This window comes from Hemitrygon akajei, chromosome 11, assembly GCF_048418815.1.
Source record: "Hemitrygon akajei chromosome 11, sHemAka1.3, whole genome shotgun sequence".
NCBI classification, from domain to species: domain Eukaryota; kingdom Metazoa; phylum Chordata; class Chondrichthyes; order Myliobatiformes; family Dasyatidae; genus Hemitrygon; species Hemitrygon akajei.
Window position 1 is genome coordinate 15,755,968 of NC_133134.1, and position 144,179 is coordinate 15,900,146.

The window sequence follows — 144,179 nt, forward strand, 5'->3', positions numbered from 1 at the left end:
GTGTTCATGGGTTCAATATCCATTTAGGAATCGGATAGCAGAGGAAAAGAAGCTGTTCTTGAATCGCTGAGTGTGTGCCTTCAGGCTTCTGTACCTCCTACCTGATGGTAACAGTGAGAAAAGGGCATGCCCTGGGTGCTGGAGGTCCTTAATAATGGACGCTGCCTTTCTGTGACACTGCTCCCTAAAGATGTCCTGGGTACTTTGTAGACTAGTACCCAAGATGGAGCTGGCTAATTTTACAACCCTCTTAGCTCACATCATGAAATTTATTGTTTTTATGACTGCTGTATAGCGCAAAATGTTAAAAGTTCTATAAGTTGCAATAGAACTAAATAAACTGTGAAAGGAACAGCATTTTTGGGTTCAGAAATCTCCTGTATCTCCTCTCTGGTGATAATAATGAGAAGAGGGCATGTCACGGGTGGTGAGGGTCCTTAATGACGGATGCCATTCTGAGAGTGCCCTCGATGGTCGGGATGTTTGTGCCCACGCTGGAGCCGACCGGGTCTTCAGTCCTCTGCAGCTTCTTTCGATCCTGCCCATTGGAACCTCCAAACCAGCCGGTGAGGTAACCAGGCAGAATGTACATCAGTGGAAATTAGTTAAAATCTTTGGTGACATACTAAATCTCCTCAAACTCCTAATGAAGTATAGCCACTGAGGTGGCTTCTTTGTGATTGCATCAAGATGTTGGGCCCAGGACAGATCATCTAAGATGTTGATGCCCTTTCCACTGCTGACTGTTCAATGAGGACTGGCGTGCATTCTCTCAACTTCCCGTTCCTGAAGTCCATAATCAACTCCTTGGTATTACAAGTTTGTTGCTGCAATACCACTCAACCAGCTGATCTACCTCACTCCTATGCACCTCCTCGTCGCCATCTAAGATTGTGCCAACAGTAGTGCCGGCGGCGAATCTATAGATGGCATTTAAGTTGTACCTAGCTACACAGTTAAAATCTGAGATTTAAGTCTATTTATGACATATACATTGAAACGCGCATTATTTGTGTTAACAACCAACCTGAGGGTGTGCAATGGGCAGCCTGCAAGCATCACCACACATTCTGACCCAAGCATAGCATGCCCACAATGCTTGGCAGGACAATGTAGAACACAACAAGGAACAAAACAACAACAGCAAAACAAGCCCCGATTCCTCCCTCCCACATACGTACATTCAAAGTCCTCTATCTCCAAGACGGGTTATCTTCCTTGGCCTCCAGTCTCTGGTGGACCCGGATTCGTATTAGAGAGAGTAGCAGTGTTTGATGGACTAAAGAGGATCCCTGGGCTGAGAAAATTCATCTGGAGGATCAGAGGAGTGGTCTAAAGCGGCTACGGGGTTCATGTCTTTCAGCAGACACTAGTGCACTTTACTGCAGCAAGAGAGAGGGGGGTGCTGTCTTTCAGAGTGGCCTCAGGTGACCCCCGGGATCATTTACAGCCAATATCCTCGACCAACGTCAGAGAACCAGGTTACCCGTTCATCGGCAACTGCTGTTTGTGGGATCTCGGCCTGCATCTGTTGAGCCTCCTAAGTCCCAAAAATGACCTGCACTTTGTAAGCACTTCATTGGCCACAGATGGATGACATCAGATTCCAAAAGGTGCTTTATAAATGCACTTCCTCTCCTATAAATCAGTTTTAAACTGCATCCTATGTGTTAATGAAAGTGGATTGTTGTTAAGGTAGTAGAGCTTTGAATCGAGCAGCACAGGAACAGGATTTTCATCCTGCAATATTGCGCTGAATTAATTAAACTACTGATTAAATCAGTCCTTTCTTCTTACACAAGTCTCACTTACTAGGACTATGAACTCTCTATCAAGGACTCAGAAACTGGTCTTCTCAGTGTTATTTATTTATTTATTGAACAGTTTGTCTTCTTTTGCACATTGGTTGCTTGTCAGTCAATCTTCGTGTGTAATTTTTCATTGATTCTATTGTATTTCTTTGTTTTACTGTCAATGCCTGCAATAAACCTATCTCAAGGTAGTATATGGAGACATAGATGTACCTTGATAATAAAATTACTTTGAACTTTGAAGAGTGGTGCTAAGCAAGCAAGTTCATCAATCTTGTCCATCTGATAGTTTGTTTTCTGGAAAAGTAAAGGACAGTGCCTGTGAGGAGCCATTGTTGGCCATGGTAGTGTTGGTCCTTGTGAGTAGATAGTCTGCCCCATGTAGTTCTCCCTTGTAAGTAGTGTACTGCTACTATAATGTGTGAGGTAGAATGTGACCAGGCCAGTGCAAGGGGGTATATAAACTGGCGTGAAAGTAGCTTAAGTTTATTTCCAATATGGTGGTACCACAAATGAGTGTCCACTGTGCTTTCTACCAATGCACCATTCTGCCCACAACCTGCTTACCTTCTCTTCTCCACCCTTCCTGCGGGCAGAAGATACAAAAGCTTGAAAACACCTACCTCCAGAGTAGAGGACAGCTTCCATCCCACAGTTACTGGGCTTTTAAACAGACCTCTTTATTTCTATTTAAAGATACAGTGTGGAACAGGCCCTTCTAGCCCAATGAGCCAATTTAACAGTTTAGTAGTTTAATTCCAGGACAATTACCCTCCTAACCAGTACATTATTGGACTATGGGGGGGGGGGGGGAACTGGAGCACCTGGAAGAAACCCAGGTAGTTCCCATGGAGAACGTACATACTCATTTCAGACAGTGCCGGAATTGAACTCTGACCTGCGGGACCGAGCTGTAATGGTGTTCTCACCAACCACTACACTACCGTGGTGCCCCCAATGATAAGGATAAGCTGTTGAGACGGCACATCATGGTTCTTGCAGCTTCTTTGTCTACTTGCACTGCACTTTCTCTGTAACTGTAACACGACATTCTGTTCTTAGATATATGCTGTAGATATACAGTATTGACTTCCAGCATCTACAGAACCTCTTATGTTTGCTATATTCTGCACTCTGCCATAGCCTTTCCCTCCAAACCACCTTGATGTACTTACGGGCGGAATGATCTGTCTGGTTTGCATACAGAAAGCTTTTTACTGGATTAAGGGACATGTGACAATAATAAACCAAATATCCATTATCTCCCAACATTTTAGAAACAGCTTCTTCCCCTCTGCCTTTAGATTTCTGAATGGTCCAAGAACCCTGGAACACTACCTCGCTAGTCCTCTTTTAGCTCTGTTTATTTATTCTTATAATTTATGGTAATTTTTATATCTTGCTGCGGCAGGACAGCATATTTCCTGACATATACTCAGTAACTACCTTATCAGTTACAGGAGTGGACCTTGGTGTGGCCTTCTGCTGCTGCAGCCCATCCACTTCAGGGGTCAACATGTTGTGCATTCAGAGATGCCCTTCTGCTCAACACCGTTGTGGTTATATGAGTTACTGTCAGTTTGAACCAATCTGGCCATTCTCCTCTGAGCCCTCGGATTAACAAGGCATTTGTTTTCCCACAGAACTGCTCCTCACTGGATGCCTGTTTGCTTTCACACCGTTCTCCATAAACTCTAGAACATGTTGTGCGCGAAAACTCCAGGAGGACCGTAGTTTCTGAGAAACTCAAACTACCTTCACCAACAATCGCTCCATGGTCAAAGTCACTTAGATCATATTTCTTCCCCATTCTGATGTTTGGTGTGAACAACAGCTGAGCCTCTTGACCGTGTCTGCATGCTTTTTATGCATTGAGCTGCTGCCAGATGATTAGGGATAAACATTAACGAGCAGGTGCACAGGTGTACCTAATAAAGTGGCCACTGAGTGTACGTCAGGGATAATAGACTGGATTCTGATGCTGTTTCTGGATAACCCTTGGGACTAATACCTGAATGTATCCGTGCCAACTACATTTAAAATAAAGTACCCTTCTTTCAACATCCCATGCCAAATTGTACTGTTCTTTTACTTGGAAAATGTTTAAAACTGGACAAAGTAAGGGCATCTCTATGAAAAGAGAAAGGCATTCCTGGAGCCTATCTTTCAAAGTTGGGGACTGAGATTATTTTTTTTAAAAACAACTTCAGCCAACTTTCTGTGCTGAATGAGCAAGTGCAGAAATAATTTGCTTGTTTTTAACCGACACCTGGTCACTGTCACGAAGTTAAACCTCAAAATGATTATATAAATCAAAATTACAAATACAAACCTTTGAAGTTGGAGATCCCGTTCCTGTCTGTGAGGACAAAGCAGTTCTCGTGATTGTGATTATTCTCAAAGTGAGAGACAGCTGGTGTTTTTCATGTAAAACCTCGTGCTTCACCTGGCAAATTAACCCCTTTGATTATGTAGATTTAGCATAAATTACATTTTTTTGGATCAGGAGGTGGGGGTGGCTGGAGAGTGGGTGTGGTGCTGCTGGTGTCTCTGGGAGACGGATACACACAGCTGTTAGAATCGGATCTTTTCAAATTTTTTTTGCTTCACAAATGAAGCACGTATCCAGTCAAGTCTGGGCTGGCGGGTGGGGTTGGTATGGCAGAGGGGAGCGAGTATTGATTGGGCCCAACAACAGGACGGAGCGAGCGGGACAGGAGGGGGTGGGGGGGGAACGACCACTGATGCTGAGGGGGTTTCTGCCAGCGATGAAGCTGCCACTCTCTGTGGGAAGGTTTGTCTGTGTTTGACCCTTCACAGCCAACGACAAGCAAGTGTGAAATTCATATGATAGGTAAGCAGCTGATAACAGTCAGTTTACAAAGGGAATACTTTGCCCCACTCTCTCTCTCTCTTTCGCTCTCCCGAGTTTTTATTCACGTCCATCGCTGAATTTTGCCTTTCTCGTTTCTTTCTTACTCTTTCGGTAATTTCGCTGCCTCTTCCCCCAGCCTTGTAAGCGGGGTAAATGTTTGGGGGGGGGGTTAGCACTGGGAGTGGTTGTGGTTGTGGGACAGAGGGGATGAGAGGGCGGAGAGAAAAGTTGTGGATTATTTTGGTGTGTTTATCAACAGAAGTTGAGGAGGATGAAGCAGGCAAGTGAATCGAGCTTCTTAATACATTGAGTGTCTCTCACTCCAACGACACATTTACAAAGTGTACACAACTGTTGGTTTAAGGCCAGGGGCCATCTTATGGAAGCGTCCCCTTTCTGTACATCGGTCACCCCCTCCCCCCTGAAAAAAAATGACTGGACAAAAGAAGTCCTGCATATTATGTTTACACTGCAATTATTACTAAAAAAATCTATGATGCCTAAGGGGTTTGTTACCATAGTTACAATGGGGTTCTAAGGACCATCATCTGCTCTCTGCATCGTCCAATCAGGTAGTGGGTCTGAAGCTGCACCACGAAAGTAAAGGAGACGCACATCTTCCAGCAACACGGCACTTAGAAAGAGAGACTTCTTCAGGAGTACCGGAGGACGTGGTTAGGACAGTGGTGAGAGACAGAGAGAAAGAGAGAGAGAGAGAGAAAGAGAGAGAGAGAGAGAGAGAGAGAGAGAGAAAGGCAGACAGACAGACAGACAGACAGACAGAGACAGATAGACAAACAGAGAGGAAGAGAGAGAGGGGATAAGAGCGAAGCACTCTGCGCAGTCACGGCGGAACACGGAAGCCAGAAGCAAGGACGAAGACAGCAGGACAGGCAGGTGAGAAGCTCGGACCGCTCGATCCGTCCCCTCACCCTTTATTGTTCCAGTCTTGCTCTCCGAAACAACAACAACAACAACAACAACAAAGACAGTGGAAAGCACATTGATCCTTTAAGGCAACCACCCCCCCAACCCACCCACCGCCCCCCCGCCACCTCTTCGCTTTGAAAACCGTACCTTTTTTTTATTTTCTTTTGAAACGATCATCGCAAGCATTTCGAATCACATTGCGTTAAAAAAAATCGTGCCATCAAAGCACTCCAGCTGGGCTCTTATATACTTCCGATAATTTTCTAGTTCTCAGATGTGGAAAGAATTGAGTGGCAAAGTCAGTTCAGCTCAAAGGGTGGGTGAAAAAAAGAGAAGAGGGCCTACATTGATCATAGTATTCCAAATCTCGTTACTTGGAACATCTGATGAAAGATATTTCAAAAGCCCCCATTTAGAAGCTGTAAATGGAAGCCTCTACAGATCAAAGGAACGGAGCTGGGACGAATTTTTGTTTGCAGTTGTGGTAGTTTTTTTTAAATAGAGGGAAGGGATGCTTGTAGGGAACCTGCAGGATGGTGCAGAACAGCATGGGCTCCATATTCTAGGGATCACCCCCCCACCCCCTCATCACCACCACCACCACCCCTCCCACCAGAACCTCCTGCTGTGCAATCCTTGTAGCTGTCGATACTGCAATGTGATGTCAGTCGGGAGACGGAGGGAGTAAGCAGGGGGTGAGAGAGAGAAAGAGAGAGAGAGAGAGAGTGTGTGAGAGAGAGAAAGAGATTGTGCCCTGACAAACAGCGGGAATAATACAACAAAAATGGATTCGGTTCTTGCCTCTTACAACAAGAAAAAATGGCAGCGCTTGCTAACGCGCTGACCACAGTCCGTCAGCTGCTTCCTGGGGCGTGATTTCGCGATCGGCCGTTGAAAATAAGGATTTCAAAAACTTTTTTTTTAATTTACTTTTTCCTATTTTTTTAAAAAAAAAGTGTAGCGTAGCAGAAAGGAAATACATATTGCGCTCGGCGAAGATGACACAATATTGGCATTCCGAGCTCATTCTTGTTGCCCAAGCTCTCCTCTTCCAACCACACGTAATCCGTCTTTGTGAACCTTTCTATATAATATATATACCATTAGTTGAAAAGAGCGATGGAGAATTATGTGTTGGTTTTGTCGGCGATCCATCTGTTTCCCACTGTGATGGGGAAACACCACTCTCTGCTGTTATTTTTTTTAATACATAATTTTTCACACGGTCTCAATTCGAAGTCTTCTGGTGTGATAATTAACCTCCAGTGACAATTAAAGACCCACTTTTCCATAAATTCAACTTTCTTCATTTTGACAGTGTTACATTTTCCTTTAGACCAACAAGTAAACTGAAGGCTACTTTATATTTCCATTGTCTTCTCGTTTTGAGGCCATTCACAGCTTACTTTTGGAGAGAAGCACTAGCTGTTAAATCTCTTAAGCCACTGTGGCTAATCCACTCTTGATTTTGTTCATCAAAAAATGTGGCAAAACTGCATGACATCAACATGACAGATACATGTATTTCAATAAAGCTGTTAAGATCCCTTTCTTTCAACATAGATTGAAATTTTGGGTAGGGAAGTAGACTAACTTTTCATTTTTTTAAACAAGGACTGATATATCCCTCTTTTCAAGCTTGTTAGTTCATGTGCTCCATACATGTCAACAAAGTTTCAATTAAAAATAGAACCACATTTGGAATCCCCAGACCCCTTCGTCTCTGTGCAACAAGTCTTCAACTATTTTGATGCCTGCAGTGACCCATATTGACTTAGTCTTAATAGGCTTGCAGTCACCAGTAAGCAGAATTAACCATTCTTTTAGAAATCTGTGGATTAATGCTATATTTCCACCCTTTGGTACACATCATAAGGTTGCATCTTAAATAACAAAGAGCACTACAATTTGAGTATTCTAACACTTGTTAGTATGTGCAATCTCATTGCTGTATTTTAGAACCATCTTTAACAAGACTGCATGCAACGATTTTTTTTTGTTTTGCAACTGCACCGAACCCACCAAAGGAATTAGTCATGTGCTAAGACCCAAGTAGGCCCACATCATTATTAAAACAACTCGTAGAAGCCTGCTTTTCATGAATCAAATTAATTTTAGGGTTGGCTTTCAGAATGTAGAGCCAGCCTATTTGCAGGAGTGCGAAGGAAGTGCGAAAGACATATAAAACTAACATACTGCCGTCTCGTTTTTGCTGGATTATGTTTTGGCGAATGCATTTCTCTCACACTGTTTCCCATTAAACTTGACGCTGACATTATTTCAAGCCAATCTGTTTAGCACATGTAAATGTGCCGTGTAGAGTACACTGATCTGGCAAATTGCTGCTGGTATTAAAGCTATCGTTGTGGAACTATTTGTTCCTGTCTGTATTCTCCCCATAGATTCAATCATGGCTGAGGATAGAGAAAGGTCCTGATTGGTGGAGAGCCATTGCGAACCTTTCTCTCTCTCTCTCTTTCTTTCTCTTCTCCCACCCCGCCCAAGTAATATTGCAGTTTTCACGCAGTCTCATTGTTCTGCACCAGACCTGCTGCTGTGATCAATAACCTGTAGTGTGAGACCAGCGCCCCGCACAGCGCATCTGCGACTTCTTCTCTTCAGCGTGACGGGATCCATTTTAGATCTCAGCTGGGCATCATTTCAAATAGTCCCTGAGATGCTAAGAGCCATGCTAAATGGACCCCCTCTTGCTCTGCAGATCACAAAAAAGGAGTTTAAGCACAATGAGAGCACTCTGATGATGTTATGGACCAGAAGGACAAAGCGAGAACAAATCTTTCGACCTGGTGCCGAAGCCAGAGGGAATTGTTCTGGTCCAATCTGTGAATTTTCTGAGGCAACAACTCTTCTTCATTATTTAATAAAATACTAAATTCCTCTTTTCCCTCGTTCAGAGTGGAACAGCGAGTGAAGGTCAGATGTTAGTCTTTCGAGCCGTGTAGCATAACTGTATTGGTCACAGCGCATCACGCGGCAGGTAAAATGTTTCCATAAGGAGTGCTCCCTTGCGGCAAGAGAGAAAATTGTTCAATGGTTTCAACGGACACTCTTTCTTTTTTAAATGTGCCCTTCACGCCCAGGAAGCCCTTCATTTTTATAAATGGATGTTTCCTATAATATCGGTGGAGAGGAATGGGTTTGCTGCATGGTGGAACAGCCAGGGTGTGGTACACATCAGGCATGATAAAGCTCCGTTGGAATCTGAAGCCGTGTACTTTATTAAAGCTTGCTACACATAAAGTCAGTGGGAATCTTTATTGTTGCGTTCCCTGTGTGTTTGTCCAGCTACATCAAAGTGAGGAACATCACAGGATTCGAAGAACTGTACCAGGCACTGATATCAAACACCCTCGAAGTACTTTTGATTCATTGAATCCCTCCTTGTTGCTCTAATTCAAACTTTGGAAACCTTCTGCCTGTGACTAACCACATTACAGCCAGAAATTCTTGATGTGATTTTAACAATAGCTGGCTCCTCAAGCCGCTTTACATAATAATATTCCGGCTGAGAAAACCTCCAGAAATTGGTTGATGGCATGAGTCTCTTCCACTATTACAAAAGAAGGCCAGGAAGAGACCTGATTGAGAAGTTATGAACAAGTCCAGAAAGGGAAATTAGGAAAGTAATTCACTTTTCAGTGAATTGGTAAGTAGATCATTTAAACTTTTAGAACATAGCCAAAAAATGTAAGGGAGAGTTCTAGCTCTTTTTGTAAGCAGTTAGTATGTAGAATTGTTGTTCCTTTCCATGCCTTGTGGTGCATCGGGTGACATCCTTGCCATTTCTTTAGCATTTTGCCTGTTTGTTATGAGGCCGAGTTGCTAGCTCAACACTGAACCCAGCACAGATGGAAAACACGCAAGGAGCCAGCCGGATTCAAACCCCAGACCTTTCGCCTCCAAGTCAGGTGCAGATGCCACTTCCCCGCTGGCTGGCAGTATGTAGAATGCACGACTAGAACCGCTGATAGAACTCCACCTTGGTAACTAATGCTAAGTACAGGTATGAGTGGATCCATGCAGTTCAATTCAGTGGAAACAAAGCTGTAAAGGTGATTACAACTCCCAGACAATAGTTGAATATTCTTAATGGCCTTTACTCTTGAAGGGGCATTGCTCTTCAGTTAAGGGATCAGTAAAACACTTCAGGTGGCAGTATGAAGGACCATATCCAACCACTTAACCCATTTCTGCTCTGTTTCCTATGCAAACTCAACCTCAGGATGGCCAAGGAGAGATCTGGATTTCCTTCCCTACTCTTCTTTCATGGGAATATCATTTTTTTTTATTCTCATACCATTACATCCTGCTGAAAATCTAGACCAAAAGATCATAAGATTTAGGAGCACAGTTAGGCCATATAGCCCATCGAGTCTGCTCCAACGCTCCATCATGGCAGATCCATTATCCCTCTGCCTTCTCTCCATGACCTTTGACACCTTATCTAATCAACAATCTTTCACTTTAAATATACACGATGACTTGGCCTCCACAGATGCCTGTGGCAATAAATTCCATGGATTCACTACCCTCTGACTAAAGAAATTCCTCCTCACCTCTGTTCTAAATGGACTTCCTTCTATTCCGAGGCTGTGCCCCCAGCGCTGGACTACCTCACTATTGGAAACATCCTCTCCGCATCCACTCTATCCCCTTATTCTTCTGAACTCAAGCAAATACAGACCCAGAGCCATCAAATGTTCCTTGTATGTGAACCCTTTCATTCCCAGTTCATTTTCATGAACTTCCTCTGGACCCTCTCCAATGTCAACACTTTCTTTCTAAAGTAAGGTGTCCAAAACTGCTCATGATATTCCAAATGCAGTCTGATAAATGCCCTCTAGAGCCTCAGCATGACGTCTTTGCTTTTATATTCTAGACTTCTATTCAACTTCTCTTGCTGAGCTATAGTTCCTACCAATGCTCGTTGTGAATCTTGTTGCAAGTGTAACATTAAGGATTTTAGGTTTACAGATGTGAGGCCCCAATTGTTGCAAAGCTAATTCTGAACAAATTTAATCCTAAGTAAAACAAATCACTATTGATGTCTTGATCATACTAAATCCGGTTCAAAAGCCTGACACTGAATATTCTGGGCAGAGCTGTTCAAACATTGGTTCTTAAACTTAATGTTGATCGACATCACAGCTTTTACGATATTGAGCTTTGTCACAAAAAGGCATTTTCATTAATAAATTTCAAGAGTAAATTTCTAAACTGAGCATTGAGGACAACAGTGCATTATATAGTGTTCAAGATCATGTGCAAAGTGAAATGAAACTTGCAAACTTTGAACATTTACACTTCTGCCACAATGTAATTTACCTGTATTAACTTTCATCTGACTCTGTCTTTCAGTCAATTCAAGATAAACTGATGGGAACTTTGTAAGAGAAATCTCTGGCAAAATACAAGTAGCATTATTTGTGGTTGACAGTAATAAGTTGTTTTTAAAACACTGCATTATATTTGCGGCCATAGGGGTGATAACTTGTAGATGCAACAGGACATGCATGGAGTTTATCTGGATTGGGTATGTCATTTTGTGGACATTGTGGCAGGAAGACTGAAATCAAAGAGAAAGCTGTGAACTTTTACTAATGCTGTGGCTGTTGAATTGGAGATGTGTATAAAATTTGACCAAATGCTCACCGGATTTGAGAGCTCATCTTATTTAAGTAATGTAGAGAGGACCATCATTATGTGGTGATGTCATGCCCTTTAAAAATAAATAATTGTGTATTAATGTTTTACAAATTATTATAATATTCAATGTTTTAATGGTTCAATTTAATATTAGTGGTAATATACAGTATGCAGCCCTGAAATTCTTACTCTCCACAGACATCCTCGAAACAGAAGAAAACCCCAAAGAATGAATGACAGGAAAACATCAGAACCCCAAAACCCCCACCAACCCCCCTCCCAGATATAAGCAGTAGAAAAACATCATCCCTTCCCCCACTCCTCCCACTTGTTCCAGCAGGAAGCACCAGTACCCACTACCCACCAAGCACACAATAGCAAAGCCCCCAAAGAGAGACTATGATCTGCAGTCCAACATAAGCTATGGTCCATAACCCAGCATTTTGACATGCACAGGCGCTCTCTCTCACTAACAAGGGACAGAGATTTGTCACCCTTTCCACAGTGAGGGAAGACGAATAGATGTTACAATCAATGTTACAATCTGCAGCGATGCTTATTTGAGCTCAGCATAATATAATTCTATAATAAGTAATAATAATTAATATATATAATAATTTAATAAAGTAAGGTCTTCCAGTACTGGTAAATATCAACAATAATGTGTCCATTACAGATTGACGTCATTCATGGTCACTCATTATTAATGTCAATCATTAATGATTGATATTGCTCTATATTCAGAGGTAACAGTGGAGTTATGTGGTTGAGACACAAGATACAAAATTGCCACACATCAATGTACTTCAATGCCCGAGCTACAATCCAGTGTTAGCTGAAGAGTCACTACAGAAATTCCTTAACAAAAATGCAAGCGTTGGTTCTGATCTCTATAACAAAAGTCTCAAATCTGCCCGCTCTGTTCAGAGGATGAAATGCCAGACAGTGAAAAAGATGAGCAACTCTAAAGCCAAAAATGTGAGCTTGGAAGTAGGAAGTTGTAAAATTGGAATTTTAACCAAGGGGACTGTAAAACAAGAGCCAAAAGACTGGAACGACTTAAGGGAATTGTGGAAGTCAATCTAGAAGCTGGAAATGGAGGGGATGTGGGTCTGGAGATCTTGCTGTCAGCGAGGGCGGACTCTGTGTGAGGCAGGGTTGGAGGCTTTGTCTGCCGACCGGCAAACGAGACTATAAGTCAGGAAGTTGAGTGCTGATCCAAAGACAAGACGGGGAATTGAAAAAATGTGAGTCTATGACCTTAAGAGTAAACGAGCTTCACACTGGAGACTGAGTAAATTATGTGTCACAGGGTTCAATGTGGACAGTCTGAAGACTGACAAGTACAACGATGAAGGAGAAAACTTAAGAAATGAAAGGAATTATACTAGCTTGTTATTCCTAAAAGTAGTGTCAATTACAACAAATGCTAAAACTTGTAAGGATATTTCTTAAAGTTTACATGAAGTATAGCTTAAACTAAAGTTGAAACTGATAAACCAAGACTTGTATATATGAGTAAAATATCAAACGCTGTGCCTTTCACCACTCATCTATTTTGTTGGTTGGTTGTGGTCAAACTCACACAAAAGACATCACTGTTATTCTTGTCCCTACATTGCCTGTAAATTCTCTTTCCACCACAGTAGCTCTTATGCTGATAAAACCATTGATCATGGCTATGTTACATCTGGACCTGACTACTACGAAACATTCCTTCTTGGCTCACATTACGCGTTCTTCTTCTTCTTCTTCTTCTTCTTCTTCTTCTTCTTCTTCTTCTTCTTCTTCTTCTTCAATCTTTTTATTAATATTAATAATATGAACAAAATACAATTGATATATTAATAAAGTACATTACGCGTTCTATATTCTGCAAATTTGAGCTTGTCAAAACCTGTCCATGTCACTGATTAAACTGGCAATTATTGTTCATTCTTAATTGCCCCTGAACTGAATAGCCAGCTTGGGTAAAGATGGCAGACGATGTTTTACAAAAGACATTAATCCAGCAGTTTCGTCATCACCATCTCCGATTTTAGCATTTATTCCAATTTATTTAATCACTTAAAATCAAATTCCATGCTTGCTCTGGCAGAATTCAAACTTACACTCAATGGCTACTTTATTAAGCAAAGGAGTGGAACCTGGTGTGGTCATCTGGCTGCTGTAGCCCATCCACTTCATGGTTCAACGTGCTGTGCATTCAGAGATGCTCTTCTGCGCACCACTGTTGTGACGTGTATTTATTTGACTTATTGTCAGCTCAAAGCAGCCTGGCCAGTCCCCCCTGTTCTCTCTCTTTGACAAGACGTTTTTGCCCACACTGGATTTTTTTTTGTTTCTCACATTCTCTGTAAAATCTAGAGCAGGAATTCCTAACCTTTTTGATGCCATGGACCAACACCAGTAATTAAGGGACCCCTGGCTGGGACCCCCTGCTCTGGAGACAGTTGTGCATGCAAATCCCAGGAGATCAGCAGCTTTTGAGATACTCAAACCACCCCATCTGACACCAGCAATCATTCCACGGTCAAAGTCACTTAAATCGCATTTCTTCCCCTTTCTAATGTTTAGTCTGGGCAATGAGTAAACCTCTTGACCATGCCTACATGCTTTTATGCATTAAGTTGCTGTCAGATTATTGGCTGGTTAGATATTTGCATTAACGAGCAGATGAACGGGTGTGCCTAATAAAGTGACCACTGGGTGTATATCTTTTGATTAAGATTCAGGTTTGGTATGAATTAGTCCTGAACCGTTATGCTACTGTGCTCTGAATAATTTAAACTGCACTTTATAGTCCACTTAGCCTACAACCTAAGGGTATGAGCACTGAATTTTCTAATTGTAGGTAACCTACTACCTTTATGCTCTTTTCCCTTGGTCCATCCAGGTTCTCTCTGCCTTTGGTCACCTTTCCATCTCCCTGTCACTGACGCACCTGGGTTTTTTTGCTCCCTGCCCTATGTTTTCCAATCCTCTTCCCCCATCTGGTTCCATCTTCTCACCATCCCTACCTTGTCTGGTTGCATTTTTCACCCGCTGGCCTCTTTTCTAACTTAACCAACCCCTTTCCCCTTGGCTTGATCTCCCATCGCACTTGGTACCTACTTACCATCTCTATGTCTCACCCCTCTCGCTCGTCTGTTCAGACTGCCTATCATCCCACTACACCATCAGTCTTGATGCAGGATCACTGCCCTCTCCTTACCTCCACGAAAGCTGCTCAACCCACTGAGGTCCTCCAGCAGTCTGATTTTGTGCTCAACATTCCAACATCTGCAGTCTCTTGTGACGTCAAGTTAAATAACTCTTTCATTTTATAATTTTAAACATTATTTTCAAAATCCCTCCAGGATCTGATGGCTCTCCCACACTGTGATCTCTTTATCTATGCCATCCTTCGGGATAACGAATAAAATTCCTCTGATCAATCCCAGATTTACACCCCTCTTACCCCTTCTCTTCTCCTCACCTGCCCCTCACCTCCTTCTGGTGTCCCTCTTCCTTCCCTTGTCTGTTCATTCCTCTCCAAAGATGCTGCCTGACCTGCTGAGTCCCTCCAGTATTTTTCCGTGCGTTAGCCCAAGTAACTTGTTCTGACACTGTCAGCCATACTTTTAACTACCAAACACTGAAGTCTGGAATTCCCTCGCTAAATCTTTCCATCTTTCTATCTTTCCTCCTTGAAAATATTCCTTAATACCACATCTTTGGCCTTCTGCCCTAAATCTCAGGTTCTGTTTTGTTGTTTCATATTTGCTACTTTAAAGGTGCTATGTAATTATACAGGCAGTACCTAATAAGGTTGCCACTGTGTGTTTTTGTATATGTTGGGGTGCTTTGCCTGCTGTAGCCCATCCACTTCAAGGTTTGACATACTGTTCATTCAGAAATACTCTTTTCCACACCACTGTTGTCATGCATTTGAGTTACTGTCACCTTCCTGTCAACTTGAACCAGTCTGCCATTCTCTTCTGACTCCCCCCCCTCCCCGACAAGGCATTTTTGCCCACAGAACTGCTGCACACTGGATATCTTTTGCTTCTCGCGTCATTCTCTATAAACTTTAGAGACTGTCATGAGTGAAAATCCCAGGAGATCAGCAGCTTCTGAGATACTCAAACCACCCCATCTGGCACCGACAATCATTCCACGGTCAAAGTCACTTGGATCACATTTCTTCCCCATTCTGATGTCGGGTCTGAAAAACAACTGAACCTCTTGACCACGTCTGCACACTTTTAAGTTGCTGCCACATGATTGGCTCATTAGATATTTGCATTAATGACCAGGTGTACCTAATAAAATATTACTGAGTGTACATGATAAACTCATAACTGTTGCTGAGGCTAATTAGTTTACTTTGGCATCATTTTGATTCTTTGCTTGAGCTGAATTCCCAGTTTAGGTCACGGGGGGGGGGGGTGGGGAGAGGGAGTGCTTGTCAAACATATTCCTCCTTTTCCCAACCTTACCTGTGACAAGCACTCGTGACTCAGCACAGACTCACCTTCTAGTCTCTTGAGCACCGCCCCCGCTTTGCACAAATGGAGTTGTATTAAAATGCAGAACGTTGAACTGCTGATTTTTACGGAGGTCTGTACACCAAATTGTGATAAATGACTCTGACGCCGCAGCCAAGTGCCTTGACCACAAGTATTCATTACAAAAATTTCAATCTCGTTCATTTAAATTCCTCCAAACTTGGGCACACTGGGCTCAGCTGGGGAAGCTGTGGAGTGCTCCTGCTTTTCTCTTGTGCATTTCACAGCCCAACGGGAAGACCAATGGAAAGGCTTTCACCAGTTGATTGAAAAACTGATTGTGTGTGTGTGTGTGTGTGTGTGTGTGTGTGTGTGTGTGTGTGTGTGTGTGTGTGTGTGTGTGTGTGTGTGTGTGTGTGTGTGTGTGTGTGTGTGTGTGTGTGTGTGCGCGCGCGCGCGTACTCACAACCTGAGGCTGAGCTCCCATCTATTGTTAATTTCTTCACCGAAGTGTTTGAGAGGTTGGGCCTTACACTAAACATCTGGAAGACAAATGTCTGCTGCCAATATGCCTATGCTCACAACAATCAAGAATCATGACAAGGCTCTGGGAAAAACAGATCATTTCCCATACCTCGCCAGTCATCTCTCAGGGAATGCTTTCAACTTTTGTTCCCAACATGGACTTCAGCCAATTAAATAAAAGATTGTGTGCAAGATATGGCACAGAAGTTATGATCCACCAAACAGCAACAATCCTAACCTTCCTTTATGGTTTGGAGAAATGAGAAAGCTTGCAAAGATGTTGCTGGAACTTAAGATATAGAGAAAGCTTGAATAAGTTAGGATTTTATTCCCTAGAGTGAAGGGAGATTTGATAAATTATAGACAAGGTAAATGCAAGCAGGTCTTTTCCACTGAGGTTGGGTGAGACTAGAACTAAAGGTTGTAGGTTAAGGGTGAAAGGTGAAATGTTTAAGGGGAACTTCTTAACTCAGAGGGTGGTGAGTGTGTGGAATGAGCTGCAAGTGGTGGATGTGGGTTTGATTTTGATCTTTAAGAGAATTGTTCTAAATTAGGATAGGTATATGGATGGGAGGGGTATAGAGGGCTAAGGTCTGAGTGGAGGTAAATGGGATGAGGCAGAAAAATAGTTTGGATGGACTAGATAGGGTGAAGGGCCAGTTTCTGAGCTGTAGTGGTCTATGACTCTATGACTCTAGATGGACAATCTACAGGAGGACTCAAAGTACCCCAAACCTCATTTCCACAGACAACTCAACACCTATAGGTGCAAGAAGCTGATACCTGTCCCCTCTCCCTGGCCAATATCCCCAAAATCGGGGTTCTGAACACCCTCTCCTCGCTCAGATGGGTGAGCCACATCTTCAGTATCCCTGACAATGGACGTTCAGACTTTCTACTCCTAACTCCAGCCCAGGCTCACGGAAGTTGCACGCTCTGTATTTTAATACAGTCCCATTTGTGCAAGTGGGGGGGGGGGGGGGAGTCATGCTCAAGAGACTAGAAGGGGAGTCTGTGCTGAATTGTCAGCAATTTGTCACAGGTAAGGTTGGGAAAAGGAGGAATATGTTTGACAAACCCCAAGACCTTAACTGGGAATTCAGCGCAGGCAAAGAATCAAAGTGGTGCTGGAATAATCTAATTAGCAGCACCACCGCTTTTTGAGTTTATCACATATCCTCGACAGCAGCAGATGCAACTTGCATTACATAGCACCTTCAGAGTAGCAAACACCCTACAACAAATTACACCAAAGTTAGAACTTGAGATTTAATAATAATAATAGCTAATTTAAAGAGTGTTTTTCATACAAACAATGTAGTTCAAAGTGCTTTACATCGGGATAAAGTGAAAACATGAAAATAAAAGACAAAAAGATGTCCGTTAAAAATGAGGTTAAATAAATCGTAGTTTTGAGCTGGTGTTTAAAAGTGTCAGCTGAGTTTGCATCCCTTATAGATTTAGTTACTGAGTTCCACGGTTTAGGAAAGTAGTTTAAAAAAGCTCTCCTGCCAATTATCGTAGATTTTATCTTGGGACTTGGGGCAGAAGGCCAAAGAGGCTGGTATTAAATATCTTAAAGGAGGAGAGGGCAAGTGAAGGAATAAGAAAGCTTCCGGAACATTCTCACATTCTCCTTGACTATCTGCACTGGCTCTTGGGAGACCTAGCTCCCAAGAAGAAAAGGTGAGTGGGAAGGGTGAGACAGAGAGGTGGTGAGTGGAACTAGGTGCCATGGGTAGATGGAGCCAAGGGAGAGAGGCATAGTTAGGTTAGAAACAGAGGCCAGCAGGTGATGTGGAAGCAGATAAGGGAGGGACAGTGGGAAGATGGAACTGGGAGAGGGAGGGGAGTGGAAAAGGTAGGCCAAGGGAAAGCAGGAATGGAAATACGTAACTAGTAAAGGTAAACAGAGAAGGAAAAGGAGAAGTTGTAATGGTACAGAGCATTTTGAATCCTGACAATAGAAATATGTAGAAGTTTTATGCAAACAGTAGTAAGAGCAGATTGCCTTCTAAATTACCTACACGCCTGCCCCACTGATTATCTTCTGCCCACCTGCTGCAGAACCCGTGCATCCTGCTTACACCCTACCAACCTTGTCAAAAACCGCATTAGTGGGTGGAAGCAAAGACTAGACAATAAAGACAAGGATGTAGTGCTGAGGACTTAGAAGGTATTGGTCAGACTATAGCTGGAGTATTGCAAGCAGCTTTGGGCCCCTTATCTAAGAAACGACGTGCTGGCATTGGAGAGGATCCAGAGGAGTTTCAGGAGGATAATCCCAGAAATGACAGGGTTAATGTATGAGGAGCATTTGATGGTTCTGGGCTCGTACTCGCTGGAGTTTAGCAAAATGGGGGTTGTGGGGGAGATCTCAATGAAACCTATCAAGTATTGAAAGGCCTAGATAAAGTGGGAGAGACGAGGACCAGAGGATACAGCCTCAGAATAGAAAGACATCCCTTTCGAGCAGAGTAAGAAATTCTTTAGCCAGAGGGTGGGGAATCTGTGGAATTCATTACCATGGAGAGCTGTAGAGGCCAATTCATTAGGTATAATTAAAGCAGGGATTGATAGTTTCTTAATTAGTAAGGGTGTCAAGGTGATGGGGAGAAAGCAGGAGAATGGGGTTGAGAGGGATAATAAATCAGCCATGATGGAATGCTGGAGCAGACTCGATGGGGCAAATGGCCCAATTCTGCTCTGATGTCTTGTCATCTTATGATCTCATATCCCTGAACTCTGCCTAAGAGGAAGGTTGCAAAAGTCTCATTACTGTTGAGAAATGTTTCTTTGGGCAAATATCTGTTTAAAAGGGATTCAAGCAGAAAATGCTGGAAGCAGACTGTAAATCTGGCGGGATCAGTTAGCATTTCAGGTCAAAGATCGTTTGTCCCGCTCTGCTGTTAACTCTGTTACTCTTTCCATGGATGCTGTCTGGCTGACCGAGTGTCTGTAGTGCTTTCGCTTACACCTCCAGCATCTGCTGTTTTGCATCATCTCTTACAGTTCTTCAATATTCTTGCTACATAGCTCAAATATTTAGTGACGTATTTGGTGTTCCTGATTCTCTCTCTTAGAGTCATCGAGTCATACAGCATGGCAGCATAGAAACAAGCCCTTCAGCCCATCTAGTCCAAGTCAACCCGGTCTTCTGACTAGTCCCAACACCTGCACCTGTACTATAGCCCTCCATAGAACCTCCCATCCATAAACCTATCCAAACTCCTCTTAAATGTTGAAATCAAACTCACATCCAGCACATTCAGCTCGTTCCACACTCTCACTGCCTTCTGATTGAAGGCGTTCCCCTTCATGTTCCCTTTAAACAATTCACCTTCCACCCTTAATCCATGACCTCTAGTTGTAGCCTCGCCCAACCTCAACTGGAAAAGGCTGCTTGTATTTACCCTATCTATGCCCCTCATAAATGTGTATCTATACTCCCTTCATTCTCCTGTGCTCCAGGCAATGCTGTAAAGTTCTCTTGCTACCTTGTAGTTTTTCTTGACTATGTGACAGTGGTGTGGACAGGATGCCTTGCAAGTGCAACCTCTACCGGGCCCTTTTAATGCACCAAAACATATTACAATCACAGAATACTGGGGAGACCTCATCTCAAATACCATGTATAAATGGCCTCTTTATTTAAGGAAGGATGTTGATTGGCATTTTGGAGGCAGTTCAGAGAAGCTTTATTAAACATATATGGATTAGATGAGTTGTCTTATAAAAAGAATGGTAGGTCTGGATGGAATACATAGCTTGTATCTTTTCCCCTTGTTCTAAATATCTAATATAAATCTGAAACTGAATCTGAACAAAGGGTCCCATGTTTAAGGGGGGAGGGTTTGTTTGAAGGAGTTGTGTGGGCCAAGTTTTATTTATTGTATTTTATTTAGAGATACCGCACAGGAACAGGCCCAACAAGCACAATTACCAAACTGTGCAAAAGTCTTGGACATATACATATAGCTAGGGTATCTAAGACTTTTGCACAGTACTGTAATAATTTTATGTATTGCACTGTACTGCTGCCATAAAAAAACAAATTTCATGACATATGTGAGTGATGATAAACCTGATTCTGACATGGGCCTCTGTTGTGGACTGAGAGTGGGAAGGGGGCAGGGAGAGGGGAATCATGTTGGGAAAAAGGGAAGGGAGAGTGGAGGGAGTGGGAAGCACCAGAGAGACATTCTGTAATGATCAAGAAACCAATTGTTTGGAATCAATGACTTGCCTGGTGTCTCAGGGCTGGGTGTGTCTACACCTATGCCAACCCCGCCCCTGGCACTCCTTCTCTGCCACCTGTCCCACACCCCTCCTGCAGCACTTCACCCTCGCCACTCCCAACATCCTTTGCTCCCACCAGGTTTACAAACTTGCTCTCCACTCCACACTGACAAGTACAGTACTGTGCAAAAATCTTAAACATCCGAGCTATATATTTGTGCCGAAGACTTTTGCACAGTACTGTACGTTTATGTGAGCAATTATCCTACTAACCCATACATCTTTGCTTTGTGGAAGGAAACTGGAGCACTCAGAGGAAACACGCGTGGCCACATAGAAAATGTACAAACTCCTTTCAGGCACTGAAATGAATTAAACCTGGGTCACTGGCTCCATAATAGAGTAGTGTTAACTGCTGTGCTACCATGCTATTGTACACAGCAAGTCTTGGGTACCCTGAGTGCATTGCCAGGGAGGGCAGTGGGGGCAAGAAGTTCTTAAATAGGCACACAAACATGCAGAGTTTGGAAGGATATGGATATTGTGTCGGCAGAGAAGTTTAGTTTAATTACAAGTTTTTAATTTCAAGTTATTTACATTTAATTACAAGATTTTTTTTATTAGTTCAGCACCACATGGTGAGCCAAAGCTGTTTTATGCCTCGTTCACTGTAGATCCTCTGGAGTTTAGAAGAGTGAGAGGAGAATTCACTGAAAGGTCTGGAAAAGTCGATACAGAGAGGATAATTCCTCTTGCAAAAGAATCAAGTGACCTTGTCTGGTGTCTCAGGGCTGGGTGTGGTCATTATTTTAAATAGAAAGTTGTCCATTTAAGGCATGGATAACATTATTTTTGTTTCTTGCAATGGGTTGTAAATTGTCAGAACTCTCTTCAAAGAGTGGTAAAGCAGGGACTTTCAATAGATTGATGAGCTTGATTTGTCACACATATATCAAAGTGTACAGTGAAATGCTTCACTTGCGTCAAATCATAGATCTTTCTACCATTTGTTGACTAGTCGTTACACCATGTGAACCCAAAGGACTCCTGTATTTGCATTGGTACTTTTGGACTTGCTAGTCGAGTTGTATTTGTTCATGTGTCACGGTGTGCGTATGACATTGGCAAGACCGGCATACGTCACCTGTCTTGGAAAGGAACTGGTGGACTTTGTCTTGTACTGTTGCCGTCCATGTGGTAATGCCACTCTCACCGTGCTGGTAAACAATGAGTTCCGCAGTATTTGTTAGGATCACCGAGGTAAATCGAGGCACTGTTGAAGTGTATTTATTGCTTTTGGCTTTCCAGTCAGAGGAAATGATGCCCTTGAAGGTGCCTTTGAAAAAGTCTTAACATAGAACTTTTCATTTTGGCCAACCTTTTAACCTGCTCCACGATCAATCTAACCCATCCTTCCCACATAGCTCTCCATTTTTCTTACATCCAGGTGCCTAATTTAGGAGCCTCTTTAATGTCCCTAATGTATCTGCCTCAACCACTACCCCTGGCAGCACTTCCCATGCACTCAGCACTCTGGGTAAAAAATCTTCTGACAACCCCTTATATTTTCCTACAATCACCTTTAAATTATGCTCCTTCATATTAGTCATTTCTCCCCTGTGCTGGCTGTCCACTCTGTGCCTCTTACTATCTTGTACTAAGACACCTCTCATATTGCTTCACTTGGAAGAGAAAAGTCCTTGCTCAGCTTTTCCTCGTAAGATATTCTCTTTAATCCAAGTAGAATCTTGGCAAAATCTCCTCTGCATCCTCTCTAAAGTGTCCACATCCTTCCAATAATGAGGTGACCAGAACCACAGAGCCTTAATGAGCAATTTTTCCACAATTCCTGGGATACGACCATCTCTGGCTAGTCGTCCCAGAACTATGTGTCTTGTCAGGCCTTTGCAGAGAGTAATTATGAGTCAACAGCTTTGTTGTGGGTTTAGAGTCAAATGTAAGCCAGACCAGATAAGTGCTGTAAAGCCATTTTCAGAATAATCGGTTAATTTAATGGTCACCTCTGCATTCGTTTATTCAAAATATATTAAATTGTTTTAATTTAAATTCCCCTGTGGATTAAAACCCTGAATCCAGGTTAATGGCATAAGCTTCTGAGTGGTGGATGTTGTAACCTAATTGTTGTTCTCCCATACCCTACAGTAAATAGTTCATTCTCCAGACATTGCACCCCAATAATGGTGGAGGCAATGCTTTAAGTTGCTTCTCTCTGCTGGCCTTGTGCTGAGTTCTTTGGCCATGGACTTCACTGCTGAGTAAAGGAGAGCATTCCAACATCTCTGTGGAGTGGATCCTGGCCTCTCTGCGAGTCTGCTGGTCCGGGGCTGGGCACTGTGGCCTGTCCTGGGGTGGGAAGCCTATCGGTGCGTGTGATGGGTGGTGGGTGGGAGGGAGGCAGGAAAGGGGCTTTTGGTTTGCTGTATTTGTTTTGTTCAAGATTCAAGATTTTTTAATGTCACTTCCAATACACAAGAGTAACAGAGAACAAAGTAGTAGTTCCTGCTGATCTAATGCAGCACAAAAGAACACAATAAGATAAAGACAACAATAATAAAAAACACAATAAGTATAAATACATAAGATAGCTTATATACATAGATTGATGGTATGTCCAGAAAGTGATACTAGGTAGGCGAGTATCTTTATGTAAGGTGACTCTGACAGGAAATGATAAAGCACTGGTGGTGGGGTTGGTTAGCCGGTGGAGGTGTTGCTCAGCCTTACTGCTTGGGAAAAGTAAGCCACAGTAGAACTTTATTTGTATTAATTTATCCTTACAACATTGAAGGAGGCCACTTCAGCTTTTCGAATCTTTTCTAGCTCATAGAGAAACATAATTTCCCCAAGCCTTACTGCTTGAAGAACATTTTTGAGTCTACTGCTGCTGGCATGGGTGCTACATAGTCTCCTCCCTGATGGGAGATTTCTCTGTTGTTGTTCCACTCAACACTGTGGGCACGCTATGTTGGCACCAGAATGTGTTGTGACACTTACCGGCTGATCCCCAGCATATCCTTAGGTTGTGCTGGTTATTAATGCACTGAATGTATCTGTGATGGATAAATGAATCTGAATTACATTCTTCAACATCAAACTCCTTGAGTTAACGTTATATGCTGCGAAGGTCACGCTTTGAGACGTTACTCAGCACAAAACTAAAAACGGGCCACCCAGGAAGATCTGCTACCTACTAAAGTGGCCACTGAGCGTATGTTCATGAACTTCTGCTGCTGTAGCCCATCCACTTCAAAGTTTGATACGCTGAGCATTCAGAGGTGCTCATCTGCACACCATGGTTGTAATATGTGGCTGTTTGAATTACTGTCACCTTCCTGTCAGCTTCAACCAGTCAGACCATTCTCCTCTGACCTCTTACATTAACAAGGCATTTTCACCCACAGAACTGCCACTCACTGGATTTTTTTTTATCCTTTCTCCATTCTCTATAGAAACTGTTGTGCATGAAAATCTCAGGAGAGATTAGCAGTTTCTGAGATACTCAAACCACCCCGTCTGGCACCAACAATCATTCCACACTCAAAGTCGCTTAGATTACATTTCTTCCACATTCTGATGTTTGGTCTGAACAACACATGAACTTCTTGACCATGTCTGCATGCTTTAATGCATTGAGTTGCTCCCAGATGATTGGCTGATTAGATATTTGCATTAACAAGCAGGTTTAGAGGTGTAGCTGATTAAGTAGCCACTGGGCGTATTTTTCTGCACTGTAGAACTTTATTTGTATTAATTTATCTTTAAGACATTGAAGGAAGCCACTTCAGCTCTTCGAGTCTTTGCTAGCTCATAGAGCAATGCAGTTCCCCCACAAGTTATCCCTGCGACCCATTCCCCCCACATTTTCACTCCTTCTTCATTTTCCTGCTCGTCTATACAGTAGTCAATTAACCTACCAACCCACACGTCTTTGAGACATGCATGTTTTCCCCCTTTAGGTTCATACTTCTAACAATGTAGTCCTAAAAAATTATTAAAATTATCTTATATTGAGGAATAAAATAAATACATCCACTGCACTTAACATTCGTTCTGCCCACTACTAGTGCACGAGAGTGTTGACAGGCCTCTCTAAATTTGCACATCAAAGACAAAAGGAGAACTTACACGTGAAAGATGCATGTTCTACTCTTAGTAACACACCACTCTACACAGGGAGATCTGGTTGTTCACTACTGGTTATGTCAGTTTATATAATCTGCTGATCATGGTTCAAGATTTGCTGTTCAATGTCAGTAAGAAAATGAGAAAGAAAGGGAGCAAATTGGTGAGATGGTGAATTATTGACACTTGTACCGAAGTACAGTGAAGAACTTTGTTTTGCATGCCATCCTTTGAGATCATCCCATTACAACAGTGTGTTGAGGTAGTGCAAGGGAAAAGAACACAGGATAATGTATTACACTTACAGAGGAATGCTATATAGACAGCCAATAAGTTGCAAGGCCATGATGAGGTAGATTTTGAAGTCAAGAATTCATCTTATTGTATGAGGGAACTGTTCAGTAGTCTGACAACAGTGGGATAGAACCTGTCCTTCAGGCTTCAGGCTTTTGTATCTTCTGCCTGATGGGAGAAGAGAAAGGGAAAATCCAGAGTGGGTGGTGTCTTTGATTATGTTGGCTCACTTCACATTGAACTCAATTTGACTTGTGATAAGGGATTTTCAAAGACCTGTCCATTTGCAGATTCCTTCATTAACCAGAGTTAAATATCAACAGAGTTCAGAGATTCAGGCACTGGCCTATAGCATTGAGGGGACATTCATCCTAATCACTCAAAAACTTCTATAGTTGTACTGTGGAGAGCATTCTGAAAGGCTGCATCACTGTCTGGTATGGAGGTTGTAAATCTAGTCAGCAACATCCTGGGCACTAGCCTACAAAGAACCCAGGACATCTTTAGGGAGCGGTGTCTCAAAAAAACTGTGTCCATTATTAAGGACCTCCAGCACCCAGGGCAGGCCCTTTTCTCACTGTTACCATCAGGTAGGAGGTACAGAAGCCTGAAGGCACACACTCAGCGATTCAGGAACAGCTTCTTCCCCTCTGCCATCTGATTCCTAAATGGACTTTGAAGCTTTAGGCACTACCTCACTTTTTCGAAAACACAGTATTTCTGTTTTTGCACATTTTAAAAAAATCTATTCAATATACATAATTGATTTATTTGTTTATTTATTATTATGTTTATTTTATTTATTATTTTTTTCTCTCTCTGCAAGATTATGTATTGCATTGAACTGCTGCTGCTAAGTTAACAAATTTCACGTCACATGCCGGTGATAATAAACCTGATTCTGATTCTGATTCTGATTCTCTTTGGGAAACAAAATAGAGTTTAAGTTGGGTTTTTATTTACAATTCCATGGGAAAACCAATGAAAACAGTATTTTCATGGATCTACGTTAAGGTATATTTTCTGCACACAAAGCTCCTTGCATGAATTCAGGAAAGCCCAAAATGTTTTAGATTACATTACAAGCCTTGTCACTATTTTAATATAAACAGTCTAGAAACAAATATGTGCATGAGGTCCCAAAACAAGAAATGACTGCCCAGACCACTGATTTGAATGATTCTATGCAGATTAAATTCAAGCCTTTGTTCTTTCCCAAGAGGCACCTTCAGATCATTTTGATCTTCCAAGAGGTCTCATTTGAAAAAGAGTGTACCTTTAACAGCATTGCACTCCCTGAATATTGTGCTGGGTTGTTAGCCTGGATACTGAATTCAGATGGCACATGTAGAATGATTTCTGTAAGGGACCTGATGGAACTTCCTCACTGGGTCTACACCCTTGGTTATCCAGACACCATTTTCTATTGCACCCGACTCCTGGATATCCTTGAGCTCTTTGTTTAGCCCATTTGTGGCCGTCCAGCATGCCAGCTGATTTAATAGAGACTGAAGCCCAAAAGTGATGAGAAAGTGGACCAGGTGAACTTCACTGTTCACATTAGAGTTGGATTTATTCACCTACAGCTCAGTCTCAATGCCCGTCAAACATGTAGAGGCACAGGCTATATACGTTGGGATAGGCAGAGAAGGTGTCACCTCTCAACTTTTCACTTTATCCTCCTTCTCCCACCCACTCACCTGGTCTCACCTATCACCTGCCAGCTTGTACTCCTTCCCCCACCCCCATCTTCTGATTCTAGTTTCTTCTCCCTTCCTTTTCAATCCCAACGAAGGGTTTGGCCCGAGACGTTGACTGTTTATTCCCCTCCATAGATGCTGCCTGACCTGCTGAGTTCCTCCAGCATTGTGTGTGTGTGTGTGTGTGTGTGTGTGTGTGTGTGTGTGTGTGTGTGTGTGTGTGTGTGTGTGTGTGTGTGTGTGTGTGTGTGTGTGTGTGTGTGTGTGTGTGTTGCTACTTGAAGACATTTCAGAATCAGAATCAGGTCTATTATCATTGTCTTATATGACATGAAATTTGTTGTTTTGTGGCAGCAGTACAATGCAAAGATAAAATTACTATAAATTATAAATAAATTTACTATAAATAAGTAAAAAGTGCCAAAAAGAAGAATAATGAGACAGTGTTCATGGGTTCGTGCACTGTTCATAACTCTGTTGGTGGAGGAGGAGAAGTTGTTTCTGAATCATTGAGTGTGAGTCTGGAGGCTCCTGTGGCTTCTCCTTGATGGTCGTAATAAGAAGAGGCATGCCTATGTGGTGAGAGTCCTTAATGATGGATGCTGCCATTTTTGAGCCACTGCCTCCTGAAGAAGTCCTCATTACCGGGAGGGATACGCCTGAGGTGGAGCTGGCTGAGTCTACAACCTGCTGAAGCCTCTGTGCATTGGAGCCTCCCTACCAGGCAGTGATGCTCTCCTTACACCCATACCCTCTAGTTTTAGACTCACCCACCCTGGGTAAAAGACTGTGACCTGAGTTAGCACGTCCTCCCGTAACCTCATGGGCTTCTTCTACATACTCCACATTACTCTCAGATCCCAAAGTTGTGTAGGTGAGTAAGAGAATTCAGAGGGACCTGATAGGAGTATGGGGAGAATTAAACGGGACTAATATTAATGTTAGATGACTTGAACAGATTTAGTGGGCCAATAGCCAGTTTATGTGTTGAGTAGCAATGTAATTCAACATGATAGTGTAACATTCAGCGCGATGCTATTAAAGTTCAGAGGTCAATTCCAGCATCCTCTGTAGGAAATTCGTACGTTCTTCCCATGGCATGTGGGTTTCCTCTGGGTGCTCTAGTTTCCTCCCACAGTCCAAAGACGTACTGGTTACTTGGTTAGTTGGTCATTGTAAATTGTCCTGTGATTAGGCTAGTGTTAAAGACATAGCTTGCTGGGAAGGACAGCTTGTTGGGCCAGAAGGGCTTGTTCTAAGGTTCAAAGTAAATTTGTTATCCAAGTATATACAGTTCTGAGCAAAAGTCTTAGGCACGCACACATATATATAGCTTGGGTACCTAAATCTTTTGCACAGTACTGTATTTGTCAATATGGAGCAGAGAATGAGTCTGTAAATATGGTGAGAGCAAAAGATGTTGGGAATGCCGAGGACGGAACGCTGCAGGAGGGGTTGGGGGACAGGTGGCAGAGAAGGAGTTCCAGGGGTGGGGGGGGGGGGGGTCACAGGTGCAGACTCACCCAGTCCTGAGACGTCAGGCAAGGTCATTTGATTCCAAACAATTGGTTTATCGATCATTGCAGAATGTCTCTCTGGTGCTTCCCGCACCCTTCCTCTCCCTGCCTCCTTCCCACTCTCAGTCCACAATAGAGACCCATATCAGAGTCAGGTTTATCATCACTCACACATGTCATGAAATCAGCTTTTTTTTGTGGCAGCAGCAGTACAGAGCAATACATAAAATTACTACAGTACTGTGTAAAAGTCTGGGGCTCCCTGGCTCTATATATCTGCCTAGGACTCCTGCATTTTTGCACAGTACTGTGTACATCACCATATACAACCCTGAGATTCATTTTCTTGCAGGCATACTCAATAAATCCAATAACCATAATAAAATCACTGAAAAACCACACCAACAGGGCAGGCAACCAGTGTGCAAAAGACACTGTGCAAATACAAAAGAAGTTTGTATTTCTTAATAACTGTGCTGTACTCTAAATAACTCTAAAGGTCTGAATTAACAAACGTGAAAAGCCACCTGGCTGTGAATGTCGCCATTTTGAACATCCCCTAAGTGACTGATGCCATTTTCATTTCAATTAAGCAGATATTATCATTACCACCACAGTTACAGCCAAGGCTAATATTCCAGTAAATGTTTGGCTGCTCTAACTACCTCGTGGCACAGTGCTCCACCTCAAAGACATCCCTAATCACAAGCACAGCGGCAGGGCAGAGACGTGGCGGGTGAACAGATTTCCACAGTGCTGGCACACCCTGCCCTCCTGCTATCTGTTAGCTGTGGTGTGCCACAAAGCTCCAGGCTAATCAGCCCTCCATTGCCGTGTGTCGCCAGATCTCCCCATCAACTGCAAGGCAGCCTGAAGGAGCTGAGAGTGGCATGCTGATTAGATCCTGCCTGAGGATGCATTCACAGAATTAACAGCGCGTAATCTGTGAAACAGCGGAAAAAAAACAGCGATAGGAAAATGCATCCATTCAATAAGGATCTGGGAAATAGGTTTGTGACGAGATTTATCAAGTGTCTGGATCAGGGAGATAGATAATCTGCTACAAATGTTTAGTGTGCGGAATAATGGAATAACAGAACAGCATTTTTTGTGCCCTAAATTTAAAATAATATAATGATTTTGCCACATTAAGGTGATTTGATTTATCGTCTTGCTTTCTGTTGGATTAGCTGCTTGGCTCTAGGGCAAGCCAGCAATCTGATTATCAGGCAAGTAGGCTATATTTAGTTACTATGAGGCCATTCATCCCATTGGTTCTATACTGGCTCCCAGCCAAGCAATATCTTATTTATTCATTTCTCTATTGAGATACAGCGCGGAAGATGCCCTTCTGGTTCTTCAAGCTGCACTACCAAGCAATCCCCTAATTTAATCAAAGCCTAATCTCAGGACATTTTATAATCGCCAATTAACCAACCAACCGGTAGGTCTTTGACTGTGGGAGGGAACTGGAATACCCCAGAGGAAACTCACACCATCACAGGTAGAACCTGGCCGTCTGAGCCACGCCACCCAGTAATCGTTACCAATTTAACTTTAACCCTAGCCTAATCACCAGACAATTAAGCTACCGACTTGGTTAACACATGCAGTCACAGGGAGAAGATACAACCTCTTTGCAGGCAGCGGTGGGAATTGAACCTGGGCCGCAGGTACTGAAATGCGTTGCCTATCCAAACCATTCTCACCTCCTTATTCTCCTTCTGCTTTTCATTCTCACTCACATGTCCAGCAACTCTCCTTTGGTTCTTTTGCAACTGAGGGTAACCGTGGAATAGTCAATTATCTTCCTTTGGGTTCTGGAGGAAAATCTGGGCAGTCTGAGGGAGAACAAGGAACTCCATACAAACAACAGCCAAGGTCAGGTTCGAACCGGGTCCTTGGGCAGCGAGTTAGCAGCACTAACTGCTGTAGTGCTGTGCTGCCGGTGAAGAACATTAGGGAACGTTGTGCAAAGCACGCACAAAATGCCGGAGGAACTCAGCAGGCCAGGCAGCATCTATGGGATAGAGGAGAGTCAACGGTTCGGGCCGAGACCCTTCAGCAGGACCAGTCTCTTCCGGGGGAATTTGTGCTTCTTTCTGAGTCACCGCCACTTTTCCTTCAGGTAGAGATAAATGTCAGGAAGAAAACAACTAAAAACCACCAATCTGGAAAACATTACGATAATGGATATTTCTAACATCTTAATGCTGTCTTAGTACAGTGAGGCCTTTGCTCTAGCATTTGCTTATAGTGTTGCCTGATCCCTCCACACTCCGGTATCCAGGTTTTACCAGTTTTATTAGTACAATTGGCCCGAACATTTAAAGTCAAAGTCAAGTTTACTGTCATATGCACAAGTACACGTATGCACTGGTACAATGAAAATCTCACTTGCAACAGCATCACTGGCGCATAACATTGTATAAGCAGGATTTATAAGATAGACATAAATTAAACAAAAATTATACACAATTTTTGCGAGAAGATACAATTAGAACAAAAAATTCAATTCCAGTGCAAAGTGGTGATCATCATCGTCGTCTTTGTGTCCCATGTCGTATGACATGGGTGATCATCGTCCCATGACTAGGATTGTTCTTGGCAAACTTTTCTACAAAAGTGGTTTGCCATTGCCTTCTTCTGGGCAGAGTCTTCACAAGATGGGTGACCCCAGCCATTATCAATACTCTTCAGAGATTGCCTAGCGTCAGTGGCCACATAACCAGGACTTGTGATATGCACCAGCTGCTCATACGACCATCCACCACCTGCTCCCATGGGTTCATGTTAAGCAGGTGCTACACTTTGCCCAAGGGTAACCTGTAGGCTAGCAGAGGGAAGGAGCACCTTACACTGGAATTTAGATTGAAACATACAAGATTATGAAGGGATTGGACATGCTAGAGGAAGGAAACATGTTCCCAAAGTTGGGGGAGTCCAGAACCAGGCCACAGTTTAAGAATAAGGATAAGACCATTTAGAACAGAGTTGAGGAAAAACTTTTTCACCCAGAGAGTTGTGGATCTGTGGAATGCTCTGCCTCAGAAGGCAGTGGAGGCCAATTCTCTGGATGCTTTCAAGAAACAGTTAGATAGAGCTCTTAAAGTTAGCAGAGTCAAGGGATATGGGGAGAAGGCAGGAACGGGGTACTGATTGTGGATAAACAGCCATGATCACAGTGAATGGCGGTGCTGGCTTGAAGGGCCGAATGGCTTACTCCTGCAGCTATTGTCTATTGTCTATTGTCTATTATCGCCATTGGTAGAGATGTATCTCCACCTGGCCACCTGAAAGTGGTAATGTGATTCAGGTTATACCAATTGGTTCAAGAACTGAAAGGTTAAGGGAAGTAGCTGTCTTCACCCAGGTGGTGTGGGACCTCAGGCTTCCTATCCAATGCTAGCTATGAAAAGATGGCCTGAACGGTGGGGATTTTTGACGATAAATGTGCCCTTCTTGAGGGAGCGCCTCCTGTAGTTACTATCAATGGTGGGGGGGAATGTGTCAGTGAATTATCAGGAGGAGTCCACTACTCCCCTGTGCATTTGAATAACCATACTAGACCATAGTGCAGCCAGCCTTTAACAGTATCTTTGTAAAAGTTTGCCCAAGTGCTTGACGACAAACAGAGCCTCCTTAATCTCATAGGAAAGTAAAGATGCTGGTGTCCTTTACTTATAATTGCATCTGCGTGCAGGACATCCGATATGTTAATGCCTTGTAATGTAAAGCTGCTGACTCTCTCCATCACTGGCCCCCAGTGTAGACCAGCCCCTCCTTCCCCTTCCTGGCAAATATAACAATTCGGTTAATGGAAGACCCCCGCCCTTACAGACACAGCGTGATAACGTGGGTAGGGTAGCACTATTACAGTACCAGCAACCCAGATTCAAATCCTGCCACTGACTATAGGTTCATCCCATCACTGCGTGGGTTTCCTCCCACATTCCAAAGACATACAGGTTAGTAGTTTAACTACTCACATGGGTGTAATTGGGCACTGCAGGCTTGTTGGGCCGGTAGGGCCTGTTACCGGGCTGTATCTCTAAATAAATACATTTTTATTATTTTACTCCCATTGAATATATAGAAAAAATATACAATATTATTTTCTGCTCTTGATGCGTGCTCAGACGATGTGATTTCACATATATTTATTCATTCATTTGATGTCTATTTATTATTGTGACTATTCTCTTTAGTATTTGTGCAGTTTGTTGTCTTTTGTGCACTGGTTGTTTGTCCGTCCTGTTGGGTGAGGTATTTCATTGATTCTATTATGTTTCTTGGATTTACTGTGAACGCCTGCAAGAAAACAGATCTCAGAGTTGTAGAGAGTATGGTGACATAAAAGCACTTTGATAATAAACTTAGTTTGAAGTTTGGACATTTTGCGATGCGGGCAGTTTTCTGGGAATGCAGCTCCCACCATAATGCGGGGTTGGCCTGCGTTGGAAAATGTGCAGTATCGGTGCCGTGGGGTCAGCTGTTTCACTGCAGTTCTACACTGAGCTTCCGAGCTAATGCTGCAATCTTGTAGCCTTTCACACTCTCAACTCCGGCAGAGCAGAAAAGTTCTTTCAAAGCATCTTCGAAGAGGAAGAGGTATCACGGTTGATATTTATCTTCCTATCTACGGGAGCTTGATGTCTGAATATCAGTTGTCATAAACTTTGCAAAAGGAATTGGAGTTCAAAAGTATTTCACTGTCCTAAAGTGCTTTGGGACGTTCGGAGGTGTTGAAAGGTGTAACATAATGAAGACCCTTCTTTATGTGGTCATTCTGCCATTGAGTAAGTCACTGAGTACAGCTACAGGCCCCTCAGCTCATCTAGTCTGTGCCAAACCGATATTCTGCCTAGTCCCATGGACCTGCCTAGTCACCTGGACATAGCCTTCCCTCTCTCTGAGAGCCCTCTGGACTCTGACGGTGGTGTCTGAACAGAGGATGCTGTCCAAGTTGCATGCCATCGTGGACAATGACTCCCATCCACTCCATAATGTAATGGTTAGGCACAGGAGTACATTCAGCCAGAGACTCATTCCACCGAGATGCAACACTGAGCGTCATAGGAACTCATTCCTACCTGTGGCCATCAAACTTTACAACTCCTCCCTCGGAGTGTCAGACACCCTGAGCCAATAGGCTGGTCCCGGACTTATTTCCACTTGGCATGATTAACTTATTACTATTTAATATTTATGGTTTTATATTGCTATATTTCTTCACTATTCTTGGTGCGACTGTAACGAAACCCAATTTCCCTCGGGATCAATAAAGTATGTCTGTCTGTCTGTCTGTCCATGAACTTAACCAAGCTTCTCTTAACTGTTGCAATTGAACCCGCATCCTCTAGTTCCCCAGCACCAGCCTCGCACCACCCTCCGAGTGAAGAAGTTCCCCTTAAATATTTCACCTTTCACCCTTTACCTATGACCTCTATTTCTAGTCTCACCCAATCTCAGGGGAAAAGCCTGACATCATTTACCCAATCTATAGCCCTTGTAATTTTGCATGCCTCTATCAAATCTTCCTGCCTTCTCCTATGCTCCAGGGAATAAAGTTCTAACCTATTCACCATAACTCAGGTCCTCAAGTCTCGGCCACATCCTTGTAAATTTTCTCTGTGTTCGTTCAATGTTACTGATAGGCAGGGGACCACAACTGCACGCAGTACTCACTCTATGAAAGACATTGAATGGAATGCATGAGCTGATAATTGTAAATCAATTGTTACATTTTAAATCAACGTAACTTTTTCTACATTTGATAAACAAAAATTTATAGGACTGTTTACAAGGGCCAAAGAAATGGGAGTGATTGGATAGCCCACTAAAGAGCCAACACAGACAAGACAGGCTGAACAACCTCTTACTATACAAATAAAACTGTGGTTTTTAATGATAACATTAATAATTTGTAAGCTTCTGAGGTCAAAGTGCCATAAATTCCATGGCTCTCAAGCCTTAACGAGACTGCTCCCCCACCCCCTCCCCAGGGTGTCAATCCCCCCCTTGGATTCCAGCGGGGTTACAGAGACTCTCTCACCCGCTCTCCTGTACTGTAAGCACCAGGAAGTTTGCATGGAGTTAAGCTGTTATCAAAGGGACTGGTAACAACAGAGATAATCAGAGAAAGGGAAATGATCAATATATCTCATTTGACCAGCAGTATCTAACTTACAGAGTCTGCTGCTTAATGATAATTCTGAAAAATACCTCAGGCAAATAAAATACCCCGTTCCCCGAGAGAGTGTCCCAAAGGCATCAGTAAGACAGGAATGTCCCCGGAAGCTAGTATTTCTGTCAGATCTGCTCCTTCCAATTACCGAGATGCTTGCAGAGGAGAAATCTGTGCTGCCTTATAATGTTGGAATGAATTTTCAGTGTATTTATTGCCAGTGTAATGGGAGGCTGCATGTGATGTAGGATTCGCAGCTAACAGTCTCTTGCACGGCAGGCAAATTCGAGTTAGTGAGTAGACATCCATTTAAAGAGGGTGGGCAAAAATACAGGCAACTACACCCTGTTAAGGCACAGCAATTTCCCCAGAAAATACAGTGAGTGGGAGGCAGTTACGTTTAATTTATTTAAAGATATACTGTAGATTAGCTTTATTTGTCACGTGCACATCAAAACATACGGTGAAATGTGCCGTTTGTGTCAAATCAAATTATCAAGGATCATCCTGGGCAGCCTGTAAGTGTGGCCATGCTTCCGGTGCCAGCACAGCATGCCCGAAACTCACTAGCCCTCACCGTACGTCTTTGGAATGTGGGAGGAAACCAGAGCACCCGGGGAAACCCAAGCGATCATGGGGAGAATGTACAAACTCCTTACAGACAGTGGCAAGAATTGAACCCCATTCTAACAGCTGACGCTGTAAGGGTGGCGCAAACCACACGTGGCGGATTCACTGTAATACTCTTCTTCAGCAGTATTTTGTAAAAATGCGTTGGCATCAAGTTTAATTTTCAGGAGGTTTGCCCAATCATGTCCAATCCCTCCTCCTGCCTGTCCCTGTTTGGTTTCTCGGGACCGATGTAAAGGTAACAGCGGTGCAAGCCGCTCTCCGCAGATCCAATCATCACACTTTTGCACTGTCCAAGTTTACCTCATTCCAACAAGGTGATCTAATGAGTGGAAGGAATGGTGTTTGAAATGTTTAAAATTTCATGCTTTACTGATGAGTGGCCGACTCCTGCATTTCATGACTTACCCAGGCTCCCAGTCCAACAGCAACTCAGCTTTACGATTCTCTTACCTTTCCCCGCCTGTGTCCCCTACTGCTGAATGAGAATCCGAATCAGAATCAGATTTATTATCACTGATGTATGTCATAAAATTTGTTCTTTTGCAACAGCAGTTCATTGCAACACATAAAATATATTATAAACTCTAATAAGAAATATATACACGCAGAGGCCACTTTATTAGGTAGTTCCTATATCTAATAAAGTGGCCACTGAGTGTATGTTCATGGTCTTCTGCTGCTGTAGCCCATCCACTTCGAGGTTTAATGTGCTGATCTTCTACACATAAAGTCAAATGGAAAAAGTACAGTACAGAAACAGGCTCTTTGGCCCATTTAGTCCATGCTGAAACCAGCTATACTGCCTACTCCCATTGACCTTCACTGAGACCATAGTCCTCCATACCACTACCATCCATGTCCTCACCCACGTCATGCTCTCTTCTCGCTGCTGCCATCAGGCAGAAAGTACACGAGCCTCAGGACTCACACCACCAGGTTTAAGAACAGTTCCTACCCTGCAACTATCAGGGTCTTGAACAAAAGGGGATAACTACACTCATTTCATACTCATTATTTATTGCTGTTTACTTATATCTGCATTTGCACAGTTTGTTATCCATTGATCTTGTTTACATTTACTGTTCTATAGATTTGCTGAAGTATACCCACAGAAAAAGAATCTTAGGGTTTTATGTGGTGACATGTGTGTACTCTGATATTAAATTTTACTTTACTTTTGACTATCTGTCCAAATTTTGCTATAAGCATTGAAATCGAGTTCACCTGCACCACTTGTGCTGGCAGCTCATTCCACATTCTCATGACCCTCTGAGTGAAGTTTCCCCTCATGTTCCCCTTAAACTTTTCACCTTTCACCCTTAACCCAATCTCAGTGGAAGATGCTTGCTTGCATTTGCCCTATCTAAATCCCTCATAACTTTTTTATACCTCTATCAAATCTCCTCTAAATCTTCTACATTCTAAGGAATAAAGTCCTAACCTAATCAATCTCTCCTTAGAACTCAGGTCCTCCAGACTCGGAAACATCCTTGTAAATTTTCACTGTACCCTTTCAACCTCTTTCCTGTACATCAAGACATCGAAACATTCAGAGATATTCATACATACGTGCATACTCACTAACCCTAATGGTATGTCTTTGGACTGTGGGGGGAAACCAGAGCACCTAGAGGAAATCTATGCTGCAACAGGGAGAACATACAAAGTCCTTAAAGACAGTGGCTGGAATTGAACACTAAATTCACCTATAAAGTGTCATGCTAACCATGGAGTTGTGAAAGGTTTAATTTTAGTTGCATTTGGTGTTAAATAGCTAACTCTGGAGAGTTATAACAAAGACGGTGATGGCAAATGTTCAGCAGATAATAGCTAATCAGTCAAGAGACCTTTTCATATCACTAGTGGAAATGAAGCAATACTTCTGTTTGCTCCCTGTTATTCCACCAACGCTGGTACCTTTTGGTTGTGATTTCTCCTTATCCTGGGGTGGATCCAAACTACGGACGTGTAAAGAATAAATTGTCTCGTGAGTCACTAGGGAGCAAATTAAAAGGAATTAGTTACTTTAGATTTAATTCCACCTTGCTATGCAAATGAAGCTGGGGATCCTGCCATGGTATAAAGACAATCCCCCACGAGACCTTTACAGAGAACTGTCTGCCCCCCCCCCCCCAATGTAATGGAGTAACAGATTCAGCCAACTTATAATTCAGTCAACAAAAATGGAGAGCTTTCCCTAGGTCTGTTATTGTTGCCCGAAATAACCCGAGCCGAAATTTCATTGTAGAATGCTCACGATTTGCGCCGTACCCTACCGCCCTCTCACCATCGGCATTTTGAAATGATATTTACCTTTAGAAGCAGCTTTAGTTCAATAGCTTTCCTCTGTACAATAATAGGCAAGAAGATTTGTTGTATTAAGGGATTTGACTCTATTGTGTGCACAGACAACACAAGGTTACAAGCACGCTCTACGGTCACGACTGTCTGATACTAATTCATGTTTCATATTTTTATGGGAGTAACTGAAGGGGTTATATTTGTAAAGGAAAATTAATTAGTATTGGATACACAAATGTCAGATTATCAAAGATTTGAAGGATACACTACATAAATTTGGTGGTAAGAGTTATGTTTTTATTAACATTGCGGCTGTATGTGAACTCGAGTTCTGTAATAACCTTTAAAAATAATTGAAGAGCAAGCTGATATGATTGGATGGGAGGAGGGAGAGATAAACAGAAGTAGTATAGTACAGTAGGAGGACATTCAGTGTGTTGACTCTGTGCTGACTTTTTCATTGAGAAATCCACAGAGCCCCCACATCCGTTATGCAGAGTTAACCTAAAGGGACTTGAAGCATGAAAAGATAATTAATCTATCAAGCTCCTTCCTTCTAAAGTTTGCAAACGTCCGTAGACAGGACTTTAAATCTACATCACACATCTTAATACTTTCTTCAGTCGCATAATCAGAATATTTCTCTTAATGTTAATAAGCTCTTCATTAAGGCTTCTCTCAATGTGTTCTACTCCATTGAAAACAGGTCCAGTATCTCAGGCCTCTGCTCGTGGGTTTAACCTTTTGTTTCTGATATAATTGCATCCACCTGGTGTCCTATCTCTAATGGCATGCCCAAAAGTGCACGTAGTGCACTAATAGGGATATGGCTATTGCCGAACCACTGTATAAGTTCAGATTTCTTTTTCACTCTTATACAAACACATTGATTTTTATCTCTCAGGTTTCACCTGCACTCTTCATACTTTCGACAGAAACCTATCACAGAAGTTAGGGAAAATAAATCCAGATCATTCTATGAATAGTGACACAGCCTTAGAGCTGTGCGTTCGTTTGTTATGTGCCATGTCATATGACGTAGCCATTCACGGTCTTTCCATGACCACGATTGCTCTTGGCAAGTTTTCCTACAGAATTGGTTTGCCATTGCCTTCTTCTGGGCAGTGCCTTTACAAACACAGGAAGTTCTGCAGATGCTGGAAATCCAAAGCAACACATACAAAATGCTGGAGGAACTCAGCAGGTCAGGCAGGTGTCAACAAAAACACCCAGCACCCCGGACATGCCCTCTTCTCACTGTTACCATCAGGTAGGAGGTACAGAAGCCTGAAGGCACACACTCAGTGATTCAGGAACAGCTTCTTCCTCTCTACCATCTGATTCCTAAATGGACATTGAACCCATGAACACTACTTCACTTTTAAAATATTTATTATTTCTGCTTTTACACAATTTTGATCTATTCAATATAAGAATCCTGCAATTTATTTATTTTCCTTTCTATACTACACTGAGCTGCTGCTGCTAAGTTAACAAATTTCATGACACATGCTGTTGATATTAAACCTGATTCTGATTCTGATTCACATCTACGGAACAGAATAAATAGTTGAGCCGAGACCCTTCTACTGTGTCTTTACAATACAGGTGACTCCAGCCATTATCAATAATTATCAGAGATTGTCTACCTGGTGTCAGTGGTCACACAACCAGGACTTGTGATATGCACCAGCTGCTCATCGAACCATTCACCACCTGCTCCCATAGCTTCAGGTGACCCTGATCAGGGGGCTGAGCAGGTGCTACAACTTGTCCAAGGGTGACCTGCAGGCTAGTGGAGAGAAGTGCCTTACACCTCCTTTGGTAACGATGTATCTCCACCCCATTACCCTTGAGCTGCACAACACTGAAACAGGCCTCTAGGTTCACTGTGTCCATACAGGCCTCTAGGTTCACTGTGTCCATACAGGCCTTCAGGCTCACTGTATCCATACAAGCCTTCAGGCTCACTGTATCCATGCTGCCCACTGTATCCATTAATTCTACATTCATTTACCCACATTCTGGCCATTGATTTTTGATACTGAAGAAGGTATTAAATTACAAGCTGTAAATCCTGGCTATGGACATTTGGGAATCTTAGATGGAAAGGACTCAATAGATAAACTATTTTTCTTTGATTCACGTCCATAAGACGTAGGGCTACATGACTAGAATATAAGAGCAAGGATGTAACACAGAGGCTTTATAAGACACTGGTCAGACTACACTTGGAGTATTATGAGCAATTTTGGTCAACTTATTTGAGAAAGGATGTGCTGGCATTGGAGAGGGTCCAGACAAGCTTCATGAGAATGATTCTGGGAATAAAAGGGTTAGTATATGAAGAGTGTTTGGTGGTTCTGAACCTGTACTCACTGAGTTTAGAAGGAATGAGGTGGGATTTGATTTCCCCCTCATCCCAAAAATGATTCTGGGATTGAAAGGCTTGTCATATAATGAGTTTTTGATGGCTCTGGGCTTCTAGTCATTGGAATTCAGAGGAATGATGGGTGACCTCATTGACACCTATTGAATGTTGCAAGGTCTCAATACAGTGGATGTGGAAAGGATGTTTTCTATGGTGGGGGAGTCTACAACCAGAGGACACGGGCTCAGAATAGAGGGACATCTGTTTAGAATAGAGATGAGGAGGAATTTCCTTAGCTAGATAGTGGACTTCTTGCCACAGGCGGCTGTGGAGACCAAGTCGTTGGGTATATTTAAGGCAGATGTTGATAGATTCTTGATTGGTCAGGGCATGAAGGGATACAGGGAGAAGGCAGGAGATTGGGGCTGAGAGCGAAAATGGATCAGCCATGATGAAATGGTGGAGCAGACTCGATGGGCCAAATGGCCTAATTCTACTCCTAGATCTTCATGGCATGGATGCTACATAGCCTCATTCCTGATGGGAATGGGACAGAAATTTCATGAGCAGGGCGGGTAGGATCGTTTATGATGTTACTAGCCCTCTCTACTGCAGATCTGTAGAATGACGTGAGGATGAATGTACAAACTCCAACTCCCTTCAGCCTCTTCAGAAAGCAGAGGCATTGATGACCTTACTTGACTGTGTAGGATGTGTTCTGGGACCATGAGAAGCTGTGCACTCCCAGGAGTTTGAAATTGCTTGCGGTTTCCACTGCCGTGCCGCCAATGTGAGGGGGGTGGGGTGAGTGGTGTCAGTTCTCCTGAAGTCGATAATAATAATAATAATGATATAGATAAGACAATCCATAATAATCATCCAGATGTAATATTACATGATAAACAAGCAAGAGCTGCCTACTTAATAGATATAACCATTCCAAACACACACAACTTACAGAAATCAATATGTGAAAACACCAGAAATATAATGAATTAGAAGAGAAAATCAAAAGACTTTGGAACATGAACAAGGTACACATTGTCCCGATAGTAATATCAACATCCCAAAGGCACTACACAATAGCATTAATCAATTAGGGCCACACAGCAGTATCTATTTAAATCTTCAGAAAGCCACAACACTAAACACCACTAGAATAATGCAAACATGTGTGGCAATGACAAATCAGCGTGCTTGGCTACACCTGTACCTCAGGTTTTACCAGTTTGAACCAAGGGAAAAAAAATTATAACAGTAACCTTATTTATATAGCACCATTCGTACATTATGATGGAGGCTCAAAATGCCTTACATAAATTGTAAAGATAAATCGATGTAGTCATAAAAGTACAAATAAAAAATCTTAAGTAATGAAAAAATATTATATAGAATAAAATGTAATTGAATGTACCAAATTGCATAAATATAATCAACATCAGCATTAAGTCATCTTAATTAATTACTTAATTAAGTAATTAAGTAATCAGTAGGCCAAATTAAGAAAGTGATGTTTTTAGAAATGTTATGAAACATTCCACAGTACTAGCCTGTCATCTCAGTTGGTACAGTATTCCAGATTTTTGGTGTGTTCTTATATGTTTGGCTCCAGGAACACTAAGCAAACCAGTAGTTGCGGATCTAACATTACGATTAGGGACGTATGGGGATAAGCACTCCAAAATATATGGAGAAGCTAGATTATTCAGAGACTTATTTGCAATACAGAATATTCTTAAATTTATCCTAAATGACACAGGCAGCCAGTGTAATGATGCCATAACCAGTGAAATGTGCTCAGATTTTCTTTGTTTTGGTTAGGATTCTTGCTGCTGCATTTTGAATGAGCTGCAGACGATTTATATCTTTCTTAGGTAGTACTGAAAAAAGTCCATTACAGTAGTCTAATTGGCTAAAAACAAAAGCAAGTAGCAATTTTTCTGCATCTTGAGATGTTACAAGAAATTGAGCTCTTGCAATGTTCCTTAAGTGACAGATCAGCCTTAGTAATATGGTTAATATGTGATTTGAAATTTAGCTGAGAGTCAATAAAAAGCCTAAATTCTTTACTTCTCGCTTGATTTGTAAAGCCAGTTGATCAAGTTTATTTCTAATATTCACACTTTTTTATTGCTACCAATGACAACAATATCTGTTTTTTTTTCCTTTTGGAAATTCAAACTCATCCATTCTGTAACCATCTCCTTTGTCTTGTTGTCATTAAGGAAGTGGTCACCAGACCTTGAGCTCTTCCACCTCCTCTCTGTCGGCCGTCTCACCATGGTCGATGGTGAGCCCCACCACTGTGCTGTCATTGGTGAACTTGATGTGATTGGGTAGTTGTGCAGTCATGTGCGTGAGCAGAGTGTACACCAGTGGGCTCAGCACACAGCACTGGGGGGGCACCTCCGTTGAAGACGATGGGGAGGGAGGAGCGGTTGTTCATCCTGACTTTCTGAGGTTTATTGGTTAGGAAGTCCGGCACCCAGTTGGTGTACTTAGACCAAGGAGGAGGAGTTTGTTCACCAAGGTCCGTGGGACAATAGTGTTGAACGCCGAAATGAAATCCAGAAACAGCTTTCTGACATACAATACATTACAGGCCCTTCGGCCCACAATGTTGTGTCGACCATGACGTGTCACAGCCAGGTGTATGGCAGATCGTCGGGAAGCATATTGACGACTCCAGTGTTTTTGGTATGTGCTATTATCAGCCGTCGAAAGCATTTCATGACGATTGGCATCAGTGCCTCTGAGCAGGAGTCTTTAAGTTCTGAAGGTGTAGAGTTCTTTGGTACTGAGATGATGGGGGGTTATTTGAAGCATGGGTGAAGATGCTTATGTTAGAGTGCTGTTCTTGGACTACAGTCCAGCATTCAACGCCATAATCCCCCCCCCCCCCCACCCCGAGGCTCGACAAGAAGCTCAGAGTCTTCAGCTTGCTCCCCGCCTAATGCAGCTGACTCCTGGACTTCCTGCCAGATCACCGGCAGGTGGTACGGATGGGCTCCTTCACCTCTGCCCCTCTGACCCTCAACACAGGAGGCCCCCAGGGCTGTGTCCTGAGCCCCCTCCTCTACTCCCTACACACCAACAACTGTGTTGCCATGCACAGCTCCAGTTTGCTAATCAAATTTGCAGATGACACAACATTGATAGGCCTTATTTCCAATAATGATGAGACCACCTACGGAGGAGAAGTCAATGTCCTGACACAGTGGCGCCAAGAAAACAACCTTGCCCTCAATGTCTGAAAAAAAGAAGGGGGTTGATCGTGGGTTACAGGAGGTTTCCGGGGAACGTGCTAAGATGGTAGCGCGATATTAATATGCAGCAGCCTCTCCGGACTCTGGATTGGGGATTGCCAAACGTTATGTGGATTTTCTGGTGTCGTCTGTTTTGTCATATGCTTTTGTGATATCATTCTGGAGGAACGTTGTCTCATTTTTTAACTGCATTGCATTTGTGGTTTTTAAATGACAATAAACTGAATCTGAACCTGAATGGAGACAGGCTAGTTCCTATTGACATTAATGGGGCTGTAGTTGTGAGGGTGAGTAGTTTCAGGTTCCTCGGTATACACATCACCAAGGAGCTCACCTGAACTGTACGTATCTGCTGTGTGGTGCAAAAAGCACAACAACAGCGCCTCTTTCACCTCAGGAGGCTGAAGAAGTTCAGCATGAGCCCCCAAATCCTCAGGACTTTCTACAGGGACACCATTGAGAGCATCCTGACTGGCTGTGTCACCGTCTGGTATGGGAACTCTATTGCCCTCAATCGCTGGGCACTGCAGAGAGAGGTGCGGACAGCCCGGTGTATCCATGAATGTGAACTTTCCTCTATTCAGGACATTTACAGCAGCAGGTGCATAAAAAGGGCCCGGAGGATCATCAGGGACTCTGGCCATCCCAACCACAAACTGTTTCAGCTGCTTCTGTCTGGCAAATGGTACAGCAGCCTTAAGGCCTGGACCAACAGGCTCGGGGACAGCTACTTCCACCAGACCATCAGATTTATCAATACACACTGATCTGTTTGCATACCCGTCCGTACATTGTATCTGACTGTACATACAAGTATACTGAGCAATTATGTATACAATCTCAGTGTTTGGGCAATATCCTTCCACATTTCTCTTCTTTATTGCTTGCACACTACGACGGAGAAACAACAAAAAGATTTTTACTCCTTTGGATGTAGGAAACAAATAAGTACAGATATAAATACAAATGAATATGTCAGTGAGCTGGTGTGTAGAGTCCCTGCATACTCGGCCTGGAATATCATCTGGCCCAGCTGCCTTACGGAAGTTGGCTCTTTCCAAAGTCCTTTCACGTCCGCTGCTGTTACAGACAGTGGCTGCTCACCTGGGAGGAGGGTGGCGTCTGTGGCCAGCATTGAGTAGCATGCCTCGAAGCCTGCATAGAAGTTGTTTAGAGCCTTGGGGAGGGAGGCGTCACTGCTACAGTCAATGCTGTTTCTCCTTGTGCAGTTGGCAGTGCTCAGCCACAAGCTCCAGGGATCATTACGAGACAGGTGTTCTGAATGTTTTTCTACGTAGGCGGTTGCTAACAATATTTCCGGAGATTTCAGTACTTTCTCACTTCTCTTAAATTCTTGGGGCAAATGACATTTATGACCTCAGATATTTAAAAAAGTTTTCATTCCACTTGGTGATGCAGAGAGGGGAGGGATATGGTCAATGTAGTTAGACTTCTTAACCCTCTGTGGCCACCTAGCACACATGTACACCCTGTCTGAATGCCCTGCCACCTCCCCCCCCCCAGTCCTACTCCCAACTCCCTGACACTCATTCTGCAGTGGTCACTTCCATCTTCTTTTGCTGCTGGTTCACATATTTATATATTTGTTTTATTATAATAGCACCAGTAACATTATACTGTCTTACATAAACATGCACCTCACCTTAGGTCAACCTGTCAACCTTCAGGCCATGTCACTTAGGGACTTGTGCTAATTTTATTTTGTGACTGTATGTGCTGTGTTTTGCACCTTGGCCACAGAGGAATGATGTTTCGTTTAGCTGTATGCATGTGTATGGGTAAATGGAGATAAACTTGAACTTGACTGTGTGGGAAGAGGGAGTAGATTAAGTAGTCATCATTGTCATTACGTGCCGAGTCGTATGACATGGGCGATCATGGTCTTTCCATGAACGTGATTGTCCTTGGCAAATTTTTCTACAGAAGTGGCTTGCCATTGGCTTCTTCTGGGCAGTGTCTTTACAAGACAGGTGACCCTAGCCGTTATCAATACTCTTCAGAGATTGTCTGCCTGGTGTCAGTGGTTGCATAACCAGTAATTATGCTTCACGTGACCCTGATCAGGGGGCTAAGCAGCTGCTATACCTTGCCCAAGGTGACCTGCTAGCCCGCATGCTATACTATACTATACAATGTTAGCTGAGGGAAGGAGCACCTTACACCTCCATTAAGTAGTAGCCATTGGTTTCATTAGTTCAACATAACCTAGTGGACTAGAGAGTCACTTTCCATTCTGTACTACTCTATGTTCTGTGTTTTTATGTAAGTAATTATTGAGACACAGCACAGCACCCCCAATTTACAATGACCAACTAACCTACCAACCAGTATGGCTTTGAACTTTGGAACACCTGGAAGAAACCCACACAATAATGAGGAAAACATACAAACTCCTTCCAGGCAGCAGCAGGAATTGAATCTGGGTCACCTGTTCTGTAAAGTGTTGTACTAAACACTACACTACTGTGCTGCTTATGTTCTGTGTTCTGTGTTCTATGATCTGTGTTCTACATTCTATGTTCTATGTTAACTGTTGTGGCTGACAGGAATTAAACCCTGGAAGTGGGAGAAGGCAGCCTGACTTCAACCTATTGCACCACTATAAACTAGTCTCAGTAACAATATCACCAAAGACAGTGAAATTCTCACAACAAAACAAAGCACCCTCATTAACAGCTGACCTTTAACACCCACTGAAAAGCACAAACTTCCGGCTTAAGTCACATCACATCAGCACAATGTCATTTTTCTTTCTGGGTGCCATGTGCACGCAATTCAAGCTCAAAGTTAGGCTAACCTTTCTTGGTATTTTTCAAGGTTCCACGTAGGAAAAATACTGCAGGAAAGAAGCAGCATTAATTTTTAAGAGGTCAGGGCAATCATTAGATTGTGACATAATCTACTTGCTCCGGAATGAAAGGAACGACAACGGGCACAGACTGCTGCAGATTATTGACATCCAGTCTTGCCATCACAAGATTAATAGAGTCTTGGCTCAAGGTTCATCGCCCTAAGACTGCATAGGAATGCCAGAAAGTTTAAAATGTTTTTAAGTGTATCCATAAAAAAAGAACATGTCAAAAAATCCTGTAAATCATAAAAATGTATTTTATGAGGGAATTAAATATATATTTATGAAGTTGGAAGTGTTTGCATTACAGACAGGACAATAGAGTTATCATTCATCCTGATGTCAGTTTTGCAACGTTAATTCTCTACTCTGTGGCAGATTACTTGTAATGTTTGTGTGGGAGACTAGCATAATGATCTAGTGGGTTCATTTACTCGCAAAGTTTCACTTTTAAAGCACTTTGAAGGTGAAATGTTTGCATGATGGCTCATAAGTAAAGACATAATTTTAATCATTATATTTTAAATGTGATTCAGAATCAGAATCAGGTTTAATTCACCAGTATATGTCATAAAAATTGTTATCTTTACAGCAGCAGTACAATACACAATAATAAAAACTGTGAATTACAGTAAATATTTATATATAATAGTTAAATTAACTAAGTAGGGCAAAAGTAGAAATAAAAAAGTAGTGAGGTAGTTTTCATGGGTTTAATGTCCATTCAGAAATCGGATGGCAGAGGGGAAGAAGCTGTTCCTAAATTGCTGAGTGTGTGCCTTCAGGCTTCTGTACCTCCTACCTGATGGTAACAATAAGAGCCAGGCACGACCTAGGTGATGGGGATCCTTAATGATGGATGCCGTCTTTTTGAGGCATCGCTCCTTGAAGATGTCCTGGAGGGTAGTGTCTATGTTGGAGCTGACTGAATTTATAACTCTCTGCAGCTTATCTTGATCCTGTGGAGCAGCTGCCCCATACCAGACGGTGGTGCAGCCAGTTAGAATGCTCTCCATGGTACATCTGTAGAAATTATTGAGTGTTTTTGGTGCTCAGCTGTATTATTCAATGAAATAACTTTATTGGCAGTTTTGAAAACAGAAGCATACTAAAGTATACTAAAGGAAAATCTGTGAAATTGTTAAGAGACTAAAGTGATAACGACGAATGATACAAGGCTCAAATTTAGAAACTCTCACCACCAGCTACTGTGGAAATAAAGAAAGAGATCCAGATTTGCTTTATTTGTCGCCTCTACATTGAAACATAGAAACATACAGTGAACTGTGTTGTTTGAGTCAAATCAAATCAGTGAGGATTGTACCGGGCGTACCCACAAGTGTCACCATGCTTCCAACAGCAACAAAGAATGCCCACAACTCACTGACCCTAACACATTTACACTTCAGAGCTGCGTTCATAACACCAGAATCTCCTCGGTGCTTTTCCCCTAATGAAATACTTGTGAAATGCAATCATTTGTTGTATTCATAGAATCATAGAACATCTGTGACACTCAAGGAGGCCATTTGGTCCATCATGTCTTTGCCTAACTCCACCTTCTCTGGTCAAAGCTTTTGGACTGTGACCCTTCATCAGGGCTGTAGTTACTGCCTGACCTGCTGAGCTCCCCCAGCATTTTGCACAAGATGCTCTGGATTTCCAGCATCTGCAGAGTCTCTTGTGTTCATAACGCCACCTTTTAGCAGCATGTTCATCCTTCTGCAAATCAAGCATTTACTTATGGCAAGTCTGTCTTTGTTTGTGTTTGTTTTTCATCGAATCTAATTGTATTTCTTTAATTTTCCCATAAATGCCTGCAAGAAAATGAATCTCAAGGTGATATATGTAATGTAACCATACTCTGATAATAATTTCACATTGAACTTTGAAATGCTTTGTACAAGGACCAACCAAATATTTCTATAAATACGATAAGGGTATCTTCCTCTACCACCTTCTCAAGCAGCGAGCTCTGGACACCTATAATATCCTGGGTGCTTTCGCATCTTCCGGCCAATCACTTTATCAATTACTTTGAATCTCTGGCCCCTGTTTTTTATACCCCCTCTGTTAAAGGAGAATGGCCATGTTTATTTACTTAAATATATATATACTTACTTATATTTATATGTATATTTACTTATACCACGCATCAAGGTCGTACAAAATGAAATGTGAATGGAGTGCAGAATTATTGTGATACAGTTACAGAGAAAGCACAGCGCAGGTAGACAAATAAACTGAAAGGGTGTGACAGAGAGATCAAGAGTTCATCTTTAGCGTATAAGAGGTCCATTCAAGAGTTTTATAACAGTGGGATAGAAGCTGTCTTTGAGCCTGGTGGTAGTTTGATTGGCCCCTGTAGTTTGTCCTGAGTATGGAAGTAATGGACGGCATCTACAGAGAGCTGTTAAGAATATCAGTGGAATAGAATGGGGTCAGTGTAGGACTGGGTGATTGAGACTGTCATGGACTTTGGGGCTGATACTCTATGTGTTTCTATGAGCCAATAACAAAGTGAGCAGATTATGCTGAAAAACAGTAGTTAGACACAGTTCAATTGCTACTTGAATTCTGGTCTGTGAATGGTTAGATTCAAGAACCAAGATCCGTTTATTATCGGAGAACGTATAAATTATACAACCTTGAGATTTGCTTGCTCACAGGTAGCCACAATGCAAGAAACCCGAATGAACCCAATTAAAGAAAAAAAAAGAATAAACATGAAAATAGAGGACCTAAGATTGATCCTAACCTCTGGTACAGTTTGCACAGTCTCCTTGTGACCACATGGGCTTCCCTCTGGGTGGTCCATTTTCCACTCATATTCCAAAACTATCTGGTAGGTGAGTTGGCCACTGTAGGTTGTCCTTGGTCAGTGACAGGAGAATTGTGGGAAGCTGATGGAGATGTGAGAGAGTAGGGAACAGGAAAGTAAGTCAGGCATTGGGACTCATGGGATTGATCTATCCATTTATAAATTTGTTTATTTATGTGTTTGTTTATTTAGAGACACCTAATTGAGCCCATATAATCAATTAGCACACTAACCCGCATGTCTTTGGAATGTTTTCTTCTGAGAACTTGCAGAGGCTTGATAGGCTGAATGCCTTCCTTCTATTCTTTAGCGAATTTGTATCCTGAACATCAGGGAAACCTTCTCAAATCTTCTTCGGAATAACAGGGTCTTTCAGACGCACCAGACAGGATGGGTGGTTGAAGTCTCATCCAGCTTCACTTAGACTGCTGCACTCCAAGTGCTTCAGTAAAGTGGGAGCCAAGACTTTGAGTCATTTTTCCATAACAGGAACCTCACCTGCTGCTTGCCACCTTGGCCAAACAGAGGAGCACTTTCAGTAATAGACAAAGACAACTGCGCTGCTCCAAAGAGCGCTGTATGAGGCCATTCTTACCCTCGGCCATTAGGCTCTATAATGAGTAAACCTATTGCCGGGGTAGTGGTGACCTCATTAGACTTATTTTTTATTCTTTCTTACTACTCTTGGCAACTTCCTTGTAAATTTTCTCTGTACCTTTCCTGTAGGTAGGCGACCTTAACTACACACAATTCTCCAAATTTGGCCTTGCCAACACCTGAGGCACCTTATGAGATTTGGCAGTGTTTTGTACGGCTGGTGAGCCTGCACTTCTTCACACTTTTTCACAGTGGCGAGGTTTTTAATGATGAAGCCAGGGAAAAATTGGAAATTACACCAATGCGCAAGGGCTCCAGCACGTGCCTGTGACTAATACACTGTGAGTGGACTGCCTGCAGACTGACATCATTAAATGCATTGGGAGAGGCCAAGCAACACATCCAGGGCAAGGACAGCTGATTCTGGACACGGAACCAGGAGATGTTTTTCAGGGGGAAGGTTTCTTTCCTCAGTCCCTCCCTCTGAAATATGACAGTTTCATCATCTTCCTTTCTGAACCATAACATCTGCAAATCATCCCTGGACATATTTACAGTGAGGAGAAACTCACCTTAATTAGATCCAGCCTGAAGAAGGTTATAGGCTGCGATTTGACTTAAGTGGATGTCCTTCCAGGAAGCTGTAATTTCAGTTTGCTCTGGGGCATCTTACACACTCTCCTTTCCTCAGCTTCTGAGCATGAGGCAAATATTGCAAGCACTTATGGGGCCTTCATTCTCCCATTCTAGATAAATATTCTTTGTGGCTTTCTAAAATTCACATTTTTAAAAAATCTCTACTTACAAGCTGATAAAACAATTTACAATTCTAGATTGTTTATTGTCACTCTTCAGTACACAAGTGTAAAAGAGAATGAAATGGTTATTACTCCAGATCCAATGCAGCACGAAAAAACACAATTAGCCTAATGAATACGATGCAATAAAGCACAATAAATATACACTCAGTGGCCTTTTTATTAGGTACATGAGTGGAACTCGGTGTGGTCTTCTGCTGCTGTAGTCCATCCACTTCATGATTCGACATGTTGTGCATTCAGAGATGCTCTTCTGCACACCGCTGTTGTGACATGTGGCTATTTGAGTTACTGTCACCCTCCTGTCAGCTTGGACCAGTTTGGCCATTCTCATCTGACCTCTCTCATTTATAAGGTGATCTCGTCCCCAGAACTGCGGCCCAGTTGATGTATTTTGTTTCAACTCCGGAGACTGTTGGGCATGAAAATCCCAGGAGATCAGCAGTTTCTGAGACACTCAAACCACCCCATCTGGCACCAACAATCATTCCGAGGTCAATGTCACTTAAATCACATTTCTTCCCCATTCTGATGTTTGGCCGAACAACAACTGAACCTCATTATCACGTCTGCATACTGAGTTGCTGTCACATGATTGGCTGATTAGATATTTGCATTAACAAACAGGTCTACGGGTGTACCTAGTAAAGTGGCCACTGACTGTCAATACATGAGATTAGCTCATATACACAGACTGGTTGTATGTATATCAGGTGATGCTAGGCACAGCTCTCTGTTACAACTAAATGTTAACTGGAGTGCACAGTTACAATTTATGTAACAAAGTATTGAGGAGCACCAGGACGAAAGCATTCAATGCTACACAGCTCAGCAAAGCAATACATGGCACAAACTCTTTCTCTTACTCTCTCTCTCAAACCAGTTTGAGCCTCTAAGATGAGATGGTGTGTTCATGTTAAGACGTGTGTATAATACGCAGGGTATAGCCAAAGGGCCGAGTACTATCCACTTTTGTCTGTGAGCAGATTTCTTTTGAATTCATTTTGAAGTTTGGCATCAGGTCCTATATCACTTGATCTAACATATGGTTCTTCAATATAAAGGCAGATAACTACTGTACAACAATACACACAAAATGCTGGAGGAACTCAGCAGGTCAGGCAGCATCTATGGAAATGAACAGACAGTTGACATTTCGGGTCAAGACCCTTCTTCAGGGCTGCAAAGGAAAGGGGAAGATGGCAGAATAAAAAGGTGGGGAGAGGGGAAGAAGGCTCGCTAGAAGGTGGAGCCAGGTGAGAGGGATAAGCGAAAGGTCAAGGGCTGGAGAGGAAGGAATCTGATTGGGGAGGAGACTGGACCACAGGAGAAAGGGAAGGAGGAGGTGATAGGCAGGTGAGAACTGGTAAGAGGTTGGAGTGGAGAATAAAAGAAGAAAGGAGGAGGAGGGAAATGTTATTTTACCAGCAGGAGAAATCAATATTCATGCCATCAGGCTGGAGGCTACCCAGACAGAATATAAGGTGTTGCTGCTCCATCCCGAGAGTGGCCTTATCACGGCACAAGAGGAGGTCATAGACTGACATGTCAGAACGGGAATGGAAACGGGAATCAGAATTATAATGTTTGGCCACCGGAAAGTTCCGCTTTTGGCAGATGGAGCCAAGGTGCAGTCCCTCAATTTACAAAGGGCCTCACCAATGTAGAGAAGACCACATCAGAAGCACCGGACACAACAGACAATCCCAGCAGATTGGGAGCTGGAATGTTGCCTATTAACGTTTTTCCCCAATTATCACATGGGGAAAGAGAGTTTATAATGAGCAATGTTGAATCAGTAGTCCAGTGGTAGGAATATCTCCCTTCCCATAAAAGTCAATGAACTGGATGACCACTCTTCTGCCTTGCATATCTTTAAAGTGAATCATAATTGCTGCCCATCGCAATGAATGCAGTTCTGATTTTTTTAGCATTGACAATATGCACTAAAGCGTAGTCAGGAAAAATTTTGATAAGAGAAAGAATTGAATTGAGTTGACTTTATTACTTAGATCCTTTATATACATGAGGAGTAAAAATCTTTACGTTATGTCTCCATCTAAATGTGCACTTTGCAATTTATAGTAATTTATAATAAATAGTATGTACAACAGGACAGTCAATATAACATAGAAATACAGTTGCTTCAGTGTGAATTAATCAGTCTGATGGCCTGGTGGAAGAAGCTGTCCCGGAGCCTGTTGGTCCTGGCTTTTATGCCGCGGTACCGTTTCCCAGATGGTAGCAGCTGGAACAGTTTGTGATTGGGGTGATTCGGGTGTCCAATGTTCCTTCGGGCCCTTTTTACACACCTGTCTTTGTAAATGTCCTGAATAGTGGGAAGTTCACATCTACAGATGTGCTGGGCTGTCCGCACCACTCTCTGCAGGGTCAAAGAACAGGCTGCACTGTAGCACCATTAGTATAACTACCAACGCACAGCACCAGTGACACAAGATCAATCCCGATCTCCAGTGCTGTGATATTTACAAGTTCTCACAGCGACAATGTGAATTCCTTCTCAGCTTTCAGGTATTTGAAGACACAGCACTTAGTGGGTTAATTGCCCTCTTTAAATTGCCCCTAGTGTGATGGTAAATGGTAAAACCTAGGGAGAATAAAATAGGTTAGGGGTTGAGTCATGTGGAATGAGGGGCTTCTTTCCCTGCAGTATCATAAGAGTATTACGTTCAGATGTTCGCACGACTGTGAGGGAAATGAAACGATATGGACAGGTTGGGTGGGACACCAACTAGAGTTCATGGGTTAAGGGTGAAAGGTGAAAATTTTAAAGGGAATATGAGGGGAAACTTCTTCACTCAGGGGGTTGTGAGAGTGTAGAATGAGCTGCATGAACCAGTGATACATACAAGCTCGATTTCAACATTTAAGAGAAGTTTGGATAGGTACATGGATGGTAGGGGTATGGAGGGCTATGGTTCCGGTGCAGGTCGATGGGAGTAGGCAGTTTAAATGGCTCGACACAGACTAGGTGGGCTGAAGGGCCTGCTTCTGTGATCTTCTTTTCTATGACTCTATGTGTAGGCAGAGGACATTCATTTAGTTGGCCATTTGATTACTAATTTAATCGATTAGGTACAACATTTGTTGGCCAGAAGGCCTGTTCCTGTGCTATACTGCTCCATGTTCTATTTATTAAATGACTCAGGATCAAACTTAGGCCTTTCAGCCCTTTGATTCTGTTCCACCGCACAATGACTCTACGAGCCACTAGAAGAGCATAAACCTTAATCAAAGGAGCTACTTAAAGTGGGAGAGTGAGGCAATGCGGTCATATGATACCACATCACTTCTGACTTCATTCCCACGGTGGAAAAATCAGTCTTGTGTGGATCCTCTTAGGTTTTGCAAATCAGCTGCTTGGCTTCAGTAAAGCAACCCCCTCTTGGGGGTAAGAGTTCCCGCTTGGCAATAGAATCTCTGATGCATTGAATTGCTACTGCAAAGAAGAAGGCTATTCAGCCCATCACAGCCATGCTAGCATTGTTCAATTAAAAGTCCGAACAGATCTGATAGGAGAGGGCAGTGGACGTGGAAGAAAGGGAAGGAGGAGGAGGCTCCCCTCCTTGCATAGATGCGATCTAATTTGCTGAGCTTCTCCAACATTTCGAGTGTGTTGAAAGCCCTATTGCTTCTTTAAACAGAATGAGAATAAGGTGTGAGCCGCAGTGTAATTCAATGCCTGTCAACAGGATTCGCTTTCATTGTTCCTATGATGTATCTGCTGATCCTGCATTCTGGTTTCTATGACTCAGCATTGCGCTTTACTTCTTAATTATTGCTGGAAACAGGCTCCGAGTTTCCTTGCCATGGGTCAGTGTCTGTACCTCCAGCCGGCAGGAAATCTCAGCTGAATTTGAGGCAGATTCAGTTCCAGAATTCTGGTTCACTCTCAAACACAATTGAACCGATATCAAAGGGATCTGTCTGCATCATTAAACTTGTGCGTGTTGAGTTCTGCACGCAGCTATTGTTACTTTTACCATTAAATCACCATCTACATTTGTCCATTTAACGTGTAGATGTTCCGCCTGCTGTGTGCATGTGGTCTCCTAATGTGTGGTCAAGGCTGACCATGGGAATGTTTTCCCTCTGTTGTATGAGGCGGCACGGTTAGCATAGCACGATTAGAGCACCAGTGATCCAGGTTCGATTCCCGCCACTCTCTGTAAGGAGCTTGTACGTCCACTCTGTAACTGCATGGGTTTCTTCCAGGTGTTCCAGTTCCCTCCCACAATTCCAAGATGCATAGTTAGGATTAGTAAATTGTGGGCACGCTGTACTAGTTGGACAGTTGCGGGATGCCCCCATAACATTCTTGGCTGTCAATGCAAACTATATATTTCACTCTATGTTTTGATGCTTTGAGTTACATGTGACAAATTAAGTTTTTTAAAATTACCTTTTATATAGCTGGTAACCCCATCTATCCAGAGATAGGGCCCACTGTTAATCCAAGATTGTAATATTTTAAATTTTATACATGCCTACTACTTGAACCTGCCGTCCAGGATATGATATATCTGGGTTTATTATTAGATGCCAGTGGTATTCCCACAGTGGCCTCTCTATTAGATACCTCCGGTACCTAATAACATTGTCACTAATTGTCTGTTCCTGGTCTTCTGCTGCTGTAGTGAATCCACTTCAAGGTTCGAAATATTGTGCATTCAGAGATGCTTTTCTGCACACCGCTGTTGTGTGGTTATTTGAGCTATGTTGCCTTCCTGTCAGCTTGAACCAGCCTGGCCATTGACCTCTCTCATTAACCAGGTATTTTTGCCCACAGAACTGTCACTTACTCGATGTTTTTTCAGTTTTTCACACCATTCTTTACAAGCACTGGAGCAGGGGTTCCCAACCTTTTTTTATACCAGGGACTGCTACCAATAACCAAGGGGTTGATGGATCCCAGGTTGGGGGACCCCTGCTCTAGAGACTGTTGTGCATGAAAATCCCAGGACATCAGCAATTTCTGAGACGGTCAGACCACCCCAACAAGCACCAACAATCATTCCATGGTCAAGTCACTTGGATCACATTTCCTCCCCATTCTGATGTTTGGTCTGAAGAATGACTGAACCTCTTGACCATGTCTGCATGCTTTATTCACTGAGCTGCTGCCACATGACGGACGGATTAGATATTTTGCATTAAACGGGCAGGTAGATGTGTAGACACTGAGAGTATATGCTTTCTCATTTGCAGAGAATAATCTCATCGAAAAATTCAGACATTGGTTTGGCAGCTTCCAGAATGTTGTTCTTGCTCATTCAGTGGTTGTTTAGTTTCTGAGTCAGAAGGTTGTGGGCTCAAAAACAAGATATTGTTCATCCTTAATTTTAGGTTCTCTATCCTTCCAGCCATGTATTGAACCGGCAAGACTTTAGGCTCCACAATTCCTTCCCAACATCTCCTGGTCTTTCTGCCTCTTTCACCTGCTTTCTTATTCTTCTTTGAACCCGTCTCGGTGACCAGCTGTGCTCGTCTCAGATCAGGTTTTGCTTGATAATCGCTCTCCTCCGAGGTGCCATAGGATGTTTCACCATGTCAACCAGTCAAAGTTGTTGCTGTATTTCTTTCTGTGCTTGCTGTAGTGAACTTAAAGAATTTTATGAATGGTAAATCCACATACCAAACAGAAATGTTGTTCAAGTTAGGTTTGTGTTCAATTAACTTTTCATGCCATGAGTTAGCTGTTGAACAAAGTACAAAAAAAACCCGCTGTCAATAGCTTGGGAAAAGCAGAGGTGCAGGTATCTCCCTTGATTGCTTTGGAAGCCAACTCTGAGCGACAAACTTGTTGAAGTTCGATTTCAATGTCAAGTTTATTGTCATTCAACTATACCCATGTATACAGCCAAACAAAACATTGTTTCCCTGGAACTAAGGTGCAAAACACTGCACGTACAGTCACACACAGCATATATAGTTATGATCCAGAACATACAGTCACAGAATAATATTAGCATAATCCCAGAGTGGAATGGCCTGAAGATTGACGGGTTGACATAAAATGCAGCTGGTATATTTTTATTTCTTGTTCAAGGAAACTTCCTGTCCTAGTTCCATACTGTAAAATATTTAGAAATAAATATTTTCTAATAGTGTCTTAGGACCCAGCAAGACCTAAGTGCTTTTCCTGAAGTTGGTCACACCACCCAGAGTACTGTGTACAGTTTTTGGGCCCCTTATCTAAGAAAGGAAGTGCTGGCATTGAAGAGGGTCCAGAGGAGGTTCATGAGAATGACGCTGGGAATGAAAGTGTTAACGTATGTGGAGCATTTGATGGTTCTGGGCCTGAACTCGCTGGAGTTTAGAAGCATGAGGGGGAACCTCATTGAAACCTATTGAAAATCGAAAGGTCTAGCTAAAGTGGATGTGGAGAGGAGGTTTCTTATAGCAGGGGAGTCTAGATCTGAAGGCACAGCCTCAGAATACAAGGACAACCCATTAAAATGGAGATGTGGGGGAATTTCTTTCACCAGAGGGTGGTGAATCTGTGGAATTCATTATCACAGACAGCTGTGGAGGCCAAGCCACAGGACATATTTAAAGTGGAGGATGATACGTCCTTGATTAGTAAGGGCGTCAAACTAAACCAGCCATGGTGGAATGGCAGAGCAGACTCAATGGGCCAAATGCCTAGTTCGTATGGTCTTCCTGTAGTGCATGCATTTCCTTGGCGGAAAAGTTGTCCCCATTAAAGAACGTCCTAAATATCCTCCAAAGATCCCCCATCGCCTTGACTACCGGCCGCTCCTTTCCCCACTTCCAGCCCTGGAGGTCCCATCCCAGCCTTAGTTACTGGCCTGCCTTTTAATTCTCAGCCTGGCTTCCAATTCAAATGCGTGCTCTTCGAGCTGTGCGGAGGTAGTGAAGCGAGATGAAGCTTTCTGTCGCTGTACCCAATAGCAGCATCCAGCACGCCATAGCCAGTTATTGGATCTGACGCCTTTGCTCGCAAATCAATCCATTCGCTGAAGAGCACCCCCTGCTGTGAGTACATCCTAATTCCCATTTCTGTCGTCTCTCAGCTGTGTGGCCTTTCTGAAAAAGACTGTATAATTAATGTGAGACTATTGTCAGTTTTATATTGTGGATTCATGTCTCTCAAGAACTTGAAGGCATGGGCTCATTTGCTATTAAGATCCTTAGTAGTATTTTACTTATTATTTTTGACCTAGTTTCAGCACTGGATCCCGTGAGACACAGAAGCCTGTGCCCCACAGTCCCCTGAGTGTCTTAATAAATGTTCAGAATGTGGCATCCCTCAAAGCACATGGCCTGCCTCTGAGAACTTTTACACTCTATTTAACTTTGAAGCCTGGATATTACAGAGCGGAATTAAAGGAAGGCCTAGTAGTCCATGGACTCACAAGAAGCAGATGAGGTGTACGTTGATGCTCCAGCCTTCCTGCCTCAGATAGCAGAACGACTTTGTCTCTCAGCCAGCTGGAGACCCTCACAGTACTTCATATTAGTGAGGAAATTAATCATGAGCCTGCAGTTTATAATCTACAATTCAATCAAATGTCTTGGCCTGGAATTTCTTTCATGTACTCCAACAATTTTGCCTTTGATATTAAACCATTCTCCACAGCACTTGCAATGACCTGCTTCAGTTCCCCAAATTTTAGGAACAGCTTCTTCCCCGTGCCATCAGATTTCTGAACACATGAACACTACTTCACTATTCCCCTTTTTCATTATCCATCTTTGGTAACATGGTAATTTTTATGCCTTGCACTGTACTGCTGCCAGAAATCCACAAATGTCAGTGATAATAAACTTGATTCTGATTCAGATGTATAAAGCACTTGGATGTGTAAAGAGCAATTAAACAGCATTTAGTGCATAGTTGTATGTCAATGTTTTAACATTCATTTGCATATGCAAATAGTGTTGAAACAGGCCTTCACAGCCGTGTGGAGCCTTTTTTTAACTACGTAAAGGCAATTTAATTTGATGAGACAGTAACAATAGAACTCGAAACCTGGAGCATCTTGCTGTGGGGCCTCTTTATGATTTTAGATTGGTCTCGAATCTATACGTCAGCAAGTCTCATTTAGGCCCCAACAGCTGCAGCCTGGCCTATTCACATTGCTGAGATGATTTGCTTATTTATTGAGATAGAATGCGGAAATGCACCCCCCCCCCCCACCCCCAGGCCCTTCAAGTCGCACCTCCCAGCAATCCCCTGATTTAATCCTAATCACAGGACAATTTACAATGACCAGTTAACCTACCAACCAACACATCTTTGGGCTGTCCGGAGCACTCGGCGGAAACCCAAGCGGTCATGGGGAGAATGCACCAACTCCTTACAGGCAGTGGCGGTGATTGAACCTGCGTTGCCAGTACTGTGAAGCTTTGTGCTAACCACTATGCCAGCAGCCCCCCGCAGGTGTAGGAGCCAACCTCTCTCAGTGAGCTCTGGGCCTCCCTTCTTCTGCTTGGGCCTACTCTATGGTCTGTGACCTACCAGAAGGTCTCCTTCAGCATTTCAGGGCTGATTCTATTGCACACGAAGGCTCAGGCCGTATTACTGGCAGAATATTCTGAGGGCCATCCGATGGGCAGCCTACTGAACACAGCTATTTATCAATTGCTCAAAACAATCTCCAGTCCTTAGTATTATTGTTGTACTGTTAAACTGTGGAAAAATATCTAAACTATTCACACATGACAATAGACAATAGACAATAGGTGCAGGAGTAGGCCATTCAGCCCTTCAAGCCAGCACCGCCATTCAATGTGATCATGGCTGATCATCCACCATCAGTAACCCGTTCCTGCCTTCTCCCCATATCCCTTGACTCCACTATCTTTAAGAGCTCTATCTAACTCTTTCTTGAAAGCATCCAGAGAATTGGCCTCCACTGCCTTCTGACGCAAAGCATTCCATAGATCCACAACTCTCTGGGTGAAAAAGTTTTTCCTCAACTCCATTCTAAATGGCCTACCCCTTATTCTTAAACTGTGGCCACTGGTTCTGAACTCCCCCCACATCGGGAACATGTTTCCTGCCTCTAGCGTGTCCAGTCCTTTAATAATCTTATATTTTTCAATCCCCTCTCATCCTTCTAAATTCCAGTGTATACAAGCCCAGTCGCTCCAATCTTTCAACTTATGATAGTCCCGCCATCCAGGGAATCAACCTCGTGAACCTACGCTGCACTCCCTCAATAGCAAGAATGTCCTTCCTCAAATTTGGAGACCAAAACTGAACACAATACTCCAGGTGTGGTCTCACCAGGGCCCTGTACAACTGCAGAAGGACCTCTTTGCTCCTATACTCAAATCCCCTTATTATGAAGGCCAACATGCCATTAGCTTTCTTCACTGCCTGCTGTACCTGCATGCTTACTTTCAGTGACTGATGAACAAGGACACCTAGATCTCGTTGTACTTGCCCTTTTCCTAACTTGACACCATTTAGATAGTAATATGCCTTCCTGTTCTTGCCACCAAAGTGGATAACCTCACATTTATCCACATTAAACTGCATCTGCCATGCATTTGCCCACTCACCGAACCTGTTCAAGTCACCTTGCATTCTCCTAACATCCTGCTCATATTTCACATTGCCACCCAGCTTTGTGTCATCTGCAAATTTGCTAATGTTACTTTCAATCCCTTCATCTAAATCATTAACATATATTGTAATAGCTGCCATCCCAGCACTGAGCCTCGTGGTACCCCACTAGTAACTGCCTGCCATTCTGAAAAGGACCCGTTAATCCCTACTCTTTGTTTCCTGTCTGCCAACCAATTTTCTATCCATGTTAGTACCCTACCCCCAATACCATGTGCCCTAATTTTGCCCACTAACCTCCTATGTGGGACCTTATCAAAGGCTTTCTGTAAGTCCAGGTACACTACATCCACTGGCTCTCCTTTGTCCATTTTCATAGTTACATCCTCATAGTTAATCTCAAAAAATTCCAGAAGATTAGTCAAGCATGATTTCCCCTTCGTAAATCTATGCTGACTTGGACTGATCCTGTTACTGCTTTCCAAATGTGCCGTTATTTCATCTTTTATAATTGACTCTAGCATCTTCCCCACCACTGATGTCAGGCTGACTGGTCTATAATTCCCCGTTTTCTCTCTCCCTCCTTTCTTAAAAAGTGGGATAACATTATCTATCTTCCAATCTTCAGGAACTGATCCTGAATCTATAGAACATTGGAAAATGATCACCAATGCGCCCACAATTTCTAGATCCACCTCCTTAAGTACCCTGGGATGCAGACCATCAGGCCCTGGGGATTTATCAGCCTTCAGTCCCATCAGTCCACCCAACACCATTTTCTGCCTAATGTGTATTTCCTTCAGTTCCTCCGTTACCCTAGGTCCTCTGGCCACTATTACATCTGGGAGATTGTTTGTGTCTTCCCTAGTGAAGACAGATCCAAAGTACCTGTTTAGCTCATCTGCCATTTCCTTGTTCCCCATAATAAATTCACCCATTTCTGCCTTCAAGGGCCCAACTTTGGTCTTAACTAATTTTTTCCTCTTCACATACCTAAAGAAGCTTTTGCTATCCTCCTTTATATTCTTGGCCAGCTTACCTTCGTACCTCATCTTTTCTCCCCGTAGTCCCTTTTTAGTTATCTTCTGTTGCTCTTTAAAAGTTTCCCAATCCTCTGGCTTCCTGCTCATCTTTGCTATGTTATACTTCTACTCTTTTATTTTTATACTGTCCTTGACTTCCCTTGTCAGCCACGGTCGCCCTCTTCTCCCCTTAGAATCTTTCTTCCTCTTTGGAATGAACTGATCCTGCACCTTCTGAATTATTCCCAGAAATACCTGCCATTGTTGTTCCACTGTCATTCCTGCTAGGGTATCCTTCCAGTCAACTTTGGCTAGTTCCTCCCTCATGGATCCATAGTCCCCTTTGTTCAACTGTAATACTGACATTTCCGATTTTCCCTTCTCCCTCTCAAATTGTAGATTAAAACTTATCATATTATGGTCACTATCTCCTAATGGCTCATTTACCTTGAGTTCCCTTATCAAATCTGGTTCATTACATAACACTAGATCCAGAATTGCCTTCTCCCTGGTAGGCTCCAGTACAAACTGCACTAAGAATCCATCTCGGAGGCACTCCACAAACTCCCTTTCTTGGGGTCCAGTACCAACCTGATTTTCCCAGTCTACCTGCATGTTGAAATCCCCCATTACAACCATAGTATTACCCTTGCGACATGCTAATTTTAGCTCTTGATTCAACTTGCACCCTATATCCAGGCGACTATTTGGGGGCCTGTAGATAACTCCCATTAGGGTCTATTTGCCCTTACAATTTCTCAGTTCTATACATACTGACTCTACATCTCCTGATTCTATGTCAATTAAATCAGCCACAGATTTGCTCAACAACTAAAACAACCTTTCTTTAGATTTTGTTGTATCTTTATTGATTTATTTTTATTTAGCGCGGAACAGTCCCTTTCAGCCCCATGAGCTGCAAGACCCAGCAATTGACCTATTTAACCCTTGCCACACGACAATTCACAATGACCCATTCACCTATTAACTAGGAAGTCTTTGGACTGTGGGAGGAAACCAGAGCACCTGGAGGAAACCCACATGGTTCATAGGAGAATGTACAGTCAGCCCTCCTTATCCGCGAGGGATTGGTTCCGGGACCCCTCATGGATACCAAAAAACATGGATGCTCAAGTCCCTTATTCAAGTTCAATGTGGTGGACCTTAGGACCCAGTGGAACCCCAGACTTTATTTAACCTGTCTCAGTGCGGTGGTCATTAGGACCCGACGGTGTAGCTCTGAATCCACAGTGTTTCTGTTCATGAAAATAATTACGATCACGATTGAAAATAAAATGGAAATAATAAAGCGATCGGAAAAAGGTGAAACGCTATCAGTCATTATAAAAGCTTTAGGCTACGTCGGTCAACGATCGGAACAATTTTAAAGGATACAGTGAGAAAGACCTGGCCCCGATGAAAGCTACAATTATTACTAAGCAACACAGTGGTTTAATTATTGGGTTTTGGGGTTTTGAGTTTTTGATCCTCCACAACAACCTGGCACAGATGGAGAGTGCACTCAAGAGCGGTCTGTCACTGGCTCCCGAGCCCGGCACTGAAACGGATGTTCTTAAGTGTTTTATATGCATAGAAAGGTAAAATATATACTATATACTAAGACAAACGTTTGACTAACTGACACTAAATTATACCAGATGCACTTGTTCCGACTTCAAATCCGACTTAAAGACAGACTCAGGAACAGTACTCGTTCATAACCCGGGGACTGCCTGTACTTCTAAATCATCTCTAGATTACTTATAATACCTAATACAATGTAAATGCTATGTAAAATAGTTGTTATACTGCATTGTTTAGGGAATAATGACAAGAAAAAATAGTCTGTACATGCTGGAACAACAAGTGCTGGAAGTCTGGGTTTTCTCGATTCGCGGTTGGTTGAATTTGCAAATGTGGAACTCATGGATAAGGAGGACCAACCGTACAAACTCCTTACTTACAATGACTCATTCACCTTTTAATGAGGATGTCTTTGGACTGTGGGAGGAAACCCACACAGTTCATGGGAGAATGTACAGACTCCTTACAGACAGTGCCGGAATTGAACTCCAAACTCTGGAATACTCCGAGCTATAACAGTGTCGTGCTAACTGCTATGCTGCCATGAATGGTATTTTTCTTACAGCAAAGATAAATACCACTCAGCATATCATGTCTGAACTGATTCCATGAGACCATCAAAATAACCCCTCTTCTCTTTGTTAGCTCTCTGATGCTTTCTTTCCCTATCTGACTGGTTGCTTCATTCCTCATCAGAAAAGTATTTTTGAAACTTCCTCTGACATCCTCCTTTTGGGTCGGGCATTCCAGATGTAAATCGTAATTAAAACAATCCTTCATAATCAATACAAAATGCATAACAGAGAACATTGCTGCACAGTACAGGCCATTCAGCCCACAATGTTGTGCTGACCCTTTAAGTTACTCCAAGATCAATCCCTTCCCCCCTGCATAACTCTTCATTTTTTTATCATCCATGTGCTAATTTAAGAGTGTTAAATGTCCCTGAAGCATCCGCCTTGAATGCCACCCTTAGCAGCACGTTCCACTCAACCAGGTGACCTATCTCACTCTAGTATTTTGACTCATTATCATCTCTGAATTGTCCAACAATCAGTCATGATCAAATAGTGGAGCAAACTATGGCTTAGTTCTGTCCCTATGTCTTATGGCCTTATAGTCACGTCGCTGGGGAATTTAAGGATGGCATTACAAATATTCATCGACAGTAGAGTAAGGAACTAAGCATGCAGCTTTGAGGAGTACCTGTGTTGATGATCTGCAAGGAGTAGGTGCTCTTATGATTCCTTGCTAATTGAGGTCTGCTGATCAGTATGTCAAGGATCCATTTGCGGTGGGAAGTGCAGAGGTCCAGATCTTTAAGCTAGATGATACCTCCTTGTGCAATTGGATCCTTGATTTCCAAACAGTTCAGATTGACAACATCTCCTCCACAATTTCCATCTGCACAGGTGCATCACAAGGCTTTGCCCCTGCTCTACTCGCTTTTCACTTATGACTGTGTAGCTAAGCACGGCTCCAATCTACATTTAAGTTTGTAGATGACACCGCCGCTGTAGGCCAAATCAAAGATGGTGACGAATCTTTGTAGGAGAGAAACTGAAAACCTGGCTGAGCGGTGCCACAATAACAACCTCTTACACAATGTCAACAAAACCAAGGAGCTAAGTTTTGACTTCAGGAGGAGGAAACCACAGGTCCATGAGCCAGTTCTCATCGGGGATCAGAAGACGAGGGGGTCAGCAACTTTAAATTCCTCGGTGTTATCATTTCAGAGGATCTGCCCTCGGCAATTATGTGCAATTATGAAGAAAGCAGAGCAGTGCCTCTTCCTTAGGAGTTTGTGAAGATTTGGCATGATATCTAAAACTCTGGCAAACTGCTATAGATGTGTGGTGGAGAAAATATTGACAGACTGCATCACAGACTGGTGTGAAAACACCAATGCCCTTGAATGGAAAATCCTACAAAAAGTAGTCGATGAAGTCCAGTCCATCCATTCTCCACCGTTGAGCACATCTACATGGAGCATTGACGCAGGAAAGCAGCATCCATCATCAAGGACCCCCACCGCTCAGGTCATGCTCTCTTCTCACTGCTGCCATCAGGAAGGAGGTACAGGAGCCTCGGGACTCCCACCACCAGGTTCAGGGACAGTTAATAACCCCCAGCTATCAGGCTCTTGAACTACAGACAATAACTTCACTCAACTTCACTTGCCCAATTACTGAACTGTCCCTAAAACCTATGGACTCACTTTCAAGAACTCTTCATTTCATGTTCCCAATATGTATTTCTTATTGATTTTGTTGTTGTTGTTGTTGTTGTTGTTGTTGTTGTTGTTGTTGTTATTATTATTATTATTATTATTATTATTATTATTATTATTATTATTATTATTATTACTATTATTATTATTAAACTTTTTTGTATTTGCACAGTCTTTTGTACTGGTTGTCTGCCATGTTTGTGTGTCTTTTATTGATTCAATTATGATGATTATTCTATTAAGAATTTATTGAGTATGCCTGCAAGAAAATGAATCTCAGGACAGTACATGGTGACATATATGTAGTTTAATAATAAATTTACTTTGTGCTTTGCACTTTGATTTTGGATGGGATGGTTGTGTTAAATGTCAAAATGATCAGCTGCCTGATGCATGAGTTCCTGTTGTCCTGAGAGTCCAGAGCAGAGTGAAGATCCAGAGAAACCATATCTACTGTTGATCTGTTGTCGCAGTTAGCAGATTGGAGCAGATCCATGTCATCTCTGAGGCAGGAGTGGATTCGCATCATGGGCGATCTCTCAAAACACTTCATTCCAGTTGATGCAAGTGTCAGCAGATGTTAGTCATTGAGGTAGGTCCCCATGCTCTTCTTGGGCGCTGGTGCAACCTTTGAAACAGGTGGAAACCTCATAGTGCAGAATTGAGAGGCTGAGTATATTCATCAATTCTCCAGGTAGTTTGTCCACACAGAACTTTAGTACTCAACCAAGTAAGCCCCGTGGATCAGAAGCCTTCCATGGAATCACTCTCTTGAAGAATGCCTAGACCTAGATATTATTCAAAAAGCTCAAAGCTATTATGAAAGTATACAGTATATATGTCACTATATACTACCCTGAGATTCATTTCCTTGGAGGAATTCACAGTAGAACAAAGAAATACAATACAATCAATGGAAGTTCTACATACAAACGAAGACTGACAAGCAACCAATATGCAAAAGAAAAAAAAGCGTAAATAAATAATTGAATAAATAAATAGATGGCCAAATGAATAAATAAACAAACAAACTAACAAATAAATAGATAGATGTATAGATAAATAAATAAATACTGAGAACATGAGTTGTTGAGTCCTTGAAAATGAGCCCATAGGTTGTGGAATAAGTTCAGTGTTGAGGTGAGTGAAGTTACCCATATTGTTCAAGAGCCTGATGGTTGAAGGATAACAACTGTTCCTGAACCTGGTGTTGTGGGACCTCTTGTACCTCCTTTGTGATGGTAGCAGTGCGAAGAGAGCATGGCTTGGATGGTGGGGGTCCTTGATGATGGATGCTCCTTTCTTGTGGCAGCACTCCTTGTAGAAGTGAGTTGAGAGACTGAAATTACAAGGACACCTGGAGATGTTGGGGCTTGTGTGGGTGTGCTATAACTTTCCCAATTGAAATGTGCATAAAAGGCATTGAGCTCATTGTTTCTCTCACCTACCACTGTTCTAGTAAATTTCCTATGCACCTGCCCCAAGATCGAAATGAATTTTCCAAGAGTGGATTTTGATGGCCAAATACAAGCCAGATGAAATAAAAGAGCTTTCTACAGATGGTTGCTCATATTTACTGCCACAATTAGATTTGATGGCTTTAACTATCCAAATCAGAAACACTTTAATAGTAATAATTAAGGATGCATTTGATAGGCACAATGGTTTTCGTCAACAGTGATCAAAACACGAAGGATATTGTCCTGTTAAATCAAAAAGGTCAGAGATGACTTTTCAGAACTATGTCATGATGTGAACAATGCACTTTTCATCAATGAGCAGAATTATGGCAAAATAATTGTTCCAGGCATGTTTTAAAATCCAGCCTCAGCATCAATGAAATAATAAAGTTCTGTTTCAAGTGACTTTGCAAATCATGCAATTTCAGTGTAATGTATTGCAGATGTACATCAGTCACTGTGTGTGTCCTTGCACACTAATTGAAATCATATGTCTTCATGGAATTGTGTGGCAATTCAGTTCAGAATGACTCCAAGAAGAAAGGACTTGCATTTAGATAGCACCTTTCATGTGCTTAAGATGTCATCACACATGGAACTGGTTCTGCAATGACCCGAGTCGGGTATGATATTCTCCCAAAGGGTTATTCCCTTAATGGAGAATGCCTGTGCATGACTTTGTTTAATGTTTGGAGGCTAAAGCACAGGAAGCCACCACATGGCCCTTGACAGATCAGGGTCAGTGTCCAGTGGCATGGAATGCAAGACCACTGCTGCAGCCTTTTTCTGCCTTTGCTAACTTTGAGGTACGTCATCATCTTCTGCCAACTCCACTATTGATGTGTTGGTTGGATCAGTCTTTGTCTGGAAACTCCACCTTAACCTTCCCACCACTTAGCAGGAGCTAAGTTCCAGTTGGCAGCACTCCTGGGATCTCAGGAACTCACAAACCTCTCCACTCCAACAAGGTGATGATCCTCAGAGAAGACTTGGAAGTACATTGAAGTAACTGCTGTATGATGGGCAAATAACCTACACAGAAAAAGGAGGAAGAAACAGATCTGTTGAGTGACTAGATGCTACCTTTGTGGTCTTGTTGAGGGCTACATGTTGACCTGGTCTTCCACATTTCACATTGTGCACTCTCTCAAAGGAGCAGGGAACACAACAATTACATCTCATCCAAAATCAAAACCCAGATGGTGTCACGTTTCCTTAGTACTGCACTTAATGGCCAGCTAGACACACATCTAGATGGCAGCTTGAGGGAGGAGGGCAGAGGGAAGGGTGCTTTGCAAACAACCAGGGTCCCTAGTCTCAAGGCAAAAGGTTTGGCCAATCATGACTAGGATAGGAAGAAATTTCTCCACCGTGAGGGTGGTGAGTATTTGGAAACTTCTACCAAAGTGAATAGTTGAGGTCCAGTCTGTGAGTATACAGAAGACGTTTTGGATATTAAATGAATCAAGGGGTATAGGGTAAGCACAGAAAAGGGCACCAAAGTAAAAGATCAGCCATGACCTTCTTGAAGGCAGACCAGGCATGAGGGGCCGAGTGACCTACTCCTTCTGTTCACATGACATTCTGATGCAGAATATGAGTGTGAACAGTGGCAGATGTACAGATCTGTGCAAAAGTCTTGGGCACATATATATAACTAGGGTATATACTGTAGTAATTTTGTGTATCACACTGTACTGATGCTTCAAAACAATGAATTTCATGATGTATGTGAGTGATGAGTGATGATAAACCTGTTCTGATTTGGGTCACTATTGTGGACTGAGAGTGGGAAGGGGCCACAGAGGGGAATCGAGGTTGGGAAATGGGATAGGAAGAGGGGAGGGAACAGGAAGTGCCAGAGATCAATAAACCAATTGTTTGGAATCAAGTGACCTTGCCTGGTATCTCAGGCCTGGGCATGTCTGCACCTGCTGGCACTCCTCCTCTGCCACCTGCCCCACACCCCTCCCACGGCCCTCCACCCTCACCATTCCCAAATCCTTTGCTACCACCAGATTTACAAACCCGCTCTCCGCTCTACATTGATAAACACAGTACAGTGCAAAAGTCTTAGGCATCCTAGCTGCATATGTGCTTAAGACATTTGCACTGAACTACATAACAGGGAGGATGACTCAGTTACTGGACAAGTATCAAGTCATCTGGACTCCTGACGTAGGTCCTTTGCTTGATTCCCACATGGCGGTGGGTAAACAAAATGTGGAACTAAAAACTGTTTTGTTGTAAAAACCTGCCCCACTTCATAGCATCCCTCAGGAAAGGATTCCTGCTGCCCTGGTCTATGCGTGCCTGGGCCTAACAGTTCACCCTGCTTTACTGAGTTTTAATTCCCTTTTGAAGTGGCCTTAGACTGAACGCAATAAATGATGGCCATACCACCAGTGTCCCCATCCTGTCAATAAAAGAAGGACACAGAAGCAGCAGGAGATTACACAGCTCCTGGGGCCTCTTTATGAGGTGGTGGTAAATCTTCAGCACTTGTTCATGAGGTTGCTCACTGAGCTTGGAGGCTGGTCGCAAATGAGTCGTCACCAGCCGAGGTGACACCGTCAGTGCGCAACCAAGTGCCTGTTTCTGCAGAGTGCTGGCGTTTATACTGATCCGACTCGCTGTTCTGATCGGGTGGCTGTCACGCTGACTGCTGGTCTCCACTGGGTAGCCAACCGGATATCCCTGGTTATCAGTCATTTTGAGGGTTGGTTACTCGTCTGTTCACATCTCACCCTTTGGCCATGATCCTGCAGATGAAATGTTTGCGACCTAACCTCCAAATTCGGCGCACAACCCCCACAGACAGTCAACCCGAGCTGCCAATCTTCCTTTGTTTCGATTTATTTTACTGTCTTCCTTTGTCCCATAGTCCTTGACAAGCCTCCTTGATAGAAATCTGTCTATCCCAGCACTTTGGGGGAGAGTAATCAGCTCAGAGCTGAAATGTATATCTCATTGCTACAGACATAGGAGAGAATTCTTTGCCTTCAAAACATCATTCAATTAAACTCCAAGCTTAAAACAAAACACATGTTTCCAGTTTAATTTTAAGTATCATTTGATCATTCGTGAAATATTTCACACGTACCAGATCCAGCCTATAATCCACTGGCAGAAATGGAGGAAATTGTTTTAAATTAAAACAGAAAATTCTGGAAATGCTCAGCAGGTCAGGTAGCACCTTGGGAGAGAGGAACAGGATGATGAATTGGCAGACCAGATGAAGGGTTTCGAACTGAAACATCGATGTCCACTTCCCTCTGCAGATTCTGCCTGTCCCACCGAGTTCCTCCAGCAGCTTGTTGTTTGCTTGAGATTCCAGCATCTTCATGTCTCCGTTACTACAAAGAATTTTCTTGACTGTTTCCATCTCCACAGATGCTGCATGAGCAGCTCAGCTACTGCAGGTGTTGATTTTTTTTATGTTTCAGATAAGGTCAGAGAGTACTACAGCACAGAAACAGGCCAAACTAGTTTGTGCTGAACTGGTACTTCGCCTAGTCCTATCGGCCTGCGCCCAGATAGCTGAAACCAAGCGAGGGGGAAGGTAGGAGGGAGGGGAGAATAGCTGAACTAAGAAGCTGGAAAGTGATAAGTGGAAGAGGTAAAGGGCTGAAGATGAAGGAATCTTATAGGAGAGGACAATAGATCATGGAAGAAGGGGAAGCAGGAAAGGAGGTGGTGGGGAGTGAAAATGAGGAATGGAAAAAGTGGAGAAGGGGGAGGGGTGAGAAATAAATGGAAGTTGGAGAAATCTATGTTCAAGCCATCAGGTTGGAGCAGATCCAAACCGAATATAAGGCATTGCTTCTCCATTCTGAGAGTGGCCTCGTTGTGCCTGTAGAGGAGGCCATGGACCAACGTGTCAGATATTGGGATGCATATTGAGATAGTAGCTGTAAGTACCATCCAAAAGCCCACTGTGTGTATTCGAAAGGGCCAAGCACACGGAGACATGGTGTCATGAAGTCACACGGTATGGATTCAGGAACTCTGGTCCAACAAGTTCACACGAGCACAAATCGGCCATTCTTGTGTGATAGGACGGGCTCTGGACCTCACAACCTACCTTGTCATGGCCTAGCGTCTTGTCTGCCTGCACCGTGCTTTCCCTGTTCTGCCGCACTTTACTCTGCATTCTGTTTTCGCTTTTCGCTAATAGCGGGCGGTATGGTAGCGTGGCGGCTAGGCAAACACTTTACAACACCAATGATTAGTGACTGGGGCCCAATCCCCAATCACTGCTGTCCGTAGGGAGTTTGTACGTTCTCCCCGTAACCGGATAGGCTGCATCCAAGTGCTCTGGTTCCCTCCCACATCCCAGAGAAGTACGGGTTAGGATTAGTAAATTCTGGGCATGCTATGTTGATGAAGGAGATGTACCAACACTTGCAGGATGCCCCCAGCACATATTCAAACTGTGTTGGTGGTTTTTGCAACAGATCCATGTTACTGAATGTTTTGATGTTTGACAATCTGATTCTTGAAGCATAGACAATTTATTCTATAACCATATAACAATTACAGCACGGAAACAGGCCATCTCGGCCCTTCTAGTCTGTGCCGAACGCTTACTCTCACCTAGTCCCACCGACCTGCACTCAGCCCATAACCCTCCATTCCTTTCCTGTCCATAAACCTATCCAATTTTTTTTAAATGACAATATTGAACCTGTCTCTACCACTTCTACTGGCAGCTCATTCCACACAGCTACCACTTTCTGAGTAAAGAAGTTCCCCCTAAATGTTTGCCCCCTAACTCTCAACTCATGTCCTCTTGTTTGACTCTCCCCTACTCTCAATAGAAAAAGCCTATCCATGTCAACTCTGTCTATCCCCCTCATAAGTTTAAATACCTCTATCAAGTCCCCCCTCAACCTTCTATGCTCCAAAGAATAAAGACCTAACTTGTTCAACCTTTCTCTGTAACTTAGGTGCTGAACCCCAGGTAACATTCTGGTAAATCTCCTCTGTACTCTCTCTATTTTGTTGACATCTTTCCTATAATTTGATGACTAGAACTGTGCACAATACTCCAAATTTGGCCTCACCAATGCCTTGTACAATTTTAACATTACATCCGATACTCCTATACTCAATGCTCTGATTTATAAAGGCCAGCATACCAAAAGCTTTCTTCACCACCCTATCCACATGAGATTCCACCTTCAGGGAACTATACACCATTATTCCTAGATCACTAGGAATTGCATTCCTCAATGCCCTACCACTTACCATGTATGTCCTATTTTGATTAGTCCTACCAAAATGTAGCACCTCACATTTATCAGCATTAAAATCCATCTGCCATCTTTCAGCCCACTCTTCTAACTGGCCTAAATCTCTCTGCAAGCTTTAAAAACCTACTTCATTATCCCCAAAGCCACCTATATTAGTATCATCTGCATATTTACTAATCCAATTTAGCACCCCATCATCATCTATTGACTTCTGAATTTCTCACTATTGCACCTAGTTATGTACTGATATGTTCAGGCCTTTTGAGTAAATCCTCCTAGTACCATTTGCTCCTTCTCCAGATGTAATCTCCAGGATTGTCCAATCTGTTAATCCATATAAATGATATTTAGTTTATTATGAACAAGGTTCTAACATAATGGTCTTGTTATTACTGTTAACTACGGTAGTATATAAATGGCCTGATTAATGAAATTCATATGAGAGTTGAAATCTGTGAAATTGAGGATGTGTGCATGAAAAAATCTAAATATTAGTAAAATGTCTTGTACCTAACGATTACAGTATTGCACAAAATGTCTTAAGCACACACACACACACATGTGAACACACCCAGCCCTAAGACACCAGGCAAGGTCATTTGATTCCAAACAATTGGTTATTGATCATTACAGAATGTCTCTCTGGTGCTTCCTGCTCCGTCCCCTCTCCCTTCCCCTTTTCCCAACATGATTCCCCTCTCCCTGTCCCCTTCCCACTCTCAGTCCACAACAGAGACCCATATCGGAATCAGGTTTATCATCACTCACATATGAATTGAAATTTGTTTTTTTTTACAGTAGTACAGTGCAATAGTAAAATTACTGCAGTACTGTGCAAATGTTTTAGGCACCCAGTTATATCTATATCTATCTGTATATATATATATATATATATATATATATATATAGTGTGTGTGTGTGTGTGTGTGTGTGTGTGTGTGTGTGTATAGGGGTTCCCAAAGTTTTTTTTTAATCCCATGGACCCCTACCATTAACTGTGGGGTCCATAGGTCCCAGGTTGGGAACCCCTGGTTTAGAGTAAAGCTTAGGACAATTAAAGGGGATCTGAGGAAGAAGACTTCCATGCAAAGGGTGGCTGGAAGTAGGGGGTTCAGTTCCTGAGCGGATAGTGGAGGCAGATGCTTTCACAACATTTAATTGTCGAGGCAGAGAAGACAAGAAACCAAGTGCGGTTAAATTGGGAAGTACAGATAGGAGTTCGATGGATGATATGAGTATGATGACCAAAAGGCCTGTTTCTCTGTTGTATCAAACACAACTTCAGGAATGACTCGTGATATTGGAACTTGATTCTGGGCCCAATTCATGCAGCCAGGAAGAGACTCAGTGGCCTCTTTATTAGATATACCTGCACACCTGCTTGTTAATGCAAGTATCTAATCAACCAATCATGTGGCAGCAACTCAAAGCATTCAGACATGGTCAAGAGGTTCTGTTGTTCACAGCAAACATCAGAATGGGGACAAATGTGCTCAAAATGACTTTGACTGTGGAATGATTGATAGTATCAGATGGGGGTGGTTTGAGTATCTCAGAAACTGTGATACTCAGTGCTGGGATTTTCATGCTTAACAGTCTCTAGAGTTTAAAGGAGATGGTGGAGAAAACAAAAAACTTCCAGTGAGTGGCAGTTCTATGGGTGAAAATGCCTTGTTAACGAGAGAGGTCAGACTGGTTCAAGCTGAAGGAAGGTGACACACTCAAACAGCCACATATTATAACAGTGGTGTGCAGATGAGCATCTCTCAATGCACAACACAGTAGATGGGCTACAGAGGCAGAAGACTATGAATATATAGTTAGTGGACACTTTATTAAGTACAGGAGGTACCTTGTAAAGTGGCCACTGAGTGCATTTTTTCCCCCCAAAATGCTGATTCAAAGCTGAAGGAGAAATTGCCTTGTTACAACATTCCTTGAATACATTAGTGACCTTCAATTTCTTCCAGTCATGGTTTATACCATTCCCCAAGTTACACATGGATTCCAGAGGCTTAGGTATGCCACGCAGGCTGATCAATTGCATCTGTAGTATAAAGAGAATTTGGTTACAGTTCAGGGATCCACAATGTTAATTCCCAGTTGCCCTTCACATCCTTAGTAAAATAAACTGGAATACCACATCCTATCCATTTCTAAGCCTACAAGATTCTTCCCATACCAACTTGGCTCTCATCTGTATTTTTCTAGACCTGTACGGTTATCGCTGCTTTGTATTCCTATTCTGAGAGTCTCCTATTGGCTTCAGTTGATGAAAAGCGGTTGAATGCTTCTCAGCCAAGTGTCAGACTTTTTATTAACAATTTAGATTTTAAAAGGAAGTGTCCAATCTGCTCAATTTCAGACATACTTCGGTTATTTTCAGTTTGAGGTATCGGAATTGAATAGGAGCAATTATTAATACCACGTGTAAATGCAAGTCATATTGGAGTCACCAACGAAGGTAAATATTTTGGGGGGAAGGCAAGAAATATAACATTAAAAAAGGATGAGTTTATTTCTTGAACAAGATGTATTTGTGTACATGTATCAGTATGTTGTAAACAAATTAAAAAGTTCAAATGATCTTCTGGGAGCAAAGGTTTCTAATTATGTTGCCTCTTGGAATGTGCTTGCGAGCTTTAATTCCCTCTCTCCCAATTGTTATTTTACATAATATAACAACGTGCAAGAACCCAAGAGTAATGCATTGCAAGTGCGAACATCAGCACAATTGATTCAGAATTGGGTTTGTTATCACTGACACAGTACAGGGCAAAAGTCTTTGGTGCTAGGGTGCCTAAGACACCCTAATTTGTAATTTCTCTGCCACCCCTCCCACAGTGCGCCATCCTCACCATTCCCAACACCCTTTGTTCACACCAGATTTACAAACTCACTCTCCATTCCACATTGACAAATACAGTACTGTGTAAAAGTCTTAGGCACCCTAGCTCTATGTATGTACCCAAGACTTTTGCACAGAACTGTACTGTATGTCATGAAATTTTTTTGTTTTGTGCAGCAGTTCAAGTCAAGTCAAGTCTTTTATCATTGTCATTTCGATCGTAACTGCTGGTACAGTACACAGTAAAAACGGGACAACGTTTTTCAGGACCATGGTGCTACATGAAACAATACAAAAACTACACTAAACTACGTAAAACAACGCAAAAACTTCACTAGACTACAGACCTACCCAGGACTGCATGAAGTGCACAAAACAGTTCAGGCATTACAGTAAATAATAAAAAAGACAATAGGCACAGTAGAGGGCAGTAAGTTGGTGTCAGTCCAGACTCTGGGTATTGAGGAGTCTGATGGCTTGGGGGAAGAAATTGTTACATAGTCTGGTCATGAGAGCCCGAATGCTTCAGTGCCTTTTCCCAGATGGCAGGAGTGAGAAGTGTTTGTATGAGGGGTGCGTGGGGTCCTTCGTAATGTTGTTTGCTTTGAGGATGCAGCGTGTGGTGTAAATGTTAGTAATGGTGGGAAGAGAGACCCCGATGATCTTCTTAGCTGACCTCACTATCCGCTGCAGGGTCTTGCGACCCGAGATGGTGCAATTTCTGAACCAGGTAGTGATGCAGCTGCTCAGGATGCTCTCAATACAACCTCTGTAGAATGCGATGAGGATAGAGGGTGGGAGATGGACTTCCCTCAGCCTTCGCAGAAAGTAGAGACGCTGCTGGGCTTTCTTTGCTATGGAGCTGGTGTTGAGGGACCAGGTGAGATTCTCTGCCAGGTGAACACCAAGAAATTTGGTGCTCTTAATGATCTCTACCGAGGAGCCATCGATGTTCAGTGGGGAATGGTCGGTCCATGCCCTCCTGAAGTCAACAACCATCTCTTTTGTTTTGTTCACATTCAGAGATAGGTTGTTGGCTCTGCACTAGTCTGTTAGCCACTGGACCTCCTCTCTGTAAGCTGACTCATCGTTCTTGCTGATGAGACCCACCACGGTCGTGTCATCAGCGAACTTGATGATGTGGTTCGAGCTGTGTGTTGCAGCACAGTCGTGGGTCAGCAGAGTGAACAGCAGTGGACTGAGTACACAGCCCTGGGGGGCCCCTGTGCTCAGTGTGATGGTGTTGGAGATGCTGCCTCTGATCTGGACTGACTGAGGTCTCCCAGTCAGGAAGTCCAGGATCCAGTTGCAGAGAGAGGTGTTCAGGCCCAGTAGGCTCAGCTTTCCAATCAGTTTCTGAGGAATGATTGTGTTGAATGCTCAACTGAAATCTATGAACAGCATTCGAACGTACGTGTCTTTTTTGTCCAGGTGGATTAGGGCCAGGTGGAGGGTGATCGCAATGGAGTTGACTGTTGAATGGTTGGGACGGTACACAAACTGCAGGGGGTCCAGTGAGGGGGGCAGCAGGGTCTTGATCTGCCTCATGACGAGCCTCTCGAAACACTTCATGATGATGAATGTGAGTGCAACAGAACGGTAGTCATTGAGGAAGGACACTGAAGACTTCTTCGGCATGGGGACGATGCTGGTGGCCTTGAAGCACGTTGGAACAGTGGTAGTGCTCAGGGAGATGTTGAAGATGTCAGTGAGAACATCTGCTAGCTGGTCTGCACATCCTCTGAGCACTCTACCGGGAATGTTGTCTGAGTCCAGCAGCCTTGCGTGGGTTGACCCTGCACAAGGTTCTCCTCACATTCGCCACTGTGAGACACAGTACCTGGTCATTTGGAGGAGGGGTGGACTTCCTCGCCACCATGTCATTTTCCGCCTCAAAACGAGCGTAGACGTTGCTCAGCGGATCTGGGAGAGAGGCATCACCCGCACAGTCAGATGATGTTGGCCTTTAGTTGGTGATGTCCTGAATACCCTTCCACATGCACCACTTGTCACTGCTGTCCTGGAAGTGGCTGTGGATTCGCTGGGCATGTGCACACTTTGCCTCTCTGATGGCCCGGGACAGTTTGGCCCTCGCTGTTGTTAGGGCTGCCTTGTCGCCTGCTCTGAAGGCGGAGTCACGGGTCCTGACTAACCAAGAACATATCTGTTGTGTCTGTGCACAACTACAGATTGATTAAATAAAAGCACACACGTGGGAGATGGCTTTAACTGGTGTATTCACATTGCAGCGAGAGAGCGAGAACAATGCGCATGCATAGATGACAGATCAATATGTAGTGCTAAGGGGGTGGTCATTGTTCTAAAAAAAATAGATCCATACATTACACTTACCCACCCCCCTTAGATTAATGCATATGTACAAAGCATTCAATTTCCCTTTCATAAACCCATTATTCCAAATAAACATGCCTTCATAATAATGGTCCATAATTCACAGTTCTAAAGGTTCAGTCTTCTGGGTGGTACTCTGTTTCTTTCTGGACCTGTGGAGTCACGTCAGGTTTGATAGGGGTCTTGTCTAAGACAACATTTTCAGTTTCCAGTGCTACATTGCTGTCAGTGACATGATCGTCACTGAGAGGTAAGTCCGGTGACTGTAATGTGTTCAACTTGTTCGATGCAGTCGACTCAAGTGTGTTCTTCAGCTGAGCATCCAGTATCTGGTTCGTGATGTCTCCATGTCTGATCTCCAACATTCACTGTGTACATCAGTATTCCAGTTCTTGTAGCTATCCTATCAGGTGTCTACTTGTCTTCTTGGTAATCACACGCTAGGACTTCCTGCTCAACCTCAAAGCTTCTTGCTGCTTCATTTGGCAACGGGCAGACCTGTTTATTATGTACTTCCCTTCGGAGGTCTGGTTTCGGGAGGTCCATGCGAGATCTCAGATTCCTGCTCGTGAGCAGCTTTGTAGGAGTTTGATTTGTTGCATGAACGGAGTTCCAGTACACAATAAGGAAGTTGTCCACCTTGTACTGTACAGAAATGTCCTCCTTGTCCATCACTTAATGGACTTCTTGAATGTTTGGATAAACCTTTCAGCTAACCCATTCATTGCTGGGTGGTGAGGTCTGATGCCATTTTCCTTCATAAACGGTCGGAATTCTCCTGACATGTATTATGGTCCATTGTCACTCACAACTTGTCCTGGTAAGCCATTTCTGACAAAGATAGTCATCAGAGTAGAGACTGTCTTTGCTGAGGTGGTTGACTTCATTGGTATAACCTCCAGCCACTTTGAATGAGCATCCACAGCAATCAGAAACATAGAGTCCATGAATGGCCCAGCAAAGTCAATATGTACTCTTTGCCATGGTGAAGACAGCCAATCCCACAAGTGTAACACTTCCTATAGGGGTGCATTTTGAACTTTTTGGCATTCTGAACAGCTTTTGGCCAAGTCTTCCATCTGTTTGTCTATTCACTTCTCAAGCAGCTTCTCATTAGCGTTAAGCAGTGGTGACAGCCTTTGGTTAGTGCTACCATTTGTGCTGCTGTTGCCTGTTGATGCCACACTAACAGCTTTGATTGTGTGCCAGTCTAGTTGGATTTTACTCAACCATTCACACTCAAAAAGAGCTGGCCTCTACTTTTCAACATATAAAGCTCTAACTGTTGTGTCTAGTCTCCATACGTCACATTTACCTTCACTTTGCCTTTGGGATACACATATTCACCTGTGTAGGTCTTTAACATCACTGACTCTTCCCTAATGGTATCTGTTGTAGTCAGCCTCTGGAATTATGGACAAATCAGACCCTGTATCTAGCTCCTTTTTCAGTTTTATTGTGATCCAGATGATTTTAGTGATCTGTTTCAGTTATACTATGCAGCTTGAGGCATGCCAGTTCGCCTGTGTGAGACTCTGTGCTGTCTGATTCTGTTTTACATTCAGTAACTTTCAGTAAGCATCTGTTTAGTTTTATGTTTGAGAACTTCCATTAAGTTGTGCTTTTTGTCTGCCTTGCATATGCTCTCTATGTGACCTTGTCTGTGACACTTCTGCAGACTTTTTCTATGACCCAATAGTCACTTGTATCATGGGAGGATTTGCCACATTGGTCTTTTTGCACCGTTCGGGGACATTTTGTGCATTTCACATTCTAACCTCCTTTTCTGTAGTTCTGCTGCATCCTTTGTTGCTGTCTCTAATGATATTGTAATGGTCAATGCCCGTTCTAAGGTTAGGTCTCTTTCTGCCAGTAGCCTCGCTTGAGTGCTCTGACGATACATGCCACATACAAGGCTGTCCCTTAATGCATCAGAAAGTTCATCTCTGAAGTCACAGTACTGGGAAAGTTTGTGCAGTTCTGCAAAGTATTCAAAGAGGCTTTCACCTTTTGATTGGTTCCTTTTGTAAAATCTAAATGTCTCAGCTATTGCCAGCGGTTTAGGGCTCAAGTGATTTTGTAGAGTTATAACAACTTCATCAAAAATCTTGCTTGCTGGCTTTGCAGCGGTTACTAAGTTGCATAAGAGATGGTATGTTCTTGCACCCATTAGCTAAGAAGTGCAGGCGCTTTCTTTTGCTCCTCCATGTTGTTCTTATTAGAATACAATTCAACCTTTTCAATATATGACTTCTTGCCTTCATTAGAGCTAACAAATTCACCAACTTTCCCAACTGAAGCAATTACAAATAACTGAAGTTATTTTCACCTTAAATTCAGCGCGTCTTTCACTGTTACTATGCTCTGTACTCACATGTTTGTTAGCGTCTGTGACGGCTTTCTCGTCCTGTTTAACTCTCACTGTTTTGTCCCGTAACTGTTGGTGCATTTCGTGATATCTTCTGACATTCAGGATTGTACTCGTTGCCAATTAGTTATGTCTGTGCACAACTATATATCGTTTAAATAAAACCATGGACATGAGAGATGGCTTTAGCTGGTGCATTCACATTGCGGTGAGAAAGAGAACAATGCACTTGCATAGACAACAGTGCACGTGAAGACAACAGATCAATACATAGTGCAAAGGGGGAGGGGTCATTGTTCTAAACCAAATAGATCCATACATTACAATATCAACCTCCACTTTAAATATATTCAATGACTTGGCCTCCATAGCCCTCCGTGGAAATGAATTCCAGATTCACCACCCTCTGGCTAAAGAAATTCCTCCTCATCTCTGTTCTAAGTGGACATCCCTTTATTCTGAGGCTGTGCCCTCTGGTCCGAGACTCAGCCGCGATAGGAAGCTTCCTCTCTGCATCCTCTCTGTCCAAGCCTTTCAATATTCAATAGGTTTCAATGAGATTCCCCCCTCATTCTCCAACAGGTACAAACTCAAAGCCATCAAAAGCTCCTTATACAGTAACTCTTCCATTCCCAGAATTATTCTCGTGAACCTCCTCTGGACCCTCTCCAATGCCAACACACCTCTTCTTAGATAAGGTGCCTTAAAGTGCATACAATACTCAGGTACAGTCTGACCAATGCCTTATAAAACTTCAGTATTACATCTTGTGTTCTAGTCCTCTCAAAATGAATGCTAAGATTACATTTGCTTTCCTTACCACCGACTCATCCTGCAAGTTAACCTTTAGGGAAACCTGCACAAGAACTTTCAAGTCCCTTTGCACCTATGAGTTTTGAATGGTTTCCTGTTTAGAAAATAGTCTATCCCTTTATTCCTTCTGTCAAAGTGCATGGACATGCACTTCCCTCCACTATATTCCATCTGCTAGTTCTTTACCCATTCTCCCAATTTGTCCAAATCCTTCTACAGACCCTGCTTCTTCAACACTACCTGCCCCTCCACCTATCTTTGTATTGTCTGCAAACTTGGCCAAAAAGCCATCAATTCTGTCATCCAAATCATTGACACAATGTGAAAAGAAATGGTCCCAATACTGACCCCTGCGGAACACCACTAGTCAGCATCAGCCAACCAGAATGAGTCCTCTTTATTCCCAATCTTTGCCTCCTGCTAATCAACCATGCTAGTATCCTTCCTGTAATAGACAATAGACAATAGGTGCAGGAGTAGGACATTCGGCCCTTCAAGCCAGCACTGCCATTCAATGTGATCATGGCTGATCATCCACAATCAGTACCCCGTTCCTGCCTTCTCCCCATATCCCTTGACTCTGCTATCTTTAAGAGCTCCATCTAACTCTTTCTTGAAAGCATCCAGAAAATTGGCCTCCACTGCCTTCTGAGGCGGAGCATTCCATAGATCCACAACACTCAGGGTGAAAAAGTTTTCCCTGAACTCCGTTCTAAATGGCCTACCCCTTATTCTTAAACTGTGGCCTCTGGTTCTGGACTCCCCCAACATCAGGAACATGTTTCCTGCCTATACCATGGGTTCTTATCTTGTTAATCAGCCTCATGTGCAGCACTTTGTCAAGGGCCTTCTGAAAATTGCAGTAAACAACATCATCCGACTGAGCCCAAAGAGTTGACTGTTTATTCTTTTCCATAGATGCTATCTGGCCTGTTGAGTTCCTGCAGAATTTTCTGTGCGTTGCTTGGATTTCCAGCATCTGCTAATTTTCTTGTGTTTGATTTATTGACTCTGCTTTGTCTATCCTTCCTGGTGTTACCTCAAAGAATTCCAGGCAAGACCTTTTTATATATGTCGTACCTTCCCCGGAAGAGATCCCAATGATCCAGAAATCTGAAACCCTGCCTCCTGCACCATTTCCTCATCTGTACCAGCACTTCATCACTGTAGATTGGATAGTAGTCATTAACGCAGCTCTCCCTGCTCTTCTTGGGCACTGGTACAATTGATGATCTTTTGAAGCAGGTGGGAATTTGCAGCTGCAACAAGAGAGATTGAAAATGTCTTTGAAAACACCTGCCAGTTGGTTGCCGTAGGTTTTCAGAGCCCTACCAGGTACACCATTCAGACCTGTCACCTTGCAGAGGTTCACCCTCAATAGTAATGGTCCTGTTTGTTTAACCATGTTAAAGACGTTTGAGTTGGTAAGTCTATGTCACAGCTCCAGTAACCCAGGTTTAATTGTGAATTCACGCACAGTTTGTGTGGAATTTGCATATTTGCCCAATGACTATTTGGGTTTCCGCCAGGGGCTATAGTTCCTACCCACTTTGAATCCAAGCATTACAGCACTGAAGTGGGCCATTCAGCCCATTTATTCTGTCCCATACTATTATCCCATCGACCTGAACCTGTACCATAGTCCTCCATACCCCTCCCATCCATGTACATATCCAAATTTCTCTTAAATGCTGAAATCAAACCCATATCCACTACTTCCACTAGCAGCTCGTTCCACACTCCCACCACCCTCTGTGTGAAGTTCCCCCTTAGTTTCCCCTTAAGCAGTTCACCTATCACTCTTAATCCATGAATTCCAGTTCTCGTCTCATCTAACCTCAGTGGAAAAAGCCTACTTGCATTTACCTTTTCTATACCCTTCATAATTCCCCTCATTCTGTCAAATCTCCCCTCATTCTCCTACACTCCAGGGAATAAAGTCCTAACCTATTCAACCCTTTCCCTATAACTCATGTCCTCAATTCCTGGCAACATCCTTGTAAATTTTCTCTCCACTCTTACAACCGTATTGATACCTTCCCTGGTAGGTAGGTGAGAAGAAATGTGCAAACTTCCCAAAGATTGTTGTGTCATTTAACTAATCTAGTGCAAATAAATGTTGAGGGAATGCTTCAATTCAATTCCAGTTTAATTGTCATTCAACCATACATGAATACTCATGAATACATTCAAATGAGACAGCATTACTACAGAGTCAAGGTGCAAAAATGCATTACCAACAGTCACACACAAGATCACAATCACAGAATAAATCAGTCCTGATGTCCCCCTGTTTGTTATCACACCTGCATTCCCACTACTAACTGTCCACTCCCCTCGCTATTCTGTACACTCAGTGGCCACTTTATTCGTTGTTAAAGGTCAAACGTGAGAGAATAAGTAAAAAGGGAAATAATTGGAAGAATGGACTCATGGGCCAGAATTGACTTATTGGACTGAAAAGCATCCTACTATATTGCAAGTAAATATATGGGAGCAATATTATCAAGGTGTTGTTGATAAGTTTGGCAGAGCAGAACTGTAAGTGTGAGAGGAGGGATAAGCATACTGATTTGATAGGAAACAGTGATCGTGATGTCAATGCAGGCATTTGGGAGAAATCTAATTTTTCACATTAAAAAAATCCTAATGAAAATTGATAGAATGGATCAAAGACATTTATATACTAATTTAAAAATGAATGTTCTTAGAACATCCAACATCCAGTGATTTATTGATATTCCTTGGAAACATCCTAATTGTGCAATACTCTGGCGGTTCTACTGATGATGGATTGTCAATTACCTGTATTGTGGAACAAAGTACAAATGTTTCCTCATACTGAACTCTCATGCTTGTGATAGAAGGAGTTGTGGCAATTTCAGCTCTACTGATAGAAAACTTGCAACTTTCACTTTACAGCATGAAGATATGTATTTTTTAAAAATCCTGGAGGAAAACTGAGGATTTCTATTACAACCAGCCATGGAATGCTCACTGTGGGTGACATGAGGCAGTAGGTAGACAGGCAGAGATTAGTTCAAGGTCAGCAAAGTAAAAGCAAACATTGTTGATTGAATAAAGCATCAAGTCCAAGTCTTGTTCATTATTTTCTCCGAATAAAAGGCATGTTCTTGAGAGCATGGCAAAACACAAGGCAGCAAAGACCATCTGTTTGGTCTCAAATACATGTAACTCTCAATATTACTTCTCCTTCAAGTATCCAGCCAGTTCTCTGGTTTTGATCCCACACTGTCTGGCTCCCTGGGCAATATGTTCCACACATTCCACAACTTAGCAATCTACTTAAATAGAAAGCATCTGAGCTGCCTCTCCTCCAAAAGCTACAAGAGAATAGCGGTTAAAGCACTGAAACCGGTATCTTGAGGCTTGGACTCTTGATCTGGAGACATGAGTTCAAATCTGGCCACAGGAAATTTAAATCCAAGTAATAAACTGAAAATAGGAATTAAAAATTTGGTTTCAGTGATCATTTAGTCAGAAAACCCCAATTTGCTCTGTGAAGTGACCCTAAGCTTCTGGTTGTCTGACACATTAATTCTTCACTCTCAGTCTGGCCTCAGCTACTGTCATAAAAAGGCCCATTTCAAACTAAAGGAGCAACACCTGACCTTCCACCCAGCACATTCCAAACTCAGTGTCAATTTCTCCAGCTTAACTCGCTCTATCACCATCTCTGCCAGACGTCTATTGGAGAACTTCGCTCAGCTTTTCTCTTTCCATTTGTGCAGTCTGATCAGCAAATTATAACGCTGACAAAGAAGCATAACCAAAGTTCTAAAATCCAAAGATCAAAGTAAATTTATTATCGAATGATGTGTATGTTACGATATAAAAATAAAGATTAACTTTGACGGTAACAGTGGTTGTCCATCGTGTCTGACAATGTTAGAAAATGAAGAGTGTTTGATAGCTCTGGGACTGTATTCACTAGAATTCAGAAGAATGAGGGGTGACTTCATTGAAACCTATCGAATGTTGAAAGGCCTTGAAAGAGCGAATGTGGAGAGGATGTTTCCTGTGGTGGGGAGAGTGGTCAAAGACCAGAGGACACAGCCTCAGAATAGAAGGACGTCCATTTAGAATGGAGATGAGGTGGAATTTCTTCAGCCAGAGAGTGGAATTTGTTGCCACTGGTGGCTCTGGATTTCACATCATTGCATATACTTACCCAACAGAATGAACAAACTCATTCACAAGGCCAGTGATGTTGTGGGGGTGGAACTGGACTCTCTGATGGTGGTGTCTGAAAAGAGGATGCTGTCCAAGTTATGTGCCATCTTGGACAATGTCTCCCATCCACTCCATAATGTACTGGTTAGGCACAGGAGTACATTCAGCCAGAGACTCATTCCACTGAGATGTAACACTGAGCGTCATAGGAAGTCATTCCTACCTCTGGCCATCAAACTTTACAACTCCTCCCTCGGAGTGTCAGACACCCTGAGCCAATAGGCTGGTCCTGGACATTTCCACTTGGCATAATTTACTTACTATCATTTAATTATTTATGGTTTTATTTTGCTATATTTCTACTCTATTCTTGGTTGGTGCAACTGTAACGAAATCCAATTTCCCTCGGTATTAATAAAGTATGTCTGTCTGTATTCACCACACAGTCGGTATGTACAGATCACGTGAGATCCTTGGTGATGTGGATGCCGAGGAACTTAAAGCTGTTCACCCTCTCAACCCCAGATCCATTAATGTCAATAGGGGCTAGCCTGTCTCCATTCCTCCTGTAGTCCACAACCAGCTCCTTTGTTTTTGTGACATTGAGGGAGAGGTTGTTTTCTTGACACCACTGTGTCAGGGTGATGACTCCCTCTCTGTAGGCTGCCTCATTACGATTTCAGATTAAGCCAATCAGTGTAGTGTCATCAGCAAATTTAATTAGCAGATTTGAGCTGTGGGTGGCAACGCAGTCATGGGTATACAGAGAGTAAAGGAGGGGGCTTAGGACACAGCCCTGAGGGGCACCTGTGTTGAGGGTCAAAGGGGCAGAGGTGAGGGAGCACACTCTTACCACCTGCCAGTGATCTGACAGGAAGTCTAGGATTCAGCTGCACAAGGCAGGGTGAAGGCCGAGGTCTCTGAGTTTCTTGTCGAACCTGCAGGGAATTATGGTGTTGAATGCTGAACTGTGGTCCAAGAGCAGTATTCTCACATAAGCATCCTCCTTCTCCAGGTGCAAAAGAGACGGTATGTAGAGCTGTGGCTATTGCATCATCTGTCGATCAGTTGTGCTGATAGGGGAATTGTAGGGGGTCCGGTGTGGGTGGCAGTATGCTGCAAATGTAGATTTTGACCACCCTCTCAAATAATTTGCTTATTATTGAGGTGAGTGCAGCTCACCAGTTGTTCAGAGATGTTATGTTGTTCTTTTTATGTGCAGGAACAATGGTGGATGTTTTGAAGCAGGAGGGCACTCTACACTGGGAGAGGGCCCGCCCTGGGATGCCGTACAGTCCTGCAGCCTTGCGACTGTCCACTCACTGAAACACTTGCGTACTTCAGCCTCGGAGATGACCAAGGTGCAGGCCGTTTTGGGGGCTCAGTATCAAACCAAGCATAAAGAAGATTTAGCTCATCTGGGAGTGAGGCAGCCATGTTGGCAGCACCACTATGCTTAGCTTTGAAGTCTGCGATGCTGTGCAAACCTTGCCATAAGCTGCGTGTGTTGTCGGTGGAGAGTTGTGTCTGGATCTTGTCCCTGTATTGCCGTTTCGCTGCCTTGATGACTTTGCGTAGATTGTAGCTGCATTTCTTGAGTTCCTGTTGGCCACTGGCAATGTAAGCTCTATTTTGCACAGAAAGTGCTGCTCGCTAACCCTAATCCTAACCTGTACATCTTTGGAACGTGGGAAGAAAGCAGAGGACCCAGAGGAAACTCACGCCGTCATGCAGAGAATGTACAAACTCCTTATAGACAGCGGCTGGAATTGAACACCCATTGAACATAAGCTACATTGGCAATGGAGGCATGGTGACACTTGTGGGCTGTCCCAGCACATCTTCGGACCGTGTTGGTCTTTGATGCAAAGACATATTCACGGTATGTTTCAATGAGCGTAATCTAAAGAATATAGCAGGCAGCCGTCGATCCCAGGGGATCATGGGTTTGTGCCTCTGGTGGACTGTGTCCTCTTCAGGGTGCAAGCCCGGTGGGAAGATTTGAAGAACCGGCTGTTGCCCGTGCAGCGGGATCCCCCTCTCCTCATCACTGATGTGGTCAAGGGAAGGGCAAGCACCAATGCAGCCTGGCACCAGTGTCGTCGCAGAGGTTGCCAGAGTGAAGTTGTAAACAACATCAAACTGCCTTAGGGACCCCGGCTCTGGATTTCTTCCTCGGGGTTTACTCCTGAAGCCTTTCCCATGGGTGGGTATGGCCACAAGGTAGCGGAGCTTTAAAATCACAGTTTTCCTTCTCCTAGGTGGGCTGCCGTCCAAGGCTAATGAGCTCCTCCTGCCCGAAGCAACTGGTTTTGAGGTGCCGGTGGTCTGCCTTTGCCCCTGCTCTTGTCAGTAGAAACAGTTCTGCTGGGCCTAGTAGCTAAGCCACATGTGAAGGCCAAGAGTTGGACTTGGTTGTCAGAGGCTGTTAGAGTTGCATGCCATTTGGAGCACTTTATAGATAGTGGGAGCTTTATCTCCACTACCAACCCCGGCTGTGACAACCTTAGGAACCATCTAAAGAATATTGTATTTCATTTCATAGACAAACCTACTAACACTCATTTTTTGTTGTTTTAATCCAATTTACTCCTGAAATTGAATCTTGTTCAACGGAATTCTTTTATTGCTTTTATTTTGGTGAATGCCATCCAGACCACAACTCTCTGCAGCATAATAAATACCATCGAGGCAGTCTGGGATTACCTGGAGAGACAGAAGCAAGTGAGACAGCCCGAGTCTGTGACAAGATGCTTGGAGCAACCTACCAGCCCAATTTTCTTATAAAACTGCACAACAGTGTACCGAAGAGAATTGATGCAGTTTTAAAGGCAAAGGATGGTCACAACAAATATTGATTTCATTTAGTTTTGTACTGTTTACTGCTCTTTATAGTAAATGTTCTGATAGTTAGAAATTTGTCATTTCATTGTTTTTAAATGCATCTTTGCTTTACAGAATTTTTTTTTACATGTGCCTAAGACATTTGCTCAGACAGACAGACAGACAGACATACTTTATTGATCCTGAGGGAAACTGGGTTTTGTTACAGTCGCACCAACCAAGAATAGTGTAGAAATATAGCAATATACTGTACTCATATCTCAGCAATATACTGTATCATACTATATGTACTGTATGTACTCCTATCTACTGTAATATATCTCAGTACTGGAGATGCAGGATATCTGAAAGATTTTGCAGGTAATGGGCCAAATGCTGACAAATAGGACAAATTAGGACGGGACACTTTGGTGGGCCTAGACTTATTTGGCCAATCGTCCTGTTTCTGTGTTGTATAGCGCCATGAGCTCTATGAACTTTCTGAAGGAAATCAGTATCAGCAAGACTGGAATTCTGAAATAAGAGAGCTGGAGATACCCGGCAGATAGGGTGGCATGGCAGTGTAACAGTTAGCGCATTGCTTTACGCACCAGTGATTGGTGATGGAATTCAGTTCCTGCCGCTGTCTATAAGGGGTTTGTAAATTCTCTGCATGACTGTGTGAGTTTTCTCTGGGTCCTCTGCTTTCCTCCCACATTCCAAAGGTTACAGGTTAGGATTAGGGTTAGTGAGTTGTGGGTATACTACGTTGGCAATGGAGGCATGGTGACATTTGCGGGGTGCCCCCATCAATCCTCAGACTGTGTTGGTCTTTGACGCAAAGGCATATTCACTGTATGTTTCGATGAGCGTAATCTAAAGAATATTTTATTTCATTTCATAGACACTCCTAGTAACACCCATTTTTCTGTTGTCTTAATCCAACTTGCTCTTGAAATTAAATCTTCCTCAATTGAATTCATTTATTGTTTTCTTATGGTGAACACCATCCAGACCACAACTCTCTGCAGCATAATAAATCACCTCAAGTCTTATCCTTTTGCCAATTACCTTAAATCCGCTTCCTTCCATACCTTTGTGCTCGTTTCCCCTTCATTACTCTGTGAAAATCCCTGTGTGGTTTATTTGAGTGACGTTTCGGAATATATTCAGTGATGTTGAAGTTAGTTGAAATTCCCTTAATAATCTTGTATGTGGTCCTCTGAGAAAGCACTGATGGTGAAGATGTACAGTACATGCATCTTTCAAATCTATGTCTTTCATGAAGTAATTAATCTTTCATCGTGCTTTGTTGGCTTTACCATTTTTTGAAGCAAGGCACAATCAGTTTACTTCTGTCAAAGGTTACAATGCGTGATGTTATGTAGAATGTACAAAATGGATCACTCAGTTTAAGGATTTCCCCGCAGCCTCTTGCAACACTTCTTCAATTAATACTGGCATAACTTTACAACCCTCATACATTTGTCTACATTGCTCTACGTGCATCCATGCTATTTACACCAACTTCTCCACGCAGGATCCGGTTCAATAAAGATGTTACTCCTGAATTCCCTCATGGATTTGTTAGTGACTATCTTGTGTTCATGCCCCCAAGTTTACACTTAATTACTTTGTTTGCCAGTCACACATCAAAACAAAGCGAGAGACAATCAGAATTCTTGGGCGTGGGGACAATAACTGGAGGGAAAACAGGAAGTGCAAGGCATCTGCACCTTAATCACATCGCCATCCTCCCACTCTTCAACTTTTGTATTAGGTTATTCCTGTAGATCGTGTGACTTTTTGGAGAAGCAAGTGACTTACCAATGTGCTTTTTCACTCACCAGAACTTCAGCTGGAGCCCAGATGGAATCTAGATTGGGCAAAGATACATTCATCAGGATGCTCTTTATCAACAACAGCTCAGCATTCAATGCTATCATCCTCTCAAAGCTAATTAATAAGCTTCAAGACCTTGGCCTCAATATCTCCTTGTGCAATTGGAGCATCAATTTCCTCTCTTGCAGACCCCAGTCAATTTGGATTGGCAACAATACCTACTCCACAATCTCCATCAGCACAGGGGCACCACAGGGCTGTGTGCTTATTCCTCTGCTCTACTTGCTTCACCCTTATGACTGTGAGGCTACACATAGCTCCATTGCTATATTTAAGGCTGTTGACAACACCACTGCCATTGGCTGAATCAATGGTGGTGACGAATCAGCAGTAACAACCTCTTACTCAATGTCAGCAAGACCAAGGAGCTGATTACTGACTTCTGGAGGAGGAAACCAGAGATCCATGAGTCAGTCCTCTTCATGGGATCAGAGGCGGAGACGGTCATCAACTTTAAATGACTTGGTGTTATCAGCTCAGAGGACATGTCCTAGGCCCAGCACACAAGTACAATTGCAACAAAAGCACAGCAGCACCTCTACTTCCTTAGGAGTTTGCAAAGATTCAACGGGACATTTAAAACTTTGTCAAACTTCTATAAATGAGTGGTGGAGACCATATTGCTTGGTTGCGTCACAGCCTGGTATAGAAATCCTAATGCCCTTGAATGGAAAAGCCTACAAAAAGTAGTGGATAAGACCTAGTCCATCATGGATAAAGCCCTCCTAGCCATTGTGCATATCTAATACCGAGTGTTGTTGTGGGAAAGCAACATCTATCATCAGGGACCCCCACCACCCAGCTCACGCTCCCTTCTCACAGCTGCCATCAGGAATGTGGTACAGGAGCCTCAGGACTCACACCACCAGATTCAGGAACAGCTAATACTCCTTATCCAACAGGCTTTTGAACCAGAGAGGATAACCCCACTCAACTTCACTTGCTCCATTAGTGAACTGTCTTTCATCTCATGTTCTCAATCTTTATTGTTTATTTTATTATTATTATTATTTCCCTTTTCCTTTCTTTTTGTATTTGCACAGAGTGTTGTCTTTTGCACACTGGTTGTCTGTCCTTCATGCTTTGATTATAGTTATTGGATTTACTGGGTATTCCCACAAGAAAATGAATCCCAGGGTTGTATAAAGTGACACATATGTACTTTGATGATAAACTTACTTTGAAATTTGAAGGTTGAGATAGAGTGGACATGGAGAGGGTGTTTCCTATAGTGGGGGAGTTGAGGATCAGAGGGCACAGTTAGAAAATAGAAGGACATCCTTTTAGAACAGAGATGAGGAGGAATTTTTTTAGTCAGAAGGTGATAACTCTGTGGAATTCTTTGCCACAGACAGCTGTGGAGGCCAAGTTATTGGGTAAATTTAAAGTGGATGTTGACAGGTTCTTGATCAGTAAGGTTACAGAGAGAAAGTAGGAGAATGGGTTTGAGAGGGATAATAAATCAGCCATGATTCCCTAAAATTCCCTAAAGTTGCTCCTATGTCTTATGGTCTTATGGTAAAATGGTTAAAAGTATTCACTTCCAACAGTGGCTGGTAGGTCAATTATTTGTGAATCTCTTTTTAATATACCCGAACCATGACCCATGACCAATGTTATAGGTAAGGATTAATTATTTGCAGGAAGTGCCCTTGGATCTGTTAAGGCAGACTGTTTTCATTCACAGCTGTCATGATAGCATAGTGGTTGATGCTGTATTTACTGAGCCAGCTGTAAAATTGGGATTCAATTCCCTCCACTCTCTGTAAGAGCTTACAGAGCTTTGATACTTTTATACGAGGGGTGATTGATAAGTTCGTGACCTAAGGTAGAAGGAGTCAATTTTAGAAAACCTAGCACATTTATTTTTCAACATAGTCCCCTCCTACATTTACACACTTAGTCCAGCGGTTGTGGAGCATGCAGAAAGTTTGAAGTTAATAACTCATCAGTTAATAACTCATCGGGGTGATTGATAAGTTCGTGGCCTAAGGTAGAAGGAGATGAGTTATTAACTTCAAACTTTCTGCATAATCACTCAAAGAGTTGAACTGCACGTACATGTAATAAAAGCTGTATAACGCATCTCCTTCTACCTTAGGCCATGAACTTATCAATCACTCATCTGTGGACACTTTCCAGAGGTCTAAGATCGGTATGCTCCACGACCGCTGAACTAAGTGTGTAAATGTAGGAGGGGACTATGTTAAAAAAATAAATGTGCTAGGTTTTCTAAAATTGACTCCTTCTACCATAGGCCACGAACATATCAATCAGTCCTAGTATTAAATTTACTCATTTTAAAACGTATGTTTCATAACATCAGTCATTTTTGAGTAATTTAATAGTCTTAGTAAAAATCCATCTGTCAACAATTTCCAGAAACTTTCCTAGACACAAGAGTTTCTGAAGCTATTGGACGTCCTGAGTGGCACATATAAAGTGATGGAGAAACCCAGCAGGTCAGGGAGCATCTATGGAGGGAAATGAACAGTTGACATTTTGGGTCAAGAATGATGAAGGGTCTCAGCCTAGAATGTCAACTGCAATAATTCCCTCCATAGATGCTGCCTGTCCTGCTTAGTTCCTTCAGAATTTTGTGTGAGTTAATCAAGAAACATTCATAGCTTTTGTTGGTTTGACAGCTGGCAAAACCCGTCCTGTCCTGTCGGCACAGCAGCATAGCAATTAACGTAACGCTTTACAGCACCAGCAACCTGGGTTTGATTCTTAGCTGTGTCTGTAAGGAGTCTGTACATTCACCCCATGACTGCCTGGGTTTCCTCCCACGTTCCAGAAATGTACGGATCAGTAGATTGGTCACATGGGTGCAACTAGGCAGTACGGACTCTTTGGGCCAGAAGGTCTTGTTACTGTGCTGTATCTCGAAAATTACATTAAGTAAGAATGTTTATCAATGTGTCTTTGGGTATTTCATGCATCACAGTGTTCTACATATCGTCCCCCACTGTTGTGGATAAGTACTATGTCACCTAGGATTCCAAATACCCTGGCAAAGTCAACATCAATAGATCGGGAGAAGATAAATTTACATTTATCTCGGGTGACTCACTACCAGCAGCATGATTTGATCCAATGTCCATCCTAACTATACACTGATCTGATTTACTACAGCAATTTAAAGGGCAGCTGGGAGGCAACTGTCTTTTGTAGGTTCAGTGCCACTCATGTATCAGACGATAAAAATGCTCAAAGGAGGCATTTGGCCAACACATGTTGTTACCTCATATGTCCATATGTTCTTTGCGGCTGGGTGGATACTTGTAGGTCCAAGCCTTATTCCTGAAAAGTGGATACAATATCTAGGATGAAGTTCTGGTGTTGAGGGTTGTAATTCAATGGCTGGTTTTTGAAGGAACTGATGTGTGTGATTATTATCAATCAGTCTAATTGTTACGCTCTGCATTTCAGATCACAATGGCATTGGACATACAAGTGTGGCAGATGCACAAGAAGGAGATGGATATGACTCATCTGGTCAGAGAGGATGTAAAGGTGACTCAAGTGAAGGACTATGGTTAATCCAGGTCAACGCTGCTTATTTCCGGACCAAAGGAGGTCTTTGACAGCACTTCCAAAAGGTAGAGACATTTGTTTTTGTCTGCTTTCCCTTGAGCCCAAGTGTTCAAATTGCACTCTGTACATATATGCACAACGGCAAGTTCTATTACCCAGTGTACTTTTACCTCGTAGGAGTGCTGTACTGTCAAAAGTGTTGACTTCTGAATGGCAAGCTAGAAAGTGGTCTGGTTTGCTTTCTCAAAAAATATTTAATGGCAATGTCTTATGGAAGAGCAATATCCAGGACAACCGGTCCTGATGCAGTCTTTTATATATGTACTGTATATACACACGTGTGGATTTGCTCAGGGTGCTCCAATTTCCTTCCACATTCGAAAGACATACAAGTCAGAGTCAGTAAGTTGCAGGCTTGCTATGTTAGTGCTGGAAGTGTGGTGACACTTGCAGGCTGATTTGTTTTGATGCAAAGTGACACATTTCATTGTACGTTCTGATGTACATGTGACAAATAAAGCTCATCCTTCATTCTCTTTAATCTTATCTGAATATATGTCTGACCTCCAGCAAACAGTTGCCTGTCTGGTTAACAGCATCTATTTAGTCACAAAACAGATGAAAGAGAAGCCTTAACAGGAACGACAGCACCTTCTACCAATTAAAGAGTGATAATTCCTCATGAACCCAATGCATAAAAAATGCATAGAACCAATTGTTGTCACTTGTTTTGCATCAAGGAGACAGCAGAAATGCTCAATCATCACTGTTCTAGTGTTAGTTCTACATGTCTAGAATGAACAAAGGTAACCTGGATTTAGCATACTGTGGAAACTTGTTACTGATTGTTGCGTTTCCTACATTAAAGCAAATGGCTCCGCTTCGAAAAACTGAATATGTAAGAATTCCCATTCTGTTCTCTTCTTGTATGCATTGGTAGATTTCACTACTCAGCTCAGTGGATCTAACTCTTGGCTCTCATTCATCCCCGAGTCATAAATGTCACCAGTTGGAACTATAACAATCCTGACCCTGAGCACAAACTATTTTGGGCCCTTCTGAAAGGAATGTGAGAGGAATGTGGAAATATCTCACATTCCAAGGAACTGGTGAGATGCTTTATATAATGCTTCTAACAACAACACAGAGAAATTGCCAAGTACTGGGACCATCTCTGATGCAGATAATTGGTACAGGGTCAAGACGAAGATTATTCAGGTCCCATTCATAGGACCCTAGGAGTAATCAGTACATCCTTGTAAATAATTGTAGCAAGTATAATGAAGCATTATATTTGTTCATGCATTTGAGAAAGAGTAATTTGTAAAGGAGATGTGAGAGGCAAGTTTTTTTACACAGAGTGCGTTGGCTACCTCGAAGGCACTGTCTGGTATGGTGGTAGAGACAGAGATATTAAGAGACACGAATGTGAGGAAAACAGAGGGATATGGACAATTTGTAAGCATAAAGGATTGGTTTAGTCCATTTGATAACTAATTTATTTGGTTCAACACAACGTTGTGGCTAAAAGGTGTATTCCTGTACTCTATTGTTTTATTTTCTAAATGAAAACAAAATCACTTTCCACTGGATAATATGGGGCAATGTTAAAGGATGAAATATCAGTAAGCTTGACACAAATGGGGACCTTAAAAGAAAAGCACCAATTATTCTTGCTTTCAAAATTTCTTCTTATTTTTTTATATATTTGACAATATTACTGTTGCATTTGATGACAGATAACCACTTGTAAAACATGAAATTGCCATTTGCTGTCCATCTGTAATTACCCAAATGATAGAAGAGATGAGCTACCTTCTTGAATCGATGCATTCTCTATGGTGTGGGTTCTCTGACAATCAGGCAGAGGATCGTTACTGCACTTGTATCGAGTGTATGACGAATGCATGAATATTAATGGGAAGGAACTTGGAGACCTCACGTTTGTTATACTTAAATGCGCCAAGATAAAACCAGTGCTCACCATTCCTCTCTGGATCTCTCCTTCTGGGAGAGACCAAAACCTGGGCTAAATCGGGGTAACGATATTTGGAAATCTGCATTGAAATTCCTCTTAAACTGAAATTGAAAAAGATTTATACAGGACATTGAAACTAGATTCAACACACCAAAATGTCACCAACTCCAGCATAAAATTACCAATAAACACAGAGATAATGAACTTTTGGTCTGATATATTTACAACCCTGAGATTTATTTTCTTGCAGGCATACTCAGTAACTCCAAGACACATGATAGATTCAATGAAAGACTGCATCCAACAGGATGGACAAATAAGCAATGTGCAAAAGACAATAATTGTGCAAATACAGAATTTAAAATGAAATAATAATAATAATAATAATAATAATAATAATAATAATAATAATAATAATAATAAATAAGCAATAAATATGGAGAACATGAGATGAAGAGCTCTTGAAAGTGAGTTCATAGATTGTGAAACAGTTCAGTGATGGGGCTAGTTAAGTTATCCCCACTGGTTCAAGACCGTGATGGCTCCTGAACTGGGTGGTGTGGGTCCTGATGCTCCTGTACATTTTTCCTGATGGCAGCAGCAAGAAGAGAGCATTGCCTTGGTGCTTGGATCCTTGATGAATGATGCTGATTCCCTGCAACAGTGTTACATGCAGATGAGCTCAGTGGTGGGGAGGACTTTACCTGTGATGGGCTGTGCTGTATCCACTACTTTTTGTAGGAATTTGCATTCAAAGCCATTTGTTTTTCCATGCCAGGCCATAATGCAAACAGTCAATATACTCTCCACCACACATATATAGAAGTTTGTCAAAGTTTCAGATGTTATGCCGAATCTTCGCAAATTTCTGAGGAAGTTCTGCCGTGCTTTCTTCATAATTGTACTTATGAGCTGGACCCAGGACGGGTCCTCAAAATGTGACAGGTCCTCAAAACAAAGGATGTTAAAGTTGCTGATCCTCTTCACATCTGATTCCCTGATGAAGACTGGGTCATGAACCCCCTGCTTCCTCCTCCTGAAGTCAATAATCAGCTCCTTGGTCTTGCTGACATTGAATGAGAGGTTATTGTTGTGGTACCATGCAGCCAGATTTTCAAGCACTTTCTCATCCTTCAGCACAGCCGACAGTGATGCCATCAGCAAACCGAAATACGGCATCGGAGCTGTGTTTAGTCTCACTGTCACAAGTAAAACACCAGTAGTGCAGGGAGCTAAGCACATAGACTTGCGATGCACCTCTGCTGATGGAGGCTGTGGAGGAGATGCTATTGTCAATACAAACTGACTGGGGTCTGCAAGTGAGGAAATCCAGGGTCCAATTGCACATGGAGGTAATAAGGCCAAGGTCTTGCAGCTTATTCATTATTTTTGAGGGGATGATAGTATTGAAGTCTGAGCTGTAGTTGATAAAGATATTCCTGATGTATTCATCTTTGCTATCCAGATGTTCCAAGGTTGAGAGAAAAGCTAATGAGGTGGCATCTGCTGTGGACCTGTTGCTCTAGTAGGCAAATTGGAGTGGATCCAAGTCACTTCCCAGGCAGGAGTTGATATATTTTATCACCAACCTATCAAAGCACTTCATCACAGTGGATGTAAGTGCTACAGGTTAATACATACTGAGGCAGGTTACCATGTTCTCCTTAGATACTGGGATAATTGAAGCCTGCTTAAAGCAGGTGGGTACCTCAGACTGCTGAGGTGAGAGTATCAGTGAATCCTCCAGCCAGCTGATCATCACAGGCTGTTAGTACACTGCCAGGTACCCCATCAGAGCCGGATGCTTTCCGTGGGTTCACCCTTTTGAAGGATGCTCTCATGTCGGCCTCAGAGACAGAAAGCACAGGGTCATCGTGAACATAGAAGGCATTGAGCTCATCTGGGAGCGAATCCCTGCCACCTACAGTGTATCACTTGTGTTGTGCATTTGGTATTTGAGTAATATTGTAATATATTATTTGATTAAGCGTTCTTAGTTGGTTACATAATTACTTAGGGGCTATATGTAAAAGAATGTGAATGGCATACTGTTCGCCATTATGCCAAGACATCATAGCAACGCATCTTACTCAAAGCAAAAATGAAACACGCATCTCCTAGTTCCATGTTTTTCTTTTAATTAGCTTTATGTTTTGGAGTTACAAAACATAACAGTGGTGATGATGTATTTTTAAAATGAACCCAATGTTGCAAGGACGTGGCTGGGGACAAACCCAGGTACAGGACACAGGTGCTAAGGCAGAATTTTTAGGCATTGGCACCACTGTGAACGGAGAACCGGTATCCAGGAGAGTCTTCATTCAGAGACAAGGTTCACATGGAGAATCCAGGAGACGATGCAGAACTTAGAACTGACAGTCCTAAATAACCATGAAACACAGTTACTCATACAAGAGTCAACCAATGAACTGACAGTTCCTCATTGTGATTCCAGGGTTTTTATCCTGCATTTACTGATGGGAAGCAGGTGTGTGTAATTTGCTGAATTGGGAATGATTGGAAATCAGGCAAGGGGATTTAAGGCTCAATTAAAGAGGTAATGGGGAAATTACCAGAAGGGACCATAACACCCAAGATGATGACTAGCCTGTTGAAATGCAGTGAGACATTTGAGTTTTTTTAAAAAAAAGTGCAGTGTGCTTTCTTAGGAAGAGGAGAAGATGGTGGAGTTAAAAAAAAGACAGAAAGCAGATGAATTCATGGGTTCATAAACAGTGAGTACTGGGGATAATAATCATACATTTTAGAAAAGCAGAAATGGCTGGCTACATCAGAAAGATAGGTGTATTTGAGTACACAGGAGATAACTAGAATATACATACTGAGCAAATTGAGTTGTATTTTGAAGCAAATAAAATAGCCAATGAGAAGTGAGTGCCAGTTTTGCTGAGTGTAATAAGTGGAAAAGCAGTTTGCTTAGGAGTTTGATTGTTACAAACAGACCTACTGAAATGAACTTTGCTGATATCATGGAAATAATGCAGGAACGTTTAGAACTGAAACCATTTTGATTGCAGGATGCTTTAGGGTTCATAAGCAGAATCAAAAGAAGGGGGAATCCATTTCAGCTTACTTGGCTGAATTGAAGAGATTGCCTGAGCATTTTTAGTTCAGTGTTGGGCTTAATAATGTACTGAAAGATCGTTTAGATTGTGGAATCTTCCAAGAAAGCATTCAAAAATGGCTCTTAACCGAAGCATAACACAGATTTAAAAGAGCAGTTGAAGTAGCTGTATCAATGGAAACAACAGTCAGAGATGTAAGTGAGTTGCAGTCAGGCCTAAAAATGAGCGTGATCAAAATCATAATGTCCAAACAGAAACCTGCCGGGCTGGTATACCTCATATACCGTCTGGGTAGCCTCCAACCCCTTGGTATGAACATCGAATTCTCCAACTTACGGCAATTCCCTCCCTCTCCCTTCCACCATCCCACTTTCACTCTGCTTCCTCTTCCAGCTGCCTATCACCTCTCTCATGATTCTGCCACCTTCTACTACCCATAGTGCTTTCCCCTTACATTCCTTCTTCACCACTCCTGCCTATCCCCTCCCTGCTTCCCCACCCCTTGATCTTTCCTCTGATTGGTTTTCCACCCTCCCCCCACCTTCTTTAAAGGGCCCCTGCCCCCTCCTTCCTCAGTCTTGATGAAGGGTCTCGGCCCGAAATGTTGACTGCTCATTTCAACGGATGCTGCCCAACCTGCTGAGTTGATCCAGCTTGTTTGTACGGGCTGAACACATTGCGTTACTGTTGTGGTAGAGACTCACGTGCACCAGACCAATGCAGATTTCAAGGTGACGGGCCCAGGATAAAGGATGTCTTTGCAAACCTATCTGGATGAAACACTTCAGCAACATGGGCTCAGCTAAGGCCTACCTATGGATGGAGATGGAAGAAGAGTCTAAAGTGTTTCTCACCATAAACACCCTCAAAGGTCTTTATCACTATAATAGGCTTATTTTTAGAGTAGCATCTGCACTCAGTGTTACCTAGAAATCATCATTGTTACCAGTGAGGATGAGAAGGAACATCTCCAAAATCTAAAGACAGTGTTAGAAAGATTAGAAGATTATGGGCTCAGCATGACACAAAAACTGTAAATACTTTAAAAGGAGCATCACTTACTGTGGTCACACCATTGACGCACAAGTATTACATAGGTGCTAGGAAAATTCAAGCAGTGATGGATGCCCCAAGGCCAAAGGAAATGTCACAGTTGCGGTCCCTTTTAGGATTGGTCAATTACTATAACAGGTTCCATTTTGCCAAACCTGGCTACCATGCTTCACCCGTTGAACTCATTACTACAGTGCAGGAAGAAATGGTAATGGACAAAGCATTGTGAGGTGGCTTTCAAAATGGTGAAGGAAATGAAGACACTGAGATCACACATTATGATCAATATCGTCCAGTGAAGCTTGCATGTGATGCCTTGCCTTATGGTATAAGTGTGGTTATGTCACACGTTATCAATGATGGAAGTGAATGTCCCATAGCCTTTCTATCACGTTCCCTTACCACTGCTGAGAAAAATTACGTACATTGACAGAGATGCCTTAAGTCTAGTTTGGGGTGTAAAACATTTGAACCAGTACTTGTATGGGAGAAAGTTTACACTCATTACAGATCATCAACCACTAGTGTCCATTTTCCATCTGCAGAAGGTTCTAACAGCACCCTAACAGCAGCAGCACAAATGCAGAAATGGGTTCTGCTTCTTGGAAGACACAATTACAAAATTGAATTCCAGAGGACAACTAATCATGGAAATGCTGATGGATTCAGCTGTTTACCAGTAGAAAAGGAACTACTGAAAAATTTACAAAAGAGGGCACTCCTCTTGGTATACTCTCCCTAATGCAAATTGAAAGGCCTCCCTATTATGTCAGAGATCATCCAAAAGGAAACTAGAAAACACCCACACTGTCTCAGGTCTACATGGCCACCCAAAATGATTGGAACGTGGAGCAGAACCTCCAATTTCCCAATTTTTACCACCACTGGAATAAACATGCACTGGACAGAGGTTGCCTTATGTGGGGATTGAGAGTTGTACCATCCAAGCAGCAAGCTGAGGTGTTGGAGGAGGTACATGCTGGTCTTCTAGGTATGTCAAAAAGGAAGTGTTGGCTCAAGCTTTGGCTGGTGGCTTGGCATGGATTCTCAGATTGAACAGCTTGCAGTGTACTGTTCAGGATACCAACACATCCAGAAAATGTTGTCCAGAGCTGTCAGGACCACTTCCTGCAGTCCCAGAGTCAACTCCAACAACCAGCACAGTGGAGGCCCCGTAAACTGAAATAGTTTCACAGCCACGAGTCTCACCTGCCAAGCAGAGTGACCCCCCCCGACCCCCCCGTTGGGAAAGGTGTGATCCCACAAGAGTAAGAAAGCCTCCACAGTGATTAAAATTTAAGGCCTGATTGGCCTATACATACATATATGTATATGGAAATGTGTACGTATATATACAGCATGGAGGAATGTTGATTATTTAGTATTTCAGTAATATGAATAATATGGTAAATATTGTTTGATTAAGCATTCTTTTTTACATAATTCTTTACAGTTTAAATGTAAGAGTAAGTGAAAGGTATACGTCATTACGACACGGCGTCATAAGTACTCACCTTATTTAAAGTAAAACCAAAACTAAACAAATACATCTCCCAGCTCCATGTTTTACTTTCAATTTGTTTTATGTTTTGGAGTTACAAAACATAACAGTTGGGTTTCACTTTGTTGATGGCATAAGGAGGCAGGAGAATAGCTGTTTAGTTTGCTAATGGTATTATTCTGTCCTGTAGTTTGGAAAATCTCTTACAAGGTAATAGCATTCAAGCTGTACCACGGTCACTGGCACTGTTGTATGTGACATTGCATTACCATCTTGTGGCAGCAGTACAGTGCAAAGTCATGAAGATTGCTATAAATTACAAAATAAATAAATAGTTTAAATGATGAGGTGGTGTTCCTGGACTGTTCAGAGATATGGAAGAAGCTGGTTCTGAATCGTCGAGTCTGTGTTTTCAGGCTCCTCTCATGCTCGGGATGTTGAGGGTGTTAATGATGGATGCCTGTGTGACTTTCCTCCAAATGCTCTGTTTTCCCCCACATCCCAGTGGCGTGTGCACTGGTGGAATAATTGACCACTGTAAATTGCACATAAAAGTGATGCATTGTGGGGAGGAGCTGGTGGGGATGTGAAGAGAATAAAGCAGTATAATTGCGTGCTTGATGGTCAGTAGAGACTCAGTGGGCTGATGGGTCTGTTACCCTGCTATATCATTCTATAGGAATATTTTGCGCAATCTCATGAGATAATGGGACAGTCTTATTAGCTGTCTGTACCCGTTTTGCCAGTTGGGTCAGTGGATTGACCTCTCCTTTGTTTTGATCACTGAGTTCAAGCCTCCAATTTCTACTGAACATGTCCAGCAGTTTGGAACTTGAATGACTGATTTAAAGTAGAGGTTGATAGGTTGTTGATTAGTAAGGGCACCAAAGGTTATGAAAAGAAGGCAGGAGAATGGGGTTGAGAGAGGTAATAAATCAGCCAAGATGGTATGGTGGATTCAATTTGATGGAGAGAATGGTCTAATTCTGCTCCAATGTCTTGTGGTTTTATGTTGTTTACAGTGGAGTAGTATAGTAGTTTTTGCATGAACGCTTTACAGTGCCAACGATGACTGATCAGTGTTTGATTCCCACCGCCGTCTGCAAGGATTTTGGTACATTCTCCACAGTGACCACGTACGTTTCCTCTGGGTGCTCCGGTCTCCTCCCAAATTCCAAAGACGTTTAGCGTAGGGTTAGGCTTAGTGAGTTTGGGTATGCTATGTTGGCACCAGAAGTATCACGACACCGGTGCGCCGCTCCCAGTTCATCCTCAGCATGTGTTGGTCGTTGTGGCAAAACAATGCATTTCACTGTGCGTTTTCATTTCTCAATGTACATGTGACAAATAAAGCTGAACTTCAAAAAAAAACAAGCTAACTGTTCTTATTTTTTATTGGCCTGTACAATTTTACACTCTCCACCCGGCAGCAGAGTTGGGTTAAAAGTGAATATCTGCTTCCTGAATATGGGCGTCTCAATCCACCAGTAACTTCTGGAGCGCAGCTGTGCTTCGGTCTCTCTCTGATATTTCTCACATGTATAGCTAGGGGAACTGGTCTGGCTTTGATGCCAAGGTTAACAAGGGTTTCAGCTGAGGCCTTTGAATAATATGCTATGTGCATTAATTTTTGTTGTTTTTGTTTATATACATAGAAGGTCCCTACTGATTCCCAAGTACACAGTCTGTCAGTGGGGTAATGAGCCGCATTATTCTCTCTGTTTTTTCTTTGTCTAAAGTAATTAGTGCCATTAAGACAGAATACAAGGTTGCACATACAACAGGATGGTCTCTCACGAACCAAAAATTTAGGACCTAATGAAGGTTTCGGCTCGAAATGTTGGCTCTTTATTCCTCTCCATAGTTTGCTGCCTGACCTGCTGAACTGCTGCACTATTTTGTGTGGGTAACAGCCTAGAGACAGTTGGATCTTTTTGAGGCATCGTCAAGGAGGCATCATCACCTAGGTCATGCCCTCTTCTCACTGCTACCATCAGGGAGGAGGTACAGGAGCCTGAAGGCAAACACTCAGTGATTCAGGAATAGCATCTTCCTCTCTGCCATCTGATTCCGGATTGGACATTGAACCCATGAACACTACCTCACTAATTCTTTTTCTCTTTTTGCATTACTTATTTAATTTAACTTTTTTTATATATATTATTGCAGTAGTTTAGTTTTTATTATGTATTGCAAAGTACTGCTGTCACATAACAACGAATTTCGTGAGATATGCTGGTGATATTAAACCTGATTCTGATACTTGTCGCATTCCCTAGCACGTCTGTAGGGTTTAGCATCCCTCTCTGCACGAGGAAGAAGTGAGAGAGCAGGAATGAGGCTTAACGTCAAGAGACCCAGCTGTCCAGTTTCCCAATAGTGTCTAAAACAAGGAGACAGAGACAGGGAACACAAACATGTTTACAAAGAGCCTCTCTGATGACATAGACTGTGTTCCCATCATTTGCAAATGATTGACCTTTATGCAGTGTTGTGAAATAGCTGGAAGGAAAACAAAAGTTATTTGAAAGTTGACGATCTGCTTTAAAAATGTAAGATGTATCTGATCAGCGGGAGATGCATTTGGATCTGGCAGTCATTCAACATGTGTTGTGAAACATTCATCCGAGTTTTCTCTCCTTGGCCTTTGATCCTGTTTTACTGGAAAGCACATGTCAAGATTTAAGAATCTTCTTTCAGTAAAGAATTGTTTTTCACCATCTTGTTTTAAAGCATTCCCCATTCTGGCTCCAATTTTACCCCTTCTCCTCACCTGTCCATCACCTCTCTCTGCCTCCTTCCCTTTCTCCTATGGTCCACTCTCCTCTCCTGTCAGATTCCTCCTCCTTCAGCCCTTTACCTCTTCCACCTATCACATCCCAGTTTCTCTCTTCATCCCCCCCCCCCCCCACCCGGCTTCACCTATCATCTGCCAATTTGTGCTCTTTCCCTTCCCCCACCTTCTTAATCTGGCTTCCTCCCCCTTCTTTTCCAGTCCCAATGTAAGGTCTCTGCCTGAAACGTCAACTGTTTATTCCTCTCCCTGGATACTGTCTGGACTGCAGAGCCCCTCCAGCATTTTGTGTGTGTTACTCTGGATTTCCAGCATCCACAAAGTCCTTTGTGTTTATAACTTTATGCAGCCCTGTTTTCTAAAGCCTCTGATTCTGGAGATTAAGGCAAACTGCTGCCAACAGTTCACCATCCCCATCCAACCACAACCCCACCAACAGCTGGCCATCTCAATGGCGGATTCAGATAGTTATTCATCACAGGCACATGGAAACATACAGTGAAATGCATCATTTGCTTTAACGACCAACAAAACCTGGGGATGTGCTGGGGAGCAGCCCACAAGTGTCGCTGTACATTCCAGCGCCAGTGGAGCATGCCCACAATGTTCAGTAGAACAACACAAAACAGAACGCAACAACACAAGCCCCATTCCTCCCTCCCACCCACTCTCACACATGGACCGTCCTCCAACTCCAGGACAGGCCTTCAAACTACAGTGCCCAGGCTTCGACATTTGGAATTCTGATCGACATTCGGACCAGACCTACGGAATTGAACCTGGACTAGTCGATGATGGACTCCAGGCTTGAACTCCCAGCACACCGGCAGACCAGCCCTCCTGCCTCCCTGTGTCTCTTGTTTGTGCGGGCATCTGATTCTAGGCCACACTGACTGGGGCAGCCCAACAACCACTGATCCCCCCCACCCTTCACACGTCCGTATCACTGGCCTTTGAGAGCAAAGTGCAGAGCAGGGGCCTGACCTCTAACTCCAGTACATCTCTGTCCCTAAACCTTAGCCTGATCTCTGTCACCCCTCCCTGTCTCCAAAACCATCCCTACTAACTTAAAAAAAAATGGCCAAATCTGAGCCTCGATCTTGATGGAGACTGCAGCTCAGCATCATCTTGGAAAAAATAAACAAGAACGCAACACAGGGAAATTATCTCACGATGAGTCACGGGCATTATCAAACATCAAAAATTAATGCCAAGCCACATTGGGAAATATGATGATCAAAGTCTTGGTCAAAGAGCTTGGCCTTAAAGATAAGCATACCAGAGAAAGATAGAGAGGCAGAGCGGTGCAGCTGGTAAGAGCTGTTGTCTCACAGCTCCAGTTTGGCAAAAGAAGAACAAAGGATTGAAATAAGCTTCCGAAAGCAGTGAACTCTGTCAGCTCCATCATGGGCACTAGCCTCCCCGCATCCAGGGCACCTTCGAGGAGTGATGCCTTCAAAAGGCAGCATCCATCAGTAAGGATCCCAATTTCCCAGGACATGCCCCTGTCTCATTGCTACCTTCAGGGAGGAGGTACAGAAGCCTGAAGGCACACACTCAGTGATTTAGCAACAGCTTCTTCCCCTCTGCCATCAGATTCCTAAATGGACATTGAACCCATGAACACTACCTCACTACATTTTTTTTAAATTTGCACTACTTATTTAATGGAACTATTTAATATATAAACTATAAATTTTATGACATGCCAGTGATAATAAATCTGATTCTGTTTCAATCATTACCTTCACAGCTGTCAGTGTGGTGTTTGCAGATCACTGACTCTCCTTCCCCAACCTGTTAATTGGATCAGCCATGATGAAATGGAGGAGCAGACTTGATGGGCCAAATGGCCGAATTCTGCTCCTACATCTTATGGTCAAATCACTATCTCAAAAAACTCTAAGAGGTTTGTCAAGCATGATTTCCATTTTATAACTTCATGTTGACTCTCACTAGCTTTATTATTATTTTCTAAGTATCCTGTCAACACCTCCTTAAAAATCAATCCTAACATTGTCCCTACAGCTGAAATCAGTCTAGCTGGTTTGTTAATTATTCTCTCTCTCCCTCTTTTAAAAAAAAACTGAATTTACATTTTCTGCTGTCCAATCACTCTAGACAGCGTGGAATTTCAGAAAATTATTATCTGCTCTCTCTGTCTCTCCGTCTTTCAGAGAGGGCAGGAGGGTAGTGTAGCGTTTAGCACATGGTTTTGCAGCGCCACTGATCCCTGATCAATTCCAGCTGCTGCCATCTGTAAGGAGTTTGTACATTCGTCCCGTGACTGTGTGTGTTTCCTCCGAGTGCCCCGGTTTCCTCCCACAGTCCAAAGACGTATTGGGTAAACATAGAAAACCTATAGCAATACAGGCCCTTCAGCCCACAAAGCTGTGCCGAACATGCCCTTACCTTAGAAATTTCCTAGGGTTACCCTTAGCCCTTTATTTCTGAGCTCCACGTATCTGTCCAGGAGTCTCTTAAAAGACCCTATCATACCCTCCTCCTTCACCACTGCTGGCAGCCCATTTCACGCACTCACGACTCTGGATAAAAAAACTTACCCCTGACATCGCCTCTGTACCTACTTCCAAACACCTTAAAACTGTGCCCTCTCATGCTAGCTATTTCAGCCCTGGGAAAAAGCCTCTGACTATCCACACGATCAATGCCTCTCATCATCTTATACACCTCTATCAGGACACCTCTTATCCTCCGTCACTCCAAGGAGAAAAGATAGATAGATAGATACTTTATTCATCCCCATGGGGAAATTCAACATTTTTTCCAATGTCCCATACACTTGTTGTAGCAAAACTAATTACATACAATACTTAACTCAGTAAAAATATGATATGCATCTAAATCACTCTCTCAAAAAGCATTAATAATAGCTTTTAAAAAGTTCTTAAGTAGTTTACTTAAATACATTAAATACAATCAACCCCGGCACTTTAACATATCTTACTCCTGGCGGTTGAATTGTAAAGCCTAATGGCATTGGGGAGTATTGACCTCTTCATCCTGTCTGAGGAGCATTGCATCGATAGCAACCTGTCGCTGAAACTGCTTCTCTGTCTCTGGATGGTGCTATGTAGAGGAGTTCACTCAACCTATTCTCATAAGACATGCTCCCCAATCCAGGCAACATCCTTGTGAATCTCCACTGTGCCCATTTCTATGTGTTTCCACATTCTTCCTTTAGTGAGGCGACCAGAATTGAGCACAGTACTCCAAGTGGGGTCTGACCAGGGTCCTATATAGCTGCAACATTACCTCTTTCAGTAGGTTAATTGGTTGTTGTAAATTGTCCCATGGTTAGGTTAGTGTTAAATCAGGGATTGTCGGGGGTTGCTGCGCAGTGCAACTTGTATGTCTGGAAGGGCCTACACCATGCTGTATTTCTAAATAAAAATAAATAAATTAATTAAAACCTTGCTGATTTAATATGGCATAAACAACATATTTTACTGTATGCTTTGATGAACATGTGACAAAGCAGATGTTTATCTTTTAAAATCTTTAGAACACTGAGATGCAGGTCAATATGTAGGTCAGGATGTATCAGTTTTCAATCCAACAGTTTCTCCTGTACTTTATTTCTTTCATTCCCTGTAGGCCTTTAGCTCTCCGTACTTTCCCAAGGGATTTCCATGAAGTTCTTCCATGAGTTTACACACAAAAATTTTGTTTACTATCATAAACACGAGATTCTCCAGATGTTAGAAATCCAGAGCAACACACACAAAATGCTGCAGGATCTTAGCAGGCCAGGCAGCATCTGTGGAGAGGAACAACAGTCAACATTTCAGGCTGAGACCCTTTATCAGGATAATATCTCTGCCAGTTCCTTATTTCACGGCATAATAGATTCTGTTCTATTTTATAAGGGACACACGCTAACTTTAGCAAATTCACCCCTTTTTTGACATAACTAATTTAAGCTTGATGGCCTGTTTTTAATGCGTTCACCAGACAATTCCAGTATCCTGGTTTTTGTTTCTTCAATGACATCCTAGTGCTTTAATACTAAAAACTGAACTTCTCCCAATCTCCAGTCTCTGCTTTGGCAGTACTATAAGGTTTTTCCCCTTGATTAACAAAATATGTTGGCCATGCTTGGACTAATTTTCTATCAGATTTTTGTATCTTAAAGAACTACAGAAATGTGCAAAAGTCTTAGGCACGTCTATATATATATATATAAATAGTAGGGTCTTTTAAGACCTAATACTGTAATAATTTATTGCACTGTACTGCTGCCACAAAAAAAATTCATGACATATGTGAGTGATGATAAACCTGATTCTGATATGGGACTCTACTGTGGACTGAGAGTGGGAAGGGGGCAGAGAGAGGGAAGTGGGCAGGGAGAGGGGTATCATAGTTGAGAAAAGGGGAAGGGAGAGGGGAGGGAGTGGGAAGCACCACAGAGACATTATGTACATGATGATTTCTCTGAGATCTGGTAAGTTCTTCCTCTCCCCCTTCCATTGTCTTCCATATGCATGCTAGTTGTCCTCTTACCTTTCCTCTTCTCCTCACCTGTCTATCATCTTCTCCTTCCCTGTCTCCATGGTCCTCTCTCCTCTCCAATCAGATTTCTTCTTCAGTGCTTTAGTTTTTCCACCTATCAACTCCTAGGCTCTTACTTCATTCTCCCCCTCCTCTGGTGGGTGGGCACCTGGTTTCCCCTGTCACTTTCCATATGTACTCCTTCCCCTCCCTCCACTTTCTATTTATGACTTCTTCCCCTTTACTTTCTAGTCCTATTGGAGGGTCTCGGCACAAAATATTGACTGTTTATTCCTCTCCACAGCTGCTGCCTAACCTGCTGAATTCCTCCAGCATTTTGTGTGTGTTACTCTGGATTTTCAGCACCTGCAGAATCTCCTGTGTTTATGTATCTATTCTCCATTACAGACTCCTTAAACACAAAATATCTAACTAATCCTTCATCATTCCATGAGATAATATCTAAAACAGCCATTTAGTTAGCCTCATTTGTTCCTTAATCTATTGACCTAGAATAAAATCTGAGTATGCTGTAAATTCTTTTCGATTTTCAAATACTGATCTAGAAAACCGTCTCCGTATGCTGCATTAATTGTCCACCACAATATTATAGCTAACAGGTTTGTTCAGACTATTTGCGAATTAAGATCCCTTTATTAGTTTTTTACTCTTGTTTAACCTGCCTCTAATTTTAAGATTCATACAATGTTGATTTATTTAATAATTTATTTTATTTATTGCTATACAGCGCGGAATCGGCCCTTCTCTCCCTTTGAGCTGCACCACCCAGTGTTTCCCTGATTTAATCCTAGCCTAGTCATAGGACAATTTATAATTCAATTAGCCTACCTACATCTTTGGACTGTGGGAGGAATCCTACACCATCACTGGGAGAATGTACAAACTCCTTATAGGCAGCAGCAGGAATAGAGCCTGGGTTGCTGGTACTGTGAAGCATTGTGCTAACAGTGCCACAGATTACCATGACTCTTTGGAGGCTACAGATAGCTCCCATTAATATTTCATGCCAGTTATTGTTTCTTAGCTCCACTCAAAGTTATTCTGCTTCGCAATTGTCAGTGCTAAGGTCTGTCTTGCTTTAATTCCCCCTTCAGATTCAGGGTCCTTTTCCTCGATTTCCATTTTGTCTAAGAGTTAAGTGTCCTGAAAAATTTAATTCTCTGCCTTAGCCACTTTGCAACTCCATCTCTGATTATTAGTTTGCTCCCATTTACTTTGAACTGTGGCATCTTGCCATGAATGCCGTCAGAATTCAGCCTTCATTTGGTTGAACAAATTGATTGGTTGCAGAAGTCAATGGGGTGACAAAGAAAGCATAGACATCCTCGTGTATTTTAGTCAAGGCGTTGAACTCAAGCGCCAGGAAATGATGTTCCAGCTCCAGAAAACTCCCGTTAGGCTGCATTCAATTGTGGTCACCCCATTACAAGAAGGATGTGGAGGTTTTGGAGAGAGTGCAGAAGAGGCTCACCAGGATGCTGCCTGAGTTAGGAAGCACGTGCTATAAGGAGACGTTGGACAAACTTGAGTTGGTTTTTTTTTTAGAAATAGCGGAGCTTGAGTGGAGACCAGATAGAAGCTTAAGGTTATGAGAGGCATTGATAGATTTGATAGCTGATATATTTTTCTGAGGAACAACATGTCTAATAAAGAGGGTATGAAGTTAAGGCGAGAAGAGGAAAGCTGAAAGGATTTTTTTTAACTTGGCCATACAAAGTGGTGGGTGCCTAGAAAGTGTTTCCAGGGATGGTTGTGAAGGTGGATGTGACAGGCATTTAAGAGGTTCCTAGATAGGCAGATAAATATGCAGAGGATGGAGACACATGGGTCCCATGCAGGCAGAAGGGATCAGATGCCATTAGTTCAGCACCGTATCATGGGTGAAGGTCCATTTCTGTGTTGCACTGCACTAAGTTATAAATTTCACCTGGGTACAACAACATATTAAGGCCCTCGGGAGTGGGCATCCCAGGGATTAGTTGAGTCTTCTATCGTTTCAATAGCTAATTAGAGAAAAAACTTGCTTACCCAGTCCTGGAGATTGGACAGCCTAGAGACCGAAAGACTTGGAGATTGAAGGGGGGTTCTGATAGGGAATATCTTGACATCTCCACTGACAATAGCAACAACTTCCATTGATATAGCTCCAACTTGGCAGAGAAGTGAGCAAGTGGTTCACAAGGGCATTATATAGCTGAGAGTTTAGTTTAATACCTGTGTTGAAATTCTTTTTAAGTCAAATCATGTCTTCTTTGCATTTGTATCCTCTTAAAACTGGAAGAAGAAATTATTAGCAATGGGACCTTGTCTCAACTTGGCCTTATAATTCAAACCATGATTTTAAGATTTTCACAGATACAAAAATAGCTAGCAATTGAAAGCAGACTCCTGAATACTAAACTGAGTCAAAGAAACAATCTCAAGGTGAAGAGTTTAAATGCCACACCAAATTCCGGCCTTTAAGAGAATGAGGTCAGTCAATCAATACAATTTAATAGCCATCAGCATTTACAACCTTTAAGCCTGATTTATACTTCTGTGTCGCATCTACGCCGTAGGTATCGCGTGCCCTATGCTGTACGCTGACGTGCACCTCCCCAAAAAAGTAACTTGCGTGTCGCAGCGACGCAGAACGCAACAACTGTGATTGGTCCGCTTGGTAGCATCGCATTTGCTCCTACGCGTTTCCGGTTGTTTCTCCGCCATGTCTATACACCGATGCGAAATAGATGAACCAAATCGTCAAATCTACCTGCCAACATGCAAAAATGTTTGAAGTGCATTTCCTCGTCCATGTCTCTCACGAAGAAACTCAACACAGTGGCCTAGAAACCCCACTGCCGATTAGCGTTTTGGTGCACACCAATGCATGCTCGCTACAGCGTAGAGCCTACGCGCAAGTGCGAATCAGGCCTATGGCGTCGCCCATACGCACAAGTATAAGTCAGCCTTTAGGCTTTGGTGCGGCAGGAAGTATAAAGTTGGGGGTCTGAGGAGGAGTGTTGCAGATTGATGAGAGAAAGAGCTTGCTGGTCTGCGCCTCCAATTTTAGAAGTGATGCATTACCCTGTGGTTTTCTGCTGGGCTCAATGTTCTGGGTGAATTAACCAATGTCAGATCTGCAGATGCTGGAAATCTTGAACAAACATCACTGATATCGATGTAAGGCAAGTTTGAATGTTGGGACAATCAATTCAGTTAATTGAGAGAGGAACAAGCCAGTAAATCTTCTGCGAGATTTGTTTTATCTTGTATAAGATTTGTTCTTCTTTGAGCTTTGTTTTCTACAACCCTTAATCGAATAATTATTGAGAATAAATAGTTCTACAAGACATGTGAGACCTAATTTGGAGTATTGTGTGTAGTTTTGGTCACGTACCTACAGAAATGATGTAAACAAGGTTGAAAGAGTACAAAGAAAGTTTACAAGGATGTTGTCAGATCTGGAGCAACTGAGTTATCAGGATAGATTGAATAGGTTAGTACTGTATTCTTTAGAACATAGAAGATTTGACAGAGGTGTACAAAATTGAGGGGTTTAGATAAGGTTAATGCAAGGAGGCTTTTTCCACTAAGCTGGGGGGGGGGGAACTACAACTAGAAGTCATGACTTAAGGGTGAAAGCTGAGAAGTTTAAGGGGAACATGAGGGAAACTTCCTCACTCAGAGGGCTGTGAGAGTGTGGAATGAGCTACCAGCACAAGTTGTCCATGCAAGCTCAATTTTGTAGCGATGTACTACATAGAGCTAGAGACGACACGCAGTCGGTAAGTCATTTCGAGACTAGTTTATTCAAACTTCGTGGCGCTGGCATTTAATCCCTAGCGCCTGCCCTCTCCGGGCGGAAATGACATCAGAGGTGCATTACCAAAGTCTCTCCCCGCGCGCTGGCTATTTGTGAGCCGGTTCGCCTGCGCAGAAAGTGGGTCGCCACATAACCCCCCCCCCCCCCCCCAGAACCGGCGATACACCCCCTAATGTCCACAGTCTGGATCAGCCTCTGTTTGGGAGGTCTGCCTCTGCGCCGCGGTGCCTGAACCTCGACCGGCTGCGCCAACTCCACATGGGCTGGTTTGAGTCGGTCCACCGTGAAAACCTCCTCTTTCCCCCCAATATCCAGAACGTACGTGGACCCGTTGTTGTTGATCACCTTGAACGGCCCCTCGTACGGCCGCTGTAGCGGTGCCTGGTGTCCGCCCCTTCGTACAAACACAAACTTACAGTCCTGCAGGTCTTTGGGTACATGGGTCAGGGTCCGTCCGTGCTGTGAAGTTGGCACAGGGGCCAGGTTGCCGAGCCTTTCGCGTAGTCTGTCCAGGACTGCTGTGGGTTCTTCCTCTTGCCCCCTTGGGTCTGGTAAGAACTCCCCTGGGATGGCCAGGGGTGTGCCATACACCAACTTGGCTGATGAGGCGTGCAGATCCTCTTTGGGCGCTGTGCGAATTCCAAGCAGAACCCAGGCAAGCTCGTCCACCCAGTTAGGTCCTCTCAGGCGGGCCATGAGAGCCGACTTCAAGTGACGGTGGAAGCGTTCCACTAGTCCGTTCGACTGTGGGTGGTAGGCAGTTGTGTGGTGCAGCTGCATTCCCAACAGGCTGGCCACAGCCGACCCCAGGCTGGAGGTGAACTGGGCGCCTCTGTCGGAGGTAATGTGGGCTGGTACCCCGAAGCGTGCTACCCAGGTTGCAATCAGTGCTCGAGCGCAGGAATCGGCAGATGTGTCGGTCAGCGGGACCACCTCTGGCCACCTTGTGAACCGGTCTACCATAGTTAGGAGGTACTGCGCTCCTCGGGACACTGGTAGGGGGCCCATGATATCCACATGAATGTGGTCGAACCTCCGGTGGGTGGGTTCGAACTGCTGCAGTGGGGCTTTAGTGTGCTGCTGCACCTTGGCTGTTTGGCACTGCGCGCACGTTCTGGCCCATTCACTGACCTCCTTGCAAAGTCCGTGCCACGCGAACTTGCTGGAGACCAGTCGGACGGTTGTCCTGATAGATGGGTGCGCCAAACCGTGTATAGAGTCGAAAACTTGCCGCCTCCAGGCTGCCGGGACGATGGGGCGAGGTTGGCCGGTAGCCACGTCGCACAGGAGGATCCTCTCACCTGGGCCTACGAGAAAGTCCTGCAGCTGTAAACCCGAGACTGCGGTCCTGTAGCTGGGCATCTCATCATCTGACTGCTGCGCCTCTGTCAGTGCTGCATAGTCCACCCCCAGGGACTGGGCCTGGACAGCTGGTCTGGAGAGTGTGTCCGCCACGACGTTGTCCTTCCCCGAGACATGCTGGATGTCCGTCGTGTACTCAGAGATGTAGGACAGATGTCGCTGCTGGCGAGCCGACCAGGGATCAGACACCTTCGTGAACGTGAAGGTCAACGGTTTGTGGTCCGTGAACGTGGTGAACGGCCTGCCTTCTAAGAAGTACCTGAAATGCCGGATTGCCAGATACTGTGCCAACAGCTCCCAGTTGAAAGCACTGTACTTGAGTTCGGGTGGTTGTAGGTGCTTGCTGAAGAACGCCAAGGGTTGCCAGCGCCCCTCGATGAGCTGCTCCAGCACCCCACCGACTGCTGTGTTGGATGCATCCACCGTGAGGGTGGTCGGAACGTCCGTTCTGGGGTGCACCAGCATCGCGGCATCTGCCAAGGCTTCCTTGGCTTTAACTAAAGCGGCCGTGGCCTCCTCATCCCAAGTAATATCCTTGCCTTTACCCGATATCAGGGTGTACAAAGGGCGCATGATACGGGCTGCTGAGGGGAGGAAACGGTGGTTGAAGTTCACCATACCAACGAACTCCTGCAGGCCTTTGACTGTGTTGGGCCGGGCAAAGTGGCGGATCGCGTCTACCTTGGCGGGCAGAGGTGTTGCCCCGTCTTTGGTAATCCTGTGGCCCAGGAAGTCGATGGTATCGAGACCGAACTGGCATTTGTCCGGGTTGATCGTGAGGCCGAAATCACTCAGGCAGGAGTAGAGCTGGTGGAGGTGGGACAGATGCTCCTGACGACTACTGCTGGCTATAAGGATGTCATCCAAATAGATGAACGCAAAGTCCAGGTCGTGTCCCACCGCATCCATTAGCCGCTGGAACGTCTGTGCGGCATTCTTCAGGCCGAACGGCATTCGGAGGAACTCGAACAGGCCGAACGGGGTGATGAGTGCTGTTTTGGGGATGTCTTCAGGGTGCACCGGGATTTGATGGTATCCCCGGATGAGGTCACCTTTGGAAAATATTCTTGCCCCGTGCAGGTTTGCTGCAAAATCCTGTATGTGCGGCACAGGGTAGCGGTCTGGAGTTGTAGCCTCGTTCAGTCTGCGGTAGTCGCGGCATGGTCTCCAACCCCCGGCTGCTTTGGGCACCATGTGCAGGGGGGAGGCCTATGGGCTGTCGGACCTCCGTACGATCCCCAATTCCTCCATCCTCTTGAACTCCTCCTTCGCCAGGCAGAGCTTTTCCAGGGGGAGCCTTTGTGCGCGGGCGTGGAGGGGTGGTCCCTGGGTTGGAATGTGGTGCTGTACCCCGTGTCTGGGCATGGCTGCCGTGAACTGCAGTGCCAGAATCGATGGAAAGTCTGCCAGGATTCTGGTGAATTCATTGTCTGACAGCGTGATGGAGTCCAGATGTGGGGTCGGCAACTTGGCTTCACCCAGGGAGAATGTCTGGAAAGTCTCAGCATGTACCAGTCTTTTCCCTTGCAAGTTGACCAGCAGGCTGTGAGCTCGCAAGAAGTCCACCCCCAGGAGTGGTTGGGCCACGGCGGCCAGTGTGAAGTCCCATGTGAACCGGCTGGCGCCGAACTGCAGCTGCACTGTGCGGGTGCCGTAAGTCCGTATCGTGCTGCCGATTGCGGCCCTCAGGATGGGTCCTGGCTTCCTGTTGCGGGTGTCGTATCCCGTCAGGGTCAAGATGCTGATTTCTGCTCCGGTGTCAACCAAGAAGCGGTGTCCTGACTGTTTGTCCCAGACGTACAAGAGGCTGTCCTGGTGGCCTGCCGCCATAGTCATTAGCGGCTGCTGGCCCTGGCCCTGGCCCTTGCAGGGCGGGCGACAATGGCGGGCTTCTGTGCCCCACCACTGGTGGTAGAAACACCACTGTTCACTGTCCTCCTCACTCCTGCCTCTGTGTTGTGTGCGCCCCCCTGCCGGGCCTTGTCTGGTCTGCTGTTGGGCGTGTGGCCTGGTAATCTGACCGACAGATGCCATGCTCTCCCCCTTGGCTTTCCACAGCTCGTCTGCCCAGGCCGCCACCTTCCGGGGGTCGCTGAAATCTGCGTTGGCCAGCTGCAGATGTATGTCCTCGGGCAGCTGCTCTAGGAACGCCTGCTCAAGCATGAGGCAGGGCTTGTGTCCGTCAGCCAGGGCCAGCATCTCGTTCATCAATGCTGATGGGAGTCTGTCTCCCAAACCGTCCAGGTGAAGCAGGTGGGCACCCCGCTCACGCCGTGAGAGGCCAAAGGTCCCAATGAGCAGCGCTTTGAATGCTTCATATTTGCCTTCTTCCGGGGGCGACTGTATGAAATCCGCAACCTGGGCGGCCGTCTCCTGATCAAGGGCGCTCACCACATGGTAGTAACGCATGGAATCAGAGGATATCTGCCGAATCTGGAACTGGGCTTCTGCTTGGCTAAACCACACGCGTGGTCGCAGCGTCCAGAAAGTCAGCAGTTTGAGCAAAACTGCGTGAACAGATGAAGAGTCAGTCATCTTTGGTCCAAATCCCGTTTGGACCGTCGGGGTCACCAATGTAGCGATGTGCTACACACAGCGCTGAAATAACGACATGCAATCGGTAAGTCGTTTTGAGACTAGTTTATTCAAACTTTGCGGTGCTGGTATTTGAATCCCTAGCGCCCGCCCTCTCCGGGCGGAAATGACGTCGGAGGTGCATTACCAAAGACTCCCCCCACGCGCTGGCTATTTGTGAGCCGGTTTGCCTGCGCAGAAAGTGGGTCGCCACAATTTCAACATTTAAGTTTGGATAGGTACATGGATAGTAGAGATATGGAGGGCTATGATGCTGGTGCAGGTCATTGGGAGTAGAGGGCATAAATGGTTTTTCAGCATGGACTAGATGGGCTGAAGGGCCTGTTTCTGTTCTGTGCTTTTCTATGACTCTAATAAATGATTAGTAGGAACTGGACACTGTGGTGCACCTATGCTGATCTCTATCAGCCCAAGTGCACTATAAGGCTGTGTGCTTAGCCCCCTGCTCTACTCGCTTTACACTTATGACTGTGAGGCCAAGTACAGCTCCAATACCACATTCAAGTTTGCTGATGACACCACTGTCGTTGGCCAAATCAAGGGTGGTGAAAAATCAGCATATAGGAGGGAGATAGAAATCTGGCAAGGTGGTGCCATAACAACCTCTCACTCAATGTCAGCAAGACCAAGGAGGAGGAAACCAAAGGTTCATGTGCCAGTCCTCATCGGAGGATCAGAGTCAAAAAATTTACATTGTCCTGGGCCCAGCATGTAAGTGCAATTATAAAGAAAGCACAGCAGTGCCTCAAGTGGAGAATATATTGACTGGCTGCATCACAGCCTGGTATGGAAACTCAATGGAAATTCCTACAAAAAGTATTTGATACACCCCAGTCTATCATGGGTAAAGCTTTCCCCAACCATTGAGCACATCTGCATGAAGCATTGATGCAGGAAAGTAGCACCCATCATCAGGGACCCCCACAACCCAGGACATGCTCTCTTCTTGCTGCTGCCATCAGGAAGAAAGTACAGGAGCCTCAGGACTCACCACTAGGTTCAGGAGCAGTTACTACCCCTCAACCATCATGCTCTTGAACCAAAGGGGATAACTAGAGACAGAGAAGCAGTTTCAGCGACAGGTTACTATCGATGCAATGCTCCTCAGACAGGATGAAGAGGTCAATACTCCCCAATGCCATTAGGCTTTACAATTCTACCGCCAGGACTTAAGAACTTTTTAAAAGCTATTATTAATGCTTTTTGAGATAGTGATTTAGCTACATATCAGATTTTTTTTTACTGAGTTAAGTATTGTATGTAATTAGTTTTGCTACAACAAGTGCATGGGACATTGGAAAAAAGTTGAATTTCCCCATGGGGATGAATAAAGTATCTATCTATCTAACTTTACTCAAATTCTCCTGCCTCTTCATTGAAATGTTCCCACAGCCAGTGGAGTCACTTTCAAGGACTCCATCTCATATTCTCGAATGACTTGTGGATTGTAACACAACGTCCCATCTCCTGTGCTCAATGCCCTGACTGTTGAAGGCAAGTGTGCCAACTTTGTAATCAATTAAACATACACTCTGCTGAACACATTGTAAACAATAGCTGCCTTCTTTATTGCTATACCCAACATGGTCAGGGTCCATACAGACTTTCTCAAAAAATAAATGCACACTGCATCCTTAAAAGGGAAATGTACTAATTTCTGTCAAAAAAATGGCATGACAATGGTAAGACAGTTCCTGATGATAAGTAATTCTAATCAAGTAAAATAAAGGCAGTACGATTGTGTAGTGGTTAGCATAACACTTTACTCTGCTTCAGTTCTTACCTTACAACAGATTTTACACTTCACAACTACTTTATTGGCTCTAAAATACTTCAAAATGGCACAGTAGCATTGCAGTAATCGTAACCTATTGCAGCACCAGCAATCTGTGTTTGATTCCAGCTGCTGCGTGTAAGGAGTTTGTATGTTCTCCCTGTGACCACACAAGCTTTGAAATACATTCCAAACATGAACAGATAGTAAGTTATGTTAGTGCCAGAAAAATGGCATCTCTTGTGGGCTGTAAAGCACAATGATGCATCTCACTGTATGTATCGATGTTCATGTGACAACTATTGTCATACAGCTAAGCGCTGCTCCAATGCCATATTCAAGTTCACTGATGACACCACGGTCGGAGGCCAGATCAAAGGTGGTGATGAAACAGCATATGGGAGGGAGATTGAAATCTGGCTGAGTGGTGCCATAACAACAACCTCCCACTCAATGTCAACAAGACCAAGGAGCTGATTATTGACTTCAGGCAAAGGGAACCAGAACTCCATGAGCCAACTTTTTATCTTTATAAAAAGCTAATAATTAGTAAAGATTTCAAAGTTCAAACTAAATTTATTATCAAAGTACATACACTTCACCAGATACAACTCTCAGATTCTTTTTCCTGTGGGTATACTACGTAACCCCCAGAATCTTGGCATGCTTTACTGGCACTGTCTTGCTCATTTGGCTCATTTATGATGTTCCCCCACTAAAAAAAAATGATCAAAAATACTTAACAAAAGGCAAACAAGTTCATGACAATAGATGCAGAAAATGCCAACAGTAACCAGAAACAATCGAACACATTACAGGATCCTGCAGCAGTTTAACTCAATCTGATTACTTACACAGATGCAATAAAATGGCAAACATCATTCATCCAAATCTTGCTTTTAAATACAAACTCATAAAAAAACTCCATACCTTACTATAAATACAAGCCTGGTCCAGTTTCCGAATTAGAATCCCACAAATTATATTATGACTAATCCATTATTACAGACAGGACAATCCATAATATCCATTCAGATATAATAATAATACAGAATAAGCAAGCAAGAGCAGCTTACTTAACAGCTGTAGCCACATAGCATCCATAAATCAATAGGTGAAAAACACAAGAATTAAAAGAGGATATTGAAAACATATGCAATATGAACAGGGTATACATTTTCCCAATAGTATCTGCAGCTGTTTTCATCCCAAAGTCTCCACACAGTGGCATTATACAATTATGCCTACATGGTAATATCTATGTAAATCTCCAGAAAATCCCAATACTAAAGACCACTAGAATAATCCGAAAGTTCCTAGCAATTGAGAAATTAGTGTGCTTGCCCATGCCCATACCTCAGGTTTTACCACCTTGAGCTGAGAGAAAATGAAAGTACAACAATAATAGTAATTAATAGACAATGAATAACACTGAACATGAGATGGAGGTATTATTCATTGTCTACTTTGTCTTTTACAAGCTGATATTTTTAGTAACAAAACTTTCTGGTCCAACAAACCTGCACTGCACAATTATACCCATGTGACTAATTAACTTACCAACCCATACATCTTTGGAAATGTGGGAGGAAACCAGAGCGCCCAGAGGAAACCTATGCAGTCACCAAGAGAACATGCAAACTCCTTACAGACAGTGGCAGGAGTTGAACCTAGGTCACTGGTGCTTTAATAGCATTATGCTAAATGCTTTCACAAACGAGAAAATCTGTAGCTGCTGGAAATCCAATCAACACACACAAAATGCTGGAGAAACTCAGCAGACCAGGCAGCACCTATGGAAAAAAGTACGGTTGATGTTTTGGGCCGAGACCCTTCGGCAGGACTGCACTTTTTTCTCTAGATGCTGATTGGCCTGATGAGTTCCTCCAGCATTTTGTGTGTGTTGTAAATAATTTGATACTACGATGTTTTGAAGTATTTTAGAGCCAATAGAGTGTTTCTGAAGTGCAGTCTCTGTTGTAAGATAAGAATTGCGATGATCAATGTAGAAATTCCCACAAAGAGCAAATAGATAATGATTGGGGGGAGGGTTTACTCCAGCAATGTTAAGAGATGGACATACATTTTCCAGGACACTGGGAGTTTCTTTGCTCTTCTTTGAATTGTACCACAAGATCTGTTGTGATCTTTTAGATCCCCCTGGGGGGGGAAGAGGTGTGGCCTACGATTCAACAACACACCACTCCTGTATTGGATCAGACACCAGCCAAGACTTTAGTCTTCAATGCCCTATACTTGTGCTTAAAGCCAAACCCAGTTGACATCTGCTAGAAGTTTTGACCAATCTCATTTCATACTTCACTGCTGAAAGAAAAAGCATGAGTTGACAACAACAAAATGTGTCGATGTTGACCCCACTGGTAGTTCTCAGAGTTTTACTCCTGTGTTCTGTAAACTTGTTCATGGCAGCCTTTAGGAGATTCCTTCTATTGTTTTTGAGCTACTCAAATTCTCCCATTCAGCTTCTGGACTGTGTGTCCCACTCCCATCAGGGAGGAGTCATGTGGCATCCAAGCCAGGACCACAAGACTCATCTGATTGATCAGTAACTCTACCCACCCCATCCCATCCCCCACTATCTCTACTTTATGATTTCCTGTAAGAGTCACCTTATGTACAGATCCTCCTCTGCTAAACATCACTTTATGAACATACAATCAATCTATGTATATAAGCTATCTTACGTATTTATTTTTACTATGTTTTTTGTGCTGCATTGGATCTGGAGTAACAATTATTTTGTTCTCCTTTACACCTGTGTACTGGAAATGACATTAAGTAATCCTGAATCTAAAACAACATCTGGTTGAGAGACAAGGCCAATCACCATTTTCTGAATAACAACCCATTATTTCTGGGCTCTCATTGGACAAGCACACAAAAAAACAGGTTCCAGTGTTGGCTTTCTTTCAGAACAAGAGCCTTCATGTAGAGCTGGGATCTACAGATATGAGACAGAGAACCAGGAGAGTTCTGGAAGAAGATGATTATTTGCTTTTCAGCCATCTCTCTGAGGATTTCTGCCTTTTGCTCCTCAACAACAATGGAGCAAAGACTAACCTCTGGGTCGCAGCTTTTAATGATCTTCTCCCAATGGACCAAAGCCTAACCTTCACAGCTTCTTAATGATCTTGTCCTAATGGACCAAAGACCAATGAACCAAAGCATAAACTTCGGGCTCTCAGCTTCTCAATGATCTTCTCCAATGGACCAAAGACCAATGGATCAAAGAGCAAAGGACCAAAGCCTAATCTTTGGGTTCACAACTTCTTAATGATCTTCTCCCAATTCCTTAATGGAGATCTATGTCAAGGAAGCAGGACTAAACTGAGAGGGAGAATGGGCCAGGAAATGATCCGGTTTGCCAAACCTGCATTTCTGGCTAAGACTCTGACAGTGGATGAGTATACTTGAAACTCGGGTAGATGGAGCTCATCAGCCTGGGAAGGCAGTCCGTCTAAGAAAGGGAAAACTCTGATTTCAAACCTCCGCTGCCTTGTGGCCATACCCAGTCATGGGAAAGACTTCAGGAGTAAACCCTGAGGACAAATCTGGAGCTGGAGTCCCTAAGACAGTCCAACATTGCTTTCAACCTCGTTCTGGCAACTCCTGCGACAACACTGGTGCCAAGCTGTATCGGCCCTTGCCCTTCCCTTGGACAACATCGGTGTAGTAGAGAGGGGAGACTTGCTGCATGGGCAACAGTCGGTCTTCCATACAACCTTGCCCAGGCCTGTGCCCTGGAAACCATTCCAGGCACAGATCGATGGTCTCGCGAGACTAACGGATGCCACCTATACTTGAAATTGAAGCTCTAATTTCATTCGTTTTGAGGCCAGTTTCAAAATCAATGACTCATAGAATCTCTTTCAAATTTATAGCTTACAGGCTGGGAATGGTTTTCAAGTTCAAGTTTGTTGTCATTCAACCATACACATGTATACAGCTGAATAAAACATCATCCCTCTGGGACCAAGGTGCAAATCACATTCAGCACATAAAATAATATTAACAGATAATGAAAAAGTTCTGTTGATGTATCATTTGACATAAAGTCCATATTTGACATATACTGTAGTTAAATATGCAACAGTATAATGCTACTGGCTCTGTCATAAATAATATTTACTGGGTGGTAGCAGGGTGCTTTATTTTTATTTTTGACGTTCTTGGTGTTTTTTTCTAATCTAAAATGGTAAAATGAAAGTTAATTTAGCATTTGATTTGATTTATTTCAAAGTACCAACACTGCAAGATTAATGTGTGCAAGAAAACTCTCACCAGATACAAACCTGTTATAGTCAGGCTCAATAAAATTGTAGCTCTTTAAAAAATTAAAATGCCACATGTATAATATCCAATTCTATTCAAATATAAATGAAGAATACCTAAACTAATTAAAACAATCCATTAAACATCATGGAAAGGTCTATATTAAGTGAAATGAGATGAAGAGACCAATACTAATCCTGATCTGGTCATCAGTGCCACGAGATTAGATGGTCACAGTAAGTAGATGATGGTAGATCCAATACGGTGTGTAGATGATGGTAGATCCAATACAGTAAGTAGATGGTGGTAGATCCAATACGGTGTGTAGATGATGGTAGATCCAATACAGTAAGTAGATGATGGTAGATCCAATACGGTGTGTAGATGATGGTAGATCCAATACAGTAAGTAGATGGTGGTAGATCCAATACGGTGTGTAGATGATGGTAGACCCAATACAGTAAGTAGATGGTGGTAGATCCAATACGGTGTGTAGATGATGGTAGACCCAATACAGTAAGTAGATGGTGGTAGATCCAATATGGTGTGTAGATGATGGTAGATCCAATACAGTAAGTAGATGATGGTAGATCCAATACGGTGTGTAGATGATGGTAGATCCAATACAGTAAGTAGATGGTGGTAGATCCAATACGGTGTGTAGATGATGGTAGATCCAATACAGTAAGTAGATGGTGGTAGATCCAATACGGTGTGTAGATGATGGTAGACCCAATACAGTAAGTAGATGATGGTAGATCCAATACGGTGTGTAGATGATGGTAGATCCAATACAGTAAGTAGATGGTGGTAGATCCAATACGGTGTGTAGATGATGGTAGATCCAATACAGTAAGTAGATGGTGGTAGATCCAATACGGTGTGTAGATGATGGTAGATCCAATACAGTAAGTAGATGATGGTAGATCCAATACGGTGTGTAGATGATGGTAGATCCAATACAGTAAGTAGATGGTGGTAGATCCAATACGGTGTGTAGATGATGGTAGATCCAATACAGTAAGTAGATGATGGTAGATCCAATACGGTGTGTAGATGATGGTAGATCCAATACAGTAAGTAGATGGTGGTAGATCCAATACAGTAAGTAGATGATGGTAGATCCAATACAGTAAGTAGATGGTGGTAGATCCAATACGGTGTGTAGATGATGGTAGATCCAATACGGTGTGTAGATGATGGTAGACCCAATACAGTAAGTAGATGGTGGTAGATCCAATACGGTGTGTAGATGATGGTAGACCCAATACAGTAAGTAGATGATGGTAGATCCAATACGGTGTGTAGATGATGGTAGATCCAATACAGTAAGTAGATGGTGGTAGATCCAATACGGTGTGTAGATGATGGTAGATCCAATACAGTAAGTAGATGGTGGTAGATCCAATACGGTGTGTAGATGATGGTAGATCCAATACAGTAAGTAGATGATGGTAGATCCAATACGGTGTGTAGATGATGGTAGATCCAATACAGTAAGTAGATGGTGGTAGATCCAATACGGTGTGTAGATGATGGTAGATCCAATACAGTAAGTAGATGATGGTAGATCCAATACGGTGTGTAGATGATGGTAGATCCAATACAGTAAGTAGATGGTGGTAGATCCAATACAGTAAGTAGATGATGGTAGATCCAATACAGTAAGTAGATGATGGTAGATCCAATACGGTGTGTAGATGATGGTAGATCCAATATGGTGTGTAGTGTGCACAGGTTTGCTCCACATGGGCAAACTAGTTGAGGCATCAATCTGAAGATAGTGCTTTGCCTAATGCGTACAAGATGCCTGGCCCATTTTAAGCCACTTTGAGAAACTGGACTGTGACTAACTGCAGGATGGGCAAACCAAGGTGACAACCAAATAAATTAAGTCAGAATATATTTTTATAATGTCATAACTCCATTTTCCTCACTATGTATTTGCTCCTTCCATCTTGATCAATAACAATTTTGTTTACTCACTTTATGCATTCTAATAACTAGCAGACCACTTCTTGGGACAAAATATTGCCCCCATGGTAACTTGGGTAGATCAATTTAACTGACACCTCTTGCCAATTAGTCCTAGAGTTGAGGGGGGAGGTCATTATTGCTCGTAGTTTAGCAAAAATCAAGAGGGGCCGTAAAACATAGTTAAATGTCTTAGTTGAGACAGTCTAGCTCAGAAATAGTATGATAGACTGTTTATGGACTGTATATTAATAACATGACTTTGAACATTTCTGGTCTTAATATTAATACTGAATCACTGAGGGAAAATGTTAAAGGACAGATTTACAAGGTTAATACAAGAAATGAGAGATTATAGATATCAGGGAAGTCTGAATGGTTAAATCAATTTTCTTCTTAAGAACGTCTTTAGCATTATGAAAGAGTTACAAAGAGTGAATGTCAGGAAGTTCACTCAGAGCTTCTTTGCTGCAAAGAACAGGAGAGCCCAATGTTCTTCGAATGTTAAGTGCATGCTTAACTTGCGAAAGCCCTTCAGCCACAATTTCCCTGCGAAAGCTGCCCCCAGTTCTCAGTAAACTCTTTTCAGAACAGTGGCCAGGCCTACAAAGCTGCTTCACTCAAACGTTACTGACCAGAACATTGACAGATTGTTATGCTGTTCCCATGGCTCAGCAGGCTGTCAATCTTGTCAAAAGTTGTGAATATTTCTGATCATCTCAGACATTCAGAACCATGTAAATACTATTTAACAATTCATGAAATCAATATAAATAAATAACCAAACATTTAAAATCATTTAAATCAAATAATTAATAAACTGACTTGCACTTAATTGAGTCCCTTGATGACAGTTCTCTACATTTAAGTGAATGTGGTACACATGCTTGGTTTAATCAGCAGATAGGCTCCTCTGCGTCAATGTAGAATATTCTCAGGAAATTCATGCTCTACTGTTGGGCTCAAGGATGACTGCAATAATGGAGTGTAGTCAGTAAAAATTGCAAATCAGTGGAAGTATCCCGGACACACTTTGAGTGGGGAAAGCCAGTAGTTTCACACAGCCCTAGAGGTTCCTTAGGAAGGTTTCTGTAATATAAAATAATCCAGAGAATATCCTGCAAGGAATTCAAAAGAGTTGGGGCTTTTGTTTGGATTTTTCTTAGAAGTTTGTATAGGTTCAGCGTGTCACCTGAAACTTTGACAAACTTTTATAGATACATAGTGGAGAATATCTGGTTGCATCTTGGAGAGCCTGGTGTGGAAGTACCAATGCCCAGGAATTGAAAAGTCTAAAGAGAGTGGTGGATAGAGACCATTCCATTACAGGGAAAATCCCCTCTACCAATGAACACATTTACAAGGAGACATGCCATAAGAAAGCAGCATCCATCATCAAGGAATCACACCTCCATCATCCAGGTCATACCCTCTTCTCACTGCTACCATTGAGTAGGAGATACAGAAGCCTTAGGTTGTAGACCGCCAGTTTCAGGAGCAGTTACTCACCCTCTGGTTCTTTGTGCCAAACCCTGGGGAATAAAGAAGTACATGAGGGAGAATGTGATAGAAATACCTTTTGCTAGATGAGAAAGAATGGAGGGAGATACAGAACAGCAGAAAGTAGCTGTCAGTAGATTACAGCTCTGGTTCTATAGACCTGACCCGTCCATGGGAAGGAGCACAGTATAGGTCTCTTCTGCTACTGGACAGGCAAGGACAGGGTTGGCTGAGAAAGGCCCTCAATTCAGCCGAACATTTTGGGCATGCTATGTTGGCGCCAGAATGTATAACGACTTTTTTGGGCTGCACGTCCTCAAGTATGTTGGCTGTTAATACAAACAATGCATTTTTCTGTATGTTTCAATGTACGTGAGAAATAAATCAGAATCTAGAATCTAAACCGAGTAGAAAGACGGGGAGAAGCAACACCACTTTTCTTTACTCCAATTGCTTATTTGACATTTGCTTTATTATCTCTAATTAACTACAGCCTGGCAAGTATGTCTGTCCAAGAGAACCGCATCCTTGTCATTGGGTCTGGAGACCTGCGTGCATCAATGACGAGGAGAGCTATGTTGGCTGGAGTTGTGGCTTGGTAGGGTCATCCATACCTAAAAGGTCAAAGGGTAGAGGTGAGACTTAGAGTGGCCCACCAGTCCTCCAGGTTCAGGGGTTCAACTCTGACTAGTAAAGAAAAATTCTTACAGAAACAGCAATGAAGGATCCTCATGTCTGTACGACGGTATAGACCAGTAGTTCCCAACGTGGGGCGTAATTTGATTTTTAAGGGGGGCAATTCGAGAATGAGTTATTAACAGTGAATTTTTTCTAGTAAGTCTGTGTGAGTATGAGTGTGTGTGCGAGTTAATACATATGTGTATATACAGTAAGCATACATAAAAATACTTGTGTGTATGTACATGTGTAATCGCATATGTACTGTATATATAGTGTATCACCATCATTACAACCATCAAATGGCTTTCATAATTAAATTAATGAATTGACTGATGTAGGAAGGAACGAATGAACAAGTCCAAACGCGTAAGAAACTCGTACGAGGTCGCGCCAATGCTGCTTTTTGCAGTAACTTTCGGTTCTTGGTGGTGTGAAGGTGTGTACATTGCGTCATCTCTTTTAAACGGTGTATCTGTCTTTGTATGCTGTAGAAACGAATCGGCATTGTTTTATTTATTTATTATTATTATTATTTTAATATCACTTAATGTTCTTTTTTTTTTACAATTTCTTAGTAATTTCTTCCTCAGAAGTTTAACAGTCCTTTGGTTTTTTTATTTTTCTCTTTCATGAATGCCATGTTCTTTGGAAGCTTGTTTAAACCAAGTTAATGGTCTTTTAGGCTTCCTCCAGGTGAATAGGAGTTCACTTTTTGAATAATAAGAATTATATATCACCACAGGGGGCATCAGGATTTTAGAGGTGATTAGGTGGGGCATGGCCAAAAAAAGGTTAGGAACCACTGGTATAGACAGTCAGAGATGGAGGACCTTCAATGCTGCCCTAAACACCAGTGAGCAGTAAGTAAGCAGCAAATATGTAACCTGAAATTATAATGTAATCTTTGTCCTTATAAAGAAAATGTGAATTGGTAAAAGGCCATTCACCCCTACTGTATGATCCTGCTAGAGTTTATGTTCAAATATGGACTCTTACTGAAGAATCAAACTTTTCAAAAGGATATTTTTTAGATTGAATCTTGAGTCTGCAAAATATTTTTCCTAATTATTAGTTAATTATTTAACTAACTTTTATAGATATGTAGTGAAGAATATATTGACTGGCTACATCACACCCTGGTATGCAACCACCAATGCCCTTGATGGGAAAATCCTCCAAAAAGTAATGGATATGGCCCAGTCCATCGCAGGTAAAGAAAGTCCTCCCTACCACAGAGCACATCTTCAAAAAACATTGTCGCAGGAAAACAGCATCCATCGTCAGGTACCCCCAGCACCCAGGACATGCTCTCTTCTTGCTGTTGCCATCAGAAAGAAGGTACAGGAGACTCAGGACTCACCACCAGGTTTAAGAACAGTTGTTAACCCTCAACTATCAGACTCTTGAACCAATGGGGATAACTTCACCCAACTTCACTTGCCCCATTATTGAAGTGTTCCCACAACTTATGACCCACTTTCAAGGACTCTTCGTCTCATACTCTCCATATCTATTGCTTATTTATTTATTATTATTTCTTTCTTTTTGTAGTTGCAATTTGTTGTCTTTTGCAACTGGTTGAACACTCAAGTCGGTGCAGTTTTTCATTGATTCTATTATGGTTATTATTCTAATCTGGATTTATTGAGGATGCCCACAACAAAATGAATCTCCGGATTTAAATGGTGACCTATATGATAATAAATTTTCTTTGAACTTTGATTAGGGGCAGTTGCCAGAATGGAGGAAGTACAGTGAAAGGGAACAAACATCTGTAGAAGTGTGGCATTTGATTTGGAGGTAAAGGTAGAAAGAGGGTTTGGATATCTGATTCCTTTACGTAGGCCACTGATGAGAACAATTGAAGTTCAAAGTAAATTTTATTATCAAAGTACATATATGTCACCATATACAACCCTGAGATTCATTTTCTTGTGGGTACACCGAGCAAATCTATAGATTAGTAGCTTTAACAGGATCAATGAAAGATGGGCCAGAGAGCAGAAGACAACAAACTGTGTAAATTCAAATATAAATGAATAGCAATAAATAAGGAGAAGACGAGATAATGAGATAAAATCTTTAAAGTGAGATTATTGGTGGTGGGAACATTTCAATAATGGGGCAAGTGAGTTGAGTGAAGTTACCTCTTTTATTCAAAAGCCTTATGGTGGAGGGGTAGTGACTGTTCCTGAACCTGGTGGTGTGAGTCCTAAGGCTCCTGTCCATTCTTCCTGATGGCAGCAGTGAGAAGTGAGCATGACCTGGGTGGTGAGGATCTCTGCCGATGGATGCTGCTTTCCTACAACAGTGTTTCATTTAGAAATGCTTAATGGTGGGGAGGGTTTTTCCTGTGATGTACTGGGCTGAATCCACTACCTTTTGGAGGGATTTCCATTGAGAAGCATTGGTGTTTCTATACCACTCTCCACTACAAATCTATCTAATTTCTACAATCGCCTCCTTGAGCAGTAAAATAGACCAGATCTTTTAACATAATGACCATGGTCTTATACTGTAGTCTTGTTTCTCCAAATAATGAAACATGTTAATCAGTCCTTATCAAGGAAAATAAATTAACATTTTGGGTAGCTCTGTTTGGCATAACTCACATAAACCTACTAATGCCGATTGTGCAGACTAAGAAGAACACAAAGTCAGTAAGTCCCGTTCTATGCAGAGGGGATAGACTGTGAGACATCCAGTGAACATTTTGCTTCAGTCATGAAGTTTAACATGTGGCTGTTTAGTTTAATTAAAGCTGGCATCTGGTTTTACCTACTGAGTGCACATTGGTACAAATAATCAACAGATACCTGTTACATTCTTTGAAGTGATCTTTATATTATAATCTATTGTCTCTCCATGCTCAGACAATGAAAAATATGATGCAGTGTCAATGAGAGCTCTGTTTTATAACATTTTGTTGTGGAATTGCCTGCTGAGACCTCAGAATCTCCAACTGCATTCTTTTAATTTTTGCCAGAGATTGCAAGCAGGCTCGTAAAATGGCGCATCTGCCTCCTAGAATCACCATCATTCAGATTATCTTTCTTTTAATTTCAAAAATAAACCCTATTTACAAAAATACGCACAAAATGCTGGAGGAATTCAGCAGGTCAGGCAGCATCTATGGAGATGAATGAACGTTTGGGCCGTGACCCCTTCGTCAGGACTGAAAAGGAAGTGGGGAGAAGCCAGAATAAGTAGGTGGAGAGAGGGGGAGGAGTGATGGGTGAAACCAGGTTGGGGTGGGGGGAGGTCGGTGGGTGGGGGAAGGTGACGAAGTGAGAAGCTGGGAAGTGGTTGGTGGAAGAGTTAAAGGGCTGAGGAAGGAATCTACCAGGAGAGGAGAATGGACCATGGAGAAAGGGAAATAGGAGGGGCACCAGAGGGAGGTGATAGGTAGGTGAGGAGGAGAAGGGGCAAGAAGGGAGCTGGAATGGGAAATGGAAGGGAAAGGGGGGAAATTACCAGAAGTTGGAGTTGAAACATTGACTGCTTATTCCTCTCCGTAGCTGCTGCCTGATCTGCTGGATTCCTCCAGCACTTCACGTGTGTTACTGGGATCTCCAGCATTTGCAGAATCTCCTGTGCTTACTCATAAAAGTATGTGTGAGGAAAACAAGGTGTGGCTTTCTTTACTTTCCTAATGTTATCCAGACTATATATTCAGTGTTGTCACCAATATAAGGTGAAACAGTGCCATAGCAATTAGCGTAACGCTTTACAGAACCAGCAACCCAGATTCAATTCCCCCCGCTGTCTATAAGGAGTCTGTACAATACATTCCCTCCAAGATTGCATGAGATTCCTCCAAGTGCTCTGGTTTCCTCCAACATTCCAAAGACGTACCAGTTAGTAGGTTAATTGTAAGGAGTTTGTACATTTTTTCCCACATCCCAAAGACGCACAGCTTAATTGATCACATGGGTGTAACTGGGTGGCACAAGCTGATTGGGCCCGAACGGCCTGATAATGTGCTGTATCTCTAAATAAAAATAAGTAAAATATTTGTCGTGGTATCAAAATGATACACTGCAAAATGGCAATGCCACTGCTGTGGGCTTTTGAGCAATATACCTTGTCAGAGCGTTTATGGCAACGCACACAAAATGCTGGAGGAACTCAACAGGTCAGGCAGCATCTATGGAAAAGAGTAAACAGTCGACGTTTCAGGCCGACAAATCCTGATGAAGGGTCTCGGTCCGAAACATCGACTGTTTATTTTTTCCATAGATGCTGCCTGGCTTGCTGAGTTCCTCCAGCATTTTGTGTTTAGCCTGGATTTCTGGCATGTGCACATTTTCTCATCTTCATAAGTGTGTTTATGGGGCTGTTTGACAGTATCCAGCTTCTCAATGTCTCATAGCACTAAAGCCTTAAACTTCCTTACCTACAAAGCCTTTCCATTGGTTGTACCAATCTTGTTTGCTGAGTACTGTAGTCACACAGCCTGTAATGTGCCAGTCTGTAGCTCTCCCATACAGGCATCTCATTGTGGAGGAAGACCAAAGTATTTCCTTCACCAAGTTGGCAAGCTTCCAGCAGCACTGGATGTCTGTCTCAATGTGTGTCCATAGATCAGAGAGCCTTCTTTTGCACAGGTTCTCGAGATTAACTTCGACAAGGACCCTTGTATCCGCTTCCAGACATTCTGTGCAAATGCATAGTTTCATCCTCATTGAGTCCTCCTCCCGAGCAGCTTGAATTAGGACCAAGACACCTACCCTACAGGATGTAATGGGTAAGGCCACTCTAATGGCCAGCTGTGTGTGCATGATCCCACAACCCATGGACTCACTTTCATAGACTCTTCATCTCACATTCTCGCTATTTATTACTTAGATATTTATCATTATTATTTATTTCCTTTTGTATTTGCACAGTTTATTATGTTTTGCACACTGGTTGAATGTCCACGTTGGTTTGGGCTTTCACTGATTCTATTATGGTTATTATGCCAGCAGGAAAATGAATCTCAGGGTTGTGTTTGGTGACATATGAGTATTTTGATAATAAATTTACTTTGAACTTTGTTGGTGAGTTCTGCTGATGAGGTATTCTGCCCAGTTGGGTAGAATTGACAATTAAAGTCCACTCAATAAATTATTCTTGTGGATCCACCTAGTCTTTCTACCAAGGCGAGGGGTGGACCAAGGGGTGAACGTTCAAACTTCTTACAAGGTTGAGAGCAAGGTGGTGGGGTTAGGCTCGGTAGCAGTGTACATTTTAAACAATGCCTCTGGCTCTAGATTGTGTGAAAGGTGTTAGAGTCAGTCTCAGGTTTATCATCACTGACACGTCGTGAAATTTGTTGTTTTCTGGCAGTAGGACAGTGCAACACAAAATATACTATAAATTATAATAAGAAATATATATTAAAGAAATACTTAAGTAGGCAAAGTAAGAGGTGAGTGCTATTCCAAACGGCTTAGATGTAGCTTCTCTACTCAAGTATTAAACTCAATAGCACTGGCGCCTCAGAATCAGGTTTTTTATCAGTGACATACCATATGTCGTGAAGTTTGTTGTTTTGTGGCTGTGGTACACTGTAAGACATTTTTAAAAAATTACTTGGAATTGCAATAAATAATAAAATAAATGAACAGTGCAAAACAGGGACAGCAAGGTGGTGTTCAAGGGCTCACAAACTGTTCAGAAGTCTGACGGTGGAGGGAAAGAAGGCGTTCCTAAAATGCTGATTGTGCGTCCTCGGGCTCCTGTACCTCCTCGCTGAGGGCAGTGATGAGAAGCACCTTGAGAGCACTGTGCTAGCTTCACTTCAGGTCAGGTATCACAGGTGTGGAACGTGCTCTGAGAGCTATCAGTGAGCTAGTCTTCCTGTTGCTGCTTGGCTCTGGATCACTGAAGGAGAGGGCACAGTATCTGGGAGTGGGAATCAGAGCCGACAACAAAGGCGGTACCTGCGTGTGCCAACTTGAGCGCATTAACAGAGTCATTAAATCGCCGTGTGGGAGCTACAGGAATATCGAATAAACTCACTTGCCATCAGCAGCTGCTGCCTGACGCCATGGGACGTGGCAAATTCAACTCACGAACTTTGAAAATCGGCTGCAGGACTGCAAGGAAAGGCACGGAACACAGGCAGTGGATGCAGCGGGTCCCTGCACGCTAATTATTCCCGCTGTATACGTTAATAATTGGCTGACTATATCCCCTTTGACACTTGGCAGGTGTCCATCCATGTCTGCTTATCAACCCCCCAGAGCTGTGATTGCTCCTTTGCTGGTCTGGGCTCGGGCAGAGCAGTATGAAAGGAGACTGTGGTTGGCTGTTTAACCTCTTCTGGTCCCTTGCAGGTCAAGCAAGGAAATGGCAATTATTTTCTAAGGTTCAAGCTCCACAGTGCAATAACCTTGCCTGATGCAGTTTTCGCAGAGACAGGAGATAAACAAAGGCTGAGCTTTCACGCAGCTTTATGAGATGGGAAGGAGAAATTTCACCATCAGTTCAATGAAGAATCAGGTTTATTATCAAGGACATATATCATGAAACTTGTTTTGTGGCAGCATTACATTAAAAAAATCCTATGAGTTGCATAGAACCTACACCAATACAGCACAGGAACAAGCCCTTCGGCCCGCAATGCTGAGCTGAACTAATTAAATTAGCAATCAAATGACCAACTAAATTAATCTCTTCTGCCTAGACAATGTCAATATGCTTCCATTTTCCTCACTTTCAAGTGCCTATCTAAGTGTGCAATGAAAAGAGAAATATATAACTAGTGGAAAAGAGAAATAGCGAGGTAGTGTTTGTGAGTTCATTGTCTCTTCAGAAATCGGAGACCAGAGGGGAAGAAGTCCATGATTAAAGCCCAACCAAGTGGAGAGGGGTACAAAGGACATTCGGACCTAAGCCTCTGCTCCATCCTCGAAGACCAGTGACATGGACATCAGGCTGTCCCACATCAGTGGGTCCCAGGAAGTGGAGAACCAGAATCGGGTTTATTATCGCTGACATATGTCATGAAATTTGTTGTCTTGTGGCACTACAGTGCAATGCATGTAAGTTAAAATAGAAGTGAAATGCATCATGCAAATTGTGCCAGGGTGTGTTTATGGATCATTCAGAAATCTGATGGTGGTGAGGTTAAACTGGACATGGAGTAAAGGTTATGGGGAGAAGGCCAGGAACTGGGGCTGAGGAGAAGAAAGGATCAGTCATGATTGAATGGTGGAGCAGACTCGATGGGCCAGATGGCCTAATTCTGCTCCTATGTCTTATGGTCTTATGATCTAAAAAGCTTTTGTTTTATTTATTTATTTAGAGGTACTGTGCGGAACAGGCCCTTCCGGTCAATGAACCACACTGCCCAGCAACCCACCTATTTAACCCTAGCCTAATCACAGGACAATTTACAATGACCAATTAACCTACCAACTGGTACGTCTTTGGAATACGGAAGGAAGCTGGAGCACCTGGAAGAAACCTATTCATTAATTGGGAGGACGCACAAACTCCTTACAGATTGTGTCGGAATTGAACTTTGAACTCTGGCACCCGGTAGCATTGCATTAACAGCTCTACTGCTTCGAAAACTTTGAATGTGTCCCTTCAGGCTCCTGTACCTCCTCCCTGATGGTAGTAATGAGAAGAGGGCATGACCCAGGTGGTAAGGCAGATTCCACCTCCATTATTGAAAGGCGTCTTCACCAGCAGACGTTGCTCTGCCTTGCTCTTTGGTAAGGATCAGTACCAGGACCCTGCACTGAACTGAGGGGAACTTCCAGCACACTCCAACTGCTTTCTATACCATCTACTACATGTACTGCAACAATGCATCGAGGTTACATTAACAGCACTTCCCCTGTCAGAGGGCTCTCCTGTTCAAAAGGCCAAAAACAGGAGATGTAAGACCACAAGACCATCAGATATAGGAGCAGAATTAGGCCATTTGACCCATTAAGTCTGCTCCGCTGTTTCATCATGGCTGATCCAATTTTTCCTCTCAGCCCCAATCTCCTGCCTTCTCCCCGTATCCCTTCATGCCCTGACCAATCAAGAATCTATCAACCTCTGACTTAAATATACATAAAGACTTGGCCTCCACAGATTCACCATTCTTTGGCTAGGGAAATTCCTCACCTCCATTCTAAAAGGATGCCGCTCTATTCTGAAGCTGTGTCTTCTGGTCTTTGACACTCCCACCACAGGGAAAACGCTCTCCACATCCACTCTATCAAGGCCTTTCACCATTCGATAGGTTTCAATTAGGTCATCCCTCTTTCTTCTGAATTCTAGTGAATAGTGGCCCAGAACCATCATACACTTTTCGTACAGTATGCCTAGCCATTCAATCCTGGAATCATTTTCATGAACCTCCTTTGAAACCTCCTTTGAACCCTCTCCAGTTTCAGCACATCCTTTCTAAGATAAGGGGTCCAAACCTGTTCATAATATTACAAGTGAGGCATCCCCAGTGCTTTATAAAGTCTCAACATTACATCCTTGCTTTTATATTCTAGTCCGCTTGAAATGAACGCTAACGTTGCATTTTCCTTCTTCACCACAGACTAAACCTGCAAATTAACCTTTAGGGAATCCTGCAAGAAGACTCCCAAGTCCCTTTGCATCTCAGTTTTTTTGTATTTTCTCTCTAAAATATAGAAACATAGAAAATAGGTGCAGCAGTAGGCCATTCGGCCCTTCAAGCCTGCACCACCATTCAGTATGATCATGGCTGATCATCCAACTCAGAACCTTGTACCTGCTTTCTCTCCACACCCCCTGATGCCTTTAGCCACAAAGGCCATATCTAACTCCCTCTTAAATGTAGCCAATGAACCGGCTTCAACTGTTTCCTGTGGCAGAGAATTCCACAGATTCACCACTCGCTGTGTGAAGAAGTTTTTCCTCATCTCAGTCCTAAAAGGCTTCCCCTTTATCCTAAAACTGTGACCCCTCGCTCTGGACTTCCCCAAAATCGGGAACAATCTTCCTGCATCTAGCCTGTCCAATCCCTTTAGAATTTTATACGTTTCAATAAGATCCCCCCCTCAATTTTCTAAATTCCAGCAAGTATAAGCCTAGTCGATCCAGTCTTTTTTCATATGAAAGTCCTGCCATCCCAGGAATCAATCTGGTGAACCTTCTTTGTACTCCCTCTATGGCAAGAATGTCTTTCCTCAGATTAGGGGACCAAAACCGCACACAATACTCCAGGTGTGGTCTCACCAAGGACTTGTACAACTGCAGTAGAACCTCCCTGCTCCTGTACTCGAATCCTCTTGCTATGAATGCCAACATACCATTCGCCTTTTTCACCGTCTGCTGTACCTGCATGCCCACTTTCAATGACTGGTGTACAATGACACCCAGGTCTCGTTGCACCTCCCCTTTTCTTAATCGGCCACCATTCAGATAATAATCTGTTTTCCTATTCTTGCAACCAAAGTGGACAACCTCATATTTATCCACATTAAATTGCATCTGCCATGAATTTGCCCACTCATCTAACCTATCCAAGTAACCCTGCATCCTCTTAATATCCTCCTCACAGCTAACACTGCCGCCCAGCTTCGTGTCATCCGCAAACTTGGAGATGCTGCATCTAATTCCCTCGTCTAAATCATTAATATATATTGTAAACAACTGGGGTCCCAGCACTGAGCCTTGCGATACCCCACTAGTCATTGCCTGTCATTCTGAAAAGGTCCCGTTTATTCCCACTCTTTGCTTCCTGTCTGCCAACCAATTCTCTATCCACATCAATACCATACCCCCAATACCGTATGCTTTAAGTTTGCACACTAATCTCCTGTGTGGGACCTTGTCAAAAGCCTTTTGAAAATCCAAATATACCACATCCACTGGTTCTCCCCTATCCACTCTACTAGTTACATCCTCAAAAAATTCTGTAAGATTCGTCAGACATGATTTTTCTTTCACAAATCCATGCTGACTTTGTCCGATGATTTCATCGCTTTCCAAATGGGCTGTTATCACATCTCTGATAACCGACTCTAGCATTTTCCCCAATGCCGATGTCAGGCTAAGCGGTCTATAGGGGACCGGTATGTAGGGAAATGTTGTCATCTTAAAGCTCTTTCCATAAGTCATATATCATCTTGACATGGAAATATACCACCATCCCTTTCCTTTTTAACCGGAGCTCCACAGTAACAACGCCATTACTGCTCGCGGCATTCCAGTTTCGGAGTTCAATGTTCAATTCTGGCACCATTTGTAAGGGGTTTGTACATTCCCCCTTTGAACCTCATGTGTTTCCTCTGGGTGCTCTGGTTTCCACCCACAGTCCAAAGATGCACTGGTGAGTATATTAATTAGTCATTGTAAATTGTCCTGTGATTAGGTTAGTATTAAATCAGTCGGTTTGCTGAATGGTGCAGCTTGTTTGGCCCTGTGCTCTTTCCATAAACAAATAATTTAAAATAACCATAAACAAACTGCAAGAGTTCATTACTAATGAAGTGGTGACCGGGCACTTGGAAAATAATCATAACTTTGACCAGCTGGAATTATGAAAGAGAAATCAGAATTCGCAAACCTGATGGAGATTTTTATTTAAGGTGAACAACCAGCAGAATAGTTTGGTTCATAGTGCTATACAGCAGCAAAGCAGGCACTTTGGCCCAACTTGCCCATGCTAACCAAGTGAAGCAGTAGCTCTGGTGTATTTGGACTTTGATAAGATGATTAGAGATTACTTAACAAAACTTGACAACACGGGCAACGAAGATGGTTGTTTGACAGGCAGAGGCAGGAGTTAATTGTAGAGGGAGGCTGTAAAAAGTGGTGAGTCACAGGGTTTGATGCCAGAACCCTAAACATGAAAGAGTTGGATGAAAGGATCAGATGCAGTTTTTTCCAGGTTTGCTTATGGTATCTGAAGGTCAAGTCTGCAAGTCTAGGCCAAGGACTGGAGTTGAAGGTCTGATGCCTGGGAGTCTGAGAGTCCAGGGTCAAGGACTGAAGGCCTGGAGGCAGCCAGTGCAGGGGTTGGAGCCCTGACTGTGTGTGTGAGGGGGTGGGTTAGTGAGAGGGTGGGAAATAAGCTTGTTTTGTTCTGCTGTCGCTGCCTGTCATGTTCTACTGAACATTGTGGGTATGCTATTCTGGTGACATTTGTGGGCTGCCCGCATCACATCCTTAGGTTGTGCTAGTTGTTAACTGTATGTTTCAACGCACATGTGATAAATACATCTGAGTTCTGAAATCTGAAGCGAAACAGAATCTGCAGATGCTGGAAATCCAAGCAACGCACAAAAAATGGTGGAGGAACTCAGCAGGCCAGGCAGCCTCTATGGAAAAGAGTAAACAGTCGACGTTTTGGGCCAAGACCCTTCATCTGAAATCTGAAGATGGGTGTGAGTGTGGGTTGTGAGCAGGATACAGGGAGGCTTCAACATGACTAGGGTTAAGTGAGACAGGAAGGATGATGGAATATAATGTGTTCCAACAACCTTAATAAAATAAGCTGGAATAATTTTTGAATGTGCAAAGAATAAAAGGTAAAGAAGATCAAAAACACTACATATTCCAGAGAGAAAAACAGAAAATGTTGGAAAGATCGAGCAGGTCAGGCAGCATCTGTGGAAAGAGAAATGATTTAGCCCTGGGACCCTTCATTAGTTCAAACGAAGAGCCTCAGATCTGAAATGTTAACTCTTGTTTCTCTTTCCATGAACGCTACCTAACCTGTTGAGAGTTTCCGGCATTTTCGAGCATTGATAGGCGTTAGAGTTCATAATAAACATCATCACCTGAGGCTTTGATCAGACTACACTTGGAGTATTGTGAGCAGCTTTGAGCCTTTTATCTCAGAAAACATGCGCTGACATTGCAGAGGGTCCAGAGGAGGTTCATGGGAATGATTCCAGTATTCCAGATTCCAGGGTTACCATATGAGGAAAGTTTGATGGATCTGGCCTGTTCTCACTGGAATTTTGAAGAAAGAAGGGGATCTCAATGAAGGCCTAGATAGGGTGGATGTGAAGGAAATGTTTCCTATAGGGGTAGAGGCTAGGACCAGTGGGCACAGCCTCAGAATACAAAGGCATCCCTTTAGAACAGAGATGAGGAGGAATTTCTTTAGCCGGGGATAGTGGAATTCATTAACACAGATAGCTGTTAAGGCCAAGTCATTGGGTATATTTAAAGCTAAGGCTGATAGGTTCTTGATTAGTTAAGGCATCAAAGATGACAGGGAGAAGGCAGGAGAATGGCACCGAAAGGGATAATAAATCAGCCATGATGGAATGACTGAGCAGACACGATGGGCCTAATTTTGCTCCTATTTCTTATGGCTTTAAGGTTTGAGGGGACCTTCATAAATTGTTCACCTCACTATTTTGCTCACTTTTGGCAGTACTTATTTACAGTACTTTTTATACATTTCTTCTTGTAACTCATAGTATTTTTATATATTATGCTGTACTGCAGTCTCAAAGCAACAAATTTTATGACATATGTTAGTGATAATAGACCTGGTTCTGATTCTGAACCAACTTACTGGAGCTTCATGTGCAGGTACAGGCAACAGTGAGGAAAGCAAACACCCCCACCCCCACCTTCTGACTCCAACTTCTCATCCTTTTTTCCAGCCCTGATGAAAGGTCTCTGCCTGAAACATTGATTGTTTATTCCTTGCCAAAGATGCTTCCTGGCCTGCTGAGATCCTCCAGCATTTTGTGCGTGTTGCATTGGCCTTTATTGAGTATGAGAGAATAGGGCCGTTTCTTCCATTGTACAGTTATAGGGCCCTGCTGAGACCGTATTTTGAATATTGTGTACAGATCTGGTCTCTATGCCCATGTACAACTTTCCCAGGAAAAAGAGTGCTTATGATATCAATTAGATGGCAGGGTGCAGATACATCTCTACCAAAGGAAAGGTGTAAGGTGCTCCTTCCCTCCACTAGACTCCAGGTTACCCTTGGGCAAGGTGTAGCAGGTGGTGGATGGCTGTATGAGCAGCTGGTGCATCTCACAAGTCCTGGTTATGCGACATCTGACACCAGGCAGACAACCTCTGAGGAGTATTGACAATGGCTTGTAAAGACACTGCCCAGAAGAAGGCAATGGGAAACCACTTCTGTAGAATTTGCTAAGAACAATCATGCTCATAGACCATGATCGCCCACGTCATACAACGCAGCACATAATGATGATGATGACGATTTCTTTTGAACTTACAGTCCTTTAACATCTTGGACTATTTTTACTGTGCCCATAGTCTGGTTTTTTTTTATTAATTATGTTATTGTTTGCACTGTTGTAACTATATGTTGTAATTATGTGGTCTTGTGCAGGTCTTGGAGCTTTAGTTTTTAGTCTTGTTTTTGTCTGGTAGATTTGGAGCTCCTTTCCGGGGAACGCGCTAGATGGTAGCGTGATATTAATATGCAGCAGCCTGTCTGGACTCTGGATTGGGGATTGCCAAACGTTATGTGGATTTTCTGGTGTAGTCTGTTTTGTCATATGCTTTTGTGATATCATTCTGGGGGAACGTTGTCTCATTTTTTTAACTGCATTGCATTTGTGGTTTCTAAATGACAATAAACTGAATCTGAATATAAGGGCATCCTATATGAAGAGAAATGCATTACTGACCATAAGTTCCTGCCTGTCACATTACTGTGCATTTCTCCCTTGAACTTGCCCAAATACTGCTCCATCCCATTGTGGTTGGAGATCTGTCCACCGGTGGAAGAGATTTCTCAGTTTTTGCCCCATCAACTTCTTCAATCATCTTGGAACCTCACCCTTTAACTCTCGAATAACCATGGCATTGCAAGCTAAGTTATGGAAACCTATCCACAAACCTTAACCCTTTAAGTTATCATTTTGGTGAATCTGAATGGTTTTTCCTTCAAACCCAATCTCTCCTGAGGTTCAGGACAAAAATCTGTGCCATGTGTTGAAAAGAGTGTAAGATTATCTTTGTGCGTTTGTATACAATACTTTGCAAAAGTCTTGGGCACATACTGTATATACAGCTAGGGTGCCTACAACTTTTGCACAGTACTGTCTTTGTCAACGTGGAGCAGAGAGTGAGTTTGTTAATCTGGTGGGAGCAAAGGATGTTGGGAATGGCAATGATGGAGCACCGTGGGAGGGGGGGGGGCGTGGGGCAAGTGGCAGAGAAGGAGTGCTGGGGTGAGGGGTGGCATGGGTACAGACACACCCAGATCTGAGACACCGGGCAAGGTCATTTGATTCTAACCAATTGGTGTATTCATCATTACAGGATGTCTCTCTGGTGCTTCCCACTCCCTCCCCTCTCCCTTCCCCTTTTCCCAACCATGATTCCCACTCTCAGTCCACAATAGAGACCCATATCAGAATCGGGTTTATCATCATTCACACGTCATGAAATTTGTGTTTTTGCAGCAGCAGCAGTACAGTGCAATACATCAAATTACTACAGCAGGGTGCAAAAGACTTGCCACCCTAGCTATGTCTCTGTGCCCAGAACTTTTGCACAGTACTGTTTCTCTGCGCATGCATTCATGTAAAACTCCGTGTATGTATCTGTGTCCGTATGTTAACATGTGTGCTCAAATGCATATGCATGACTATAAGTGTTTTTGTGTGTGTACGACACAAAAACGCCTGGCATCTCTATTTCTCATCAATCACCATATTCTCCCATTTCCTTATTGATGCTTTTGAAATCATTTTTCAAACTGCATTGTTGAATCATTGAAAAACCACTTGTGTCACACCTTATAAGTGTGTGTGCAATTTGCATGCTGTGTATAAGAACCCTGTCTTGGTGCCTGTGTGCGTGTGTGTGTGTGTGCATTGTCTGCATGATGTACTGTATGTGTTTATGTATGTACACGTGTGTTATGTGTATGTTTGTACATTTTGCGTGTGGTGTTTGTATGCACACACAAGCGTGTGTTATGAGAGTGCATGTATTTTGTCTGTGTATATCAGTGCATTTTATGCATGATGTGACTGTGTGTGTGCAGATGTGTGTTTGTGCATGTGGGAGTGTGCATTATGTGTGTGTATAGTGAGTGTGGGTGATGTGGAGTTGTCTGGGAAACTTTGTAGCCACAGATAGTGGGAGCTTGGCAGTCATTGTGCCGGTGATTTAGCAGCAACCTCAGTGTGGGAGATTACAATGGGAAATAGCTAAATCATACAGCGAAGCAGAATGAGATGAAGTCAGCTCTCTAAGCACTCCGTGCCTCTTCAATCACAGATACATCCTCCTGAATACAATAGGATTACAAATCCTCTGTTCACCCAGGCTTTCCAGTTACACAACATTGTTCACTGGCAGGTGCTTAGAAAAGCCGCTACTCATAACTTTGTGTGCTGGATGGAAGGGTCTCCTTGAAAGGATCAGTGACCCCGTTCCACAACGAGCTGTTCATATGCTTTGCCGCAACTCCAGTAATTTCAGGCTTGCTAGATTTGATAGAATGTAGGATTAGGTTTTCAATCATTCCCTCAGGAAACGTGACATGCAGTAAAGAAAGGTAATTGCATCTGTTCCATATATATTATGCACGCTCCCTTCAGAAATAAACTCAGTGGCCACTTTATTAGCTACACCCATAGACCTGCTCATTAATGCAAATATCTAATCAGCCAATCATGTGGCTGCAACTCAGTGCTTAAAAGCACGCAGGCATGGTCATGAGGTTCACTTGTTGTTCAGACCAAACATCAGAATGGGGAAGAAATGTGATTGAAGTGACTTTGACTGTGGAATGGTTGTTGGTGCCATACGGAGAGGCTTGGGAATCTCAAAAACTGCTGATGTCCTGGGATTTTCGATCTCTAGAATTTACAGAAACTTGTGTGAAAGAATTTAAAAAAAACATCCAGAGAGCTTCAGTTGTGTGGGTGAACAATGCCTTGATAATGAGAGATACTGGAGGAGTATCGCCGGACTGGGTCAAGCTGGCAGTAATTCAAATAACCACACTTTGCAACAGTGGCACGCACCAGTGCACCAGCCTGAGTCATTGGACTTAACCATCTCGAGTGGAACTCGAAAGCCCAAAGGACAGAGTAGCCCTTGTGCAGTCGGAGATGACAGGAAGTGTTAGAGAGTCAAGGGAGTGGAGGATTATTTTAATTTTGGCCACAGTGAAAGTTGATTGCCTCTCCTACCCCCTCTTTGAATGAGAGGGAGGTAGCCCAATGTTACTCACCAGACCAAAGTCAATATTACTCCCACCATGCTTAATGATGTTTTATTTTTGCAAATGCATCAATAAAACGATTTATTTGCAAAAATGTCTACCTTAGCATAGTTAGGCTCCGGCGTGCATTCCTACTGTGGCAGGGTTCTCTTAAAGGCATGTGGATTTGACTTAAAACACATGGGCAGCCGATTCATCACCCACATAAAGGGGAAGTGCAGTCCCCATGTGTTTTCCATTGTTATCCAGATTTCTCTTGCTGTATTTCAATGCCAGGGCTAAGCTTTTAGATGTGGATCAGTCATTAAAAAGCTTTGCTGTATTCTGCTGGGTTTAGAAAGAATATTACCATCAGGATCCCTTATGAAATCAAAGCAGCACATGCATAGATTTCTTAACTGCACAATTATTGCAGCAGTCATCAATTTTATGAAAGAAACATGCTTGGGTAGGGCTGTGTCAGTGATTTTTGGAATTTCGAATGTGCGGAAAGCAGTTTAACATAGAATCTATTAGATCATTGAAAAAGCTGTCTAATTATTCCACACACACACACACACAGTGCTGGAGGAACTCAGCAGATCAGGCAGCATCTATGGAGGTGAATAAACAGTTGTTTCAAGTTGAGACCCTTCATCAGGACTGGAAAAGAGGGTGGTTGAAGCCAGAATGAGAAGATGGGGGCTGGGGAAGAGAAGGAGCAAGAGCTGGCAGGTAATAGGTGAGACCAGGTGAGGGGGAAGGTGGGTCAGTAAGGGAATGGAGGGGGAGAGCGCTAGAGAAGCTGGGAGGGGATAGGTGGAAGAGGTAAAGAGCGTAAGAGGAAGGAATCTAATAGGAGAGGACAGCGGACCATGGAAGAAAGGGAAGGAGAAGAGAGCTGATGAGAAAGTGAAAAGAGAAGGAGTGAGACGGTAACCAGAATGGGGTGTGGTAAAGAGAGAAGGGGGAGTGGGTGAGAAATTGCCAGAAGTTAGAGAAATTAACATTCATGCCTATCAGGTTGGAGGCTCTCCAGAAGGAATAGGAGGTACTGTAATTCTTTGCTCAAGATTTCCAGCATCTGCAGAATCTCTTATGTTTACAATTATCCCACACATCTGCTCTTGCCCCATAGCCCAACTTGAGAATATTTTTCTCCACGATAATTTAAAGGCCCTGTTTACCATCAGTGGTGAGTTTCCCACACTTAATGCTAACCTGCGAGAACAGTTCCAGATCAGCTCCACAACCTCCCACAGAGAAACGAGCCTGTTCTTCAGTGATGAGATCCTTTGTAGTGGTGGGGAATTCAGTGAAACCTCTCCCACGGGGGAGGTTATGGGCTGGCAGTGCAGGTCCTCCCCAGGTGAGGAACAGGCAAATTTTATGGACAGCCTATGCATGCAAAAGGGTATTCAGGAGATCGGTGAGTTGGATGGTGATGGGTTCTCAGGCAGCGGTGGGACTGCAGCCATCTTCAGCTGGGTGGGAACAGGGCACTTCCCCTGCTTTCTCTCCCCCATACCCCCACCCTACCATGAGCCAGAACAGTCGGGCAGTGCTGGGAGTGATGAGCAGATTCACCGAGTCGCTGAGGTTGGCCGACGGCCGCTTTTCCTGCGCCTGCTCGCTCTCCGTGGGAAGCAGCTATGGCTATGGGTCAAACGTGGGCAGCTGGGTCACTGAGCAACATAGTCAGCGTGGACTCGTTCTAACTCTTTCCATGCTATGTGACTCTCTGACTCTCTATGACTCCTGCACTAGTTGTTCCTGTGATCCTATCCCACACCTATTGTGGTTCATAAGATCATAAAACATAGGAGCAGAATTAGTTTCTACTGCTGCCTACGGTAATGAATTCCGCAAATTCACCACCATTCCTCCCCATTTCTACTTCTAAAGAAAGTCCTCCTCTTTCTTTCTGAAGAAGTTCTGAATTAGGAGCAGTTTAGTTAAGAACTTGTGAAATAAAGGCCACCATAAAATAGTCAAGAAAAATTAGGACATCTGACTAAGTGATATCTCATGGCCTAGTCAGCTGTTAAAAATTTATATCATCTGTGGATGCTTATCATAACCTCTTAAAAATTAATGAAAATTATGCAAGCTATTGCAGCAATTTTCTTTTCAATAAATGCAATTAATACTTACAAAGATTTACACCAAAGGTGTTACATAATATTGACAATAATGAAGTGGTGAAATGCACACCAGGTCAGGCAGCAACTGTGGAGAAATAAACAAAGTCGTTGACCCTACTTCAGAATTGAAAAGGTGAGAAAGCTAGAGACAGTGTGTTTGAAGTTACGGGGATTCAAAGGGAACGGAAGGCAGTGTGCTGCAGCTCAGACACATGGGTGCATCCAGCAGAGTCATTGCTTCACAGCCCCAAAGTCACTGGTTCAATCCCAACCTTGGCTGTTGTCTGCATAGAATTGCATGTCTGACTGCGTGGGTTTCCTTCTGACATTCTGGTTTCCTCCCACATCCCAATGGCTTAATTGGCTCCTAGTTGTGTAGGCGAGTGGTAGAATTGGGAGGATTGATGGGAGTATCTGGGGAATAAAAATATGGAATTAATGTAAGATTTGTGTACAAGGTGGTTGATTGTCAGTGTGGACTCAGCTGCAAAGAGCCTGTTTCTGTGCTCTCTATCACCATAATTCTACTTGAGTATCTGTGATAGGGTAGAGACCAATGGCCTTCACATGACTCAGTTGATTGATGAGGGCAGGTGGAGAGAGCAAGAGAATAAAATTCAGAAAGACACAAATTTCTAGAAAACTGAAACTAAGTAAAATTCCTCCCCGTTTCTGCTTCTAAAGAAAGTCTCTTCCTTAAGAAATTCTGACTTAGGAACAGCTTGGTTAAGAACCTAGGGATCACTTGTGAAATAAAGGGCACCATAAAATAGCCAAGAAAAATGGTTATAAAAGATCAGGCAGAATCAGTGGAAAGGGAAAAACTGAGTTAAGGTGGCCAGTTCCAACACAAACTGGAAAGGCAGGTTATCTGAAGTTGTTGAATCCAGAATTGATTCTGAGGGCTGCACTGTGTTTAACTGGAAGATGAAATGTTGTTATTTAAGCAGATGCTGGACTTTATTAT